Here is a 144,179-nt window from a genome sequence, read left to right as displayed (position 1 = left end):
TTTGCGGACAAATAGTGATAAGGTGTATGTTCTCCCCTCGAAATTTCAGAAAAAAAATATTTTTTGTTACTGTATGAAAAGGTCAAATGAAACTTGTAATTTCAAATCTTGTGTTGTCAATTGTGGTATTTATTTTCTTGGAAAAACATGTTTTCCATCATCAAACAGAAGCTGAAACTGCTTGTTAATGATTCTAGAACACCACTTCACAATTGTAAAAATAAGTCTAAATCACACAAAAAAATTTAGAAACTTGTGTATGTTTAAACTGGAGGTTTGAATAGTGGGTGTAAAAGAAAAAAACCTGATGAGAGTCGAAATCCGTACGTAAGAGATATCACCATAATATCATGCCATAATATGACTTTGAAAGTAAAACAGTTCTATCCTTATGTAAAACTGTGTTTAATACATATCTATCACATTAATGTTTGAAGGGTCTTAAGCTAATACAAAACATATTAGTCTGTATGAAAACACCAAAATGGAACAAATAATAACCGATTACATTTTGTAGTTAACACATCAAAAGATGGTTTAAGGTTGTCTTGCCTATTGTTACTTTATAGTCCACACCCCTGTCTGGCAGGTTCAATTTTGGAGAATAAAACTGTGGACTATAGATTATAGAAGCCTTTTAACGGTCAAACATTTAACGTGATTTACAATGTATGTTTTTGTCTTTTTTTAGAAATGGCTGATAACAGTGGCACAAGTGAGGCCACAGGCAGTGGATCAAGTGGGTCAACAGGAAGTGGCAGTAATACTGAAGGCAATGCAGGACAACAAACTGGTGGCTCTGTATTGGTAGGTCAATCATGTTACAAATTTATATCACATGTAAAATGTAGATCTAACATGGATGTGCCAAACACTTTAATAAAGTAATTAAGTTTATAATTACTTTTGGTGGAGATTTTTCATAGTAAATGCATGGCCATGTTATTGTTGATGTTGACTTTATGATTATTGAATTTGTTAAAAAGTCACATACCAGTACTGCTAACTGCAAGAGATTTATTTTCATGACTTTAGCAAGTGGAAAAATAATGTGAATATAAATGGTTTTGAATATGTAAAACTTGAATGTTTCATTATTTTCTACATCAAGTTGATCATAGAATTGTGAAATGGGTTAGGGCTATTCCAGAAAAAAATGTATAGGGGTGTTGGAAGGCAGTTTTTGTCAGCACCCACCACCCAGACAATTGTAATTGAGACTTATAGTGCATTATAGTGTGAAAAGTTGCTCTGATACCCATCACCCATGTATTATTAATATAATGTGCCTTCCAACCCCCCCATACATTTTTTTCTGGAATAGCCCTTAGAAAGGGCTTAAACTAAAATAAAGAAGTGGTGAAAATTTGATTTGTACATCAAGCGTACAAATTTGACAGACAAGTATTTATACATACAAATATGGGGGATGCCACAAAATACTTTTTGGATTAGCCAAACAAAACACATATATGGACATGTCACTTGAAGCACATATTGGGATTTGCCACAAAAACATGCATGGAAATGCCACACAAAACACATAATGTAAATGGCCTTGCCACAAAAACATGCATGAACATGTCACACAAAACACATATATGGACGCCACACAAAACACATAAATGGCCTTGCCACAAAATCTTGCATGGGAATGCCTAACAAAATACAAATAGCGACATGCCACATAAATAGTGTTGCCACAAAAACTTAAAACATATATATGATTATGATAAAAAAAACCATACATAAAACATATGTCTAAAGATATGCAACAAAACAGTGTAAATGATATGATGTTATTATTATATATATGCATATTTTGTTATTTCAGACATTTATGATGTCTAAGAAGATAGAATCAGCTCTGTGGGCCACAAGAATCTTTACCATTATCTGTACTTTTCTCTTCTTCTTTCCACTTGTTGGGTAATATCATTATTGATTTAATACAATAAGGGAGATAATCAAAAATCATAAGTGTGTAAAGTGAAAGACCACACTATGGCTAGGGGGTAAACAAACAACAGTCCACAGAAAACTAAAGATTGATCAATACTAACCCCACAAAATAAAAGTTGCCAAACACAGATTTTCTGGACGGGTAAGCAGTTTCTGCTTCACCTGAGGTACCTGTTCTGCTCATCTTGCTCATGACAAGTACAAAGTTAATGTAATGTCTTAGAAAGTTGTTTCTGCTATTACTAAAAACATGTTTTGCTGTACACAATATATATAAAGTTTGAAAAAGATAACATTCTGCTAGATAAACAGGTTTGGTATCAAAATCTCAATGGAATATGTTGTTATTATTGTACTACAGTTATACATTATTAGAATTTAAATTGTTCCTATATCATTTAAGATGATATGTTTCTTATTGTTGGATTCTTGAAGTTGATCCATCTTTTATATAGATATAGGAAAATGTGGTATGAATGCCAAAGAGACAACTCTCCATCCAAATAACAATTTATAAAAGTAAACCATTATAGGTCAAGGTACAGCCTTCAACACGGAGCCTTGGCTCACACCGAACAGCATGCTATAAAGGGCCCCAAAAATTACTACTGTAAAACCATTCAAACGGGAAAACCAACGTTCTAATCTATATAAAACGTGAAACGAGAAACACGTACGAACTACATGTACATAACCAGACAACAACTACTGTACATATGTCTATTTTGTCCTATTTTTTTTATCAAACACTTTTTTTTAGGAACTACATAACCAGACAACAACTACTGTACATATGTCTATTCTGTCTTATTTTTTTTATCAAACACTTGTATTTGACTTTAGGCTTTATATTTTCAGTGGTGGCCCATATGGATTTTATCAGCGAGCATTGATCAGTAATGTTTAGGCTTTATATTTTCAGTGGTGGCCCATATGGACTTTATCAGCGAGCATTGATCAGTAATGTTTAGGCTTTATATTTTCAGTGGTGGCCCATATGGATTTTATCAGCGAGCATTGATCAGTAATGCTGCAACAAGTGCACTGAGACTTCATCAACGATTACCAAACTTTCAACTGAACAGACAGTTTTTATCACTCTTGTTAGCAGAAGACAGCTGCCATTATTTGATTTATTCTCTCATGTTTATGAACAGCTATCCATTAACAAGTATCCTTTTCATCCTCAGAAGTTGTCCCTTTCAAATTACAACAAGAAATGCTCAGACAAATTACCAGTGAAAGTTTAAAATGCAGCAAATTGTTACACAAATGACAACCTGGGGGGGACATTCTTAATTTTAATTAAATAAAGGCAACAGTAGTATACCCCTATTCGAAATTCAGAAATCGATTGAGAAAAAAACAAATCCGGGTTACAAACTAAAATTGAAGGAAGCACATCAAATATAAGATGAAAACTATGACAAAAGAAACACAACACTAAAATGCAACACACACAGAAACAAACTATAATATAACAATGACCATTTTCCTGACTTGGTTTAGGACATTCTAAGAAAAAAAATGGTCGGTTGAACCTGTTTTTCGAATATGAAGTTGAGAATGGAAATGGGGAATGTGTCAAAGAGACCAACAACCCAACTATAGAACAGACAACAGCAGGAGGTCACCAATAGGTCTTCAATGCAGAGAGAAACTCCCGCACCTGGAGGCGTCCTTCAGCTGGCCTCAAAACAAATATATATACTGGTTCAGTGATAATGGACGTCATACTAAACTCCAAATTATACACAAGAATCTAAAATTAAAAATATACAAGACTAACAAGGGCCAGAGGCTCATGACTTGGGACAAGCGCAAAAATATGACGGGGTTTAAGCATGTTTTTTTGAGATCTCAACCCTCCTCTATACCTCTAGCCAATGTAGAAAAGTAAACCCATAACAATATGCACAGTAAAATTCAGTTTAAGAGAGGTCTATAAAAGAATACAGTCTATGAAAGAGAGGCAAACTATACCAAAAGGATATTTAAATTTATAAGTGGAAAATAAACCAACAACACCATGGCGAAAAATGATGAAAGAAACAGTATACATACCACAACATGAAAAACTAAAGACTTAGCAACACAAACCCCATTACAAACCAGGGTGGATTTCTGGTGCTCTGGAAGGGTAAAAAGATACTGCTTTACATGTACATGTATATGTGAATGCATAAAATTTATGGTTTATATGAAATGCATAAAGAAAGTTTAAATATATAAATACTTTCATGGATAAATTTTAGTAAAAATCTTCCCTCGAGTTTTAAAAAAAGAGTGAAAAATGAAAGACTTGAAAATATCAATATTTAACATTTTGAATTTCTTTCATGAAGTTTTATACAAACAATTTATATATTGTTATTCTTAACGTTTGTTTAGTGTCTCTAATTCCGATTTGCTTGTATGCAGTGTTACATGCATGTAACTTTACAGTAATGATTTTGAATGTAAGTATATTTATGATTTGATATATAAATCCATAAAATATGTGTTGGTTTTTAGATTTTTTTCATCCTGTTTTCTGAATGGTGGGCAGGTGACAGGAGTTAAGGTCCTTGATAGATTGGAAAATAAGCATAGAATGTGGAAGGTTTGGAAAAAAACAGAAATCGTCTTTCAAAATACAGTTTTGTTGCCAATTTGACAGCTCATTTCTTGTTTCTTAATAGACAACTTTCGAGTTTGTCTGTCGCCGGAAAAAACTTGTCAATTATGCACTCCTAACTGACATGCTTTACCAGATAGTGGGGATCGCCTGTATCCCTGCACTATAAACTTTCATTAAGCGCTTAGTGATTGTCATTGTACACGATAACCTAGAAATAATGTTTGTCATGTAGGTACTTGATCACAATTCCCTAATGTCAGCAGTGCTGATTGATAATTATGAGAATTAAATATGCCAAATAAATTGTGCAATATAGCATCATAGTTTTTCAACCACTCGCTTAACATTGAAAGGAAGTGACGATGCCTCTAAACGCTTGAATGATGTTCACTAAAAACAAATTTTGGACAGAAATGCATCAAACTCGAAAGTTGTCTATTGTATTGCTATTCTTCAAATCAAAATCCCATTTAGGTCTTCAGCATGAACAAAAGCACAGATCTCACTGATATTTTGAACAGCATCCAGCATCAGTTTGAGCAGAATCTGTTTATGATGCTATAAAACTGATGTTTTAACATATTAAAATATCGATATAAATACATGTAGTCTCAAAAACCAGTGTGCAAGTTTTGAATAGATTTTAGTTTGAATAAATAACTTCTCTGAAAAACAAATCTAATGTTATTGCATTGTTAAATTTTAAATAATTTTAAGCTATTATTAACTGTCATTATTGTTTTTCTTCACAGGTTATGGGTCCACAGTCCATTCAGTTTGTCAGAAATATGATAACCAAACTACAGGCTCAACAAGTCAGTATATTGAGATTTATAGCCTGTACCGAGATATTTATTATGCCAGCTGTCTTTTTAATGACATTTACGTAAGTGTTTTTAATTTGAAAAAGAAACTATGGAAATAGAAACAGATGATTCCTTAAGGTTAATCCAATTTTTTTGTAGGTTTGAGGCATTTGACTCGTGGACTTTTACAGGGTTAAATTGTATTTTCTTAACATTTTGAAGGTGAAAATCAGCTTTTTCAAGTATTATGATATAAAATGAGATGTGGTATGATTGTCAATGAGGCAGCTTTCCAAGGGAGACTAATTGATGACTGTCTTTAGGTCACCATACACCTTTAAGAATGAACAAATTTTATATGGTGATGTTAACTTTAAAAGGCATGTAAAAATGTAAAACAATTCAATAAAAAAACAGATTTATGCTTAATACAATATTTAAAAATCAAATTTGGTAGACAACCAATGAAAAAAAACCTAGGCTCCCCACTTCAGACATAAAGACCTAAAGTATCAATATTCTAGAAAACCTGTATCTTTCTTGCTCAGCTAAAACAGCAGAAGTTCTTACCATTGAAAATGTTACATAGGTTTAATTTTGCATTAGTACAAGGAACTCCTTGCCTATCATACATCATACATAACATGTATAGGATATTCTTAATTGTATGTAGACACAATGGTTATTACTCTTTTCCTACTAAACAAAGCAACAAGAACAAATGTCATTACAAAAGTATGTTTATTGGCGGCCATTTAAAATTGAGAATGGAAATGGGGAATGTGTCAAAGAGACAACAACCCAACCATAGAACAGACAACAGCAGAAGGTCGTCAATGGGTCTTCAATGCAGCGAGAAACTCCTGCACCCGGATGCGTCCTTCAGCTGGCCCCTAAATTAATATGTATCCTAGTTCAGTGATAATGATTGCCATACTATAAACTCATATTGTACACAAGAAACTAAAATTAAAAATAATACAAGACTTACAAAGGCCAGAGGCTCCTGTTTAAATAAATTTATTTATTTTTTCCTGATTTTAAATAACTCAAACAGTATACAAAATTCAAGCATTTCCATAAGGTTTTATAAAATAAAGTGTTTTTTGTTTTTTTTACCATTTGTACCATACCAGAATTATTTGTTTGATTAATCATGCACCATTGATATATTTGTATTACAGTGGTAAATGTTCCTTGTTTTTACCAATTATGATTAATGATTAATTATGCACAATTGATATATTACAGTGGTAAATGTTCCTTGTTTTTACCAATTATGATTAATGATTAATTATGCACAATTGATATATTACAGTGGTAAATGTTCGCTGTTCTTACCAATCATCTACTATAGATTTCTCCTACTAAGATATTCCTCCAGGAGAAACCCATACTGCAGGTAAATTAAGTCAAGTATTTGTGTGTGATGAAAGGGGAGATAACTGCAATCAGAAACATGAACATGCTTAGAAAAAATATTGTTATCTCCCTTTATACATATGTGAAAGATAACAGACTACAACCAACAGAACAAAATGCACCAATAAAAAACTTATAGAAAATAAAAGTTTTAATATTTTAAGGAAGTTTGATGTAATAGAATGCATTGGAAAATGTAGATTGAATTCAAAAGTGTTAAGTGTTGGAATGTACTACTTATGAATTTATACAACATTTTATTATTTATTCATACCACAGATTCATTATTATTATTTGTGGTATACCAATTTTCATGGATTTCTTGGGTAAAGGGGAAAATATATAATCACTGTATGTTTTTATTTAACAAAAAAGATTTATAAATGGAAGAAATTAACACTGGCAAAAAGTGTTGTGCATATTGCTACAGAACTGATACCAAAATCAAGATGTTGCTTGACATAAAAATCAGGGTATATTTATAGCAGGTATAGAATAGTTTACAACAGCAACCCAACACTACATGCAATTTTCAAGAAATATTTGCCTTTTGTCTCCTCCTTGAATGACATTACTTAGAAAGGCCTCAAATGTCAATTCCCACAAGAGACCAAAATGACAGACATTAACAACTATAGGTCACGGTACGGCCTTCAACAATGAGCAAAGCCCATACCGCATAGTCAGCTATAAAAGGTCCCACTATGACATTGTAAAACAATTCAAACGAGAAAACTAACAGCCTTATTTATATAAAAATATGAACGAAAAACAAATATGTAACACATAAAAAAACGATAACCACTAAATTACAGGCTCCTGAGTTGGGACAGGCACATACATAAATAATGTGGCGGGGTTAAACATGTAAGCGGGATCCCAACCCTCCCTCTAACCTGGGACAGTGCAACGTAAGAACGAACTATAAAAATCAGTTGAAAAAGGCTTAAGTCATCAGATGGACAAAAATACAATTGGACGTGGCCAGGTACTTGTACATCCCGACAACAAAAAGACACTAGGAACAGATCTGATAGTACTCGCAGTTATCTGACAGCTAGTTCAAAGCCACTAACAACTATTAAAAAAATCATGCATCTAAGACTAAATTAAAGTTTTCTTGTTGTTTTCTAGGACTCTGTTCCATGAACTAAGAGTAAGTATAGAATATTTATGTAGCAAGCCTCAGTGTCCAGCTATGGTGAGGAACATGTTAACCAAGATCACAGCTTTTGTTTCAAGGCTGGCTCCTACTGTAGCATAGAAGTGATCTCCAATCAGAAGGTGAGAATGTTGGACAAGAAGTACAGAGTGTGTTCTGTTTGAAAATAAGATATTGTGTTCAGATGTATCAGAAGAGGATTGTAATGGATGTGAACATTGAGAAGGATTTGTGATATGTTGTCATAGTAATTTGTGACTATTTTATGTTTTCTAAAATATTGGAGAAAAATATTTTCTTTAATATTAAGCTTTAGTATTTAACACTCTAAAAACAAATTAATAACAAAAATATTGTACTGTCAGAAAATAGGGGATTTTTGTAACATTACCAATGAAAAATTTGTCTTTATGTAGCTGAAAACATGTAAATGCTTGAAGCAGAATCATTTTTCTTTGTAACAAATTTTCACTGTTTATACCTTATCACCTAGTGTTACCTTTGTCTGTCCTTCCTATAATTATGGAAATCCAACACCTGGCCAATATTGAAAAGATTTTTGGTTAATAAGTGTACATTGATGAGTTACAGAGCAACATCTTTTTTCACCAAGATCATACAAGACAAATTTACATAAGGCCACACCAATTTAATTTCTTGTTCTACGGATTTTTGGACTCCAAAATTTGGGGTGAGCGAGCGATTTGAAAATTTTAATAAAAAAATATTTAATTTGTAAATTTTTGAGGCGAAGCTTGAAAAGTAAAGGCGAGCGATTATAATTTTTTTTTGTAAACATAAAATAGTAGGTTTTGACAATATTAAAGCTTGATTTCTCACTTGTACTTTGACATTTCTTTAATTTCTGAAGTATTTTTTCCCTGTTCACCGAGAAATAATTAAATCTGGTCTATGTATGTGTGACTGACAATGAGACAATTTTCCATCCAAGTCATAATCAGTTTGGGGACAACCCCCTTAATGTTATAAATATCCCTTTTACATGTTTTATGAGGGATCAATATAAGTTATAATATATTTGTTTGTACAAAAGGGCTCATATTTTCTCAAAGAACTATATATCTATCTGGTATTAAATGGTCAAAACATGTCCAAGAATTTTGTAATATTCCTGGACTTGAACCATGTTAACACATTTACTTTAACAGTTTAATATTATTCAAAATAACTGGACCCCTCTTTTAGAAAAAGTTGTTTAAAATATGATGTAACTCTCCTCTTTTTGAGTACAAAATTCTAAGTTTTCAAAGGTTTTGTATAGAAGAACTATACAAATCCTTGGTATTTCTATTTTCTTTTCTACATCAGTAAAATGACCCCTTGTCTGAGGGAGGGTTGTTCTCAACCTGATAATAACAAACACAGGTCAAAGTACGGCCTTTTACACAGGGATTTGATACAGACCAAACAGCAGGCTATAAAGGACCCCAAAATTATTAGCGTACACAATTCGAACAGGAAAACCAACGATCTAATTTATATATCATGTATATCCAAACGGGAAAATACCAATGAACAACATCAACAAACGATAACTGCTGAACGACAGGCCCCTCAATCAATCAGGACAGGTGCATAAACATGCAGCGGCTATGGATAGTTTTGTTTCGCCAGCATACAATATAATTGCAGTTGAAGGCAAATCCTTCAGAAGTTCTTTGTACTTTATTCTATCAACGAACATTTTTTGATAGGGAATATAAGTAAGGGGGAAAGTAACCAATTTTTTGTTCTTTACAGGTATTCCCGCTGATATAAATTTATATCGGAGCACTCCGGCTTTAGATAAATAGGTTTCATGCTGAAACAAATATTCTCACAGATATTTACAAAGTGTGGTGGGGTGCTTTTATGTTTAAAATCGTTATATACAGGTTAGACTGTGATTTTAAAAACAAATGTTGATATCTTTTTATAATATTTACAAAAAAACGGTGCGGGAAATGGACATGATTACATTTCCGGATGCGGGAAGCGGGAATATAAAAAAAATAAAAAAATTCTGTTTTGAAAAAAATAGGTGCGGGCGGGTCCGTCGAACAAGGATTCAAATTGGTGTGGCCTAAGTTATGTTGTTTTAGCCAGATGACATAAGAGACTGTGAAATGAACAGATTGTAAACTGGTGCTACTAGGGAAGCAGAAATTATTGTGGTTTTTTTTATAGATTTGTGTTTTAACACTTTCCTTACTGATTTTTTGTTTACCGTGACGTTGTGTGACCTGATCAAATTTCAGGACGTTGTTTACCAGGCCTGAATTAATTTGACGTGTGACTGAAGAAAAAGTGACGTTTTGTAAAAAACGTTTGTATCTTTGTTGTTTCTCATCAAATCGGGTTCAAACTCGATAGTTTTACACTTAAGTATGAAAGGATCGTTGCAATACAAACAAATTTACATGACAATACATACTTTTGACATGTTTTAACCTTTTGTTGGAAGCAAATGACGTTTTATTTGAGAAATCATTTTTTTTTGTGACCGGTTTATGTTTATTCCTTCCATCTTCTAAATTAACACTGCAAACGGTAATTAACACCTATCGAGTGTTCCTTTATCAAAGTTTTATGGAAAAAATAACTCCAGAGTCAAAATTCTAGCTCAATGGTGTGAATAAACACGAATGAAAATGGTATGTCAAATTCTCCGGCGGCCATTTTTTACCTGTACAGTATGCAATCAGATGACTCTGAACAAGTTGGAGTTGTCTTTCTTGGTCCAATGTTTTCTTTGTATTTTTGCATTGATTTAGATATAAACTGACTATTGGGATCTTTTGTGGATTTATTAAAATTTTGTGGAGATATCAAATACTATTTTTTCTGGTACAATCATGAATTCTTTTCCAGATTCATATGTGCTTTTTTAAATGAATGTGCATGCATATATATTTTTTCTGGTTTTGTTTTGTATCATGGAAATATTATTCCAATGTATTCTGATCTGACACACCAATATACATGTATGAATATTTAACACTTCAATATCTTGATAAACTAAGTGAGACTCTTTAAAAACAATAATGAACTTACTATGATTTATTTAAATAATTATCTGTGTCAGTTTCTATGAGATGCTAGAATTTCCAGTCTTTGGTTGTGTATTGTTCAATGATGAAAATAATTAAATGTTCTTTAAAATTTGAAATATTGTTGATCAAAAATTAATAAATGAAACTGTCAACTGTAACAACAATTATAAATTATGAATATCCTTTCAACAAACAATGAAAATCCTCTCAACGAATGATGAATATCTTTTCAGCAAATTATGTATTTTCCTTCAACTTCATGTTTAAAAAAGTAACTGTCAATTAAGAAGTGTAATTTCTGACTGAGTGGTAGACTGTAAAGCAATGTGGCATGCAAAGGTGTTTGCTACATTCTACGCAACCATATTTTGTCTGACGCCTTTTTTCCTGAGTATCATTAGCTACCCTATGCCAGCATACATGACACCATGTCTTGTTACCCAAATCTGCTGGTAAATGTCTGTGTGTTAGTCGGACTTCTACAGGTAGGTTAGATGGCCTCCCCCTACGGTTGTCCCTTGTGGTATACCCTGCAATGAGTTGAGTTGCAACTGATTTAGAAAAATCCAAATAGGTCATTGATGTAGTTTGCTGGTGATTTGGTGACATTTGTAACAGACGGTAAGCATTAAACTTAATAATTTCCAGCATCTTGAAGAACACTCTCTTTGGCCATTTATTTGTTTTGTGACAGAAGAAATAGTACTGTATGTACTGGTCACAACGGTCGACACCGCCCATGTGGCTGGTGTAATCTGCAACCATCTTTGGACATTGGAGTTGCTGCCTTTGGAATTGTCCTTCTTGTTGAACAATTCTACTCACTTCCGTCAAGCTGTTGTCATGGATGGTAGATATCACAGAAACATTTTTCTTGTCTTTCCATACTGTAGCTGAAATTGCCCCCTTTTGCCTAAATTGACTGTCTCCTCTCTGTGTAATACCAACAGGCTTCTTTGTCATTAAATCCTGTGGTAAGCCTCTTCTGTTTTGACGGACTGTTCCACAGGCTCCAGTGTCAAGATTTTCAAATAAGTTGGTGAACAATTCAGGACTGGAAAAGTAGTTATCCATGTAAACATGGTAACCTTGTCTGGATAAATTGGCACCTTCAAGACAGGAAATAACGACAGTGCTAGCCAACCCTACATGGGTTCGATCTGTTTTGCCCTGGTAGATTTTACAAAATGACATATACCCAGTGTCAGACTCTGCCAACGCCCAGAGCTTGATTCCCCATTTTGTTGGTTTTGCAGGCATGTATTGTTTCAAGGCAACCCTTCCCTTGTATGGTATCATACACTCATCTATTGATACATTTCTTTTAGGTATATATTGATCCCTCATTTGTTGGTTAAGGGCGTCCATAAAGTATCTGACTTTGTAAGTACTGTCGTAGTTGGGCTCCCCTCTTTGTGGAACTCGCTGGTGAGGATCAGTAAAGTGTAGATATCTCATAATTTGCATGAACCTGTCACGTGCCAAAACTGTGGCAAAATATGGGGTTTCCAGACAATCTTTAGACCAGTAGGATTTTAAATCTGGCTTTACATCAATACCCATTAGGAAAGTTAAACCAATAAAAGCCTTCATCTCGGGCAAGGAGGGACAAGACCAAGCTGACTTGTGTAGGTCAGGATTCAAATCTTTTTGCATCTTTGCATAGCCATCACTTTTCTCAATTATCTGTTGTAAAAGGTGGTCAGATAAGAACAGTTGGAAAAAGTCAATTATATCCTTCTCTGGGCCTAATATATTTTGTGGACCAGTAGTATTTCTAGGTTGGAACAGATGGGGGAGACCTCTTTCATAAATATCAAACTCTTGGTGCCATCCATCATTGTTGGGTGCATCACCGGCATTATTTACGTCAACAAGTTGTGGTTCATCATTATTGTCATCAGACAGTTCACTTTCGACATCACTTATCAGAAAATCATCACCAATGCCGTTTTGGGCTAATTGCACTTGATATCTTTGGCATGCAAGTTCGATTTCACCCGCCGAAAACCCCTCAAACTCGTCCTCTGAAGTGTCGGACATTTTTGTATTTTCAAAATGTTACAGACGACATTTTACTATATTTACTACGATTTTGGCGTCCTTGACACCGAGCAAGTGGGAGAGGAAAGTGATTGGATAGTTTTATTTAGATTTTCCATAAAAGGAGTGCGACCTTTTGCACTCGTGGGAAAATGGAATAGCCGCGCCCACGGAAGTCCAATTATTACTTGACTTTTATTCTCCGTGAAGTTTTGAAAAGCATTTTTCGTTATTCTGATCATTATATAAATCAAATTAATAATGAAATTATATTTGACTTTCCTTCCAAATAACATTTTCTTGACCTAAAAGGTCACATGTTCGCATCACATGTCTTGTACAAAATGGCGACGACTTATTTTGTTTGTTGACGCTACCGATCTTTCATTGTACTATGGTAAATATTAGGCGTCAAACTCAGTAAGAATACGTATTCTTATACTGTAACATGCAAGCTTGTTGAAAACCTTGATATTTATTGGGTTAAACGTAGCTTTACGGGGGAAATGAGTTAAAAAGACGAAAATTATTTTCATCACGTGATTGTAATGCATGAAAGCATTGTTCGGCCTGGCTACGGGGATGACTCAACGCATTGTTCGGCCTGGCTACGGGGATGCCTCAATGCATTGTTCGCCTTGAAAGGGTTAAATTAATCTTTAGATTTCTATGTTTTGTTCATTGTTGTTTGTCTGTTTTTCTCTCTAATGTCTGTGGTGTTGTCTGTCTTTTATCAAATAAGTTGGTGATTTCCCTTGAAATCTTCACTTTTTTGCAGCAAAATTGGCATTTATTATATTGCATCTTATCTACCATAAGGACCAACCATCATTAATTCTTGTGGTTCATCTTTTAAGCAACACATTCATTTTTTTTTGGGGGGGTGGGACATTACTTAGTAGTTAAACTTGTGTCTGATCCATATGTCATTTTGAACAATAAAATATGCTTTAAAATTTGTAATTACTTTTTTCTTTGATGTAAGATAGTAGTAGACCTTTTCAATTGCGGATCCAAAACTTTTTATAGGGGGGGTTACTGACTGACCTGAGGGGGCCTGCTCCTGTTTCAGTGTTTCCCTTTATAATCAACCAAATTTTTCCCATGTCTGTGATTTTGCCCTCTGACTTGAGAACTCTTTCTGTATTGTAGTTTTGACTGAAATACACTAGAAATTGAAATTTACTCCTTCAAAAAGGCCTTGTTTCAGTTTAAAATTAGAAGTTTGAGAAGACAGGGCTAGATTTTCACCTCACCCCTCTTTATATTCTGATAGAGAAATAGTATTACAGATATTAATGGTAATGTTGCTGCATTGAAATCATAGTGTAATTACATTTAAAACTTTTGGTTATTTATGATATTTTTCAGTTTAAAAATGTAGTTCAATGCCATTCATGAACCTAACAGTGTTTTAGTGGTAAAAATTTACATTTGTAAAGTGATGTTTTCATACTAAAATTTGTGAAATATTTAGGTCTGAACTGTTGTGCTATACATGAATATAGGTGTGCAATATAATGTATTTTTAAACTTCTTGTGAATTGTTTTTGTTAACAGTGACAGTTTAATAATAATAGTTCAATTCTCAAAGTAGACAAATACACTTATGTAACTATGTTGTTGTGTATATATTTTTAATAAGATAGATAATTTTCAATGCTGAATTTTTACAACATTTATCTTGAGTTGTAGTGAGGTAGCAAGACCAAAAAACATCTAGATACAGTGTTATAGAGCACTGACACTGATTCTATAAAGCAATTTTAAAATATTCTTAATTAAAATAGTATTTATGTCATATTACATCATTAGCATTGGTCTTTTTAGTGATCACATGGTCATTTACATCCTGGTCTTTTTAGTGATCACATGGTCATTTACATCCTGGTCTTTTTAGTGATCACATGGTCATTTACATCCTGGTCTTTGTAGTGATCACATGGTCATTTACATCCTGGCTTTTTTAGTGATTTCATGCTTAGTTATCATAGTGTTTCCTGAACAAATATTTCTTGTCCAACTATCCATATAAGAATTTCTTTTCCGTGATAGTGTACCTTCTTAGGAAAGTTATATATTTCTTAAATATAACATGACAATAATTAACTATTCTGAATATGCATTGAATATTGTCACCATTAAGTATCAATCACAAGAAATCAACATTCTGTTATACTGAGTTTTAACATTCAGTTTTTATTTTGAATAACATTAGAATATCACAATGAAGAGTGAGAGACAGAAAGAGACTTGGTCAAATTCATAAAATTAATGTCTTTCCAAAATATTTGGAAATCCTAGTATTTGGGATTAAACATTGTCACATTTTTTTTTCTTGAAAATATTTGAAATGTCGTAAGTTTTATTTGTATGTTAACCAGATTTTCATTGTAAACAGATGTGGAAAAGATTCACCTTTGCTGTTCTAGTGAGAACAGGACAAATTCATTGTTTTTTTAATTTAATTTTCAAACTTATCTTTTCATATATTGTAACAAGTCTTTCTTTATGAGAGTAAACGATGTTGAATATATTTATGTTTAAAAATCTAGTCCTTTCAATGGATGCTTGAACAAATCAATTAAAACATCTTTTCTACCAGATATGTGTATATGTTACTGTCTTGTATTATTTAGATAAAAAAAAAAGGTGCAATGTATACATGAATGAGACTGCAACCCAACAACAACAAAAATCAACCCAAAAGATTATCCTATTTGATTTTGAAATAGCCTTCAATGCAATTTTTAACATTTTCTCAGTACACACATAATGCTTCATTTATAAGTTTACTCTTGGTGAAGTTTATTACACAATGTCTGTTTGTGACCCATGAAAATAAATGAATTCACAGTATGTCAATATATAGGTCACACATACATTTCTGGCATTAGAAGTTGTCACAAAACTGAAGAGAAGGAAATGTTAGGACAACCAGATGACAAAAAATTAGTAAAAAACATTTAAAGGACACTTGTCATTATTATTGGCCTCAAACAAATATCTACAATTAGAATCAGTCACAAACACATACCTGATACTTGATAACAAAATACTTGTCTTCACAAGAACATACCTGATACTTGATAACAAAATACTTGTCTTCACAAGAACATACCTGATACTTGATAACAAAATACTTGTCTGTCAATAAATATGTAACAACTGCAGCTCCATCATTATGTCTCCCTCATAGCTGACAGATTGTGATATCTGACATAGTCCAGACAATCACACAGACTTAATTTATTTTGACAAACTAAAAAGTTCATGTTGATAGTTCAAAAAGAAACCAGTGGAGAGAAATGTTTACAAAGTTCCTCAAACTTGTAGAGATTTTGGTTTTGAATTCATTGTTGTTTTAAGCTGTGACTAGTACAATAGGTTTGGATGTTACCCTGAACTAAGCTATGTGTGTGAGGATATATATGTTGACTTGTTAGGCAGAGCGACTTTTACATTTTTCATGGCATCCTAATAGAACTTATGGTAGGATTCCATGGTTTTATCTGATCCCTTATTATTTCAAAGAAGTGAAATCAAGATGTTAGAACAGTCTCTCATCAAGGAACATAATCAGATGTTAAAACAGTCACTCATCAAGGAACATAATCAGATGTTAGAACAGTCTCAAAACAAGGAATATAACAAGATATCAGATTAAACACTTGACAAAGAAGACGACAAAATGTCAGAACAGAAACTAAACCAGGAACATCAGACATCCAGTTGTCAAATCATCGAGTTAACTAGGAACACTAACAGAGGTCAGAACATTGACAAAACTTGGAACATTTACAAACGTCACACATCCTGTTGTAAGAACATTGACTAAAAGAGGGACGAAAGATACCAGAGGGACAGTCAAACTCATAAATCGAAAATAAACTGACAACGCCATGGCTAAAAATGAAAAGGACAAACAGACAAACAATAGTACACATGACACAACATAGAAAACTAAAGAATAAACAACAAGAACCCCACCAAAAACTAGGGGTGATCTCAGCAGGTGCTCCGGAAGGGTATGCAGATCCTGCTCCACATGTGTACATCTAAGTCATTTGAACTCATGTGGTAATTGTTTCATTGGCAATAACATGTACACACTGGTCATCATACAAACGTCACACATCCTGTCGTAAGAACATTGACTAAACTAGGACACTACTCAACGTCACACATCCTGTTGTCAGAACATTGTGACAACTAGGAACACTATCAGATCCAGATTTCAAAACATTGACGCATTAAGGGAAATAAGCAAACTTTAGAAATTCAAATGTTATTACACTGACACCTAGGAGTATACACAAAATGTCAGAACATTTAAACAACTTGGAACACTTACGTCAGATATCCAGATATCAAAACATTGACACTTTTAGGAACACTAACAAACCCAAAAAAATCCAGATGTCAGAACTATTACACGACTGATAACATAAACAAACGCCAGATGTCAGAACATTAACACAATTAGGAACACTAACAAATGTCAGTCATCAAAATGACAGAACATTGACATATCTAGGAAAATTTTCAGATGTCAGAACATTGACACAACTAGGAACATTAACAGTCATCCAGATGTCAGAACATTAACACAACTAGGAACATAAAATAACGCCAGACATCCAGATGTCAGAACATTGACACAACGAAAGACATTAACAGACGTCAGACATCCATATGTCAGAACATTGAAATAACTAGCAACACATTATAGACGTCAGACATTCAGATGTCAGACCATTGACATAACTAGGAACAGTAACAGACGTCAAACATCCATATGTCAGAACATTGACACAACTAGGAATACTAACATACATCAAACATAAACAGACACCAGATATCAAGATGTCAGAAAACTATGACAACTAGAAACACTAAAAGACATCAGACATACATGTCGGCTATCTTGGCTGGCAGACAGGGCTATGCAGCGCACTTTTAAACTCAATACACCAATTATAATTGTTGCCAAGTTTAACCAAAACTATCGGACGTCCTCACAAAAGACATGTGTCCGGTAACATTTCGCCCAGTATTTTCAAAGAAGATTTTTGAAAAAGTCAACAAAGACGAAAACGGACGACGGACGCCAAGTGACGATAAAAGCTCACCGTGCTTGGCATGGTCAGGTCAGATAAAAAAGGACCCTCAAAGTATACCACCACCACTGAAGACCGAAGCAGGTCTACCAGCAGCAAACATTGCATGAACAAATCACTATAAATGTTACAGCTAAGAAGACATCAATTAAATATGTACCACTAAATAAACCGTTATATCCAAAAGGGAAAGACATTCATTATTAGATGCATGATTTTTTTTAGTATTAGTTGCTAGTGGCTTTAAACTAGCTAGCAGCTACAACGAGTTTCTCAGATCTAAACTTAGTGTCTTTTTTGTACCCTGCAACGTCCACTCTGCGTTGTATTTGTATTTTTATCCATCTGATGAGTTGAGGCTTTTTTTAACTAATTTTTATAGTTCGTTCTTATGTTGTACTGTTACACTGTCCTAGGTTTGCCGGTTTGGGGAGGGTTGGTATCCCGCTAACATGTTTACCCCGCCACATTCTGTATATATGTGTCTGTCCCAAGTCAGGAGCCTATAATTCAGTCGTTTTCGTTTGTTTATGTGTAACATACTTGTTTATCGTTCATTTTTTGCACATAAATTAGGTCGTTAGTTTTCTCGTTTGAATTGTTTTACATTGCCATTTTGGGGCCTTTTATAGCTGACTATGCTCATTGTTGAAGGCCGTACGGTGACCTATAGTTGTTAACTTTTGTGTTATATTTGGTTTCTTGTGAAGAGTTGTCTCATTGGCAATCATACCACATCTTCTTTTTTGTATAATAACTTAAGCAGGGGCGAGAAAACAATTAGAATATGGACTCAAGACATCGAAAGTATGAGGGCCAGAAGAAAAAGCCATAGAATGTCTAAAAAATGTAAAATGAATTAGCAACTATCATATCATTATTCACGCATGATCTTATCAAATATTTCAAAAACAAGACTCGTTCGTTATCTCCTGCTAATTACTTCAATACTTTATGCTTTAAAATCTTTTATTTTAAATGTATAATTCGTCTGTTTCTATCCCTTGTGAACATGTGTTACACTATATAAAGCATGCCTATGTAGATAAAATAACTTAGATAAAATAACTTAACAGAAACGATTTGGATTCTCGCTGTTTCCGTTCCGTATTCTGTTTCCGCCGTTAAGCAACACCCACCAAAAATAAGGGGTTATCTCAGGTGCTCCAGACGGGTAAGCAGATCCTGCTCCATGTGGCACCCGTCATGTTGCTAATGTGATAACAAATCCGGTAAATAGTCTAATTCACTGGGGGTGTCCAAGTAAACAAGTTATTACAAAGTTTTTGAAAATATAATCACATAATCATTAAAAAAATTAACAAGATATTCAAATATTAAAAAAAACAGTCCTAAATTATCAAATAATCATGAGATATTTGGTTTGGTAATCAAATAATCACTAGCAGTGGCGTAGATAGGTCATTTTTACGTGTACGCCCGAACCTTGGTGTGGGGTCCATGTCAAACAATTTCTTGTGATAGATTAGAGATAGGGAGCGAAGCCCCCATAAGCTAACGAGTTATCGAGAATAGATACCATTCCAGCCAATAAATTCACCAGCAGTAACATACTATAGAATCTGGCTGAAAAGTAAATTTCGTCAATTTGATCCGCAATTATAAGCCATTGTAGAAAGAATTATAAAGCTGATGTGCTTCTAACAAGTTCTTCTTATTTTCTTTAGATTAAAATATTATTTTTTTTTTATCAAAATTCAAGTGTACGCCCGGGCGTTTTGACGTAAACGTAGCTAGCTACGCGCCTGACTAGTTATTTAATCAATTATAAAAACGAGTAAGTAATCATATAATAAAAAAACAAACACGAGGAGGATCTAAAACTAGCTTCACATGTTATATACATGTCTGTTCAGCTTTCAACAATATTGAAATTCAAGGTCCTCGATAAAAATAATATCTTGCGTTCTATGCCATGATCTTGCTTTATATGTTTTTTTTAACTTACCAGTTTGATTTCTAACAAAAATATCTTTAAATACAGATAATAATTGTTTGCATAAAAATTGCTTCCAGGATCCAGCAACACTCATGTTTCTTAAAGTAAGGAAATCGAAGGAAAACGGGTCTCAATGTATTTAATGTTAAGAATTATAGGTCAAAGATTTCAAGATTTTATTGTACACTCTGACAGTTTACCATAGGCGGACCCAGGAAAAATTTGGTTGATTATATAGGGAATCATTGAAGCATGACTGGAGCGGCCCCCCCCCTTAGGTCAGTCAGCGCCCCCCCCCCCCCCCCCCCCCCTTAGGAAAAGTTCTGGATCCGCCACTGTTTACACTGTTACAAGAGGCAGATATACATAATATACAGCTTGACAGAAGTTGTATAATAAGAGAACAAAATTGAAATAAACATATATATACAGGTCAATTTAATATAAGTCATCAAACACACCGTAACATACGGGTTGTTTGACACGTGATTTAAACAATCCAAACAAAGACACATATCATGGCATACATATAGATATCTTATGATTAATTGGATTATAACACACAACTTGAATTAGGTAAGTACTAAACAGTTTCTTTTATCAAAAATACTTCATGATTTTTTTGCAAAAATAATCCGACATTATTGAGCACTTTTATATTTAAATACAATAGTATAGCAAACCAAATAGCTTGTCCTCTGTTGGGTTAAAAAAATAATATCTTGGTATATGTATTTTTCTAATTCTTTCAATATTAGGGTTACAACATACTAGCAGATAATGAAATTCATTTCCTATCACCCCCATGTCACATAATGTGCATATTCTGTCCTCACGAGGTATATTTAACCATACTGCAGTGGCGGATCCAGCCATTTGAAAAAAGGGGGGGGGGGTTCCCAGCCCAGGACAAAAGGGGGGGGGGGTTCCAACTACATGTCCCCATTGAAATGCATTGATCGTCCAAAAAAAAGGGGGGGGGTTCCAACCCCCGGAACCCTCCCCCTGGATCCGCCACTGATACTGTCACTATTTGTGGGGGATTTCCCCCATGGAGGCTCCCAAATTGAAATTTTGAAAGAGCAATTGTGTCCATAATTTTAAACTAAACAATTAATTTTATAAGGGAGCTACCATTTGATTTTTAGGGGGGGCTAGGATGAAATTTGAAAAAAATAGGCAGGACAGGAGTTTTGAGTAAAAAAAAAAGGCAGGATGAGACACTTGCAAAAAAAAAAGGCAGGACGACAATTTAGGTAAGAAAAAGTCAGGATAAACTAAAAAAAAAAGGCAGGACCGAACAGAGTAAAAAATAAAAAGGTAGGACAGAGATTACAGCTAAAAAAAAATGCAGGACAAAAAAACACCCGGGATGATCCCTTGCCAATTATAGAATTTTTGAATATAAAATTTTAGCGTGTTTCATTGGATAGCTGCTATATGGAAACAAATGTTATAAAGTGTCATTTTTTTTGACATTTTTGAATAGTGAAGTTTTTAATTGATTAACTCTATATTTAAGATACTTTAACTTTCCCTTTTTTAATTTTCAAAAACATGCCATGAATCATCCTCTGCATGATTCTTACAAAGACCTAGGCTACTTAAATGCATTGGTCAATATTATATACGCATTATGTTTACAAGAGTTACTGATGCAGCTTCTTATGGTCTCATGATTGTAAATCAAATCAAATCAAATTAATTTTATTGGTATAAATTCCTATACAGAAATTATACTAGCTGACATTTGCAAAATACAAATACAAATACAAAAATAAACAAACAAACAAACACAAAAAAACATATTTTCTCAATGATAAGAGATACATATTTTATATCTACATTGCGTGGAGGTGTTATTCATAATATATTATTAATTCAAGCTATTACAATAAGCTTTAATATTATTAAAGCTCTTAGCAACATTATGTTTGCTTTAAATTAATGTTCAAATCATACATATCGCTTATTCCAGCTACACATACAGTACTAATGTCCACATCATTACTTTTTAAAATGAAACTCAACTTATCTTGTTCAGACATATGAACAAAAGATGGAACTATATCACTTTAATTACAAAAGAGTACATTTGTATGATTGTAGGTTTTACTGTTCATAGATTAAAACTTTTCCCTTTTGCCGAATGCTTTAATATCTGAAGCAAATTCTGTTACATAATTTGGTGAAATGTCAGATCAGGCGCGGATCCAGAGGGGGGGTTCCGGGGTTGGAACCGCCCCTTTTTTTTGGACGATCAATGCATTTGAATGGGGACATGTAATTGGAACCCCCCCTTTTTAAAATGGCTGGATCCGCCCCTGCAGATTAAATTATTTTGTACACAGCGCTAGTGTGAAGTGAGTAGATGTGTGTGAACAGATTAATTACTTATATGATCATGTGACCAAAAGGTTAGAATTTGACTCAAAAATTAGTTTGACCTTTACATGCATTTTATATTAAGAGTTTTATGAGGAGTTAAAGGTATTTACAATATTATATGTATAATGAGTGGCTTCAAGTTGAACTGTTTATGATTTTAAATTGTTTAAAGAATCAAAATATTTTACATTTTTTTTCAAGCAGAATAAAAGTAACTTATAGTTCGATGTGAAACTAAATGCTGTCTTTTTTCTGTTCTTCACAATGGTTTATATGTAATACATCTTCCAAATATCTGTAAATGTGTCTTTAAGTTAAAAAGTTTTTCAAAAGCAGAGGTGGGGGAGGGGGGATTGCCTTGCCTCCCCCTTATGATGCTACATTTGTGTTTAATGTTAACTTTTTAACAGTTCCACAACAAATGTTACTAGTTAAGAACAACCTATTGAAAAAAAAAATCATTTACCTAATTTTTTAATATTAAACATTTCTCTCACTTCTTGCAGTACTACAGACTGACTTAGTTATCTAAATTGGTATTCAGATGCATTTAGGAAAGCCAGACAGTGTAACTTCTCTAGACCTTCAACAATGATAGACCATATATTTACAGGTATGTTTTCTATTAAGGCCCTTTGTGTATATCATGTGTTCCTCCCTTTCCATCTAGGGCGCGAAGCTGATTGGATTTCCCAGGTATGTTTTCCGTTAAGAACCCTTTGTGTATATCATGTGTTCCTCCCTTTCCCTCTAGAGCGCGAAGCTGATTCGACTTCCCAGGTATGTTTTCCGTTAAGATCCCTTTGTGTATATCATGTGTTCCTCCCTTTCCCTCTAGGGCGCGAAGCTGATTGGACTTCCCAGGTATGTTTTCCGTTAAGATCCCTTTGTGTATATCATGTGTTCCTCCCTTTCCCTCTAGGGCGCGAAGCTGATTGGATTTCCCAGGTATGTTTTCCGTTAAGATCCCTTTGATTGTGTATATCATGTGTTCCTCCCTTTCCCTCTAGGGCGCGAAGCTGATTGGATTTCCCAGGTATGTTTTCCGTTAAGATCCCTTTGTGTATATCATGTCTTCCTCCCTTTCCCTCTAGGGCGAGAAGCTGATTGGATTTCCCAGGTATGTTTTCCGTTAAGATCCCTTTGTGTATATCATGAGTCCTCCCTTTCCCTCTAGGGCGCGAAGCTGATTGGATTTCCCAGGTATGTTTTCTGTTAAGATCCCTTTGTGTATATCATGTTTTCCTCCCTTTCCCTCTAGGGCGCGAAGCTGATTGGATTTCCCAGGTATGTTTTCCGTTAAGATCCCTTTGTGTATATCATGTGTTCCCTCCCTTTCCCTCTAGGGCGGGAAGCTGATTGGATTTCCCAGGTATGTTTTCCGTTAAGATCCCTTTGTGTATATCATGTTTTTCCTCCCTTTCCCTCTAGGGCGCGAAGCTGATTGGATTTCCCAGGTATGTTTTCCGTTAAGATCCCTTTGTGTATATCATGTTTTTCCTCCCTTTCCCTCTAGGGCGCGAAGCTGATTGGATTTCCCAGGTATGTTTTCCGTTAAGATCCCTTTGTGTATATCATGTTTTTCCTCCCTTTCCCTCTAGGGCGCGAAGCTGATTGGATTTCCCAGGTATGTTTTCCGTTAAGATCCCTTTGTGTATATCATGTTTTTCGACCCTTTCCCTCTAGGGCGCGAAGCTGATTGGATTTCCCAGGTATGTTTTCCGTTAAGATCCCTTTGTGTATATCATGTTTTTCCTCCCTTTCCCTCTAGGGCGCGAAGCTGATTGGATTTCCCAGGTATGTTTTCCGTTAAGATCCCTTTGTGTATATCATGTTTTTCCTCCCTTTCCCTCTAGGGCGCGAAGCTGATTGGATTTCCCAGGTATGTTTTCCGTTAAGATCCCTTTGTGTATATCATGTTTTTCCTCCCTTTCCCTCTAGGGCGCGAAGCTGATTGGATTTCCCATGTATGTTCTCCGTTAAGATCCCTTTGTGTATATCATGTTTTTCCTCCCTTTCCCTCTAGGGCGCGAAGCTGATTGGATTTCCCAGGTATGTTTTCCGTTAAGATCCCTTTGTGTATATCATGTTTTTCGACCCTTTCCCTCTAGGGCGCGAAGCTGATTGGATTTCCCAGGTATGTTTTCCGTTAAGATCCCTTTGTGTATATCATGTTTTTCCTCCCTTTCCCTCTAGGGCGCGAAGCTGATTGGATTTCCCAGGTATGTTTTCCGTTAAGATCCCTTTGTGTATATCATGTTTTTCCTCCCTTTCCCTCTAGGGCGCGAAGCTGATTGGATTTCCCAGGTATGTTTTCCGTTAAGATCCCTTTGTGTATATCATGTTTTTCCTCCCTTTCCCTCTAGGGCGCGAAGCTGATTGGATTTCCCAGGTATGTTTTCCGTTAAGATCCCTTTGTGTATATCATGTTTTTCGACCCTTTCCCTCTAGGGCGCGAAGCTGATTGGATTTCCCAGGTATGTTTTCCGTTAAGATCCCTTTGTGTATATCATGTTTTTCCTCCCTTTCCCTCTAGGGCGCGAAGCTGATTGGATTTCCCAGGTATGTTTTCCGTTAAGATCCCTTTGTGTATATCATGTTTTTCCTCCCTTTCCCTCTAGGGCGCGAAGCTGATTGGATTTCCCAGGTATGTTTTCCGTTAAGATCCCTTTGTGTATATCATGTTTTTCCTCCCTTTCCCTCTAGGGCGCGAAGCTGATTGGATTTCCCAGGTATGTTTTCCGTTAAGATCCCTTTGTGTATATCATGTTTTTCGACCCTTTCCCTCTAGGGCGCGAAGCTGATTGGATTTCCCAGGTATGTTTTCCGTTAAGATCCCTTTGTGTATATCATGTTTTTCCTCCCTTTCCCTCTAGGGCGCGAAGCTGATTGGATTTCCCAGGTATGTTTTCCGTTAAGATCCCTTTGTGTATATCATGTTTTTCCTCCCTTTCCCTCTAGGGCGCGAAGCTGATTGGATTTCCCAGGTATGTTTTCCGTTAAGATCCCTTTGTGTATATCATGTTTTTCCTCCCTTTCCCTCTAGGGCGCGAAGCTGATTGGATTTCCCAGGTATGTTTTCCGTTAAGATCCCTTTGTGTATATCATGTTTTTCCTCCCTTTCCCTCTAGGGCGCGAAGCTGATTGGATTTCCCAGGTATGTTTTCCGTTAAGATCCCTTTGTGTATATCATGTTTTTCCTCCCTTTCCCTCTAGGGCGCGAAGCTGATTGGATTTCCCAGGTATGTTTTCCGTTAAGATCCCTTTGTTTATATCATGTTTTACCTCCCTTTCCCTCTAGGGCGCGAAGCTGATTGGATTTCCCAGGTATGTTTTCCGTTAAGATCCCTTTGTGTATATCATGTTTTTCCTCCCTTTCCCTCTAGGGCGCGAAGCTGATTGGATTTCCCAGGTATGTTTTCCGTTAAGATCCCTTTGTGTATATCATGTTTTTCCTCCCTTTCCCTCTAGGGCGCGAAGCTGATTGGATTTCCCAGGTATGTTTTCCGTTAAGATCCCTTTGTGTATATCATGTTTTTCCTCCCTTTCCCTCTAGGGCGCGAAGCTGATTGGATTTCCCAGGTATGTTTTCCGTTAAGATCCCTTTGTGTATATCATGTTTTACCTCCCTTTCCCTCTAGGGCGCGAAGCTGATTGGATTTCCCAGGTATGTTTTCCGTTAAGATCCCTTTGTGTATATCATGTTTTTCCTCCCTTTCCCTCTAGGGCGCGAAGCTGATTGGATTTCCCAGGTATGTTTTCCGTTAAGATCCCTTTGTGTATATCATGTTTTTCCTCCCTTTCCCTCTAGGGCGCGAAGCTGATTGGATTTCCCAGGTATGTTTTCCGTTAAGATCCCTTTGTGTATATCATGTTTTTCGACCCTTTCCCTCTAGGGCGCGAAGCTGATTGGATTTCCCAGGTATGTTTTCCGTTAAGATCCCTTTGTGTATATCATGTTTTTCCTCCCTTTCCCTCTAGGGCGCGAAGCTGATTGGATTTCCCAGGTATGTTTTCCGTTAAGATCCCTTTGTGTATATCATGTTTTTCCTCCCTTTCCCTCTAGGGCGCGAAGCTGATTGGATTTCCCAGGTATGTTTTCCGTTAAGATCCCTTTGTGTATATCATGTTTTTCCTCCCTTTCCCTCTAGGGCGCGAAGCTGATTGGATTTCCCAGGTATGTTTTCCGTTAAGATCCCTTTGTGTATATCATGTTTTTCGACCCTTTCCCTCTAGGGCGCGAAGCTGATTGGATTTCCCAGGTATGTTTTCCGTTAAGATCCCTTTGTGTATATCATGTTTTTCCTCCCTTTCCCTCTAGGGCGCGAAGCTGATTGGATTTCCCAGGTATGTTTTCCGTTAAGATCCCTTTGTGTATATCATGTTTTTCCTCCCTTTCCCTCTAGGGCGCGAAGCTGATTGGATTTCCCAGGTATGTTTTCCGTTAAGATCCCTTTGTGTATATCATGTTTTTCCTCCCTTTCCCTCTAGGGCGCGAAGCTGATTGGATTTCCCAGGTATGTTTTCCGTTAAGATCCCTTTGTGTATATCATGTTTTTCGACCCTTTCCCTCTAGGGCGCGAAGCTGATTGGATTTCCCAGGTATGTTTTCCGTTAAGATCCCTTTGTGTATATCATGTTTTTCCTCCCTTTCCCTCTAGGGCGCGAAGCTGATTGGATTTCCCAGGTATGTTTTCCGTTAAGATCCCTTTGTGTATATCATGTTTTTCCTCCCTTTCCCTCTAGGGCGCGAAGCTGATTGGATTTCCCAGGTATGTTTTCCGTTAAGATCCCTTTGTGTATATCATGTGTTCCTCCCTTTCCCTCTAGGGCGCGTCACTGAATGGACATTGCAGGAATGTTTTCTGTTAATGTCTTTATGAATGCGTGTTTTGCCTCCCTCTTCACAGATTGGGCATTGCAGGAATGTTTTCTGTGAAGGCCTTTGTGTATGCATGTTTTGCCTCCCTTGTTGTGGAGAGTGCGTGGAGATTGGACATTGCATAAATGCTTTCTGTTAAGGCCTTTGTGTTTGCATGTTTTGCCTCCCTCTCATGGAGGGCGCATCACAGATTGGACATAGCAGGAATGTTTTCTGTGAAGGCCTTTGTGTATGAGTGTTTTGCATCCCTCTCATGGAGGGCTCGTCACAGATTGGGTTTTGCATGAATGTTTTCTGTTAAGGCCTTTGTGTATGCGTGTTTTGCCAACCTCATGTGGAGGACACATCACAGATTGGACATTGCATGAATGTTTTCTGTTAAGGCCTTTGCGTATGCATGTTTTGCCTCCTTCTCGTGGAGGGCGCGTCGCAGATTGGACATTGCAGGAATGTTTTCTATTAAGGCCTTTGTGTATGCATGTTTTGCCTCCCTCTTTAGGAGGGCGCGTCGCATATTGGACATTGCAGGAATGATTTCTGTTAAGGCCTTTGTGTATGCATGTTCTGCCTTCCGCTTTAGGAGGGCGTGTGCAGATTGGACATTGAATGAATGTTTTTTGTTAAGGCCTTTGTGTATGCGTGTTTGGAGATTGGACATTGCAGGAATGTTTTCTGTTAAGGCCTTTGTGTATGCATGTTTTTCCACCATCAAATAGAGGGCGCGTCTCAGATTGGACATTGCAGAAAGGTTTTCTGTGAAGGCTCATGGAGGGCGCGTTGTAGCTTGGGCTTTGCATTAATGTTTTCTGTTAAGGCCTCTGTGTATGCATGTTTTGCCTCCCTCTTTAGGAGGGCGCGTCGCAGATTGGACATTGCAGGAATGTTTTCTGTGAAGGCCTTTGTGTGTGCATGTTTTGCAAACATCTCATGGAGGGCGAGTCACAGCTTGGACATTGCAGGAATATTTTCTGTTAAGGCCTTTGTGTATGCATGTTTAGGATCCTTCTCGAGGAGGTCGCGTCGCATATTGGACATTGCAGGAATGTTTTCTATTAAGGCCTTTGTGTATGCATGTTTTGCCTCCCTCTTTAGGAGGGCACATCACAGATTGGACATTGCAGGAATGTTTTCTGTTAAGGCCTTTGTGTATGTGTGTTTTGCCTCCCTCTTTAGAATGGCGTGTAGCAGATTAGACATTGCAGGAATGTTTTCTGTTAAGGCCTTTGTGTATGCATGTTTTGCCTCCCTCTTTAGGAGGGCACATCACAGATTGGACATTGCAAGAATGTTTTCTGTTAAGTCCTTTGTGTATGCGTGTTTTACCTCCCTATTTAGGATGGCGCGTCGCAGATTAGACATTCAGGAATGTTTTCTGTTAAGGCCTTTGTGTATGCATGTTTTGCCTCCCTCTTTAGAATGGCGCGTCGCAGATTAGACATTGCAGGAATGTTTTCTGTTAAGGCCTTTGTGTATGCATGTTTTGCCTCCTTCTCCTGGATTGCGAGTCGCAGATTGGACATTGCAGGAATGTTTTCAGATAAGGCCTTTGTGTATGCATGTTTTGCCACCATCACATAGAAGGCGCGTCGAAGATTGGACATTGCAGGAATATTTTCTGTTAAGGCCTTTGTGTATGCATGTTTTGCCTCCTTCTCAGTTTACAGTATGCATAGTTTACTGAAAGTCCTGGATACAAAATTAAATCATAATATTTGCATATTTGTAAGTTAAATTGTTAAGAAGTGCTTATATTTACTCTTCGCAGTCATTGAAACTCATAGATCCTTCCTGAATATTATTTAGGGGGTATTTGTGTCCTTTCGATAACCCAAAAGTAAGCCGCAACACCTAAGTCTGCTTTTTTGTCACCACGGCATAATAAATACAAGCTAGAAAAACAAAAATATCTCAAGAAAACTTACAATAGTGTGTTCTATCCTGAATATGTACTAAATATTCCAAATTGCTAGAAACAGCAGAATGATTTAGGAAATTTGAGGCCCCAGGGGCAAAAAACATAGAAAATTGCCTACCCCCTAGGTCATAAAAACAAATAATTTAACTTGTAAATGCTATGATTTTATGATTTTAAAGTTCTTGATATAGAAAACATTAACTATGCTTGGAAGTTATGCAAAAATCAGATGTTAGCAGTCATCTCTACAACATTTTAAGTGAATTTATATCTCAGACTGGTATCTGCATACATACAACTATTGCAAATATGGCTTTGTTTGAACACTTCTAGTATATATAGTAGCTAAATTGTGTCAGATATATGGTTACAGATGATACTGTTGTGACAAGAATTCTAAATTGACCATTGGAGGCAGAAAATGTGTTCTTTAATTGACAAATAGGCATACAGTAAGATGTGGACTGGAGATAGAGGCTGGATTGGATACTTTATATAATCTTGAATGTTGTAATGATTGACTGCTAAACATTACATTTATGATATTCTGATATGCTTTCAATATGTTATAAAAACAGTTTTTAACAGGTTTTAGACATTTTTTTTATTAGAAAATATGCAAATAGGGTAAGCTGGCAATAATTAAAGTCTTGTTTTCAAATTCTTAAAAAAATTGAAACAGGGGAGGGGGTATAAAATGTATAGTAAAGAAAAACTTAGAGTATACACAGTGATTTCTTTAAGACTTTAATTCTGATAAATGAGTATTAATGTGAGAAAAACTAATTTTAGAGGGTTTTCTATTTGAATAAATGTCTGTATATAGGGTGAAAAAGGGGAACATACAGAATTTAACCAAATTTGCTTTATTTCACAGATTTTAAAGAAATTAACTGAAATAAGAAGTTTTATAAATATTTAATGAAGATTGATAGAATCCTGGGCCTTAAATATGATGACTCAGCATAAATTCACAGTTTACAGTATGCATAGTTTACTGAAAGTCCTGGATACAAAATTAAATCATAATATTTGCATATTTGTAAGTTAAATTGTTAAGAAGTGCTTATATTTACTCTTCGCAGTCATTGAAACTCATAGATCCTTCCTGAATATTATTTATGGGGTATTTGTGTCCTTTCGATAACCCAAAAGTAAGCCGCAACACCTAAGTCTGCTTTTTTGTCACCACGGCATAATAAATACAAGCTAGAAAAACAAAAATATCTCAAGAAAAATTACAATAGTGTGTTCTATCCTGAATATGTACTAAATATTCCAAATTGCTAGAAACAGCAGAATGATTTAGGAAATTTGAGGCCCCAGGGGCAAAAAAACATAGAAAATTGCCTACCCCCAAGGTCATAAAAAAAATAATTTAACTTGTAAATGCTATGATTTTATGATTTTAAAGTTCTTGATATAGAAAACAATAACTATGCTTGGAAGTTATGCAAAAATCAGATGTTAGCAGTCATCTCTACAACATTTTAAGTAAATTTATATCTTAGACTGGTATCTGCATACATACAACTATTGCAAATATGGCTTTGTTTGAACACTTCTAGTATATATAGTAGCTAAATTGTGTCAGATATATGGTTATAGATGATATTGTTGTGACAAGAATTCTAAATTGACCATTTGAGGCAGAAAATGTGTTCTTTAATTGACAAATAGGCATACAGTAAGATGTGGACTGGAGATAGAGGCTGGATTGGATACTTTATATAATCTTGAATGTTGTAATGATTGACTGCTAAACATTACATTTATGATATTCTGATATGCTTTCAATATGTTATAAAAACAGTTTTTAACAGGTTTTAGACATTTTTTTTATCAGAAAATATGCAAATAGGGTAAGCTGGCAATAATTAAAGTCTTGTTTTCAAATTCTTAAAAAAATTGAAACAGGGGAGGGGGTATAAAATGTATAGTAAAGAAAAACTTAGAGTATACACAGTGATTTCTTTAAGACTTTAATTCTGATAAATGAGTATTAATGTGAGAAAAACTGATTTTAGAGGGTTTTCTATTTGAATAAATGTCTGTATATAGGGTGAAAAAGGGGAACATACAGAATTTAACCAAATTTGCTTTATTTCACAGATTTTAAAGAAATTAACTGAAATAAGAAGTTTTATAAATATTTAATGAAGATTGATGGAATCCTGGGCCTTAAATATGATGACTCAGCATAAATTCACAGTTTACAGTATGCATAGTTTACTGAAAGTCCTGGATACAAAATTAAATCATAATATTTGCATATTTGTAAATTAAATTGTTAAGAAGTGCTTATATTTACTCTTCGCAGTCATTAAAACTCATAGATCCTTCCTGAATATTATTTATGGGGTATTTGTGTCCTTTCGATAACCCAAAAGTAAGCCGCAACACCTAAGTCTGCTTTTTTGTCACCACGGCATAATAAATACAAGCTAGAAAAACAAAAATATCTCAAGAAAACTTACAATAGTGTGTTCTATCCTGAATATGTACTAAATATTCCAAATTGCTAGAAACAGCAGAATGATTTAGGAAATTTGAGGCCCCAGGGGCAAAAAACATAGAAAATTGCCTACCCCCTAGGTCATAAAAAAAATAATTTAACTTGTAAATGCTATGATTTTATGATTTTAAAGTTCTTGATATAGAAAACAATAACTATGCTTGGAAGTTATGCAAAAATCAGATGTTAGCAGTCATCTCTACAACATTTTAAGTAAATTTATATCTCAGACGGGTGTCTGCATACATACAACTATTGCAAATATGGCTTTGTTTGAACACTTCTAGTATATATAGTAGCTAAATTGTGTCAGATATATGGTTACAGATGATATTGTTGTGACAAGAATTCTAAATTGACCATTTGAGGCAGAAAATGTGTTCTTTAATTGACAAATAGGCATACAGTAAGATGTGGACTGGAGATAGAGGCTGGATTGGATACTTTATATAATCTTGAATGTTGTAATGATTGACTGCTAAACATTACATTTATGATATTCTAATATGCTTTCAATATGTTATAAAAACAGTTTTTAACAGGTTCTAGACATTTTTTTATCAGAAAATATGCAAATAGGGTAAGCTGGCAATAATTAAAGTCTTGTTTTCAAATTATTTAAAAAATTGAAACAGGGGAGGGGGTATAAAATGTATAGTAAAGAAAAACTTAGAGTATACACAGTGATTTCTTTAATACTTTAATTCTGATAAATGAGTATTAATGTGAGAAAAACTGATTTTAGAGGGTTTTCTTCCCTTACCGAAAAATAAGCCCTGCGGCAAACATTTGCCGCAAGTTTGCAGCAAACATTGCCGCAAGCTTGCAGCAAACATTTGCTGCAAACTTGCCACAACCATTTTACCATGCAAATGAAGTTTGCGGCAGCGGCAAACATAATTATGCAAATTTGATTTGCCGCAAGCTTGCGGCAATCGTTTGCTGCAAGCTTGCGGCAATTGTTTGTTGCAAACTTGCGGCAAACTTGCAGGAACTATACATATACCAATGTCATGTGTGTACACATTCAATTTATTTATTTCATATTACACAGCAACATTTAAGGAAATGCATATGTATGCATTTGAGTTTTGAAAAAGTGGCAGGAGTCATTCTCTAATGACATAATATACCTGTATTAAAAATGAAAAAGGTAAAATCTCAAATGTGTATTGAGTATAAAGCTAGGTAATAATTGCATTACAGAATTTAACTTTATCTTAAAAACATGATCATGATGGTGCAGTACATCAGTTACAAATTCAAACTTATAATAGCTTAAGTTTTTGAATCACACATACATGTATATATAGTTGCTTACTTAATTATGGATGATAATAACATTAATCATTTTATTAAAACATGCAGTTCTATGAATCATTTGTACTTGCACAATTACATACTGATTATCCCATATTATTGAACCAAAATGCCTCCTTGATCTCTTATATGTGAAATGCATTTCCAAACACAACCAACATGACCTAGCCACAATTTCAAATTGTTAGCATCAAGGAAGTGCCAACTAGGCATGCCCAGTCAATATTGTGTAATTCCTGCAATGTTCTGGCAAACATATAGAATGGTCAAAGTTTTCTGCAATCTTGCGGCAAACATATTGAATGGTCAAAGTTTTCTGCAATCTTGCAGCAAACATTCTTTATTATTTTAAACTTTCTGGCAATCTTACGGCAAACATTGATGTTTCTGCAAACTTGCCGCAAGCTTGCAGCAATGTTTGCCGGAAGTTTGCAGCTAGCGTCAAACATCTGCAAACACTATTTTCTGTGTTCCTGCAAACAATTCAGTTTCATAAGGGTATTTGAATAAATGTCTGTATAGGTTGCACTTTGTAAATACAGCTGTTTCTCAAACACGCCTCTTTTAGGGAGTAATTGAATATTCATAGAAAATTGATTGGTTCTCAGTTATACTCTCTGTGTTCAATATCGCAGAGACAGAACTTGGGAATGTTACCAGTAAATAAACACGTGCATATTGTTTACATTGAAATTTGTGGTAACCTTTCATTCGAGGTAGGGGTCGTTAAGAAAATAAGTGTAAGTTTAAACTCTGAGAAGTTCAGGGCATATAAACGTTGAAAATATGCCGCACAGCCCTATATTTTGACCTTTGAAAAAAATTGTGGTGCATATGAACTTTCAATTCTAGGATAAGATTTTTTTCAAAACTTCATAGTAAAAGTGGTACAGTTTTAGCCGTAAAAGGAGTTCCTATGGGAAATTGCATTGTCAATATTTACAGAAATGCAACCTAAAGAGGGAGGCAAAACATGCATACACAAAGGCCTTAATAGAAAACATTCCTGCGAAGTCCAATCTGTGACGCGCCCTCTTCCAGAAGGAGGCAAAACATGCATACGCAAAGGCCTTAACAGAAAACATTCCTGCAATGTTCAATCTGTGACGCGCCCTCCTCGAGAAGGAGGCTAAACATGCATACGCAAAGGCCTTAACAGAAAACATTCCTGCAATGTCCAATCTGCGACGGGCCCTCCTAAAGAGGAGGCAAAACATGCATACGCAAAGGCCTTAATAGAAAACATTCCTGCAATGTAAAATCTGCGACGTGGCCTCCTATAGAGGGAAGGCAAAACATGCATACACAAAGGCCTTAACAGAAAACATTCCTGCATTATTCAATCTGCGACTCGCCTTCCTGAAGAGGAAGGCAAAACATGCATAGACAAAGGCTTTAATAGAAAACATTCCTGCAAAGTCCAATCTGCGACGCGCCCTCTTCCAGAAGGAAGCTAAACATGCATACACAAAGGCCTTAACAGAAAACATTCCTGCAATGTCCAATCTGCGACGCGGCCTCCTAAAGAGGGAGGCATAACATGCATACGCAAAGGCCTTAACAGAAAACATTCCTGCAATGTCCAATCTGCGACGCGCCCTCCTAAAGAGGGAGGCAAAACATGCATACGCAAAGGCCTTAACAGAAAACATTCATGCAATGTCCAATCTGCGACGCGCCCTCCTAAAGAGGGAGGCAAAACATGCATACACAAAGGCCTTAATAGAAAACATTCCTGCAATGTACAATCTGCGACGCGCCCTCCTCGAGAAGGAGGCTAAACATGCGTACACAAAGGCCAAAACATTCCTGCAATGTCCAATCTGCGATGCGCCCTCCTAAAGAGGAGGCAAAACATGCATACACAAAGGCCTTAATAGAAAACATTCCTGCAATGTCCAATATGCGACGCGCCCTCCTCGAGAAGGAGGCTAAACATGCATACACAAAGGCCTTAACAGAAAACATTCCTGCAATGTCCAATCTCCGACGCGCCCTCCTAAAGAGGAGGCAAAACATGCATACGCAAAGGCCTTAATAGAAAACATTCCTGCAATGTCCAATATGCGACGCGCCCTCCTCGAGAAGGAGGCTAAACATGCATACACAAAGGCCAAAACATTCCTGCAATGTCCAATCTGCAACGCTAATGCCTCGCACTCCATGTGATGGTGGCAAAACATGCATACACAAAGGCCTTAACAGAAAATTTTCTTGCAATGTCCAATCTGCGACGCGCCCACCTAAAGAGGGAGGCAAAACATGCATACACAAAGGCCTTAACAGAAAACATTCCTGCAATGTCCAATCTGTGACGCGCCCTCCTCGAGAAGGAGGCTAAACATGCAAACACAAAGGCCTTAACAGAAAATATTCCTGCAATGTCCAAGCTGTGACTCGCCCTCCATGTGATGTTTGCAAAACATGCATACACAAAGGCCTTAACAATGTCCAATCTGCGACGCGCCCTCCTAAAGAGGGAGGCAAAACATGCATACACAAAGGCCTTAATAGAAAACATTCCTGCATTGTCCAATCTGCGACGCGCCCTCCTTGAGAAGGAGGCTAAACATGCATACACAAAGGCCTTAACAGAAAACATTCTTGCAATGTCCAATCTGCGATGCGGCCTCCTAAAGAGGGAGGCAAAACATGCATACGCAAAGGCCTTAACAGAAAACATTCCTGCAATGTCCAATCTGTGATGCGCCCTCCTAAAGAGGGAGGCAAAACATGCATACACAAAGGCCTTCATAGAAAAATTCCTGCAATGTCCAATCTGCAACGCCCCCTCCTCGAGAAGGAGGCTAAACATGCATACACAAAGGCCTTAACAGAAAACATTCCTGCAATGTCCAATCTGTGACGCGCCCTCCTAAAGAGGGAGGCAAAACATGCATACACAAAGGCCTTAATAGAAAACATTCCTGCAATGTCCAATCTGCAACGCGCCCTCCGCGAGAAGGAGGCTAAACATGCATACGCAAAGGCCTTAACAGAAAACATTCCTGCAATGTCCAATCTGCGACGCGCCCTCCTAAAGAGGAGGCAAAACATGCATACGCAAAGGCCTTAATAGAAAACATTCCTGCAATGTCCAATCTGTGACGCGCCCACCTAAAGAGGGAGGCAAAACATGCATACACAAAGGCCTTAACAGAAAACATTCCTGCAATGTCCAATCTGTGACGCGCCCTCCTCGAGAAGGAGGCTAAACATGCAAACACAAAGGCCTTAACAGAAAACATTCCTGCAATGTCCAATCTGTGACGCGCCCTCCTCGAGAAGGAGGCTAAACATGCAAACACAAAGGCCTTAACAGAAAATATTCCTGCAATGTCCAAGCTGTGACTCGCCCTCCATGTGATGTTTGCAAAACATGCATACACAAAGGCCTTAACAATGTCCAATCTGCGACGCGCCCTCCTAAAGAGGGAGGCAAAACATGCATACACAAAGGCCTTAATAGAAAACATTCCTGCATTGTCCAATCTGCGACGCGCCCTCCTTGAGAAGGAGGCTAAACATGCATACACAAAGGCCTTAACAGAAAACATTCTTGCAATGTCCAATCTGCGACGCGGCCTCCTAAAGAGGGAGGCAAAACATGCATACGCAAAGGCCTTAACAGAAAACATTCCTGCAATGTCCAATCTGTGACGTGCCCTCCTAAAGAGGGAGGCAAAACATGCATACACAAAGGCCTTAATAGAAAACATTCCTGCAATGTCCAATCTGCAACGCGCCCTCCTCGAGAAGGAGGCTAAACATGCATACGCAAAGGCCTTAACAGAAAACATTCCTGCAATGTCCAATCTGCGACGGGCCCTCCTAAAGAGGAGGCAAAACATGCATACGCAAAGGCCTTAATAGAAAACATTCCTGCAATGTCCAATATGCGACGCGCCCTCCTCGTGGAGGCTAAACATGCATACACAAAGGCCTTAACAGAAAACATTCCTGCAATGTCCAATCTGTGGCGCGCCCTCCTAAAGAGGGAGGCAAAACATGCATACACAAAGGCCTTAATAGAAAACATTCCTGCAATGTCCAATCTGCAACGCGCCCTCCGCGAGAAGGAGGCTAAACATGCATACGCAAAGGCCTTAACAGAAAACATTCCTGCAATGTCCAATCTGCGACGCGCCCTCCTAAAGAGGAGGCAAAACATGCATACGCAAAGGCCTTAATAGAAAACATTCCTGCAATGTCCAATATGAGGCGCGCCCTCCTCGAGAAGGAGGCTAAACATGCATACACAACTTTAGGCCAAAACATTCCTGCAATGTCCAATCTGCGACGGGCCCTCCTAAAGAGGAGGCAAAACATGCATACGCAAAGGCCTTAATAGAAAACATTCCTGCAATGTCCAATATGCGACGCGCCCTCCTCGAGAAGGAGGCAAAACATGCATACACAAAGGCCTTAATAGAAAACATTCCTGCAATGTCCAATCTGCAACGCGCCCTCCGCAAGAAGGAGGCTAAACATGCATACGCAAAGGCCTTAACAGAAAACATTCCTGCAATGTCCAATCTGCGACGCGCCCTCCTAAAGAGGGAGGCAAAACATGCATACGCAAAGGCCTTAACAGAAAACATTCCTGCAATGTCCAATCTGTGACGCGCCCTCCTAAAGAGGGAGGCAAAACATGCATACACAAAGGCCTTAATAGAAAACATTCCTGCAATGTCCAATCTGCAACGCGCCCTCCGCGAGAAGGAGGCTAAACATGCATACGCAAAGGCCTTAACAGAAAACATTCCTGCAATGTCCAATCTGCGACGCGCCCTCCTAAAGAGGAGGCAAAACATGCATACGCAAAGGCCTTAATAGAAAACATTCCTGCAATGTCCAATATGCGACGCGCCCTCCTCGAGAAGGAGGCTAAACATGCATACACAACTTTAGGCCAAAACATTCCTGCAATGTCCAATCTGTGACGCGCCCTCTTAAAGAGGAGGCAAAACATGCATACGCAAAGGCCTTAATAGAAAACATTCCTGCAATGTCCAATATGCGACGCGCCCTCCTCGAGAAGGAGGCTAAACATGCATACACAACTTTAGGCCAAAACATTCCTGCAATGTCCAATCTGTGACGCGCCCTCTTAAAGAGGAGGCAAAACATGCATACGCAAAGGCCTTAATAGAAAACATTCCTGCAATGTCCAATATGCGACGCGCCCTCCTCGAGAAGGAGGCTAAATATGCATACACAAAGGCCTTAACAGAAAACATTCCTACAATGTCCAATCTGCGACGCGCCCTCCTAAAGAGGAGGCAAAACATGCATATGCAAAGGCCTTAATAGAAAACATTCCTGCAATGTCCAATCTGTGAGGCGCCCTCCTAAAGAGGAGGCAAAACATGCATACGCAAAGGCCTTAATAGAAAACATTCCTGCAATGTCCAATCTGCGACGCGCCCTCCTCCAGTAGGAGGCTAAACATGCATACACAAAGGCCTAAACAGAAAACATTCCTGCAATGTCCAATCTGCGACGTGGCCTCCTATAGAGGGAGGCAAAACATGCATACACAAAGGCCTTAACAGAAAACATTCCTGCATTATTCAATCTGCGACGCGCCCTCCTAAAGAGGAAGGCAAAACATGCATACACAAAGGCCTTAATAGAAAACATTCCTGCGAAGTCCAATCTGCGACACGCCCTCTTCCAGAAGGAGGCTAAACATGTATACACAAAGGCCTTAACAGAAATCATTCCTGCAATGTCCAATCTGTGACGTGGCCTCCTAAAAAGGAGGGCAAAACACGCATACGCAAAGGCCTTAACAGAAAACATTCCTGCAATGTCCAATCTGTGACGCACCCTCCTAAAGAGGGAGGCAAAACATGCATACACAAAGGCCTTAATAGAAAACATTCCTGCAATGTCCAATCTGCAACGCGCCCTCCTCGAGAAGGAGGCTAAACATGCATACGCAAAGGCCTTAACAGAAAACATTCCTGCAATGTCCAATCTGTGACGCGCCCTCCTAAAGAGGGAGGCAAAACATGCATACACAAAGGCCTTAATAGAAAACATTCCTGCAATGTCCAATCTGCAACGCGCCCTCCTCGAGAAGGAGGCTAAACATGCATACGCAAAGGCCTTAACAGAAAACATTCCTGCAATGTCCAATCTGCAACGCGCCCTCCTAAAAAGGAGTAAAAACATGCATACGCAAAGGCCTTAATAGAAAACATTCCTGCAATGTCCAATCTGCGACGCGCCCTCCTCGAGAAGGAGGCTAAACATGCATACACAAAGGCCTTAACAGAAAACATTCCTGCAATGTCCAATCTGCGACGTGGCCTCCTATAGAGGGAGGCAAAACATGCATACACAAAGGCCTTAACAGAAAACATTCATGCAATGTCCAATCTGCGACGCGCCCTCCTAAGGAGGGAGGCAAAACATGCATACACAAAGGCCTTAATAGAAAACATTCCTGCAATGTCCAATCTACGACGCGCCCTCCTCGAGAAGGAGGCTAAACATGCATACACAAAGGCCAAAACATTCCTGCAATGTCCAATCTGCGATGCGCCCTCCTAAAGAGGAGGCAAAACATGCATACACAAAGGCCTTAATAGAAAACATTCCTGCAATGTCCAATATGCGACGCGCCCTCCTCGAGAGGGAGGCTAAACATGCATACGCAAAGGCCTTAACAGAAAACATTCCTGCAATGTCCAATCTGCGACGGGCCCTCCGCGAGAAGGAGGCTAAACATGCATACGCAAAGGCCTTAATAGAAAACATTCCTGCAATGTCCAATATGCGACGCGCCCTCCTCGAGAAGGAGGCTAAACATGCATACACAAAGGCCAAAACATTCCTGCAATGTCCAATCTGCGACGCGCCCTCCTAAAGAGGAGGCAAAACATGCATACGCAAAGGCCTTAATAGAAAACATTCCTGCAATGTCCAATATGCGACGCGCCCTCCTCAAGAAGGAGGCTAAACATGCATACACAAAGGCCTTAACAGAAAACATTCCTGCAATGTCCAATCTGCGACGCGCCCTCCTAAAGAGGAGGCAAAACATGCATACGCAAAGGCCTTAATAGAAAACATTCCTGCAATGTCCAATATGCGACGCGCCCTCCTCGAGAAGGAGGCTAAACATGCATACACAAAGGCCTTAACAGAAAACATTCCTGCAATGTCCAATCTGCGACGCGCCCTCCTAAAGAGGAGGCAAAACATGCATACGCAAAGGCCTTAATAAAAAACATTCCTGCAATGTCCAATATGCGACGCGCCCTCCTCGAGAAGGAGGCTAAATATGCATACACAAAGGCCAAACATTCCTGCAATGTCCAATCTGCAACGCGCCCTCCTCGAGAAGGAGGCTAAACATGCATATGCAAATGCCTTAACAGAAAACATTCCTGCAATGTCCAATCTGCGACGCGCCCTCCTAAAGAGGAGGCAAAACATGCATACGCAAAGGCCTTAATAGAAAACATTCCTGCAATGTCCAATATGCGACGCGCCCTCCTCGAGAAGGAGGCTAAACATGCATACACAAAGGCCTTAACAGAAAACATTCCTGCAATGTAAAATCTGCGACGTGGCCTCCTATAGAGGGAGGCAAAACATGCATACACAAAGGCCTTAACAGAAAACATTCCTGCATTATTCAATCTGCGACTCGCCTTCCTGAAGAGGAAGGCAAAACATGCATAGACAAAGGCTTTAATAGAAAACATTCCTGCAAAGTCCAATCTGCGACGCGCCCTCTTCCAGAAGGAAGCTAAACATGCATACACAAAGGCCTTAACAGAAAACATTCCTGCAATGTCCAATCTGCGACGCGGCCTCCTAAAGAGGGAGGCATAACATGCATACGCAAAGGCCTTAACAGAAAACATTCCTGCAATGTCCAATCTGCGACGCGCCCTCCTAAAGAGGGAGGCAAAACATGCATACGCAAAGGCCTTAACAGAAAACATTCATGCAATGTCCAATCTGCGACGCGCCCTCCTAAAGAGGGAGGCAAAACATGCATACACAAAGGCCTTAATAGAAAACATTCCTGCAATGTCCAATCTTCGACGCGCCCTCCTCGAGAAGGAGGCTAAACATGCATACACAAAGGCCAAAACATTCCTGCAATGTCCAATCTGCGATGCGCCCTCCTAAAGAGGAGGCAAAACATGCATACACAAAGGCCTTAATAGAAAACATTCCTGCAATGTCCAATATGCGACGCGCCCTCCTCGAGAGGGAGGCTAAACATGCATACACAAAGGCCTTAACAGAAAACATTCCTGCAATGTCCAATCTGCGACGCGCCCTCCTAAAGAGGAGGCAAAACATGCATACGCAAAGGCCTTAATAGAAAACATTCCTGCAATGTCCAATATGCGACGCGCCCTCCTCGAGAAGGAGGCTAAACATGCATACACAAAGGCCAAAACATTCCTGCAATGTCCAATCTGCAACGCTAATGCCTCGCACTCCATGTGATGGTGGCAAAACATGCATACACAAAGGCCTTAACAGAAAACATTCTTGCAATGTCCAATCTGCGACGCGCCCACCTAAAGAGGGAGGCAAAACATGCATACACAAAGGCCTTAACAGAAAACATTCCTGCAATGTCCAATCTGTGACGCGCCCTCCTCGAGAAGGAGGCTAAACATGCAAACACAAAGGCCTTAACAGAAAATATTCCTGCAATGTCCAAGCTGTGACTCGCCCTCCATGTGATGTTTGCAAAACATGCATACACAAAGGCCTTAACAATGTCCAATCTGCGACGCGCCCTCCTAGAGAGGGAGGCAAAACATGCATACACAAAGGCCTTAATAGAAAACATTCCTGCATTGTCCAATCTGCGACGCGCCCTCCTCAAGAAGGAGGCTAAACATGCATACACAAAGGCCTTAACAGAAAACATTCCTGCAATGTCCAATCTGCGATGCGGCCTCCTAAAGAGGGAGGCAAAAAATGCATACACAAAGGCCTTAACAGAAAACATTCCTGCAATGTCCAATCTGCGACGCGCCCTCCTAAAGAGGGAGGCAAAACATGCATACGCAAAGGCCTTAACAGAAAACATTCATGCAATGTCCAATCTGCGACGCGCCCTCCTAAAGAGGGAGGCAAAACATGCATACACAAAGGCCTTAATAGAAAACATTCCTGCAATGTCCAATCTTCGACGCGCCCTCCTCGAGAAGGAGGCTAAACATGCATACACAAAGGCCAAAACATTCCTGCAATGTCCAATCTGCGATGCGCCCTCCTAAAGAGGAGGCAAAACATGCATACACAAAGGCCTTAATAGAAAACATTCCTGCAATGTCCAATATGCGACGCGCCCTCCTCGAGAGGGAGGCTAAACATGCATACACAAAGGCCTTAACAGAAAACATTCCTGCAATGTCCAATCTGCGACGCGCCCTCCTAAAGAGGAGGCAAAACATGCATACGCAAAGGCCTTAATAGAAAACATTCCTGCAATGTCCAATATGCGACGCGCCCTCCTCGAGAAGGAGGCTAAACATGCATACACAAAGGCCAAAACATTCCTGCAATGTCCAATCTGCAACGCTAATGCCTCGCACTCCATGTGATGGTGGCAAAACATGCATACACAAAGGCCTTAACAGAAAACATTCTTGCAATGTCCAATCTGCGACGCGCCCACCTAAAGAGGGAGGCAAAACATGCATACACAAAGGCCTTAACAGAAAACATTCCTGCAATGTCCAATCTGTGACGCGCCCTCCTCGAGAAGGAGGCTAAACATGCAAACACAAAGGCCTTAACAGAAAATATTCCTGCAATGTCCAAGCTGTGACTCGCCCTCCATGTGATGTTTGCAAAACATGCATACACAAAGGCCTTAACAATGTCCAATCTGCGACGCGCCCTCCTAGAGAGGGAGGCAAAACATGCATACACAAAGGCCTTAATAGAAAACATTCCTGCATTGTCCAATCTGCGACGCGCCCTCCTCAAGAAGGAGGCTAAACATGCATACACAAAGGCCTTAACAGAAAACATTCCTGCAATGTCCAATCTGCGATGCGGCCTCCTAAAGAGGGAGGCAAAAAATGCATACACAAAGGCCTTAACAGAAAACATTCCTGCAATATCCAATCTGCGACACGCCCTCCAGGAGAGGGAGGCAAAACATGCATACACAAAGGCCTTACAAATTATGATCAATATTATGACCAAGGACGGGTGTTGCTAAGGTAACAATACACAGTTAGGAAAAAAACTTAAAATTGACACCCATAATTTTTAAACACCCTCTTTCCCCTCCTGTCTAACAAAAGAAGGCTTTATATGTGTGTTATGCATGTATATACTTATAGAAAGAGAATCTTCCATAGATTTGATTTCTAATGGTCATAAGGGTGAAATATACTCCCTCTTGGGTGTAACCATGGCAACAATCTGCATTTCTTAGATACAAAATATAGCAAAAAAGGGGGGTGAACATGTCACAAAAGTCTCCAAAATTTGGTCTAAAGGAAAATTTCAATCAATTACAGTAATACCTTTCCTGAATCCATAGGTTTATATCTATCAAGTGGTCCCAAAAAAATCATATGCTTATCTGCTCGATTTTCCATAAAATTGAATTGAAAAGATCGAGCGCAAAATCTTTGTTGATAAACACTACAATAATGTATGGACCTATGAACGGTACGGATAGGAAAATACGGACTGTCAATCATATAAATGGCCTATAAAACATGTTAAAAACAATCTTAATGTTCATATAAACCCACTTAGAAGGCTATATTATTCTTCAATTATCTAAAAATCAATTTTATTGTACAAAAACTTTAGATTTAAATACTAGTAGTTCATGCTTAGTTGTGTCGACGGCTTTTTCAAATTCTTATATAAACATAAAATTGAGAATGGAAATGGGGAATGTGTCAAAGAGACAACAACCCGACCATAGAACAGACAACAACAGAAGGTCACCAACAGGTCTTCAATGCAACGAGAAATTTACGCACCCGGAGGCGTCCTTCAGCTGGCCCCTAAACAAATGTATATACTAGTTTGAGTGATAATTAACACCATACTAAACTCCAAATTGTACACAAGAAACTAAAATTAAAAATAATACAAGGCTAAGAAAGGCCAGAGACTCCTGACTTGGGACAGGCGCAAAAATGCGGCGGGGTTAAACATGTTTATGAGATCTCAACCTTCCCCCTATACATCTAGCCAATGTAGAAAATTAAACGCATAACACTACGCACATTAAAATTCAGTTCAAAAGAAGTCCGAGTCTGATGTCAGAAGTGTCTGTTTGGTGTCCAAAGTTGTGTTTCGCGAATGGGATATTTACGAAATGCATGTTGTTTTTTTATTAATGATATTATAATGATTTAGTCGACTCATTATATGGGAGCATACTATAAGTTCGAGCTTCTTACAAGGAAACTTAGCAGTAGTTTACTGGTTTATTGAATGGTCAGCCTTGTCAAAAAGTGGACATATGTCTGCTGTTGTCTATTCATCAGGTATTGATTGAGCTGGTAATGATGGGTTATCAAAAAATGTTGTTTTAGTATTTTAGGGCTTGTTTGTTCTGGCACACAGGCTTTATGTGTATTGCTATTTATAAATGAGAAGATATGTTATGTTTGCCAATGAGACAACTCTTTACCAGAGATCAAAGTGACAAAGAAGTTTTAAATTTAAAACAACCATAGACCCCCGCACGGCCTTCAACAATGTCCATAACGCATAGTCTGCTGTAAAAGGCTCCTAAAGGACAAATGATGAAATGTAAATAAATTCAAACAAGAAAACTAATGGCCTAATTTAGGTACAAAATAATGAACGAAACACAAATTAGCAACACAGCAACAAACCACTGATTTACAGGCTCCTGACTTTGGATTTAGGCACATACAAAATGTGGCAGAGTTAAACATATTAGCCGGCTCCCAACCCTCCCCTAACCTAGGACAGTGGTGAAACAGAACAACAAAAGAACAAACTATAATAACTAGAGGCTCTCAAAAGCCTGTGTTGCTCACTTGTATCTACTGTGATTTTGGAAATCATCTAAAATAGGGCTAAAATCATAATGAATAGTATTAGATACCCTAATAAAGTAATAATGATTGAGGTCAAGTTTGGTTTAATTTGGACCAGTAGTTAAATCAAAAGCAGGTCATCCCTTTTAAGTCTTACGATAATTACTGAAGACCCTTTATATCATTATGTAAATTAGTTTTCAAGTTGTGATCATGTGAAATTGTGTGTTTTCTAATTTTCCCTTAGAATTTAATAGGAAACCCCTATATGTTCTATTTTTTTTCTATTTATGGTGGCCTTGTTGGTTGAAGTAAGTTGTCATCTGATACATTTTTCAATCCAAATACCCTATTGAAAAATTGTGGCTAAGTTTAATTCTATTTGGCCAAATTGATTTTAAAAGTGGAGAAGATTTTGTAAAAGATTACAAAAAATTACGAAAAATTTACTTTAAAAGCAATTACTCCTTAAGGGGTCAATTGACAATTTTTGTCATGTTGACTTATCTCCAGATCGTACTTTGGATTCGAATAGAAATACATATTGTGAAAAAGATATGTAGAAACTGTAAATAACAAAAATGATCAGCAAAACAGGTTCTACAAATTTTCATAAATAGTGAGTAGACTCTTCTTAGGAGTAATTGCCTATTATTTAAGACATTTACGCACACAGAGAAATATATATCTTTAAACCTAAATGTATGGAATGTTTTTTTTTAACTGTTATGTATTTCCAAATCTGTTTCCCTTTTTCCTTGATATCGCCTACCCAATTTTTAGCCTACATGTTGTGCGATTTTGTTATTTCAGTCATACTCTAATTATTCATCCCTTATTTTATTAACTTATTTTTACATTGTATCATAGATGAAAATTATTCGTTCATTGTGTGTTAATTTGTGTTACTATGTTTTTTTTATTGCGCCGGTTAAGCCCTTCCAATTGATATTTAATAGTGTGTCTTTCTATGTTGTCACAGTGATGTTACACTATTTTTTTAGATAAGGGAGAAGGTTTGGTACCATTAAAATGTTTAATCCCACTGCAATTGTTTGCACCTTTCCTAATCTGATGTTCAATAGTTGTCGTTTGTTTATGTGGTTCATAGTGTTTCTCGGTTCTCGTTTTTTATACAGATTAGACCGTTGGTTCTCCCGTTTGAATGGTTTTTACACGAACAGCAATGTATAAAGGGCCCTTTAGAGCTTGCTGTTTGTTGTGAACCAAGGCTCCGAATTGAAGACCGTACATTGACCTATAACAGTTTACTTTTATAAATTGTGACATGGATGGAGAGTTGTCTCTTGGCACATACCACATCATCCTATATCTATATAGGGACTTAATTGACTACAGGTCAGATATATTGTCCGTTGATCGTCTACGCGCATTTAAAGAAAACGTACAATGTTGGATAGTGAGGGGCAAACGTTTTCATTGAACATCGTAGTTCTAGCCCCCCCCCCCCCCCCCCACCCCCCACCCCCCCACCCCCCCAAATTCCGTCCATATCAATATTTCTTTCCGTTTTCGTTTCCGCCGTTTAGCAACACCCCCTTTTTTTTGTTCGAGCTACACATAGCTGGTCTCAGACTGATAATAAAAACTACTAATAATACATAAACTTTATTTAGAATCAGCATAGTATACAAACAAGAACATAACATAAATTTTATTGAGCTTTGAACCGGCATAAAACAGAAATTAGTAATGACAAAATATTACATGCATGTATGAATAGGTCAACAATAGTCTCTATCTTGGTACTATTATTTAAATCCTTGTAAAAATCAAAACAATCGTTGTTTGATGGGTACTCATACTAAATTACTGGGAATATTAATTTTAAGTTTGACATCTAAAATTATTAGACGTCAATTTTCTTGTTAACATTATCACGTCCGAAAAGAAATAAAACCAATTTCCAGAAATCACTCCTATCTTTTCCGGTATTCGTTTTCGTAAATAACGACACCTAACAGTCGTAAAATTGTAATAAATAGAAAACAAAAACGACAATTATCACAAATTTTATATTACAGTAATTGGCAGACCGTGAAAACTTGCACTGTCCACATCAGCATCATTTTGTTGGTGTCAATAATTGACAGAATTCGATTCCATCATAATGTTTGGATTAAATAAATGTGTAGAAATGTCTTGTTAACGATATTGTTTTCACCTAGTTTTATTTATTTATTTATCATATATCATGCGAATTGGGAAGTTCTACGTCAGGCCAGTCAGACATATATAGGCCTAATGACTATCATTATTGTAGTCTCTGGTCCTTCAAAACTTTACTGACACCATTCCCGTCAAGTATCTTAAGCACAAGGAAAACTGAAGCAAATGTTGCAACTACTAGTATTTGGATTGATTTTTGTTCATAAATATTTTACCTTTTTGTGATCCTTAATCATAGGTCAACGACTAACGAGACGAATTTATAAAAGTATTTCCAAACTTGTTTCCGAATCCCATATTTGAACTTTATGTAACATTGTAATCAGTTATATCTTGTAATTTTTCATTAAAAAATACTGTTTAAACTAATAATGACTAACTACTGAGCATTGTGTGACGTATGTAAATGTGATTAATGTCCAATTCAGTGAAAGATAATTACTGTTTCCTCCGGACTTTTCTATAAAGAAAAAGGATTAAGGGGCACATAAACAAATTACACATGAATGGGGGGGGGGGGATAAAAATGAAAAAATGTACGAAAACATAATATGGGGTTTTTTTTGCCATAAGAGGTGCCAGGATGACTTACCCGTATCCGCGGACCTTGTAAAGTGTTAAGACAAATAAACAGATACTAAACTAATCTGAAACTATCAATAGAATAGTGATTTTTCTTTTATTGTCTTTTTTCTATCTATTTATAGGACAAATGACAGAAAAAGGTCAATACTAATGAATTCAAGTTTTTACATTCTGAAAAAATTCTATAAAGTGCTAGATTTTAGTTATTCTAATTATATGTTAACCATCCATAATGCTGTCATAATGAGATACGTTTGTTTGAATTGTTTGAAGCTCGATGTTCAATTCAAAAATACTTGTAATATTATTATTTATTAGCCTCAATACCATCATTTGCAAAATAACCTAAAATTAAGATATTGAAAAAGACACGTGCTCTTTTAATTTTTTGGTTTCTTTTTGAAAATGAGAAATAAATCAGAACATCTCCTTTGACTTTTAGAATAAAGGATATTGTAGTTAGATTTATGAAATTAGTTTTTCCATTACGAGCAAGTCCCAAACCGCATTATCTCTTAATGGCTGGTAATTAACCCTCTTCATAACATTGCGTGGATCTCTTCTGAAGTTACTTAATTATTCCAAACATTAATAAAATATACTGCTCTGAAGACAAAAATATGACGGAAAAAATCTTAAAAGGAACTTAAGACGTTATGCCAGATATTCAATTTACCGAGGAAACCATCAAATTTCTCGAGAGCTTTTACATTTTGGTTACATTAAAGAAGTAATGACATTGTCAACTTATGTTTTGCTTTCAGAACACATTAGGGAGTCGGAACCGTGTAAAAGTCACCCAATAACCAGTTTATAACTTAACATTATAAATATGCAACCATTGGAAAATATTCATAACCGAGTCCGGATATTGGTTAAAAATCATATGTTGTTCCGTGACAGCGGAAACGATGAACTCGCATGAAAACAGCATTTCCGAATGAAGCTTTAATCAGCATAGCAAGGAAAATTTGTACAAATTTATCTTTTATGCTTATAAATCACTATCAGTTAATGACATAAAAATTATTGAACGATTATCGTTTCTTTCGTGTATGAGATTTTTAATTGCTCTTTTCTCTTTGGTATTAATTTCTTTCCATAATAATAAACAAGTCAACATTTAGCAAAATGTTTTAAATGAGATTTTTTAATGAAGATATTTTTTGATGCAGTTTTGACGCAATTTCCGACAAAAATTAAGTCTTTTATATTTTATTTCTCTGTCGGACTGTAAATTAGTATATTGCATGTGGTTGGTATTTCCTTGAGGAGAATGTTAGGAAATGGGTGACCGTGCAAGCTGTATCAAGAGGAAACAACAATAATGCTGCGTAATGTTAGTTTTGTTATAAAAAGTCAGTCATTCAATTAGTCTTTCAAACGTTTTTATTTTGACCACAATATTTGTTTTTGTTCTATTTTAGATTGTATCTGTTTGTTGCTGCTGTTGTTTTTGTTTGTTTATTTTAGGGGGTGTCTTTTAATTTTTCTGCGACCAAATGAATACTTACTTTATGTTTTCTTTTTTGCAATTGTATGTTTTGATAAATTTTATAGAGACAAAACTCAAGGAAGGACCAGCAAGTCCGTCACAAAAATCTTGCGGTTAAGAGTAATGGCAAGTTTTTCGGAAGTGTTCATGATTTACAATTATTTTTTTAGAAATAGCGGTAGAACGGCACTTTTTCAATTTATTTTATGTCCTTCGTTTAAATCAATCAAAAACAAAAAATGATGCGATTAAAATATGTAAATACTTATTAGTCCCTTGCTTTGTTTCTTAATGGTGTGGAATCACATGTCAGACGACCTCGAGCAGACGACCGCCAACATTCATACGTCGGTCGATTGTTCATTATAGTAGAAGAATCAGTAACTGAAGAAAAGCAGACTTTCTATCAAGAGAATCAAATCCCCCGTAAAAAAAAATAAAGAAATTATCTATCTCAATATAAAGTGTTTTCATAATTATTTATTGTTTTGCTTTTGGGGAGAGTCTTGCAATATAGTTGTTTAATGAAATGAAAACTTCATCAAAATATTAAGATTTCGATTTGAAATCAGAAAAGCGATCGGTTTTGTTTTTTCACTTGTCCTGGGGTTAGATTGGTTAGATTGATTCGGTATTACAAGACCACAGGCCGCACTGTTGATGGTTATGGAGAACTAATTAACATAGATGCTTATTTCATCATAATTCTTGATCGTCTGTTCATTAATTGTTCTGTTCAATTAAATTAAGAAGAAAGTAATACATCATATAAAAGGGTCGTAGTTATGTAGGTCACGTGCACACTCAATAGTTCCGAAGATATAAGTGGAATTTGGGAGTACGGAGCCTTTACCATGCACTGCAATCGGCAATTTTACTATACATATATGGAAGTTTTAACATAAATTGATACGATGTTCGTCGAATAAGCTATATATCGTCTCCTGGTAGCCTGCTTCTGTTACGAGCGAACGGCATTTGAAATTAATGTATGCACGGTGCCGCGCTTGTTTGGCGGTATCTTCTTAGCGGTTTGCGTAATGTAATGTCGATTTCTGTGAAAAATGAAAAGAGCAACAATAGAGAAATTAAAAGCTAATCATTCAAACAGACTATGATTGCAGAATAGAACATACGATACGTACAAAGTATAGAAAAATATGAAAATATTTATTCTGTACTTGTGAAGCAAGCAAACAAGAGTAGCTGGCAAACGTCGTTTTTCTACTCCTTATTTATCAAGTTAGGCTTTTACTCGTATGTTCTGTAGTTTCGCTCACTTCACGATTTTAAGATTAAATAATTAGAAATTTGCAAAGTTATGAACAAAAAACTAAAAAGTTATAATGAAAAATAACTTGTCAGATCAATTTGAATAAAAACCTCAATGATCTCAGGAGGATATTTTTGTTCTTTATAAAGGAAACAAAAATTTTCGTGATTGAATGTTTCGCCAAATTCTAAATCAAAGACATTTTAAAATACTTTCTAGTTCTACGCCTGAGATCATGATAATTTAACACTTATAAGCACATCCGATACCGACGACTAGCTTTAAAATATAACAACAGGACAACGGGATGGTGTCCACTTTCCCGCCATTTTTATTTTTTGACCCATGAAATGTACTCGTCCGCCCTACAGGGCGGAAAATGGAGGTTCTTTTAAAAGCATTTGCATATAAAGTACGTATTTATGGAAGTTGTTTTTGTCAAAATAATGGTATATTAATCGGTCAATATTTGAATTTATTGTAAAATTTATTTTACATACAATTTCATTCGAATTTAAAGATCTTTAAAAATAAAAACTAATGCTTCAAGTGCGTTTTAATCCGCTTAAAAATTGTAGGCACGTCCACGGGACTGTATTTATTCTAAATTTATTTGACTTTTACTCAACTTTTGGGACATGCTGGCGACTATTCAGACTGGACACAGAAATTGAAATATTAAAATTATTTACTTAAATATGAATTACATCTGGCATGTTTTAAAGATTTCAATTTGAAGCATTCAAGATTGTAGAATTTTCAGATTTAAGGATTGAAAATTGAAGTGACCAATTGAAGACAAACCCTGAGCAAATATTACCGCGTCAACTCGTGCAAATACGGAGGTCTCGTTTTATATTAATGTTTTCTTTAAACAATTTACACAAATAATAAAATCTTCAAAATTTAAATTAAACTAATATTTTCAAACTAAACTTCTTTGGCTTACAATACAACACTATCAAATATAACAACGACCGGAAAGGGGTTGTAGACTTTGAAAAGAAAAGGAAGATCGCCAAAACAATTATTGGTTAGAATACAACTAACACTTTCCCTTTCGTCGGCTTGTCTGTCCTGTCCTGTCCCTTATTTTTTTGTCCTAGTCACACATTTAAAAAATCGCCTTCTTGGATCCGTTCAGACTTCGTAAAATTCTTGCTTATATATAACATCATAACCACAACACTTTTGCTATACATTGGTTGTCGGTAGTTGGCTGTTTTTGTCATATTGGAGCCTTTTATATAGGTGACTATATGGTATATGTTTTGCTCGTTTTTTGAAAACCGTACGGTGACCAATAATTGTTTATATCCACTTTATTAAAATTCTGTTGGATTAGATACAAAACTATTAATTTGCGGACACTTGGAACTTTCGAACGAACAAAATATTCAAATTTTCATAAAAAGGTCAAACAGATTTCTTATGCCTTGATAGAGCGTTATTATTACTGACACGGAACGTCATCGTTGTCATCAACTCACAAGTCATCGTCACAGAATTATACGACTTTTCAAACTTTCTTTTTCTCTTTTTACGTTCTCTCCTCTTTGTTCACATATAAAAGCTAGTATTATATTGAATAAACTGTTTGTTTTATATGCATGTCCATTATATTGTACTATTATTGTAACTATATATTGTATTATGGAGAAGACTTCATAAGTATGATTTACTTGTGTCTAATCCATTTTGCTTTAATTCAGCAAATAAAATATGTTTAAACTAATTGAGTTCTCATTGCATGGCAGTTGCACCACATCTCCTTATCTTATATTCCTCCTTAAACCCGATTCAATACATGAAACACATGAACCCGGATAACGTTCTCTATGAAATCATTAGAACTTTATTGTATACACATACTCTCTAAAACCTCGCTCATAATTACAGTAACATATAGACTCGGATATTGATAAGAAAAAATCATGGTCACAAAAATTAGATCCGGATATTTTTTTTCTTTGGAACTACACAGCTACTTGTGTATAGGTACTGTTTCTGTACTAGTAGAATTGTGTAGTACTGGAAATCTACTTTTAATATTCAGTACTATTTTGTTACTTTAAAAAAAGGTACCTGTATTTTTCAGTACTTTGTTTGTACTTGAAATTTAGGTACTACAGATTTTTGGTTACTACCCTTACATTTTTAGCATTTTGAAAGTTTTTCTATTTCAAATCTCTTAAAGTTACGATTTTCAAACATGGAATATTGTAATCACTGTTGGTATTTTTTCTGTACTAAAATATTAAAAGTACAAAAAAGTACGGTCAAATACAAGTACCTAAACATTACAATAATTTTAAAGTAACAAAATAGTACTGAATATTAAAAGTAAATTTCCACTACTACATATTTTTAGTACAGAAATAGTATCTATGAAAAAGTAGCTGTGTAGGTTATGAACACATACACCAACTTCCGAAGCAAGGTTGTCGGGTTTCCGAACTTTCCCGAAGTCCTGCGTTTAAGGATTGATTGCCGAGTTTATGAGCTTCGGTCCTTGCTTTGAAGTTGTACATAGACCTGATTAAAATAAATAACAGTCTAAAAGTACTTACAATCCAATGAACACATCGCTCCGAACAAAAACTCTCTGATACCATATTAACACCAAGACCGCATATGCATACATACAGGACAAAAAGTTCTATAGAAAACGACCTTCAATCAAAGGACATAAACTCTGAACCGGATGAGGCACACTACGAAACCAGGTTTTAACCTGAATGAAGAACAATCTTAAAGCACCACAATCCGAGGAACATGATTGCTTGGGATAATGTTCTCTCTGAAATCAATTTAACTATAAGAAACTGTAAAGTACAATATAAATGCACTTAAATCAATTCAAGGAACACAAAGATCAGGTTTAAGTTTATTCTCTACATTCATAGGAACATTGTCGTCTTATAAGAATCGTAGACTTGGATAATGGCGTCTCTCAAATCAGATGCAATTCCAGGAACGCATAGACCAAAATATTGTCTTCTCTTAAAGTCCTCCTTTCGGCCTTAGATTTATATTATTTCAAATCGTGTACATCTAAAAAAAAAAAAAAAACACTTTTTAATTGTTTCCTCTTCATTTTATGTTTTACAATATCCTATTTTAAAAACATACATTAATTTTAAAATATTTGTTTTTTTTTTTCAATTCAGCATTGAACTTTCGTATAAAAGACAAATACCGTCAGTCAAAATACATTGGCTTTTCTCTATAGTAAACTTTCTTATGAAAGTGATTTTTGTCAAAAGTCAATTTCAAAGTAACAATTTAAACTAAATTCATTCTGAAACTAACTATTTTTTGCAAAAAAAGAGGGATGAGTTATCTCGCTTCGATGATTTTATACGAATTAAGTTTACAAGGGATATGTTCCTGTCCTAAAGGTACATGTGGCTATATTATCATTTGGAAACCATGGAAACGTTCCACAGTTGGTATTGTATTTAAAGAGATAGAAGTCGAAAGAAAATACACTTCCATACTTGGTTCATAATCATTGACTTGTAGAGAATCGAGTAATATTTATACCAAACAGATATAGATATGCTAGATTTGAAAAAAAATAATCTTTTATATAAATAAAGCAATTGAATCAGAGACTTATTTTAGAGTTTTGCAAATACGATACCGTTATAGCATTTCTTTTGAACAGGTATGTTCCATTTTGTTGAATGTCAGAATTTAAAAAACATTACCTCTAATAAATAATAAAAAATATATAGTTTTATATAAAAGAGGAACTATTTGCACATTATAATAACAGGTGCTAGTTCTACAGTGTCGGATCATCTATTTATTATCCGTAAAGCTATTTGTACGCACATATAAATTTACCTTGTGATTGGTGAAAAGATATAATTGAATAAAATTTAATTAAATACTAGTAGAAAACTTTATCGTTTTGTCCTCACCTATAGATATGTATCTTACTATTCATAAAAGGATACCTGTGTTCAGACCAAGATTGATGGACGAGCGATGCGGGTTACTTTTTTACCACTTTCCAATAATTCTATTTAATAACAACTTTTGTAAAATTAATATCACAAAAACCGCCATTTATTGTGGTAATATCAAGGATTATATTTATAAATAGGTAAATTGTAGAAAAATATGAATTTTGATCCAGTTCTGGGTGTGATGACCCAGTCTAAATCATTATAATGGATATTTGTATACATATTATAATAATTTTATAAAATTAATTCTATAAACTTGTCACTGTATGATTTATACGAATCTCGGTGTTTTCTTCAACAAAGTGTGAATGATTGGAATAACGAGATGTATTTTTCTAAACACATGAGTTCCATTAGTTTTCTTTTACTCTATACTGTGTTTGCATTTTGTGCACATAAAGCTGTAAAGATAAATTAAAACATTTAATATATCCGAACTTATAAGTTACATATTGGAGGGACTATATTCTAGAAAACATCTTTTGACTAAAAACATATATTGGTCAAAACTTAAATGTACGAATGGCTGCCATGGGGAAACATAGTATTTAAAACGTTAAGATCTATACCGGATAAAGCAATTGTATATACATAGTTGTATTATTCCAAAGATGCTAGGAATGTGTGAGGCAGCTTAGCTTTTTGTAATTTATATAATGTTTTGCTGAATTTGCATATTGGTTGCTCCTTCAAGCATCTTTTATATAGAGTGGCTCTGTGTAAACAAACGCAATCTCTCAGTATAATATAGTAAAAGTATTTTAATTTAAGATGTCATAGTATGCTTTCTTTTTTTTCTGTCTATATTTTTTATTTTTAAAGAAGTTACTTATAAAATCCGGGTTAACAATAATCAAAACCACAGACGTAAAAACAAAATATAAAAATCAACCCTTTGGATATTTTTCATTTCTCTTGTTGAGAAAATGTATTGTGATTTATTGGTTGAAAATGTCTTATTCGCACTTTATAGAACAAATAAACTATGATAATGCGATTCTTTACAAATTAAAGATTGTGCTAGATCTTAACAAGTTTTTATAAATCTTGAACAAATTTTATCAATATTTGTATTGATTATCAATTTGTATAGTTTACATCTTTTGATGGAGACCCAATTAACACTGTTAACACTAATATTTACGATAGATTTAAAGGGAATTAACTTTATAAATAGGGAATTGAAGTGTGAAGTATTTGACGCTTTTCTAAATAGAAAATAAACATATTCTGTAATAGATAAATAATATGGTCCATTTAATTTTGATTTTAGTCAATTATTTATTTATTCATTAAATTTAATTTAAATAATTACAATTTTGTATAACCGTGACGAGTTTCTTCTTTGAAAAATAATAAACTGTAAAAGAAAGCAAGTATAACTAATATTTGAACCCTGTTTTCCGTCGAGAATAAAGATTTCTTATGTTTATCCAATAATAAATTAGACATTTTTAGAATAGAACCGTATAGTTGATACTTTTCAGTGGGTTTTATATATCAAGATAAGACATATGAAAATCAACTAATAATTTGTCACAGTTAGAACTACAAAATATGTATACATGTATACTATATATCTTTTTTAAAATGAATTAATTGGCTGTGCCGGCAAATTCAGATTGTTTTAATTTTCTTCTTTTCTTTTCATTTACATGTCCGATTCATGAAAAAAGTCTAAATTGGAAATAACATATGTTTTACAATTAATGTTACATACCTAGAGAACGGTTATGCCACTTAATATCGTTATCTTGAGTTTATTTTTTGAATTTTCTACCGGTGTCTTATAAAGCTTACTACACAGTATAGGTTTTGCTGATTTGTTTTTTTTTAAAAGTCGTATGATAACATTTTTTAGGGTGGATGATTGTCTAATTAACAATCGTACCACATCTCCTTATCATTTTATATCAATTCAATGTATAACTTAATTCACGGTTTTCTTGACACCAGAAATCACCAGTTTATGCAGATGTATCATATTTCATTCATTATCAAGTGTTGTTTATATGAAATATATATCGATAAAGATTATTAAATGCACCAGATATGCAGTTTATTTATGCTACATTAACCTACCTAGTGCAGTTTTGTAAAAAGTCACAGTTAATATACTATTGAAGAGAGATACACTTGTATGACCCTCAGATTATTAAATTCTAGAAACCTTCTCCAGTTACAAATATTACTTATTGTAGAATTTTATGGCCTTTATTTAGCAGTGTGAACTATAGTGGAAAGCCGGTAATTAGTCGCTCCAATTACACAAGGACTTTCTTATTTACGAGTTGTGACTAAATCATATATTATTTTATTTATTAACTTTATTTAAAATGAAGAAAATAGTTTGTTTTAGTAAAAAAAAATCGACTGTTTTGAAATTCTTTCGCTACAAAATGGAGAAATGGTGGAGAAACGACTTCGAATAAAAATTATATTGCTAACGTACACCATACATGTAAAATCATTATAAACTATCAGTTTTTTAAGCACATTACTACAATATAGTCCCATTAATAGACGACAGTTTGATTCCTTCCGACACAAGGCTTTTGGTGAATTTTCAGCTTGAAATATTTTATTTACGATAGATTATTTTATCATTATTATTTAATATTGTAATACTAAGATAATCTACGCGATGATTTTAATTGCGAAGTACAATAAACTGATCTAATTAATAACTATTGATAATTTTAATTAACCTTCCTTGTGACAATCGTAATCTAATTGGCTATCAGATAATTACAAACGTATAATAAATCTACAACTGATCCAAGTTTTTTTGTGTTCGGTTTCCGATTGTCTACAATTTTTACAACAATCGTAAAACATAGAATTTTGTCCTTTTTTGTGAACAAATGTAAAAAGTTATCTTTAAATTTTATGTTGAGGTGAAAAAGCTTCAATCTATATAGATTTTTAATAATCTTACTGGTAAGATATGAGTTTGAAAACTCAGTTCCAAAGGCAATAATGCTAGAATTATACTTAAAATATTTGTTCGTCTTTTTTGTTAACTTTTGATTTTATTTAAAAAAAAAATTTGAAATAGAGTTTGAAATATCTAGAACTGCTCTGTTATACAAGTACTTAAAGAATTTCAGTATTTTAAAGAATGGGCCTATATTGTTGTAGGAAAGCAAACCAATGGTTTTAACCGATTCCAGAATACATGATACCAGTAGAACAACAGAGCTTCCAAGTGGGTTCCTAGTGGCAAAGCCAATAATTCCCTCTTCGTAAAGGTTGTCAGTTAGGTGTCCATTTTTATGCCCCACCTACGATAGTAAAAGGCATTCTGTTTTCTGGTATGTGCGTCCTTTCATTCGTCCGTCCGTTCGTTAGTCCGTCTGTCCCGCTCCAGGTTAAAGTTTTTGGTCAAGGTAGTTTTTGATGAAGTTGAAGTCCAATCAACTTGAAACTTAGGTCCACTAAACATGGAAAATGATAGTACGATTGGTACAAATTTTCATTCTCACAATCTGATTGTATTGTTAACATCTCGTTCTCACTGTAAAATTGTACGGTTAACACCTCGTTCTCACAGTAAGATTGTATTGTTAACACCTCGTTCCTGATGTAAGATTTTATTGTTAACATCTCTTTCTCACTGTAAGTTTGCATCGTTAACACCTGATTCTCACTGTAAAATTGTATTGTTAACACCTCGTTCTCACTGTAAGATTGTATTGTTAACACCTCGTTCCTGATGTAAGATTTTATTGTTAACACATTGTATCGTTAACACCTCGTTCTCACTGTGAGATTGTATCGTTAACACCTCGTTCTCAATGTGAGATTGTATCGTTAACACCTCGTTCTCACTGGATATTTATATCGTTAACATCCCGTTCTCATAGTACGATTGTATTGTCAACACCTCTTTCCAAAGGTGAGATTGTATTGTTAACATCTCGTTCTCACTGTGAGATTGTATCGTTAACACCTCGTTCTAACTGTAATTGTTTTGTTAACACCTCGTTCTCACTGTAAGATTGTATTGTTAACACCTCGTTCCTGATGTAAGATTTTATTGTTAACATCTCGTTCTCATTGTAAGTTTGTATTGTTAACACCTCGTTCCTGATGTAAGATTTTACTGTTAACATCCCGTTCTCACAGTACAATTGTATTGTTAACACCTCGTTCCTAATATGAAATTGTATTGTTAACATCGCGTTCTCACTGACATTGTATCGTTAACACCTCGTTCCTAATATAAGAATTTACTGTTAACATCCCGTTCTCACTGAAGATTGTATCATTTACATCTCGTTGTCACAGTAAGATTGTGTTGTTAACATCCCGTTTTCACAGAAAGATTGTGTTGTTAACATCTTGTTCTTACAGTAAGATTGTATTTGTAAGATCTCGTTCTCACAGAAAGATTGAATTGTTAACATTTCGTTCTCACAGTAAGATTGTATTGGTAAGATCTCGTTCTGACAGAAAGATTGTATTGTTAACATTTCGTTATCGCAGTAAGATTGTATTGTTAACATCTCGTTCTCCGACATTAAGATTTAATTGTTGGCCTCATGTTCTCACATTGATATTGTACTGTAAACCTCTCGTTCTCACATTGAGATTGTACTGTAAACCTCTCGTTCTCACAGTAAGTGTTATTCTCTCATTCTCACAGTACGATTGAACTGTTGGCCTCTTGTGGCACTCCCTTAAATGAAAACAATTCAAGATACATAACTAATAGGAAAAACCTGAATTGAACTCATAACAATAACAGAAATTAAAAAAAAAACACAATCCTATAGCCGGTACGAGTGGCGAAATGAATACAATATAGACTAATCCAAAAGTCCGATAATTTATTTTCAATTGTATTATAAAACGCGGTGTAACTGGACACAAACACGTAAACAAACAACATAATAGTAGTAAAAGTATGACCTAGATGTTAATATCCTTAAACTTATTGTAACTTACAACATTGATGTTAATAAGGGCCAGCCAAATAATGTTCTATGCACTCATTAATGAAAGGTCTGTTGCATCGGTCTTTGATGAACAATGTTGATTACGGATTCCATGCAACTATACGTGTGGATGTTTCTTGAGTTCATCATTATAAATAAATAGTAGTAATTTCTCTATATTTCAGGGTTTCTCAAAAATTTGATCCACGAAAGTTTGAAGAATGGGCTATGAATTCGCCACACTGAATTTTAGTACCTTTGAAATTTTCATTAGAGAAACCGCTAAAGTTGGTGGATAATGAAATTCAACAGTCGGTGAGTTCTCATCCCAAATGCACCCCAAAACTAGACAATTGTTGTTATCTGTTACAAAAATGCGCGTTTTGCGGTTATTAATTCCGCCGTTTATCCTGTTTCATACATAAGAAAAATATTTATAAACACTTATAAGACAATTGTCATTAAAATGTTAATTACGACATTGTCAAGTAGCGGATACAACAATATTTCCTTCACATTTCTTACTATATCAACGTGCAACGATATATCCGTTCGAATCCTGATAAGGGACAAATCGAAATTACTGAAAAATCAAAGTCCCAGGAAAAAGTCAAATAAATAAATCGTATAAGTTTCCGCGATGTTTATGTCGTATATCTCTAATTAAAGAAAGAACGCAAATTTGACAGAGAATGATAAAAATAGTGATTATTTGATACATATGTCATAGGCTCTTATAAATTGTTTATTTTTTATTTGCACCAACCATTGCTAGTTATTGCAACTTCTTGTGCTATTTGTTTTCTTTATATAAATTTAACCACAAATGTGTAATTCGACTTTCTCACGACAAACAGATAAAGACAATTTCAATCTGTACCCAAATTAAATAGCATTGTTGTGAATAATTAAAACCTTTGTTTACTATTCGGATTGGAACTTTATTAAGATACGTATATCAAAGTTTGGCAATCAAATAAATACAAATTTTTCTCGTCCTTAAGATAACAAATTAAGGATCAGAAGATTGCTAGAAATATTAAAGAATTGTTATCTATCAAATTAGGAAGTTTTTCTGTCTCTAAATGTAGAATTAAATATTTAGTCGGTTGTTTATCGGTTTGTTAAAATCCAATGTATAAATAAATTCGTTTCTAAGTTTTCAGATGATAATCACCGCTACAGTTTTTCTTTGATATGCATTGTATTTATGTATACAATTTACAATGCAATAAATTGTTGACTTTTATTTCAATAATTCTGAAATTTAGAAATTTGTTCAACAAATGTAATTTTTACAAATAAATGCAGTATTTGCATAAGTAATCGATCTGAGTTAGTAGGCGTGAACATTTTTATTGCCTGTCAGTCAATCTCTCCTCGCATCTGATTGGTGATAATATTCAAAGTAATTAGAATCCAGCCTGTAACATTATGAAAAAAGATAAAACGACAACCCACAAAACATATCTACAAATGTATTTATCTTTGTGTTAAAACATTTAACTTTTAACTTTATTTGTGTTTGCAGTTGCGACAAAAGGTATTTACTTCAATGGATCCAACTTTGTTGCACAAAGTGGAGCATCTTAGATCACCACCACAAGCTCACTCCAGCCCAGGAACTACCCCAGGGACAATCAGTCTAGCCCACGGGACGATGTTACCAGCACTCAACCTCAACAGCAGCTTGATGAACAAGATTCACAAGACGACATCTTACAGTTCCCCACCGCCAGTAGCAAATAATCCGGACAATAATGTGTGCAAACTTATCGACTACCGTGGAGCCAAGATAGCCGCCTTTGTTGTGGAGGGTCGGGAACTTATTTGTCTCCCTCAAGCTTTTGAACTGTTTCTGAAGCATCTTGTTGGAGGACTTCACACTGTATATACCAAACTAAAGAGACTAGACATAACTCCAGTAGTGTGTAATGTTGAACAGGTCCGGATTCTCCGGGGGCTGGGAGCTATCCAGCCCGGGGTCAACAGATGTAAACTCATCTCTTGCAAAGAATTTGATGTTCTGTACGAAGACTGCACAAATTCAAGGTACGTCAATTATTCTTTATTTAAGACTTTTACATTATTTCAAACTTTTCTTTACTCTTGTATTTTTTAAATCAATTATAGTTTTTTTTTGCACTGAAGATGCAAAGTCTGGTTCATTTGAAAAAATATGCAATTTTCCGTTTCACCGTGACTGTAATCGATGATAAATTGATAATCAATCTTGTCTATAAATAATTAAAATCAATAATCTTTTATCTCAAGGTGTTTAATAATAAATTTTGAATTTGTTTCCAAATCGCAAAAGAATAAGTGAAATGCATTTGATATAGTGACTTTATTGAAGTCAAATGTTTATTTATGTTCCGAATTGTAAACACACAAAACCCCCACAAAACTGTGTCAACAATTATTATGTGACAGGTAATGGGGAAGAAACAATGTCAATTTTAACAAACGCGTGGCTCATTTCAAATAAAATTATAAAATCATTGATTTTTATTTATATTAAACCACGTATACCATGTTTAGTATTTATTATTATTATGGTCAAGTTCAAAAGAAAATTCTATACTCTTCACGAGTTGATGATTTTCATCAAGTTGAAAAATGGTTTCATTATTCAGAGCGTTACCTGGCTGCGTTTTCCCTGAAATACAAAAAAAAATATAATCAACAAGAATTTTTTTTTTCATCTGAAAACATATTTAAAGTATTTTAAGACTTAAAAAAAATGACGGAGAAGTTACCGCGAATAATAAATGGACCAAGTAGGGAGACAGAGAACGGTGATGATTAAACTGTGGTCCGGAGTATTGATGTCCCACGGAGCGCCTTTATTGAAGTTTTAAGCACACATATGGATGCTCGTATCAAATGAATAAAACATTGTTCTTTTATCAGAATCAAAGCAGTATGACAATAACACTACGACATTTTATTATCATTTTCATATTTGATAATATTTATGATCTGCATGGGGTAATATCTGGTATTTGAAGGGGGTCTAGTTTACAGGGAGGTGTCAGTTTTATTCCCTCTGTTAATTTGCAGATGACATAGTGTAATATCGTCTGATACCACCCAGCTAGTGTCACATGTCAAATTACTCGTAATTAATACATTTTCTTGTAATTGGCAATAAATTGATACGAAAAATATTTAATTCTAATTTGAGATAAAATTTATCAGCCTAATACAGAAAATTTATAGATTTCTTATCTTTCAATGAATTCTTATCAATTATTAAATTTACATATCTAATCACTTCGTAAATATACAAATTTATATGGAAAACAAGCACTTGTTTCTGACTTTATTTCAAACAAAACACAAATCATGCACAGAGCTCTTCAGTCGTTATGCAACAGAATTGCTAAATATGCATCGTTTACATATATTAAGTTCACCCCTGTCTCGAATGCATTATATTTATAAACACGTATTAATATCTTGAAACATTATTTAACAATATATATTGCAGTTGATTTAAATATGATGTTGTGATAGAATTCCATGTATTGTATTCTTTGCACACATCGTTAGGGTTTCATTTTGCAAATGTAAATAACTTTTATTAAATATCAAACCGATTCGAATTAAATTTAATATGGACAATTTACGGTGCTTATAATTTTATTCGCTTCATATGCGCTCAATATGAAGAGATGAATGCAAGGATTTAACTGTTTTCCAATAAATTTAGATTTAATATAGATTTAAATTTGTCATGTGAATCTTTTGTACCATCGCTTTAATCGCCTTTTCTATGGAGGACATAAATATTTAGTAAAATTCCCAATACATATACATGTCAGATAAAAAAAAACTCGTGCACGTGAATTAAAAAAGTTAAAAAGTTTGTTTTTCAATTTCCAATCTAATTGACCAACATCATGAGATTCTGTGATTATTTTCCTATGAACAAATAAAATAATCTGTAAAGAGACATACATTTCAGAGATCGGTTTTATCACTATTACATTTCCGCATTGTTAGTACATGTTGCTTACGACTGTTGCAACTTACATTTTATTATTTGTACATTTGTATGTTTGCATTTTATTTATTTGTTTTCTTTAATAGAAATAGACTCTTTATGAGTTTATCTACATAATGTAAGATATTCTAATAATGATTTCAAATAAACCCTAACAATTAGTATTATGTATTAAATAAGCTAGTTCTTTGTAAGCATGTATTGCTCAAATAAAATGAATAAATAGATCATTAAACGATTAAAGAATATAATAGGAAAAACAAATCCACCAGTTTTCCCGAACGTTCCAGGTGTACTCGATATGTTTCGTGAAGATAAAACAGGCCTTTCGATAACTTCGTAATTACCGATCTTTTTTACCAATGAAATAAAAATAAAAGCAAAGCATTTAGAAATTTGTTTGTTAATGTTTCTAACTAACAGTACAATGATCATTAATTTGGACATTATTTCTCCCTTTTTGTCTTATCATCAACAATTTATTTCGTACACCTTGATTTTATCAAGAGGGGAACAGAAAATCTGAACTGCGAAGCAATAAAACAGATTAAGAATCATCTAACTAATGAAACTTTATCATTATCGATAATAAGCCGTCAATACACCATATTTCTTTAATAATTCTTATCGAAAACAAATCGCATTCTCTCATATTTCGTGCCAAATGGAAATTTTCATCATCGTAAATTAGAGATTTGGTCCCGACCTCATGAAACCTACAATCATTTTCTTACATTTACTTTGTTTAATGACTTACAATTAAATGATTATCATTTTGTTGCCGTAGTTACTTCTCTAATTAACAAATGCTTTTTTTGAAAAAAAAAAAAAAAAAAATACAGTATGCCACGTTACGTACGCTAACGCTGAAACATGTGACGTATTAAAAATGGAAATCTTTAACAAAAGGTTCGTTTCAAATCCTTTTATCTGTGAATTAATTCAGATATCAATGAATTTATAAATATACGCTTTGTGTAGAAATGTTATTGCTAATATATGTCTGGTTATCCGGGATCAAGATAGCCCAGATTGCGACATTCGGATTGCGATAATAGGATGTCCAATTGAAAATGATTAAAATTATCTGTTTCTTTTGTCAAATAATATCTAAATTTGTACCAAAGCATTGGAAATGTATTGATGTATTATCATTACTTTGATAAGCGAGAAGTTTGGAATGATCTTTGATTTGAGACCCCCCAAGGATGGGAACTATCCTAGACAAGATACAAGCTAACTTACTTGTCAAAATTGAAAAGTAATCATTCAAATTTATCCAATATTTAGGATTTATTCAAATCCATTTTCCTTCTGTAATATTGACGGAAGATAAGACATATTAATTCAAATTGACATATCACAAAGTTTGATTTGAAATTCGGTTCAATATGTGACCATTGATAGTTATGATTGTGGGGCTCTATAAGTTTGTCATATTATATATGATCGGGATAAAGGAAAGATTTTAATTTTGCATCCAATGATCTTTGAAAATTTAATATATGTAACACTTCTTTTCTTAAGCATCATCCGAATATTGTTGAAATTCTATCCATGCTTGTACGCCAACCCTTGCAGCATAAGTCATACATGTACGCCCGTTCGAGTCTTCGTCGATGCGAGTGTGTTCTAATTCTCCCGAAGTATTCTTTTCTGTGTACATGTATGACCCTAATTCAAAACGTGTGTTTTTGCCGCTATGCTACCCAGCAGCCTTGGCATATTGTGTAAGTTTGTCTAACTTTACTATGTCAGAGTATTATTTCTGTATGTCTATATGTATACGTATTAAAATAGTATTTGTTATCTTAGAGTAAAATATTTAGGTACATACGATCCGACTTACTTCATGTACACGGCGTAACACCACTTGCAATTTGATTGCAGTCGGGGGCATATTCTTGTTGTCCCGATACATCTCGTCCTGGTTAAAATTGCAGCTATACTATTAACTCGTTTTATTTTCCTTATCGAGGGGGGACTCCTCATTCTGCCTGTAAGTTGGCCCTTATAGAAAAGATGAGTAAAAAATGACGCTACACATCTGGTTCATGTCACCTGAAGTACCAAGACAAATAGTTAGTCAGTTGTCAACCACTATAGATAGGTGACATTTTATTTATCTTTTTCAACTGAAAATTAAGGTCCACTCAAGACACTTCACCAAATAAAAATTTATCATTTGTTACAATTTTGTGAAGGAAAAGAACACTGTTACGATAGCTGAATGTGAACAATTGATAAACGGACATATTCTAGTTGTGAAGCCTATCAATTACAACTTGAAACATTCTTATCCAAAAATAGAATTCGTATTTCTCCTTGATAAAGTACACGCGAGTAAAACTTTACTTGTGTGGTTAAATTTAAAATAAAAGGAAATGTTGGATATATATCAATGAAACAGCAACCCAACTAAAATAAAAATTTATCATTTGTGCATAAATGCATCTCGTTTAGTTCTACTTTTGATTTTTGGTGTTAAACATCTTGCTAATGCAAGTCTCGTGCAGGTATAACTTCATGGTTGATTTCGTCTGCTGAATTAACCATTTTTTTTATATTTGCCAATGACACAACTACTGACCGTGCAAGGGCTGTATAGCCCGGCAGTCAAGGTCGTTAAAAACTTTCATTTGTTGACACAACTGCATTTGCACAAGAGACCAAATGACCTGGTCATAATTAAGCAGCTATAGTAGCCATACAGTCTCCCAACAATATGAAAAACCAATATACATGTATATAACGCAAAGCAAGCTGTTTATTCTTTTTATGTATTTGGAACGCTGAATTGTCGGTGTGCACACTGATTTCAGTAGCAAAGTCAGCTGGTTGACCCGCCCGTTGTTGTATGCTTTTCCGTTTAGATATTTGATCAATTACCAGTTCTAATAGGTCTACATAAAATAGTTTTATCAATTTAATTTGAAATTGTCGCCAGAAATTGACACGTTTATTTCATGTGCAACTAAATGCTTTGTAATTTATCACCTAATGTATTTATTAATTCTTTTATTCGACTGACTGCAATCAATTTATATTTGTAATAATTTAAAAAGATTATTAAGAAAATGTTTATGTATCTAAACAAGCTGTAATTACATAGTAAGAATGGCATCTTCAAAAAGAAGGAAAGTGCTAGGAAAAAATAGAATTTTGATCCTTAAATTCTAATGAACAAACAGAAGAGTGAAAAGTAACAAATACCTTCGCTAGTACTTTTTATTAATCTACCACCTTTAAGCATATAACAAAGCGTATTTCGAGATATCAATTTGTTGGACTATTGACTGAAATTTAAAGCACTTACACTCGCTGCGAAACTTGTCTTTTCGTTAGTATAGATACAGATGACTTGATTTGCTGACGGTTCAGAAAAGAGAAAAGATAGTTCTTGTGGAGATTATGAGCACTTCCGTTCAAGATACGCTTGTGACATGAACTCTGAACTGTTTTTCTTTATTTGCTATCTTGTTTTCGTCCTCCTTGGTTTTTTGATAAACGGTTTTGTCAATTTACCACAAGAGTTCATAACCGAAAATTCCGTTTTAGAGATTAAATACAGATAGAAGATGTTTCCTCTTTCTCTCTCTCTCCCGAGACCAATACTTACTAAATTTATTATCCCGTATCCTACTACCTTAGACAGTAAGATGACCGACTCGCGAGCATAACAATTATGTATTCTTTTCTTCCAAACTGTTCATCAGTTCGGAAAGTTTAAGATATTTAGACATTTTAAATAATTTTCTAAAAAAATCCTCCTATTTTACGACAATTTATTACAGTGCAGAATTTCACATGGTTTAGAAAAACGCCATTGAAGCTATAACATATTTAAATGTTTAATAAAACACTCAAGAAATTCATTTAAATGAGGTACTCTTTTTCTAATATTTATCTCTGTAAAATTTATTGTCATAAAAACTAACAGCCTATGCTTTTAAGATGACACTTTTGTAATTTAAAATAACATTAAGAATTGGAATGCATACGTGTGAAACGTTCTTTTGTTGAAGATACGAATAAATTTATCGGATGAAAAAGATGAATTTAAAAAAGAATAAATTTATAACAATACAACTGACCCTCGTCAATGGACAACTGATATTTTCTTAAAAGGATGGACAATACCGCATGTCATTTTTTGTCATCTGCAGTAATTGTTGCATCTGTGTCCCCAGGGAACCCAAAGTTCACCCTAACAATCAAAAATTGTAAGATTACCAGATAAATATCACTTTGGAGTACCCTTTTACAAAAGATCAGGTCATTTTTTATTTCATCCCATTCAGACATTCGGTCACATTAAATAGGAAATTGATCCGCACCTGCATTTAAATCCAACTTATTTTCTTTATGGCTTGCTTCTGAGATGCATTTTGAGACAGATGTTCTTAAAAAAAAGTGATAATTTATTTTCATCCAAAAACAACACTGCAATTTTGCCTAAAGAGACAAAATTTTCCCATGAAATAGTCATAGTGCTAAATTATAGGGTAGGGCCTTTTGAAATATTAAGATCTTTTGATATTTTTATGAAACCTTATATGAAATTATATTAGCAGACTCGCAGAAAGAAAAACGATACAGGCAATTCACGACTGAGCTGCGTTCGAACGCCAACCAAGAAATCGAACAAACCCTGAAAATCACGCTTACGTTTGTTTATTTCATTTCACATATTTTAGAATTAGACTTAAAAGAAATTTGAATAATCTTTTAGATGCAAATATGAAAATGAAAAGTTAAACTGTATATTCTTTCCTTATACAAATATATGTAAATTATATTTAAACATAAGATATGTAAAGGTTATGTTTGTCGATTAAGATTTTTGTCTTAGAACATTATACCGTGGAGATTTTCATTGTAAAGACACGATCGTTCACTTCACCTGACATCATTTGTTTACTGTTTTTCTAATCAAATATTATAAAGAAATTTAGAATGATATTTAAACAAAATCAATTTCTTTTTGTTTATCTACATAATATAACAGGACAGTACAGGTCTTTAGATTTAATTTGATGTAAATACCGGTTAATTCTTTATTTGTTTAAGTGGTTGAAAACCGCTGTTGCCTTTGAACGCTTGGCACTTCAACCAATTCAAATAAAACAAGTTATCCTAAAAGAGAAAGGATAAACATCAAGTCGTCTAACGTTAAACAAAAACAATCTTCATAATGGGTTAAGGAAGAACACAAAAGCATAATTAAATACGAAATGTTCTGATATATGAAGTTACTTCACTGCAATGTTGACATATATGTCACGAAACGGCAACCCTCCCATACAAACGGAAACTTCTATGTGACTACATTTGTCTCTGTCCGGTGCACACGGGAACATTACCTGGTGAAAATAGAAACGGAAATCTTCAACCTTTTGTAATCTAATATATCCGTCATATAGTCGCAGTCCATTTAAAGAAACGGCTATTGCTACAAACGTTGCTGTAATTTAATTTCCTTAAAAAACGAGAGTTATACAATGTATGTTTGTTAATTGAAATTTGACAGATTATTTGTCATAGAAATGATTTTATTTGTATTTATTATTAAATGTTTGTATTCATATCATGGCAGAAATAGAACTATGTAATTGATTCTGATTCTTATCATTTAATTGTGTGAAAAGTTGAAATCTCGCATGTGCAGTCTCAGTCAAGCAATCGGTCTATTTGTTTGAATGATTTTCATTTGAACAATATCATTTGTTTTGTGTCAAATTTTGCGCCACATTTGATACCGACGATTACACAGACGCTAGATGAACAAATAAATTCAGAATCAATTTAACATAACTGTTTCGTTATTATTCCCAATGATATCGAATTTCTGTCTTAATTAGCTTTAGTTGTATTTAATCAAATTATTCAATATAGACAACAGGTTTTTACAAGTTTTGAATAAAACATTTGAAAAAGCAATTCCATGATTGACAGCGATACTATAGATGATTTGTGTCAATATTGTGCCAATCTGAGCCTAGAAGTGAAAACTTTAAAGTATCATCTTGCTTTTCTACAATTTATGTGATGGTTCTTGAAAGCGTCACCTGGCGTTGTTCCATGTGAATGATATGAACGTAAGAGACGTGGTGTACGAGTATACGCATCTTGAATAAAGATTTCCTGTCAACGTTTAGGCACATATTCCACCGCTTACTTTTCACAAGCAATCTTATAAATCGAATCATTGCAACTGGTCTTTTGCAACGTATAAAGTGATGTTATGGTCAGTTTTAATCCGAACCAAGTCCCTTTTTAGCAACTTACGTTATCGCTAGATTAACTAAATTGATTTGATATCAAATATATGATAGTATATGAGAACTCAACACAAAAAGGGTTGTTAATATTTGATTCCTTTTCTTGGATTTAATATTTTTAGTGATAGTGATAGGCTACTACTCCCTGAAAATGGAATCATATCGGTCCAGTTAGGACTTAGTATTTAACTATTTTGTTTGACCAGGCCCAGATGTGCGTTGACTTGGTTTCGTTGACAGTTGAATTTCTAACTACAGACCTTAAGTTTATAAATGTCAATTTTTTTGGTGTATTTCTAGTTTGCTATGTATGCCAGAACATCCCTTCCGAAGTGCAAAAAGACGGACTTAAAGTGCAACATAATCCTGCAGTCGGTCAAACTTCTTGGTCACGAATGTTTATGGCCAGATTTGATATTTACAAGAAAAGACATTTCCGAGAAAATATAAACAATCATTTTTTTTTCTTCATATTTTTGATGATTCAATATATATTTACTGAATAAATACAACAAACGTATTATATAAAATTACTAAAGGATGTGCTCAAGAGGAAGAAATCCGTACACTCCAGGTTCAAAGCAATCCCGTGTTTATCCTGCAATACAATACCTACCATTTGAACATGACTAATCTCCTATTACAATATATCATATCCAATTTAATAAAATTCAACTTTTGTGGTATTTAAAACCTTTTACATTTATATCAAAATTAGTAATGTTATTCATTTTGTTCAACTGAAATATTTCAACAAACGGATGATACATTTTGGGTGTATCCTAATTCAATCTAGAATTTAATTAGAATTCTTATGACGAATGTGGAGAAAAATAACAATAGGTGAGAAGTTCATAGATTTGAAGAGTCGAATATTCAAATATATATTTATTTCCAACAGGCATAGAGTCATTTTTCACTTTTTACCAAGACGCAAAAATATGAAGATGAAGGGACGGCTTTATAACTGAAAAAAATCAATTACACTCAAATGAGATAAATTGGCAAGGAGATCAGATTTCATTCTTAGTGAAGCGGGTATCTGTTTATTGTCCCGTCAAAAAGCAACATAAATAGGTGTAAAAATACTTAAATAAACATACTGTTTTCCTTTTTTATGGGAGTCAGCCCGGTACACTTTGATTGTTTACATTCATAAGAATAAAATCCCATGGTGTAATTCATATTTGGTATAGATCTTATCGACAAGGGGAGAATCAATTTTCTAACAGAATGGGAGGTAACTCTGGTGACAGTTATGTTGTTTAATATTAATAAACATTACAGATTGGACAGCACATGTATTACATTACTCAATTTTTATATTTTAAAATTCATTTGAACAATTGTAACTTTTAATCTTGCATCAGATCGTGCAATGGAATCGCTTATGGGCAGTAGATACTTGAATAATATTTCCCAAAATTAAAGATTTATCTCCCTTTAATTGGTGTTCTTGTCATACAGCCGGCTGCATTCGATATGTATCTTTTCGCATTTCGAGTAACAAAAGTTCTTACGGATTAAATCTCTTGTAATTGCATTCTTAATTACCTATTTTATACGAATTCAATAAGTGTTTTGCATGCCCAACAATAGACCAAAATTTATTTATGTTAATTCTAGAGTGGTTGTCAAATGTAGCTAAAGTGACAAGAGGCGGTGTTGTATTAATAATGCGTGTGGGCAGGCCTAGAACTGATTGCTCGTTTTGCAAGCTTAAATCACATTGAATATTTTCATTTAATAGTACAATGGAATTAAACATTTGATTCAAATGTTAGAATACGGATTGAATATGATTATCTTTCTACAAAGATTCGTCAAACAAAGAATTTCAATTTTCAAAATAGTAAACTTATACTTTAGAAATGAGATTCATAAGAGTTACAATCTTTTTTGACAATAATAGCTTCCATTTTCTTTGAAAAACAAACGTCAAACGTGTTGGTGTGTTAATGTTGCTAGCTCTGTTTGTAACAATGATAAAGTGGCCATTGTGAAATTATTCATTGTGATGCAGATAGCGAATTGTGGTGTGACACCTGCTGCTTGCCAGACACAGAATGTTAAATTAAAATTTAATCTTTTTTTTTCTTCTTTAATTCAGCCATTTAATCAGAGTCAACAGGTTAGGGAGATAGATAGGATTGAATTTTTATTTCATTCGGAGTATGATACCTATTACCTTTTCATTTAAAGAAGTGATCCATGGGTGAAATTTGCCGTCTGCTGTCAACTTCAAAGATTAAACCATATATCTATGATTGACTGTCCATGAATAGGATGGTGTATGCTCAACAATTTAACTCTTAATATTTCTTTTCAAAAAGTGAAATTGTATCCATTAAATATATCTCGATCTAAATCTGTTGAAAATTTAAACCATTTCAATTTCAAATACATTTTTAATTTTAATAATGATATTTAAACGAGGGCGTTGTGACGTATTATTCTGGGTCCATCATCTGAATCGACACGGATGGTCCTTGGCATTGACTCCCTGTATCAGGTTAACACTGAGAATGTAGTTAACATTTTTGTCTTGCAGCGTAAAATGAAATAAATATAAGAATTTTCTAATTCAATAAGTTGCTACAAATAAAAGGATTCGCGTTTTAATAAATGTTGAACTTACATATCTACTCAACAAGCTATCTCTTTACTTTGAACTTGAAGAAAGCATATAGACATTTCAGTGGTGTAGCCAGGGTTGAAATGATGTGGATGCCTTCGCCGAGCGGAGAGATTTAGACTATTTTATGCAGAATTTTTTCAGACATTGTTCCTGTAAGCACATGTACTTCTCTAGAATCCGACACTGGTTAGATTTTTGTTTAATTTCAAAATACCCCCCAATTCATATAATTATATTTCAAACAAAATTTTAATGTTTTCTCAAAATTCTCGAAATTGAATGTAATTCATAATTTATTTATTTGATGTAAAAGTTTCCCACCAATCTTATATTTGACATATCATAAACGGCCCCAATCACAGCGGCACTTCTGTATAAAGGAACTGAAGTGATCCCCTTTCCTAGTATTTCTCAAAAAACGGCCCCATCGCAGCGGCACTTCGAAATACAGGAACTGAAGTGATTCCATTAACGCGTCGCAGGGGAGACCATCGAAATTCCTGGTGTCCGTCAATCCGGTCTTGTTTACACTCTCATGTGTACAATTCTTGCCAGATTTTTTATATCATCAGCAATGACAATTTCGAAAATAAGTTCTAAGCTTTGACCTTTTGAAATATAAATTATAACGGAAATCCCATTGCATTTTCTCTGAAGCTTTTATTTCTCTATGAAAAATAAAAGGAAGAGGAAAAACATTATTTTTTTTATTAGTTATTGCCCTTGTTCCTTGGTTACATAAAATATGTGCAATACAGGGGACATAGGAACTTTGTTCTTTTATTGAAAATGAAATTAGTATGTGGACCTAGATAGAAAGTTGAATTTACTGATAAGCCTGGGAATGATCACACTCTATTATAGATTAGTGTTTTTCACTTCGTCTTTCATGTCACAGGAAACGATATCAGGATATGATGGTTTAGTTGTCAGTTATGTTGTTAGTCAGTTGTAGAAGCTATCGCTCCGTTAGGCTCAATTTTAAATGAAACATGTCCGAGGATCTGTGCATAGTCCTCTGCACTTGCCGTAGCCGACGACGTAATCTTTTTACGAAAAAAAAATCGAGAACACTTTTCTGCGATTTATCCATCTTGTTTTATTACATGAACTAAATTATCCTTAATAAAAGACCAAGCATACTTCATCAGAAATAATTGGATGTTATCCTCATATCCTAACACTTGTTACATACGGATACCTCCGAGTTTAACTGCTGCGAACATATCTTTATTTATATTTTTTTCCTGTCAAAATGATGTGGATGCTTGAGCATCTGAGCATACATGCAAGCTACGCCACTGCATTTTATGTATCCTTAGAAAAACTTCGGGAATCTGCAATGACAAGATTTGCTACCACACACTAAAGAAGTTTTTTTATTGGGTGATTGCCTTAGTGAGTTGAAATACTGTACTTTTCTCTGTGCCAAACATTGTTATAAATACTGCAAATAAACCCAATAATATTTATGGACACAGCTCTGAGATGAAACGTTTGTGTACGATTGTAAATTAAAGAAATATATTCTTAACACAATGCTTGTAGTTTCCTTCCCCTTTCTGAAGCATCACTATACTAAGTTAATAGATCAATTGGTTAGCCTGGGATCCTGGTTCACTGCTCGGCAGTTAGTAAACATTACTGCAATGAAGAGGAACTTTTAGATAATATTATAAATATTATATCAAGTGAACAGTATCCGAACACTTCTCACATTCTTTAAAAAGAACATCATCCTATCTTTACCGACTTAACCGTCATGCCTAGGAATCGTAGCTCTTATTTCCTTATGTTATTTTTTGACTATTTGCGGACCATAGACCATCATCTATAGTCCGTAAATAGTAAAAAAATAACATAATGACCTAAGAGCTACGATTCCGCAGCTAACCCTTGCAAGTCTTGTGCAGTTCATATACCGAAAATGAGGAGTTGGTTTATATTTTGCATTACTTTTATTTGGAACTGAGAAGTTTATTGTCAGTTCAGTACATTTACAGTACATTTAGTTTATTAGCTGAACTAACTTTTATCTTTCAGACCAAATATAGGTTGTAAAGATTTAAAATACTCATCAAATGTTTTATATTGTATTTACTTACTTATTCAAATAAAACATTACCCGTATTTTATTGAATTTATTTAAATAATTCTAAAATTTGAATAAATCTTTCCCTTGTTTTCAAGTATTTTAAATTATTTACACAGTATAAACATCTAAATGGCAACTCAAGAATATTCCTTTGATCTCCTACTAATTGCAGTATAGTTTACACACACATGTGGAATTTATAGAAACATACTACAATCTAATACATTTCTACTGTAAAATATTGTAGTATCTACTTCAACAAGTGCAGCTTTATAAATACTTTGAAATTGTCATAAATTAAGTTGATTTATAACAATCATACTAATTTACAGGGCAGAATTCAGTGTAATCTAAGTTTTTTATGCTGATTGTATTTCATTTTAAAGATAAAAAAGATTTACTTTTGTTAAAATTGAGAATGGAAATGGGGAATGTGCCAAAGAGACAACAACCCTACCATAGAAAAAAACAACAGCAGAAGGTCACCAACAGGTCTTCAATGTAGCGAGAAATTCCCGCACCCGGAGGCGTCCTTCAGCTGGCCCCTAAACAAATATATACTAGTTCAGTGATAATGAACGCCATACTAATTTCCAAATTGTACACAAGAAACTAAAATTAAAATAATACAAGACTAACAAAGGCCAGAGGCTCCTGACTTGGGACAGGCGCAAAAATGCGGCGGGGTTAAACATGTTTGTGAGATCTCAACCCTCCCCCTATACCTCTAGCCAATGTAGAAAAGTAAACGCATAACAATACGCACATTAAAATTCAGTCCAAGAGATGTCCGAGTCTGATGTCAGAAGATGTAACCAAAGAAAATAAACAAAATGACAATAATACATAAATAACAACAGACTACTAGCAGTTAACTGACATGCCAGCTCCAGACTTCAATTAAACTGACTGAAAGATTATGATTTCATCATATGAACATCAGGAACAATCCTTCCCGTTAGGGGTTTAGTATCATACCATCATAACATATATGAGAAGAACTTTTGTTAACATTGATAATTCAATTGGCATTTTTTTCAAAGTTGCAGTCTAAGATTTATGCATCCTTCATGCAAGTGCTGCATTCGTTTACAAACATAGTCTCATACAGTAGAAAAATGTCTACACATAATGTCAAGCGCCTAATTACTCAAGTGAAAAAGAAACTCTAAAGTAAAATCTCTTCTAAAGCACACACATCAGAATAAAAAAAATCTATAAGTTGTCAGTTATATATGACTTATTAAGGACAACCACAGAATATCACAAGGTAGAACTTGATTTTTTTTTGCATAACAGGGACATCCCTTTTCAATTTTCACATTTTTTAAAAATTAATTCTGATGTTTCACATTTCTGAGTAGATTCGCTTGTTTCACATTTCTGAGTAGATTCTGTCATTTCACAAATTTCCTAGTTGATTCTGTTGTTTCACATTTCTTGATAGCTAGACTATGCTGTTTATGATTTGAACCTTTCTGTTTTAGTGCCAGACCAGGAAGACCACCAAAGAGAAGTCCATCCATTCATGCTAGTCCAGATACCCTAGAGAAACTCAAGAAAAGCAGACTGGATACAGACTTCCAATATGACCCAAGACTATTTGGTACGTACAGCACAAACTTTATATTTATCAATAATATATCTTGTTTAAAGTTTTATATTTTTTTAGCGAGTGGAAATGGGATGTGTGTTAAAAAAGGTGTTTATATTGCATTTTTTAAAGTTTAATCTGTAGCTCATGATTTATTTTTATTTTGAGGAAAGGCAAAAAAAAATTGAAAAAAAAATGAGAGTTGGACGAAGTTAAGGGGTTGATACAGTGATTAGAAATGACTTTTTATCCATTTCAGTTTAGAGCTTAGATACTATAGAAATCTTCAGTATGTTTTCTTTCATATAATTTGATTATAAAATCATTGTCTAAATCACATACAGAACTACTCTGAGAAACAGAATGTTAATTTATAAATAATTGCAAGTGATAAACTGAATCAGAATTTTGATTTGAAATATATATTATAGAAATTATTTATCAATAATTTAAACAGCTCTACAGCAAAAGTTTATTCTGAAATTAGTAATTTCTGACAGGTCAAATAAATGTACAATTTGTTTCAAATCTCTAAATCGTATGCATTGTTTTTTCCTAATTATCCATATGAAGAAAATCAAACAAGTTTGACAGTAAATGTAAATTTATACCATTCTAATCTAAATACCTGGTAGCAAATACATAATATCTCATTAACACTGAATCATTTTGTAATAGAGCGCACCCAAGAATTATTGGCACCTTGTCATTTGTGTAAACAATAGAAGTCAAACGTTCCCTTTATACTTTAATTGAGATCGTATTTTCATTTGAAATAACACAAATGGCTTATAATCTTTCTCAGTCAATTAGATATATTTCTCTCTTTTAATGTATATTTGAATAGGAAAAAGTGCAATTTGATTGTGGTTTTATGTAAATAAAAGCAAACAAAGCAGGAGTTATTAAGGTTTACAGGGCATTTACATGTTTACTCAGAGCTATTGCTTATTAGACCACTTTAATACAGCAATGAAAGGCAAACAACAGTCACACATCTGTCATTTAAACTCTAACAAATCATCACCAAAAACTGATTATGTTTTGTTTCAAATTGTTACATAATGGTACGAAAACATTGATTTGTTTATAAGGTTTCAAAGAAATCTGGAAAAATAAAAATATAGAAGTTTTGAATCAAATCCCAATAATAAAGAAAAAGAAAAATAAACAATCCGAAATTTTTTGGATTACATGGTAGATTTGATATCGGCAAGAAAGAATGCCTAAAAATTTTTTTGTGTCTTTATCTAATGGCTGGACAGATAAGATTGTTTGGGATTTTTCTAAGAATTTGGCACTTTTTGGTGAATATTTTCACTGTGTTTCTTAGTTATCCATTCATTGTAGATTATTAACTTTAAGTCCCTCTTATTCCAACCACTTTATTCCAACTGCAATGATGTACTAGATTATTAACTTTAAGTTCCTCTTATTCCAACCACTTTATTCCAACTGCAATGATGTACTAGTTTTGTAACCTAGAAAACTTAAAAAGTATGAGGAATTTTAAATTTGATATCTATGAGTATTTCTGATAGATAAGCATATATCAAAAGGCTTAGGTGAGAAGCTTGAATGCTAGATATTTTGTATTTTCAAATGGAACTATGCCTTATATAATACATTTGTTTACTGTCAATTATCTGCCATTGTCAGCATTGATGGAAACATTATACTTTATAAAGTACGACTTACAGATGGTCTCATTAAAGTTTGATATTTATATCAAAGGAACAGGACACCTGCTTTTAGTAAATACAATTATATAACAATCCAGGTTCTGTTACAGGAATGAATCAAAATGTTGTTTGTTGGGGATTTGGAAAATTAATGGTTTAATAACATTCAACACAGGTAAATCCTAATAGAATCTAACAGGGAAATCCTAATCCATTCTTACAGGTAAATCCTAATCTGGCCAGTTTTAAAGGTAAATTTGAGTTTCCATGCATTTCTATTTTTGTCTCTTTTAAAACATAAACAAAACAAAAATTTAGTTGTTGAATCTTAGTTCAGCAGGAGTTTAAATTATTGCAGGTCGAAGTTCTACAGGAGATAGCATTAGAGTGTGAGAGTTTGTTGGTTTGATCCCCCTCCTGGTTGAAGCCAGAGTCTTTAAAAAACATCTTTGTGTCTCATAAAGAAGTTAGAGGGAAGACTGATAGAATTGCAGTCATTATATTTTATCTGAGCATTGTATTTCTGTAGGCTTTTGATAAGTTTTGTTATCTCTTTAGCAAGTGTGGTCTAATACAAAGTGTTTTTTCTTAATTCCAATTAATTGGACCTCTCATTGTGCAGAATTAGTATGTAATACTTTCCACTGAACAATGTAGCATAAAGCAATCATTAAAATGTCATTTATAACATCTCAATTATGTCAATGAACCTCAATCTTTTCATTTGACTATATTAAGTGGAAGTCAATGGTCAAATTATACAGGTTGTAACTGACTTTGATATGTACTAATGAGAAAATACAATTACATGGTGACACTCATCAAAACAACTGTAATAAATTGTTCTGCAACATTGGAAATAGATTGAATAAAGACTGTTTATATGAGAGGTGTGTAATTCATCAACAAGGGAAAGTCAGATTTGATTGTAACTTGGAATGACAGCTCTATTAACACTTACTGACCCAAGTTCCTTTGTTTGTCCCCAGATCTAAGGAGCGCCTGATTAATTTATCATTTAAATGAAACAATAGAAATTTAACTAGGTGATAACGAATAGATTTAGGTAAATTTAATTAAGACATTGTAAAGGTCAGGAAGAGTTAGTCACTACAGTTTGTCTTTTTTGATACAAAATGTGACTGGATTGTTTGTATTTAATGGCAAAACAAATGGAGGGCCTACATTTTACTGATTTGGTTGAGTTTATTAAATATATCCTTGCTGAAGACGATCCTTTGTGTTTCAGTTAGGTCAATATACAAACAGACTTGATCAAAATGTCCAGTAGTTGAACATTTCATGCAGGCCTTTAAACCAATAAGCAACTAGCGGTAAGCAAAGAAGCGATATCTCTATGACAGACGATTAGATCCCCTTACTAGGCTTATGAGATCCTAAGTTGAGAAGGATGCATTTGACCAAATATTCACGTTTCCTCATCCTTCAAAAGATCCAAGACCCCCTTGATCACCAGTTTGCAGGATAGCAGAAAACTTCTTCTGTTCATCTTTCATTTGGCACCAGAACCTGTTTATTAGTCTTTGGTTTGGTCAGCTTTAGATTTACAACTTAACATTCAGAAAAGGATGATAGAACCCAGTGGCGGATCCAGAATATTACATAAAGTGGGGGGGGGGGGGGGGAGCCCGCTGACTGACCTAAGGGGGGCCTGCTCCAGTCATGCTTCAGTGATTCCCTATATATTTTTCCCACAAAGGGGGGCCCTATGGAACCCAATTTCTTATGAGTACAAAAACAGGCTCTGAAAAAGGAGTAATTGAAGAGGAACATCACAGTACATAGTATGTTGATTTAATCTCTTTTAAACTGAATGCACAAAATATGTGACTGCACTTGGTTCTGCAGTAAAAAAATAAACATTTCCTGTAAAACATCTTGCAAATTAAACTGAGCAAGGCTTTGGAGAAAGTTTCTACATCTAATTATCACTTCTTTATCAAAGATTTATCAAATCAAATAGAATTTTGGTTTTAATTTCATGCTTTAATTTGTATGTAATTTTTGGATAAGATAAGTTGGATTATTGGAGAATAAGTTAAGAGATTGTGTTACAAACATTTATGCATGAATTGATGATAATTTGTGCATTTTGTATAAATAATCATGGTTCCAAATTGATAAACCAGACTGGAAACTGATTTATAGAAATTTGATTACATTACAGAGAGCTTGCACTAAATTGACTCAAAGCACTGAGACGTTAGCTTGTAAGCATTCTTAATAAGTGGTTTGGGTTTGTTACAAGTTGACATAAAGTGAACTGTTGAATGAGAATCGTGGCTTGAACTGAAGTTCATCTAAGTCAATATTACTCATGTGAAAAATTCTGGTAGGACCTCATTCCAACAGGGGAAAGTAAATAGAAAGAAATACATTTTTATAACATATTTTTTTCAAACCTTAGCCAATCAGATGTGAGTGTGATAATGACAATCCTCTGTAAAATAAGATTATTAAAAATATCAGACAAATTGTTTTTTTTTTTTTACAATACATTAGACATGTGTTACTACTGGTTATTTATTTTTGGAGGTAACTATGTTCAAAGTTGGAGAAAAGTTGTATTTTATGGATTCAAAATTTTCTTGTTTTGGTTATTTTACTAAGGAACAAGGATTTGTATTTTCTTAATTTGTGGTTCACCAACACTAACAAAAAAACAAATAGACAATTAAATAAACACTTCTTGAATTAGTCTTTGGGGCATCTGTGCAAGACTCTTGCAACTTTGTACTAATTGGAAAGGTTAGTTAGTTTGTTATATATATCTTTATTCTCAATAAACCATGTAGGGAGTGTCTTAATTGTTCTACACAGCAACATACAGTTTTTAGTAGAACAGTCATTTGAAAAAGATCAATTTCTGCAAATTCAAACATATACATTTGAATTTGATCAGTGACTGTATTTCAGACTGTTTGAGAACATCCAAAACAAACATCATAAGATTTGTCCATGTACAGTTGGAACATTCTTAGTATTTGAAATTCTTTTTTGCCCTTATTCATTGCTTTAGTATTTAAAATTCCTATTTTTACTAATTCATGGCAACTACTTATTCCTTTTTAGTAGAATGCATGTGAGGTTTCAAAGCTTTGCTGGTTACAAGAATATTTATAGGGAATGTTCAACTTTCAAAATATTCTTTTTTGTGGTCTTTTGATATTCCCTGCACACCTTTGAACTAAACATGAACTTCATTAGTTCATAAAACATAAGTACAATCTATGTTTAATTACTGAATCAGTTTATATTTTGTTTATGCATTCAATTATAAATACTAACTTGAGAGTAAAGAAACCCCGTAATCAATACAGACATAGAAAAGAACAAACGGAAACACACATTAAAAATTATCGGAATGAAAAGTATCGTTGAACTAATGAAGTACGTTTGATTTTTATCTAAGACGTAATTAGACGTTTTCTAAGATTATTTGGAGGTTAGCGAGTCCATATCAACAAGTTTAGTCACATGTGAGAAGTCAAACGATGCATAGAAATCAATGGAAACCTATAATTATGACATCTGAACAAGAAATATTTGTATTTATAAAAATCATTCTCTTGTAAGTTTGTTAATTAAACATGAATGGATAGCTACTCTTAAATCAATTTATTATACTTAAATTTATATTTTGTGATGTTTTGATCAATTAAAACTAGTTTTATCTGCCTTGAAAGTTTCATTTTAACCCCCATCCCCAAAAAAGAATGTCAATGGCAGACATACAGCAGAAAAGTTAGAACTGCATTAAAAACTTTTCTTTACCGTACTTCCTTTGCACAAAGCAATTTATTTCAAGTGTTGTTTATTTCATATGAAATTTTTGTTTGTTTTACGGTATATAATAACAGTAACGGTACCAATTTTTCTGCACCAGATGCGCATTTCGACAATACATGTCTCTTCAGTGATGCTAAGAGTTCAGGCTAGTTTAACTAACATATGAATATGAGTATATGTTAACTCTTTAATTCATCAATTCTCAAGATGTAGAACAGCAACACACTGCTCATAACCTTCTAGATAACAATAACTGTTCCTTGAAGTAGATAATGTTAGTTTTCCTATCGAAGGTGACAGTTGTTTTCTCCCAGCGCTCCGGCTCCTTCCACCAAAAACTGGTGTCAACAAAATAACTTAAAAGTGGCACTAAAACACCAACAACAATTGAAGTAATAGTTATTCTCTAGTAATTTATGGTTGTCTCATTTACCCTTCTTTGTCTTTTCCTGTTAAGGCAGCAAGCCTTCACCTCTAAGTAGTATAATAAATGTTGTTACATTTTAAAGTATCTGTTTCCCTAATCTTGTTACAAATGATGACAGTTCTGTTATACAGTAGACTCCACCTAATCAGATATCGGCTAAACTAATATATCGGCTATTGTAATATTATTTCAAAACACCAAACCCTTCCCTATATGTTTAATGTTAATTTTATCAGATAATCGAAAATTTTATGCTGACATTTTTGGTATCTGATTGGCCGAAGTCTACTGTGTCATTATTAAGCCAAGCACATAGTTATATATAATTGTAGTTTTGGACACTGTAAAATTTGAATTATGTTTAAAGTGTTTTATTCCTTTTTTTGTTTAAGTAGATTTTATTGTTAATAAGATAAAAGACAAGAAGAAAGATTGATATAGTACCTGTGCACCTACCCTTGTGTCTACCAATGGTAACCTTCAGGTCCTAACTGCTCCACTACTATATAGCAGAAAGTGGCTTAGTCTGAAATCATTGATCATACATATATCTTGTTAGTTTATTTTTTTTGTACTTTATTGATAAATAGATTATATATATTTTTAAAGGTTTTAGAACATTTAATGTCTGACTGAAATGACCACCCCAAAAAGATAAAACGTTCCATTATGTAAATAATATGCCTTTGCAGAACAGATGTGCACCCCTTCTAATATCACCTTTTATTTGCAGTCATCTCTCAAATGTTGTAATAAAAATAATTGATAAAAGAAATTCTATATTTTTCAAGTTTTTTATTTGATTTTGGAAACATCTTGCCATGTTGAAATGGGGGAAGTGAACCAAAGTTACACTTAAAAGCCTTGGTTTTATTTATTCTAAGTAGGAACACCTTGTTGTTTCTGAGACATTATTGTAAAATGATAATTAATCAAACCTGATTTACCATTTATAATGTTCATAATAAACTAAAGGATTTATGGAAAGAGAAGAAACAATTATATAGAGATGAAATTTATTTCTTTTGTTATAAAAATTTTGCAATGGTTTTCATGACAATATCATTAATGGCTGATAATAGGTATAATGTTCCAGGACACAGATTAACCAAATTTTATGCAGTATAATTACTTTAGTTTTATACTGTGATGAAATTTAAACAAATTAAAGAAATGAAATGAAATGGTCCTATGCTAAAATGACCCAAAATAAATCATATCTTATTTTATCCAAAACTTAAATTTGAAAGTGGATCTTTTACTGTATAGCATTTTGATAAGACTGAAAATTTCTAAGGGATAGGAAATTAATCATTGCTAATTTATAAAGACAATTGATGACCCCAATGAAAAGTACATTTTATTAATGAAATTTACCATCTTGTGACAATGGAATTTGTTCATTTATTCTTTGTTTTCCTGTGCTAATCATTCATTTCAACATGCAATCACACCACATTCTTTTTAATTAACTGATTGCAAAAAAAGACAATTTTTATCTGTTTCTTTTGGTTTAATTGTGAAGATTTGGGAAAACCACAAAGTTTGATTAAATGCCACAAGATTTGAACACTTTATATTAATCTAAAATCCATTAAGGAAATTGCTAATTATCTGATTCCAATCAAATAATTATCTTACTCTTCAGTTTTATCTCTGTTACTTGTATAGTTTTGTAAGATTTGTCATTTTGTAAGTCTCAGAGAATTTAAGAAGTCTCTTATAATTTTATTCAATACTATTTGTCAAACTTGGGAAGTAAAAAATTGCAACCTCAGTATAAAAATATTAAAGGGTTACTTCCCTCTAATTTAAAAAAGTTTTGAGTTATGTCCCTTTAATAGCAATGAAAATCATTTAGTCATTTGATTTGCAATTGAATAAAAAGCATTTGTCTGTGGCCAACAACCGATGGTATTGGCTTGTTGTATTGTAATCAATTATCAAATAACAACATTTTAATCTAAATGAAAAGATTAAACAGTAATTTCCAGCGGAAACAAACATATGAAATTTCTCAGTAGAATTAATGATTTTTGCAACTGATGAAATTGAGTGCATAAATTTTACATTTATAGGAAATGATTTGTTGTAAATTGACGTAAGGGGATTGCGACATTTTATTATATTAGATTATACCAATAATGGCGGATGTTTCACAACAGAGATTTACAATAAATATGTTATTTAGAAACATTACTCCTCATTTCTGCTGTCAAAATCCTTTACAGAATTATATTACAATAAAATTTCCAAATTTTCATTTCCTTTGCTAGAGGAAATGGGAGTTATACATAAAAATTACGACACTGTTATTTAGGAAAAAAGTCAATACCATGAAAACAAAATGGCAAATTATAATTACATATTAAATCCATTTTTCATCTCTTGTTGTAATTTAATACACAAAAAATTGATAGTAAATTTGATACCATATTAAATGTTGATTTTATTCAATAAAAGTATCATTTATTTCTGATTAACAGTTATTCAATAGTTTTTCATTTAATTTGATTACAAAACTTATCTAATTCTGAAAAAAATATTCAATTTTAAAAACCAACTGAAGTGCATATTGAGTTAGTTGGAGTGAATTGCACTATAAAAACAAACTTAAATGGTGAGAGAAAAAAGCAGAATACTATTTCAAGAGAAAAAATATTTCAATAATTTAGATAAGTATTATTATATAGCAGAAGGTTTCTTTTGATAGCCAGAATCAGTATTTAATGCTAATTAGTTAGTTCCCCCAAACAAATACAGCCTACAATTTGAAAAATCTGGTAAGGGACAATTGTTAGCAAGATAAAGGGGCAGTATAGTCTTAATTTGGTTGGAGAGTCTGGCCATATTTTGATATTGACATTGGGCATAAGTACCAGGTTTCAGATTCAGTATCTTTTTGCATCTCCAGTAAACACTTTAGTCTATTTTAAAAGAAATTATGTAAAAAATAAAAAAATATGTAACAATTTGAAATTAAATGTTGTCTAATTTTTCCTTTGTTACAATTTATTCCTCTATGAATTTCCCTCATCATTCGACCTAATACTTCAGAGATTATAATGATAATATGATATATTTGTATATTAGTGCTCTTAATTAGCAAATTCACAGAGCATCTTCATCTTTGAGATGCTTGAATATGACGCTGATGTTAAATTATCAAATATCTTTCAAAACAAGCAATGCACTTAGTTACTTAACATAAAGTATAGTTTATTTGGCCAATTTCTTCAATTACACATCTTGTCTGCCTGTCAGTTTCTATGCTTTCTGTGGATGATTGACAATTTATTTCTTTGGAAACGTAATGCACCTGTAATCGCCCATGCAATCGCCATACGATGTCAGATGTTTTCGTTTGCTGTTATTGAAATGCACGCGAAAGGTTGAAATAATTCTGTTGATGTTTGTTAAGTTACGAACTCCTTAGAAAAACATATACATGCATCTAAAACTCTATTAATTTCTATGGATTTGTAGAATTTATGTAATAAGCTACTCGGCATAAATCATTCATTACCAAATTATACAAACATATAAATAATAAAGTGAAGTATCTTAAAACCCAAACAAAAATTGACTTTGAAATTATTTTATTGAATTTAAATCTTAAGATTTGTAATACTTGAGTTATTACTAAGCATTAAGCTATTTGCAATAATATGCACTTGAAAGTTCCTCTGAACATATTAAACGTGCATTTTTTTCTAATATTAAGGCCAACATGGAGACTTCTGTAATTACCTGTCAAAGCAAACACTTGATAGAAATTTCTTGTCCTTTTTTAAAATATTTTTTATGTGGATTTTACCAAATCATTGTCAAAAATAAGTAGGTTATTAACGACTTGTCCAATGTCATACTGGTATTGAAGATAACTGCAATCAAAGTTTACATACTTGTATGTGAGATACTGCAATCATAGTTTTCATACTTAGATGGGAGATAACGTCAATTAAAGTTTTTGTACTTGTATGGGAGATAACTCCAATCAAAGTGTTCATACTTGTATGGGAGATAACTTCAATCAAAGTTTTCATACTTATATGGGAGATGATTCCAATCAAAGTTTTCATACTTATATGGGAGATAACTCCAATCAAAGTTTTCATACTTATATGGGAGATAACTCCAATCAAAGTTTTCATACTTCTATGCATGGTAGGTAACTGCAATCAAAGTTGTTATACTTGTATGGGAGAGAACTCAAATCAAGGTTTTTATACTTTTATGGGAGGTAACTGCAATCAAAGTTTTCATACTTGTATGGGAGATAACTCCAATCAAAAGTTTTCATACTTGTATGGGAGATAACTCCAATCAAAGTTTTCACACTTGCATGGGAGATAACTCGAATCAAATTGGACTATGTTATAGATGTTGATGTTTCATCCAACTTAATTCTGAACAGAAACATTGAACCAGGTTTAAGATATGCTGGTACTGAAGTCAGCAAGAGGACTGGCCTCCCTGCAAGGATATATTACTCTGACTCAAAGCTCTCTAGATTTATTATTTTCTCATGAAATGCTAAATAATTAGTGGAAAAAAAGAGAATACACAGTTTTTAGAACTTTTTTTGGTTTTGACAGAACTAAAAACCTATATCTCTAAAAGTTGAAACAACATGTTTGTTTTTTTTAAGTTTGCTAATGAAATGATTATATAACAAATTTACCAAATTAAGGATGTCAAATGAAAAAGTGCTTAATTACAGACTTCAGGAAATATAATGTAATTAAATAAGAACAATAATCTAAATTATTGTTAATCCAGTCAGTATTAATGTGATCCATTCTTTTGAAATATTTCATTTGGAAACTTTACAGTCTTACAAGAAACTCGTGTCATCACTTTGAAATGTGAGAATTTCTGTTTTGACTTAAATTTCAATGTTTTTTGACAGTGCTTAAATCAGCTTTATTCTAAAACCCAATCAGGAATTTTATGTTAGAATCCAACCTTTTGAAATGGGTTAATTTATTTTTCTGGAAAATTGATGTAATGTTTGTTCTTATTATAATTCATGATATAAAATAACCTGGATGGAGAAATAGAGAAACAGATTCATATTTCTCATCATATGAAGGCTAGAAAAAAACCATCAACAACAGGTTTTCATTTGTGCAAAGAACTAGTATCTCAAAGTCACAGTGGGGCCTTATTAAATCAACACAGAGTAAAATCTCTCAATCACTGCATATTCAACCTGGTAGGTTACGTCTGCTCTTATGTCCATCCACTGTTTTGTCAGACAAGCTGGCGCTGTTGGATATCAGAGTAATCTTGGACTACTCCATAGGGTGGGTACAGGTAACCAAGAAACATCAAGAATTAAGTTTAAGTTTTTCTCTTTCTGTGCCTCTTCTCTATGGTCAGGTTGGGGGGAAAAAATCTATACCAGAAGTCCAACAATTTGAATGAATAGAACATGTTCTTAAATTTGCATTATCTAAGTTGTCAGAGGGGAGATAACTTGGTTGTTAATTTATAAGTGATTTACAATGAATTTGGTGAATACAGGGAAAATTATACATTGTTTCAGTCTCTGGATCTTTAAAATACTTCATATTAAGATGGTTACCGATAAATTTAGAGTTTTTATATTTATAAAAAAAAAAGAAAGAGTTAGAACATCCTTCAAACTATGTTACAATTTTATTTACGATTAGGATAAAAAGTGGAATTAAAAACTAATCAGAAGAAATCTTGAAGAAGTTTTGATAATTTTTAAGTATTTCTTCAAATTAACAGGACATGTCGAAATTATCAAAATGTTCATTACATTTCCTGCATCTTAATTAAAAGATTCTGCACTGAATTACCACGGTTACTGGGGACGTAACAGCGTGAAACCGTAAAAATAACACTTATCGCATGCTGCAGAAACTAGAATGGAGAAATAGAAATATATTGAAATCCACTTATTTAATGAATTTCATTTTTTTGTACATGTCAATTTTGAAAAGAGAAAATAAATTGGTTTCTAAAGCACAGCTATTTCTCTTGGACCATATCAATAAAAAGCAGAAATAATAGATAATTCTGAGGGATCATACTTGTCATTCTAAAAAAGATAGGGGAAAATTAGGTATGGCACCATTGGGAGGTATTGTAAAGGGCAAACAGAGGACATTTATCTGAAAAAATAACAAAAGGAAGATCGGTTTAAATGCTTTGGAACATTTACAATTAAAGCAATTAATTTGGTTACGAAAGCGTGAAGGATTAATTTCATCGCCAGTTTAAATTGTCGATATTCTGTAAATGAATCAAATTTCGTCAAATTCTTTGAATTGCAGTTTTTTGCACATAAAAATATATATGTCTGACCTTTGAACTGATGTTAAATGATCTTAAATGTTATTTTGTAAGTTGTGAAGTGAAGGAAATACTCCTTTGAACTTTTATATATCATATATCTGAAATGATGATACAGCGAAGCTTGATTTTCCTACAAGGAACCTCTTCAATCGTCAATATTTGTAATAGAGAATTATATTTGTCATAACACATGTTTTGTGATTGAATCCCCATCATAATTCGGGATAACGTTTCTCCCGTCGAGGACAGATAATAGTAATATTGTATCAATCGTAAAAATGACAATTCAATCGATAAATAGTTTACTAACTAAGTTTATAGATTTAATAAAAAGGGAAATAAATATCAGAGGGATCAATTCATATGAAATTATTGCATTATGAATGTATTGGATTTTGACTTTTTCTCAAATAACAATTGGTACGAGATCAAATTTATCACGGAACAGGGTTGTATTTGGCGATTGTGTTTATTTGTTTTCCCTGAAGAGGTCTTGTGTAGATATAAGAGGATAAAATACCGGGTTTATTTAAAATGCATTGTCACTGATCTAACTGACCAGGTTAGCCATTGTGCGAAATCTTTATTTTATTCTTATCACCTGAAAGTGTTTTTCAAGTAGTCGTAGGGTTTAAAGGATTGACTGAGGAGAGAAATATCTTCTTAGAGCTTCTGAAGGGATACATTTTATTGAAAAAGAAGTGAGGCAATTATAATTGATCACCAATAGATGTAAGGGTATTCACCTGTCATATTTGTAACTTATTTGGGTTCAGCATTCCACATATACCTTGCTTTTATCTCAAAAGATGTAAAAATAAATATTTGGTAAAAAGTGTTAGTATAAAAAAAGAAGATGTGATATGATTGCCAATGAGACAACTCTCCACAAGAGACCAGAAGGACTCAGCAATTAACTATAGGTCACCGTACAGCCTTCAACAATGAGCAAAGCCCATACTGCATAGTCAGCTATAAAAGGCCCCGAAATTATTCTTTGAAAATAAAATGGAATTTCTATTCATACATGACTATAGAATGAAAAGATGAATTGGAGTAAATAAAGATCATTAAGATAACAGCAACCAACAGTTATAAAGTATAAAGTCTTTTATAATTGTCCACAGTATTCTTTACTGATAGACAGATCAAGTTTTAATTGTGAATAAGTTTAATTATAGAAACTATCAAAAAGTTTTCTACATTGTTTTCATTTATAAATATTTTTTTGTCCTTATCAGACAAAGATTTCAATTTGAACTTTAATATACTATGATTTAGTTCTGAATTGCTGACACTGTTTAACATTCAGCTGTCAAGATTTACCAAATATAGAAAGTCAAACTAAATAGAAAAAATATCAATTTTTGATTGTATACATCTGTTAATACTAAAAGCAATCTGATCGGAGCTTGAGATAGTTTTCTAAGATCTTTGTTCTATCTTCAAAATCCATAATCTTTTGTTATTAAAGTTTTGCAATTTGTATTTATTTAAGTAAAATCATAGTTTTGAAATGTTGACATTTTTATCTTCACTTTTCCATAACTATTGTTTCTCTGTGTCAATACAATATTTACGATATTTTAATAATGACAGAGCTATATTTTACGTCAGAACGATATCCGCTGCAACCTTACGATACCTGCCTATTTCCCGTTGTCCTAAGTTTTAGCAAACATTTCAGTTCTAATCATGAAAGTAGTGATCATCTTGAGTGTATTCTTATTCCTTGTTTTACATTTATTTTTCATTTTTGTTGATTCCCTGAAATTATTGGGAGTCTGTTGATACAGAGAGCAATTTTAGTTATAGAATGAATACGGTATTGTTAAGGCTTCTTTGTCAATGACAATATCATATTCAGTAATATTTTACAATTTTTTAAATGACTTTTTTCAAATCAAAACTGTCTCAATAATTCCAATCAAGAACAATAAATCTATTCTAGACTGCCAAACAAAGCTCTTTGAAAACTCTCAGAGGTGACAGGCTTCACTATTGTGTCACTAAAGTGGTATATTTAAAATGAATTCATAGATCTTTAACTTTATATTATATATTAGATGTTAAGTCAGTCTTCATTTCATTGAATTTTAAATGGAACTGACATATACAATTAATTCAGTCTTAAAAGATGATTGTAAAATATTTATAAATATTTTGCTGAATTTTCCAAGTAACTCATGTCTATAGGGTTACAGTGAGAACAAAATTTAAATGAAATAAAATAAAACAAAGTAAAACTTAATACTATATAAGTTGCCAAAGAGTTATAGATATTTCTTACTCCTGCTTTTGATAATTAACCAATCACATTTGATAATAAAGTTTATGGTCATTTGTAAAGCATCAATTCTTTGATATTAAATCTAGTGTTCAGTGTTACTTTAGGCAAAGTTAATTCAAAGGATTGATATGTTATCAGTACAAATGTATCAGAGAAACATAGGAAAACATAAACAGGGGACCAGTAGTACAACATACAACAAGTAGAAAAAGCTCCTTTGACTATGCCTTATGCCTTATAACTAGTAACTTTTTATCTTTTAGCAGACAGGAAAGCTTTATTCAATGGATTTGCACACCATCCATATGCCATGGGACCATTGCCATTCATGCCATTCAACAATCACATGTTATCTCCTCCTGTTTCCTTGGCGATGGCCTCTCACCTTGGCCTACGACCTGATGGATCCATGATGAAGGACAGATCAGGTTCTGAATCTGATGTTATATCACCAAGGTAACTAAATGATTTAAGAAAAGCAAATGCTGTATATAAACAATTTTAATATAAAATTAGACCACAGAATTTATAATTGGACCTCTCAATTTGTAATGAACTCCCTGACAGACTTAGCTTGATGTGTGTTATTTAATATCATATTTTAACTTATTGCTGCATTTAAGACTTTGTCAAAGCTCTGTTTACTGCAGATCTGTGTTCTAACAAAATGCTAACATTCAAAAGCTGCGTAGAGACGTAGTAAAAACTCATTGATGAGCTGTTGACGATAAACCTTAAATCTCATTCATGAAACATGTCAGTAATGTTTGTTATTTTCTTAATGCATCATTTAATTTATTCACTTATCAGATTGAAATTTACTTCAGTTACGAACATTGTTGTTTCAAATTAGGAAAGTTTTTACTATTACCCAAAATCTAGATAATGACTAGAAGGAACTATGAAGAAAATTATAAGTTGTTTATAGTGCATGCATATCTTTTAAATGTCACTCTTGTTTTGGAATTTGTGTTGTCTCTAAAACACATATTTTTAGGAAACATAATCAATTAATAAAGACAATCCATTTTATGTTCTAAGAATTAAGTATGGAACACACAAATACCAATAAATAGTATCCCAGTACCATATACAGAAACCGTATGTCTACCATACATTTGATTGTTATTTGTGAGTGATATTTCAGTTAACCCCTTATTAAGATTGAGTAGTAAGCCAAAAGACCTCCCTATAAACCATTACAGTCTATAATCTAACTGTACTAATACAAACATATGGTTATTACGATTAATTCCGTCACTTATAGACACGTCTGTGTTCTCTACCATATTGAGATGTCATTTTATTTTCTCCATTTGTTGTCTGTTGCTTCGACAAACACGCAATTATTGTACAATTTATACTCGTCATGAAAACGTCTTAACGCTAAGTGGCAGAAAATCAGATCTTGGGAGTCGGAATCGTTGTAAATGATATATATTTAAGAGAATTGTAATCGGAGAAAATGATCGGCTTTCATTGACAAACTGTAGAAATTGTCTCCCAATATTGGATGTGATTTACATGTTTCTAACAATCATAGAAAACTGAGTTTATTTGTCTTTTATAAAGTGGTATGCATTATAGTGATGTGGAGATGGAATCTAAATTACATGGAATTAAATTGTTTTTGCTTCATAGAAAATTGATACATTAGGATTGAAGTATATTAGAAAATGTTATCCGAGATTTAGATAAAGCACTGAATATTATTGGTTTTGTATACTCTCATACCAATAAGTATAAGGAAAGAGTGTCTTAATATGTTTTATACTGTACATGGGGTTATTTCTTGGTTTAAAATATTTAATAATTTTAATAAGTGGGATAATTTTTTGGCTGGCAATATTGTTTAGTATAATATTACCCCAGAAGTATTCAAGCTATTAGGACTATGATTAGTTTGAATTGTCAGGCTTAAACACTCTATTTATTGATGGGACATGGGATGTCTTAAATGTAATACTCAGAAATAAAACATAGTTATATGATCTTTTATTTTTTTCCTTTTACTTGAAGTTTATAAGGTGGCAAGAAAAACCAAACACTAGACCTAAAATATATTTTTTTAATACAACAGCATTAGATCAAATTATTCAGAAATTTCCTTTGTGCAGGTCTGGTCATGATTATCATAAAAATGCAATTAGTCCATATAAATAGTCCAAGTTTTTTAAAACTAGTCTAATAGCACAATTTTTGACCTGAAACTTGAATCCACTTGATCAATGTGTTTGGGCAGATGATACCTTTGGTTTCTAAAAAAAAGGAAAGATTTTTGTTTTCAGTTTTAAAATTTTTCCATACATTTTTTTTGCAAGATAGATTTTTCTTGGACATACTTAAGTTGAATATTTTTCTGAATTTGTATTTACTAAGTACAAATATTAACCATGATTAGTAATTCAACTGATCTTTGAAGTTGAACATCAGAATTTAGTCTTCCATGAATTTTCAGATTTAACCAGCAATACAAAGTAGAATGCATGTAACATTCTGCAGTTCTATTTAAGTCTTAATGTCTATTGTATTTCTGCATGTATAAGTTTGTGGACATGAAACTGGATACAAAATTAGCATGCAAAGACATCAATGCACAACAGATATAATCAGTGTCTTAAAACTTTAAAATAAAATTCTTTTTATTTGTTTGAAGATGGGGAAATAAAGATTTTATTTTAAAGAAAACCATAATCATTTAATGTGAATGATATTCAATCAATAGGAACTATGGTTAAAAGAAAGATTTTATTATAGCTTTGATTTTAATGACTGTCTTACATCATAGAGTCTTTATCATATGTACATCTTTGAAATAAATAGAAAAGGAGGGATAAAACCAATATGAAACCATTTCATCTTGAAAGCATTAATTAGGACAAACCATTTCCCAAAAATATTATCAAACGATTCGTATATATCTTTGTGTTCTAAAGAGTAATATTTGAATTATGACGATTCTTTTGATGATTAATGATTTCAAACGCAGAAAGATTTTTTACAAACTAATAAGATTTTTCCAGCTCAAATGATAAAAAGCAATGTTTTTCTACATTCTAAGCAGGAAATTGAAATGAAGAAAAAAGTGAAAGGATTTATATTAGAAATAATTATAATCTGCCAAGTGATATTTGTTGAAAACATATGGAAAATTATCCTTGATGACATAACATGTTTCTGCTCACAGGTTAATAAAATTACGAATGGAAAGCTTAAAAGATTTGAAACATCTTTCAATAATTATTACAAATATATGATCTATAACATTAGAGATGTGTTGGCAGGCTTTATACAGCTGATCAGTAAGGTTAAATGTACTCAAACAATTAATGTCTTCTGCTAAATACTCTTACATAGGTGCAAAAACTATTATACAGTTTGAAACTAAGATTTTGGTATTAAAGTACATTGGAAAAAAAGATATCGGCTGACTGTTATATGTTGAAGGGGGAGCACACAAATATGGATTGATTGCTGAATTTCATAGGAGCAATAGTTGCAATACACCTAGTATCCTCAGATTTGCAATTTTATCCTCTGTAGATATACTATTCAATGTCTAAATTAAAATATATTCCTCTCAATTATATGATGACTATATGGAGCAGTACTTAAAGAGACCAGAATATATTTATACCTGCATTTATGGAAATTAAGAGAAAATTTCCAAAAAAAAAATAAGCTGTACTTCACGAATATTTTTTTCAATTACAGGATAAGAGATGACAGGTTGGAGATGCTACAGAAACCAATGAGATCTTCTCCTACTTATGACATAGACAACAGGGCATCAGACTATGATAGTATGTATACCAAGTCATTACACTCCCATCCCCCTACCCCTTTAAATTCATGGACAATAGAATATCATACTATAATAGTATGCAAACCGAATCATTACAATCACCCCTTACCCTCCAGTTTCTGTCCCACAAATCAGACAAATTTTATCTACAAAATAGCCTCTGACAATAGTAAGTTAATCCAATGATAACATCCCAATTTCCTCATTACAAATCAGACTATCGTTAAATGGTGGCTCCTAAACTTATCTATATCAATTGAGAAAAAGGGCAACCAGATATTACAAAAAAGTGCTTCTAAAGAATAATATAAAGTTCAAGGTCAAGGTCCTAGGGTTCATTTCAAATCAGTTGAAATTTTGTCCTCTGCTGAGTAAAAATATGATTTTCAATAGACCCAGAGTCCCTGGAGTACACACAGATAATGCAACAGGAACAATCTAAATTAATGGCAGGTTAATACAAGGAAAATGGAAGAAAAAAAACTTTCTTTTTATTATAATGCTATTTTCGTTATTTTGTATGAAAATAATGTCTTCATATACAATGTACAATCAAATCTATTTAACTTGTGTCTATTTAATTCAATTAAAGAACATATAATTAAGCTTTGATATATATCCTAAATTCCCCAATACTGACAAACATCTGCAAATGGTGTAAAAATTAATACAGCTATGTGCTTAGGTGATGAACTCTTATTTGCAGAATTCCGATAATGACATAGTTTGGAAGTTTTAGAACTCAATCATGATGAAATCTTTTTATAATATAAAATTGAAACATACAAAGTTCATTTTCTACATTTGAAATGTACATTAGATTGCGATATTTCTCAGATTAGATTCAGTCCCAGAAACATTTATTACTACCTAGAGTAATGGCTAAATGTGTTTTTTAATATAAAACATGATTTTCTTGACATTCTAAATCTGATAGATGTTTGTAAATTGTTTTCTGCTGCTAAATTTCCACCATAACATTACAATTTTTGATGTTTTTGAATTAATGTAGAGCCATTTATTGGATTGATGATTCCACAAATGATTCACAAGTGAAATGAATTTATTGTTTATATTTTCTATAACATCTGTATTATCAATTATTTTAACTTTTCTATTGAAACATAAAAAGAACTCAGTTACTGACAATAATCAAAATTGTAAATATAATTTGGCATGGTGATTCAATTTGTCTAATGTCTGAAAAAATATATATATGAATAAAAACATTTATTTTTGTTGTAACAACTTATTCTGTTTAAATGTAGAAAATCTTGTATAGATTTTCATAGTGAAAAATTTACTATCGCTCGGGCAAAAATAATCACGCATATAATAATACCTACCCATGTTAAAACTACAATAAAGTATAGCTTGCATCAATTATTTTTTAAACAATGAAACCCTGAAATTGCTGATTTTCTGTAGTTTTGTAACTTAATTCTAGTTCTAAATCATCTATTTATTTTAGACAATAGACCTTTGAACCTCCACATAAATGGACATGCTAAAGACTTGCCACAGAACAAAAGTGATGATTTGTCGGATGAAGAAGATGATAGATTGTCAGATGAAGATAGGGATGATGGTAAGATAGATGAAGATGATAAAATGAAGATGATATTTGGGACAGGCTATAGCAAAATTAAAGTTTAAAAATTATAAGATGTAATCCTTTTTCAACAAAGGTGTATTAGAGGAGATTCACTAAGTTTTTTTATGAATAAATCCAAGCTATAGTAAATTTACTACCATGAAGGATGATCTCTGACTTATTTAGGTTCCATTTCATTGGTAAAAGGTCAAGGTCACAAATTGGACTTAATAGAGAAAAGCTTTCTTGTTCCAAAGAGGTTGGATCTAGCATTCATTCTAGTAAAAACAAGTTAAAGTTACGTAAACTTAATCCAATTCTGAGCTTAGATCAGAAGTCAAAGGACAAGGTAAAATCCATAGCATGATATAGGGGTAAGATGTTGAAGACCTTATTGTACAAATCCTCAACAGTATTTGATCATGGTGAGAATATTTTTTTTATTTTAAGTTCAGAGATTTTTTCAAAACATAGAGTGTTAGAAAACAAATAATTTAGTTACCACATGGACAAGCCATTCATTTAATCTGTCCCAGTTTTACAAAACTCCATTGCATTATTATATTGAAAGAAATGATACTACCAGTAATCATTTTCAACATTACAATTTCAAGTCAGACGTCAAGATCACTAAATGAGGAAATCAAAAGAAAAACAAATAATGAGTTGACCAATCTTTATATTGCTTCATATTAATTGCTTTTTCTTCTTTGGAATATTTTCAATGCATGATATTTTGTAAAAAAAACTTTAGACAGAGAACAGACAGAGAAATGGAATGTGAAAGCTTAGGAACGGAAAAAATTAGAATGGGGAAAAATGGACTCACTAGATGTTTGTTTACAATAATGAGGTTGAATAAACCATTGGTTCTAAATGATTGGTAAACGAGTTTGTATCATTAAAATTATTCTGTCTCCTTCACCAAAATGACAGAAGAAGCATTGTTTTTTAATCTCATTTCAATGTAAATTCTTTTGAGTTCATTAAAAAATCCAGCAGTTTCTGTTTATTAGAAAAGACAGTAATTGGAAATTTTCTAAAACAGTAATTACAAAAAAAACACTGTGTTTGATTAAAAGGAAACATTTTAAAAAAGTTATTCTAAAACAGATGAACATTTTACCCTCATTATGTGGAGCGTACAGTCATTTCAAACTCAGCAGGAATATGTGAAATAACTTGTCCCAAAAATATCCAAAATGGAATGTATTCCATTTAAACTATTTTATTGAAACAGTCAAATTATAAATTTGATTTCTCCACATGTAAAAGTCTTAGAACACGGCAAGAAGTATGTAATAATGTTTGTTTGTTATTAGCTTCGTGCATCTTAGTGCATCTGTATTGCCACGGTAACAGCATGTGTCTCAAACTTTCATATTATCAAATTGTTATTTTTTAATTTCTATCTGTTCCCATCACTATTTGTTCAATTCTTACACAGAAGGAAATATTATGTCTCACTTTGATACAAACAAGCAGACACCAAAAATAAAGACATATTTCATATGAGTTAATGAGCATGCTCAGTGGGCATGGGGATTTGTTCTTAAAAACATCTATTTGACCACGCTTTGCTCATTAGAGCTTCAAAATTATATTTATTTTTCAACAGGAGAAGAAGAAATTGGATTCTAATTATTTTATAAAATCTTCATTAAACTAAATTCATCAGAACAAAATAGATTTGGAAATTTGCTAATTTTAATGCATTCTAGCAGACAACATCCACCTTAACTAATTTACTTGTAAATGTTTAGTCGCCAGAATGAAGAGTCAGTACTAATTGTCGGAAGTACTTGCTGGCTTTGTGAAAAAAGTTTTTTAGCTTTATCTGTGTGAGTGTGAACATCATAGCAATTTGCATGATTTAGTCTGAAGATTAACATTATTAAAACTGAAACGAAATAGCATATGTTCTTGTGAATTATATTTGTCTTTTGTTTCAACTTTGGTAAACACAAAATTTGATACATTACAACTTGAACAATAAAAGGAGATTCAAAAACCTATATATCAAACCTATTTGTGTACTAATGGTACTATTTTTCAAAATAAGGATATCCAGAATAAACATAAACATGACAGCAACCAAACACAAATAATTTGTATTTTTGTCATATGATACATTGTGTTTTCAAATTTTTGCACTGAAAATGTGATGTGATTAACAAGAATTAACTCTAAAGATTTAATTAAATGTAACAAAGATCGCTCTTTCTTTGTCTATATGCATGTTTATTTTATGCCATGAGCCTTTCTTTAGGTAATATCATGTATTCTATTTGCAAAAATGCCCCATTTCTGCATAAAAATAAACAACGTCGAAGAGAAAATATGTCTTGTTTTCTTTAAGAGTTTCCATCTCTTTTCATTTCCCATCGAAACTAATTTTATTGAATCTGATATAAAGCAGTTATCAGATAATTTGATGAGTGGAGTGTCTTTTACTGGAGTGTAAATCTAATACAAGATCCACGCTCCTTCAGGATACTTGTACACCATTGTCGCGTAATATTGGCAAATTCAATCATACACGACAGATAGGAAAAGACATAGAGATAACGAGGGGAAAAAGCAATGATCGTCAAATTAATAAACTCACAATTAACACAATAAATTTATGACATGTTATTAGAGGGTCTGTCATTTTCGCGCGGTTGATTTCTCGAAGTGCTTTGAGGTATGACATTTACGATTCCGTTTTGATAGGAAAATCACTCATATGAATGAAAAGATTTGTTCATTTGTTTTAGAGCTGTTTAGTTTTAATCTGAAGAGTAAATTGGTAAAGAGAAAAATATAGGATGATAATAATGCCTCAATAATGCCTCGATGAGATATAATGACAGAAACAAATGGAACATGAAATAATAGGATTTTTAGCAGAAAATTATTTTTCTTTGAGGCTTTCTATATGAAGACACATATGATATTTTACTCTAATGGAACAGTTTACCCTCCAGTAATTCTGTCTTCTGTTTTGAAATAATTAGATTTAAATATAATTGTTAAATGCCTTTCAATAACAAATACTTTCTATGTTATTTTATGCTTTGTTTGCAAAAGAATTTCTATAAAAATGCATTTTGATGCTGACATAACTGACTTATACATAAGTAAACAGATATTGCTTACTTTTGAATATTAATACTATAAAGTTTTACTGAATTTAATTTTTTTCTCAAATTTTATTTCAGTCCAATATTTTATTATGTTGTCATCACTTTATATTTTAAAGTACATCCTAAATAAAAAATGAGGAGAAGAGTTGTGATTTTATTTTGTTTTACCAGTCCTATGTTGTCCCTCACTTGCCAATAAATCATGAATCTTCAATCTTGGTAAAAGACATATTTAATAAATTGTTTAAGATGTACTTTCAATAGATGTGAAAAGGTCAACAATGTAAGATTTGGTTATTCTTGAAATACATAAGACAGAATAGTAAAAAATCTTAAGTATTTTTTAACATGCAGGATTTCTGTTCTCAAAACAAATGTTTCATGAATTACATTTATTAGACTTGCTCCACACCAAAAGTTTGAAAAAATAACACATAAATGTCTAAAAATTGACTGATCAAACTTTTTATCACCTTTGCAGCGAGTCAGTTTTTTTCTTCTTTTTTTTTTTTGTTTGCACTGACAGAAGAAGCTACAAGATATGAATTAATATGTAAGGTTATCTATACATAACATATGTTTTGTGGTGATTTGATGTCGTAAATCAACACATGTTTAATTTTTCTACATTTATATTATTTCACATTTTAATAATTGAAATCTTTACCGAACATCTGCACATGATGAAAGTATGAAACAAATTGTTGATTTATGGTTGTGAATTTCTTTGAGGAACTGAGAAGGTCAGCTTTAATGGAATCTGACATTTATCTTGGTAATTAAAGAAATTGTTACAAATTATTTAGAATGGAGAAATTTTCTCATAATGCTTAAAAATACAGCAAACTAAAGCTTAATTTTTTATTTGTAATAATAATGATATTGAATTTCATAATTGGTTTTCAGTAAAGTTTTGGTTGATAATATAAATTGAACATATATTCTTTATGATATGGAGGCTTGAAATTGTCCATAATTCTCATATGATTATTTTAAAACCAGTACTTAGTAAAGAGTTATTGACCTTGCTTATCTGAATAATTTTGACATTCTGGGAAGAAAGAGTTGCTGATTTCAGAGACAGTCTCATACTATAACAAGAGGAAAATTAAAAAAAAATACAGATTAAAAAGCATACATTAAACAAATTGGATAACCTTGAACAAGGCTGAAGGTGATTGGTCTCTATAAATTATAGCTTGGTTTTAAGTATTGAGTCAGTTGCTGCTGAAAAACAATAAAGTTGTTTGGAAAGCCAAATAGAATAACATATTAATAGAGGCTCAAAAAGTTCAAAGACATTTAGGCACTTAAAAAAATAATCCTGCTCAGACAGTCAGACATTTGTTTCAAAGAAAGGGAACCAAATGATACAAATTCCTGACGAGAGTTTCCAAGTTCAGTTCTAACATAAATCATAGGTAAATCAACATTATGCATTAGTCGTCTTATGTGAGTACTTATGTAAACTTGGCCTAACACTTATTTATCATATCAGAGAACATTAATAATTCTACCAATTCTTTATTATACTCATTCAAGTATTTAATTTGTGCACTTGTGTTTATTATTTTGGTTTTATGTGTTTGCAAGTGTTTTCCCCTCATAAACTAAAGCTTTAACATCAGTTTGTTCTATAACTTAGAGATTTTATATGACAATTGCACCACAATAAGAAGTCAGCTGGCCTTGGTATTAAATGCAGATTTTAAAGTTGTAATATTGAATTATAAGAATGTGATTTATAATTTCTAAATTTAAGGTTTTGCTTTGGATTATAGTAATATTAAATTTTATGTTGAAATGGGGAAAATTCATTGAAACTCTCCTTTCTTATTATAATGTTTTTATTTGCTTTTCCTGTTATTGTTATTGAATAGAAGGACAAAATATAATACTCCCATTATGCTTGTCAAAGCTGCACAAAAACATTTTAACAATTAACAGTCTTTAAAAGACTAATACTCTTTGGTCAAGAATTGTTTTTATTTACTCCACTGACATCACTCTGCTCTCTTGCTTAGTAATTCTTGTATCTGTGTTTGATATATATGCATGATCTATACATATAAATATTCTATGTATGATCTATACATTTACATATCTATACATATGGATATTCTATGTATGATCTATACATTTAATATCTATACATATGGATATTCTATGTATGATCTATACATTTGGATATTCTATGCATGATTTATACATTTACATATCTATACATATGGATATTCTATGTATGATCTATACATTTACATATCTATACATATGGATATTCTATGTATGATCTATACATTTGGATATTCTATGCATGATTTATACATTTACATATCTATACATATGGATATTCTATGTAAGATCTATACACTTACATACGTACCTTGGATGTTTATGTTTTCTAAAACTGGCTCTAAAATGTTTCCTTTTTTTTTTACAGATTTGGACAATAGTAACAGTGAGAGTGAAGCATTAAGTGAGAATGGAGAAAAGACAGTAACCCAACAGAACACATTCTCTAATCCATTATTAAATGGAGAGAATGCATCCATATCATCTATAGAAACTCTACTTCTCAACATACAGGGCCTGTTGAAAGTGGCCGCTGAAAATGCACGTCACCACGAAAGGCAACTCAGTTATGAGAAAGGTTGGTAGAATAACTAAGTTGTATAAAAATCAGACTGGCAACTTAAAGGAAATTTGTATATCCCACAAAAACAGAACATAAAATGGTCATTTAGAAATATTGATGTTTATGATGTGTATTGGGAGAAATGAAATGGAATGATATCATAATCCTGTGCAGTGAGCTGAAGAAACCAATTAAGTTATTATATCTTATAAAAGCTGTATGAAATGAACACCTGTATCAGATTTTTGAAATGTGAATTTATGTCTTTTATGGCATTAAAATTTACTTTTTTTTTGACAGATATGAAATTTATAGTAATACTCAGTACAAATCTCTTAAACACTTGGTATGTGATATCCCTAAAAGATGTTGGTATTTATGTAAACTTTTGCAGAGTTAATAAGATACTTAATTAGACTATTATGTGAAGATTGCTCTAGTGCAATTAAAAAAATTGGGGGTGGAGTGGATGGAATTTTGAATTGAATAGGCTGGAATATTAATAACCTTGCCAGGATGAAAATGAATAGTATACCCCCACAGTTAGAATGCAAGAAATTGGTGCAGTTGAAATCAAAAGTTAGTTATTGCACAAACTAGCAACAGGTTAAAGTGGAAGGAATGTTCATGCCAGCAGTAACATATCCTGACAGGTTCTGTGGTAGTCAGTACTCCACCTTTCTTTAAATACAAAAAACTAAGATGTTCTTATACATTGTATATACTGTCAGATTACGTGTTCAGTTTTCAAAAGTTGTTTCCCCTGTTCAAACAAGTGTAGGCGTCAGAGATATTTCTGTTCAAGGACATTACTATATTTCTGTTTATCAATGAATTTTCTGCATGAGTGTTGTTTATTTGTTATTAAAAGTCAGCAGCGTAAATAAGAATAAAGTGTACCGATTAACTTGAGATGTAGGATAGATTAACTTCACACTATTTTTGGCAATTGGATTTTAATTTGAAATCATGCATTTTTTTCCAATTCAACAATTAACAGTTTTTGTTGTAGTCATAATATCTCATTATATTCTTGAGCACTGATAAATATCATTTGTAAATAGTAAGTGTATATTTAAATCACGATTTAAAGCATATTTTAATAATGAATTTGGAATTCTACCGATTTGTTAACAGGAGTAGAAGGGGAGGGTTCAAGTTACAAAACTTGAACATTAAGAAAAGCCGATTTCCTTGTGGTCCGTTCGCCTGATTTAACTACCAGGTGGGCAGATGTAATACAGTGATGCAACCAAGGTCAACAGTCGTCGTGCGGAGCGACTGTAGTGTCACAAGCCTACCGTAAATAATGACAGAGAACGGTTTCACAACATTCATAAAATTACCCAATATATACTTAGATTTCTTTCAAATGATTGCAATTAAACAAGCTTTCTGTTTACTATGACATTTGAGTTTTTTGTAGGGAGTCGTTTTTCTCTGAACCGTAAAAAATCTGCCCACTGAACATGTCATAAAATGCAGGAAAATAACATAGGAAACATAAAAATCCTATGATCTAAGGGTCATTAGTACAATATTTCTGATTGTTCTTCATGCATGAGTAACTCTGTACCGATTCACCTAAGTATCATTTCAATCCATCCAAATTATACCACTTTTGTTCAAAAAGAAAATCATGTATTATCAGTGAATCGTATGTTGGATTGCAATCTGATTCTAATTTTCCAATACTCATTCGTAGGGAAATTTGCCGCTTAACTGAAATTTAAAAAGAACACTGGGTACATTTACGAATGGTATACACTTGACTACGATTAGCTTCCAGCATTAAATGGCTCATAAATCAGGGTTTTCTTTATATGTAAATATTTCAATAGTAATGATTAAATTTCATTAACTTCCGTCTGTTTTTAAGTCTCTAATATTGTTCTGCTCTCACAGATTTACATAATTAAGCCAAGTTTATTAAATACACAGAAAGCATTTTTCTTTCGATTATGTAAAGTTGTGCATTTTCTTCTAAAGATATTTCTGATTATCCTACTATTGGCATTGATTTAAGGTGCAGATGTGTAAAATTTGACGAGTTGTGATTGCGGATTTTAATTTGTGGTTTTTGATTTGTTCAAAGACTGTGAAATTATTGAATTGTCATTCAAACTATCAACAACTACTTCAAAGTCTTCATACGGATATGGCTTATTTTCTTATTGAATCTGTTTATATATCTGACTGGTAATTTGTGTAAATTTAATTTAGCGCCATAGATTATAGGATTAACGATCGCATAATTATCAAGCCATTTCCCTTAGTTCTCAACAATGAAAACATCACAATGTGATATATATTTTGATTAGCTTTCTATTAATTTGCAGGAAATTTAATTCTAATGATATACTTTGAAAGAAAAGAAATATCAAAAGATTGGAAGGTTAAATGAATTGAAAAATAAATTACTGTCATTTATAATGCATTGTTTTTTTGTGCAGTTATAGAAATTCTGATAGTTTTCACTTGTAATTTGCATTCACAATGAATTTCAATTTAATTGATTGAACTATTTTATTTGGTTCTATTTAAATAGAATTTTAAATTTTAATGTCATTTTTAATGTCAATTGCCCTTCTATCAATAAAACTGTTTTAGATATTTTGGTAATAAAAATGATAAAAACTTTTTATGAACATTTTATTTTTATCCGCCAGTAATAAATTATATGCTCATTTACATTAACATTTAAAATAAAATAAATTCAGCTCAAATTTTGTTACCGATCATTAAAAATCAATTTTACATTTGTTTCACGCTTAGTGTTGCGTTTCAATATAAAGGTAGATTTTTTTGAAATGGTAGTTTTTCTATAAAGTTATATGATTCAAAGTTTTATGGATTGATTTGCATATTTGAATAAATGTTTAAATTTTTCAAATCGTAATGATCACGGAATTCATGAAAAATTCATTGGTATAATTGAAAATTACAGATGCGGATAAGTTAGGATGAAATTTGAGACTGTAATTTATTTATTTGAAACTAACTGTGTGTCATATGATTTAGACGTATGATTTACGAGCATTTGTTAAATCTTTTCAAAAGTTGTTTTTCGCTTTAATTTTATTTCACACCCGAATATATACTGAAGTAAATATAAAATGTAAAAATTAATAATATTTATTCAAATTGAAAGACTGGGTGGTCATACTTCCAGCTGATGTTAAAACTGAAATATTATAAAGTTATATTATGTTTCTACAATTTTTCACTTTATCCCTATTTAAAAAAGACACTTAGATAACCATCTCTGTCTGCTTACAATTGATGAAACTGACTTTCATTGGACATCTGAGAAATGGTCATCTTACTGATTAGAAGCTAGGACACCTTTAGGCCAGCCGGCCATTCTTCTCATTCAGATTTAATCCTAAATGATAAATTTTGATAAAATCTTCTTTCTTTTTTTTCTCTCCAACAATAATAAAACCTATTGATATTTTATATTCTGTAATAGGATATTATTTTAATGGCAGTTGTTCAGGTGCAGAAGAGATACAGCCATAACCCATTTTACTGTCAGACCTTATGAGTATATGATATGTTTCCCTTGTAGGGCACTCATTATGATAATCTCACCAGTCCAAGTTCTGGTCAAATTTAATCACTTTTCAATAAGAGAAGGAGGTTCATTTTCACCAATGTAACCCTGTTTTTTCAACTTTCAAAATGATGAACTGATTATTTTATTGTGTATTTCATCAGGTCGTTGCCACGGTTGGTAGACCAACAAAAAATATGGTTGAAGATAAAAGTTCCAATGTCTTTTAATACCAATATACCGAACTTGATTTCAGTCTTTTTAAAAACATTCTTTATGTGACACTTGGAATTTGCTATGCCTTACATAAAGTTGAAACAAAGCAAATACATAAAAATTGAAAACAAAGACAAAAGAATATAGAGATGAACAAAGAGATGGATATCGTTTTCTTGGAGTAATTGGAAATTCCCTCTAGAGTAGTTTATCTACCTGTTGGGAGATTATTTCAATATAAAACGTAATTTGTTTGGAAAAAATCTGAGAATTAAAAGTCGGGTAAACGATCTGATAATAACACAGGAGACTTATTATGTTTTAACATCCGTGTGTAAGCCGCAGAAGTAATATTAGATGTCATTTAATTTTGACGATTTTACATTGACAAGATGCATGACATTATGGCGAACAATTTCTGTAAAATAATTACATTGTATGATCTCCATTTTACAATCGTATACATCCCTATTATAATCGTAAATGAAATGGCAATCGCCGAATGATTTAATGATCTGATGGAGTAATAACATTGTCTTCCACTAAATGAAAATTAAAAAAGTGCAATTCTCGACGGAATTCTTATATGATATTTCTAATAGTTTTGTCCATAAGATATGGTAGCAAATGAAGCAAAGGTCTATGATTTTGTTAACTGCACACCACAAATCCCTCTGAATCGTGAAAATAAATGTTATGTATTGGATAAACGATAGTAAAAGCCGGAAATTGACAATCTCAAGAGACAAATGAGAAGAAAATAATATTCAATCTGTAAATGATTTATACTGGTTTATAGAAGTTATAATTACTACGTCCAAACTTGTTTTGTATCTGTTGCCTTGGTTGGAATCGTGGTTAATGCATGTTGCATTGTTTTTCTCTTTGCTTGTTTGTTATATTACATATTAAGAAATTTTAATTAGAAGTTAAGGTTTTGTATGCCAAGTTTGGAACAAGGTATAGTGAGACTTTTCAAAACCTTGTTAACAAATACTATGGAAAATCATGGTTCAAAGGTCTTTAATCCTTAAACATTTCAAATGTTTTTGGTGGGCTTTAGTTGTGTAAAGCTGGTTTTGACATTGTTCAATCTCCTTATAACTAGGATGTTTTAAAGTTTTCTTGTAAAGCAAGGTTTTTATGTTACATGGCTTCTATGTACTGACTGAGCTAAGTTTTATTACCATAGTTAGTTTGATACCAAATATGAACAAAATCTTTCTCCTGTTTCTTGAAATGAACTCGTGTAAAATCTGTAACAGAAATTTAAAAAAAATCCTATACTGCTTATAACATTGTAATTTTCAAATGTCAGGGAATTAGAAATATACATTGTATAAAGATTAGAAGCCATTATTTTATTTGTAATTACTACTGAATACAGACACAATTCCATTAGCTATAACCCCACATCTGAACATTTTATACCTGTCTTTATGGACCTGAGACAATCAAATCTCCTTGTTTTCTTTCTTTTTATGTTTTTGAAATGACCAGGATTATATCTGACTATTTATCACCAGGAAATAAAATGGACATGTTAAAGGAATTGATTGTCTCTTTCCAAATGAATTCCTGTTTTTAACAGACTGCTATAGATATATTTGTAATAAACTGAATAAGTTTAACTATGGATAGATAAATGTAAATTAACTCCTGTCTGGCTGCTTTCATGTAACTGTCACACGATGTTCAACTCCTTCTGACATCATTACATACATCTCATCAGAGTATTGAATAATCTCAAAATATGTGTAATCATGGGGGAGCCACAAGATGACCTTGCATTCCACCCCACCCTCATAAGGAGGAAAAATAGGCAGTTCAAAGTATGTTTCTTTTTATTTTTAATGCATAAAAAATACAAGATCTAACAGTTAAGTCATAAGTTCTAATGCTTTGAGTGAATCAATTAATCATGTATATCTATTAAGAAAATGTTTCATTAAAACAGTTGGCTTGAAAAAAAAAGTCACAAGATGAAATGGAAATAAAAACTAAAGGGAAATATTCATTCTAAGACATTTAAAACAAATTTCTACCACTTAAACTGGCTTCAAAACTAGCAATACATAAACATGAATTATTAGATTTGTAAATAACTAAAACTGAATTCAATGTGATAAAATCGTTTCTCCAAAGAGACTATTCCTCTATTCCTTGTTATCAAAGGGTATGGAAAAAAACCTGATTTAAATAAATACTGGGATTTGTATATTAAATGTAATGAAGGCCGACACACTGAGCTCCAGACAGGGATATAAATATAAGGATTTGGAAATATAACGACATAACGAGGAAATAATATCCATATTGATGAACCAGTCTTACACAGATTTGTGGAATTTACGATGACATTCCATTTCTAAGATCTCTGCTACAAGTTATGAATTCAACGACTGATTTGAGGATACAAATCATATTTCTTGACACAAGTCATTTCTTGTCTGTCTTAATCTTGATGTATCTATGACAAAGTGGAAAGACAATATTGTCTAGGATCTTTTGATTTTTATTCTGATGTATTTACAATATCAATTTCCTCCGTTTTTGTTTCATGACCAGATATAATTTTTCAAGCATATAAAATAATGTTTTAGTATGATGTTTTGTATGCATGCTATAATTGTTGCAGATGTCATGCAGTACACAGAATATAGGTGTGCTTAATGAATAGATATAGGGTTCTAAATTGTTGGGTTTTTTTTGTGTTGAAAATGCCTAATGATATTAATTTTGACATACAAATTGCAATATACTAAATTGCATCATATTTTATTTAAATTTTAGTAATGATTTAAAACTGTTTTCCAGTTCTGTTTTCTCCCTCATACCTTGGACTGTGAGAACATATGTTATACTTATGGTATTACAAATACATGTATAAGTAAGTTAGCATTTAACTTTTAATTTACATATTCAGTTTAAAAGAACAAGGACTGTGACACTATATATATATACACTATCAAAGATGCTTCAGAATTTTTATAAACAGGTTTGTTGTTGAGCATAATTTTTAATATTTCTGATTTTTATTTTTTCAGCTGAGTTGAAAATGGAATTATTAAGAGAGAGAGAAGTAAGAGAAGGAGTAGAGAAACAATTGGATGAAGAGAAGAAATCAAAAGGTACTATACTTTATTAATAAACTGAGGAATTTAAAAATTATTAAAGATCGTTTCAAGTTTTATCTTTAAATATTTTTTTTTCTTCTTCAAATAATAGTTAAATATATAAAACAGCATGCTCATAGTAGGGCATAGTGGTGGTTTAAGGGATGGATGGGGGTGGGGGGTTCTCATTTTATGTATGCTCTCATTTACCACCAGTGTATGGTGGGGTTTGTGTTGCTCAGTGTTTTTTGTGTTTGTCTCTTGGTTATATTTTGTTTTTTGCCATCGAATTGTAAGTTTGTTTCAACTTTGGTGTATTTTTTTTCACTTTAAGAATTGTTGCCTGGCATTGATACATTTATAAAGAAACTAAGATAAAGAATTGCAATAGTTTGACAACTTTATGCTTTGTATTTTTTTAGGCATTCTGATACGAAGACTTAAGAAGGAAAGAAGAGCCAGAAAAAGGGTACAAGAAAGATTAGAAAACCCCACAACAGCAGAACCAGTGAAAGCAGTCCAAGAAACAGTAGCTAGTCCTCAGTCGGTTAAACATTTTCATGGCAGTGGTAAGTAGTACCTTATATTTGTATATAACTAAATATATCATATACTATCAACTAGGCATTGGTTTGGATTTTTTTTTTTAACTTAACTGCCTTATTTGAGAATTTTCTATACAAATAAAATAAAATTTTACATAGATATAGGAAAAGAGAGACAAAAGGTCATTTTTTTGAATGATTTTAAGATTGTTAGCAATGTGTATAGCAATTAAAATATAAGTAATGTGTAATCTATGTTAAATTGAGAATGGAAATGGTGAATGTGTCAAAGAGACAACAACCCGACCATAGAACAAACAATAAAGACTAGGAAAGAGGGGGAAAAAGATACCAGAGGGACATAAAAACTCTTAGATAAAAAAAACAACTAATGGCTAAAAAAGGGGGAAAAAAACGAACAGACAAATAATAGTACACAGTATAGAAAACAAAAGACAACAATAATTAATGTTTCAGGACACAAATATAAGAAATGTATGAACTATGTTTAAGAACACCAATATAAGAATTGTATACTTTGTGTTTTAGACTCTACAACAGAGAGAGATACAGACAAAGACAGCAGTAATTCTGATTCAGAATCCAAACATGTCACAGGTATTTAGCAATCAAACTCAAATTTGTTTATTCATGCAAAAAAAGTCCCATATTTTAAATATCACATCATTTTAACGAGCAGCAGTATCAATACAATCATTATTATCCTGAATATGTTTGAAATATTTGCCACTGGACATTAAGCAACCATTAATCAATCGGTAATGTTTGTCAATCATTATAACCTATTCCTATTACCTTTAAATTCTTGTTTCCTATAAGAGAGAGGGGAATGATACCAAAAGGGATAATCAAACTCGTAAGTCAAAATCAAACTGAAAATTCCATGGCAAAAAAAAGGTCATAGAAATATCCTGAATTTTTAATAATACTAAATTCAATAATTGATTGGTTTATTCTGAGTAAGATGATGGTGCTCAAAAGTTTTATGACCTCATGGTCTTGATTTTTACCCCTGTCTCATTGCCTCTATGTTGTTGAAGAATTTAACCACTGTTTTTTGTTTGCCTATATTTTCTTAGAGCATTATCCTGCATTCTAAGTGTTTTACGTGAATATGGTCAGTAAATTATTAATATTTTCATTTCAGAATCACAAGACAGAAGTTCACGACCATTATTTGAGAGTTTCTTGTCTCATGCCGGAAATCCCAACCGCTATCCATACCTTCCAATGGCAAAAAGTACGGAAGTACAGTGACTATTTTATAAACGTTGACAATCGGTGCTGAAGATTTTATAAACTCAGTGTAAAATCAAACTTCACAGGGACCGTTGAATTTAGATGTTGTACTGGATATTGACCCCATGTAACAGAAGTATACTCAGTGAGATGTCACAATTTAAGATTGTAAGAGCAAAAGACTCAAGGTTGTGTGAAGACGAAGATTTGTAAACATGTTAATTTAAATTAAGTGTATCTTTTTTGTATTCACTAGAAGAGATGAATTTTGGGACATTGTAGATTTAACAGACACAACAGTATTTGTATGAAATCTTTTCTAAATGAGCTAGATTAGTCTTTAAATAGCAATACTTATGATCTCAAGCTAGACATTACAAAAGTTTGGGTAATTTACCTATGATTTTATGTTTAGTTACTTTATACCAACTTTGATGGTATTAACTGATAATGTTGAATGATGGAACTAGAAATTATTTTTAGTGTTTTTGTAGGAAAAAGGGTAGTTCAGGACTCATTTTGATGTTATTAAAATCGATTTAGGAATAATGGGATTTCTTAAACAGAAACCTTTTCCTGGATTTTTAACTGATGCATAATGTAGCAGCTTAATCAAATAATTTATGTAGACCATTATGATACACATTCAGTTCTTGATAAGTACATGAAATGAAAATATCATCAATATATTGTGAAATGATACAGGGGATAAAACAACGACTTGTAATAAGCTTATTCTTAAAACACAGATAATTGGTAGTTTTATATATCACAATATTTAGACTTCTTTAGATGTTAGATGATCTTTCTATACAAGTTCCGAGGTTTATTTTCAAATGTTCTTACACTGTATAAATTCTTTGTATTTTCTATACTATTAAAAACCCTTTGTAGAATTTCACTATGACATTCAAGTTTTAGTTTTATGAGATGTCAGTTCACCAAAGATAAGTTCAGAACAATAACACCGTGTCAAATATTTGATCTTAAAATTTAGTTCCACCAAAAAAATGTTTGTTCTTTGATATATGAAAATATGAATTGTTGTTTCAGTTTGTTTTACAGTGCTTATCCAGTGACCTTTGGAGTATCACAATAGCAATGGCCAAAACAGTTTACCAAATTGCAGTTAGATTTCTTCTCCAACTAACTGATCAACTGGTAAAATGTTTTAGCAGATTGCTCAAGTGAAATGTTGTTAGTATGAAGTGAGTGCTGTGAAATCAAAAGTAATACTTACCATCCAGATCCAGTTAGTTGATATCTTTGTCATTTGTTTCAAACACAAAAATGACTTACTATAATATGAGTCACTGAATAAGAAGGTATAATTTTGACATGGAAACTTCTATCATAAATAGATTTTATAAATAAATAGTTCAAACCATTGTTTTGTAGATGTATATTTTATATCTTTGTCTTCTAAGAGAAAGTTATTGTGTAATTATGATTCGTATAATATTTTCTATACAAATTACTGATCTGCTGGCATTAAAGGGAAATAAATGTTATTGTACACTAAAAAATTAATCAACATTGATCAATGATACCTGGCTTCTGATTTTGCCTACAATTTTTTTCAAAATTTTAATCATCTTAAAAATAAATTTCATTGTTTCTTTTCAAAACAGAGGATAAAAGTTTAATAATCATAAAAGTAATGTTACAAACAAATTAAATGAGGAAAGTTGATATTTGTCAGAAAAAAATTGTGACAACATTTTGCTGATTTTCAGTAATGTAAATTATTTCCCTTTAATGGTAGCAGATAAGTAATTGCTTTAGAAAAAAAAATCCAAATTACAATTATGCACTAACTTGTTGTTGGAAAACGGAGCTATTAATTATAGACTTACAAAACAATGTTTTCAACTATTTATTTATAAAATCTATTTATGATAGAAGTTTCCATGTCAAAATTAGACCTTCTTATTCAGTGACTCATATTATAGTATGTCATTTTTGTGTTTGAAACAAATGACAAAGATATCAACTAACTGGATCTGGATGGTAAGTAATACTTTTGATTTTACAGCACTCACTTCATACTAACAACATTTCACTTGAGCAATCTGCTAAAATATTTTACCAGTTGATCAGTTAGTTGGAGAAGAAATCTAACTGCAATTTGGTAAACTGTTTGAGCCATTGCTATTGTGATACCCCAAAGGTCACTGGATAAGCACAGTAATGAATTCTGTGAAAATGTGAAAGTGAAAGTAGGATGGTGAAAATGAAAGTAGAATGCTATACATATGGAATTAGGTTGATGTTTTGTACATAAAGAATAATAGTGCAATATACCTTTGTAAGTGGAGAAATGTTTTATGTAATTTTTGTAATTTGTCCCATTTTTAATAGACATTGTGCCATGTTTTCAATATGTAGGTTTAAGTAGCTTTATACTAAGGACAGTGGTCAAGCACTTGACCTTAATGTCTCTTTAAAGGAAGGGGTCTATGTAAATGTATTCTTTGAATAGGTAAATATATTTCCATACATTTTAATGTCCAATTTGATTTTCATTGATGAGAACGTTTTTACTGAAAATTGAAAACAACATCTTTTGTGGATATAATTGTGAACAAAACCAGTCATAATCCTTAATGAGACAAAAAAAAATCTTAAAACAAAACTAGGGAAAATATTTTACAAAACAAGAGATACACCTATAAAAACTGATAATTGTCAACAAAAACCATAGATAATTCTTATAAGACCAGTAGTAATTAACCCCTTGAAAATGAATTCAAAATAATTTTTAAAAAGTCAATTTTTTCCTACATCACCATGCTTGCCAGTACATTTTTCTATGATGTACATCCTTAAAGAAATTAAAATTCCTCAAAAATAGCTGTACTAATGAAAATAAATGCTGAAGTTTTATCTTTTTGAAAAATTGAACATTTGTATTTTATCATTCATTTTCACGAATAACACAACTATTGGATACTGGCACACTTAAAGGATGAAAATAATCTAAAATTCATATATAGTACATATCTCCCATATTTATAAAATGTAAGTGTGAAGATATTTTTTTAGAATAGCTTAATTATTCTAAAATTAGGAGAACCTTAATTTTTAAAGGAAGCATTTTTTAGCTGTTGTATGAGAAAGACTCATTTTGTATCATTTTTATTCTGAATTTGTTAAATGTTTAACTTAAATATTTGTCTTGAGTAAAAAGAACAGTTACCTGACAGTTTTATTGTCAAGGTAGACAACTCTCCATGGGAGATAATCTTTGTAGTGTGTAAAAGGGAGATCACTCCTTACAAAAAAGTGTGTGTATTTATTTGTAAATAAAATACACATTCCTTATTAATTGTTAAATATATGCCAATAAATTTAAGAAATACATATACTTTTATTATTTATATTAGTGCAGTGAGCTGACATGAAATATTTGTCACTGGACATTAATCAATCCACAATAAGTCAATCCAAAAGAAGGTTTTCATGAAATATGTGTTACTGGTCATTCAACAAGCCATAATATATATGAATCCAGAAGCAGGCTTGTTTGAAATATTTATCACTAGACATTAAGCAACCAGCAATAAGTTTATTCGATAAGGCTTGCATAAAATATTTGTCACTGGTCATTAAACAAATTACAATTTATCCTTCAAGAATAAGGCTTGCATATTTGGCACTGGGCATTAAACATTCCCCAATAGGTCAATCCACAATAAGGCTTGCACGAGAAATTTGTCACTGGACATTTAATAAATCACACTAGATCATCAGTCTCGAAAATTACTTGTCACTGGCCATAAAACAACCAACAATAAATCAATCCACAATAAGGCTTGCTTAAAATATTTATAACTGGACATTTAAAAAGCTACAATGCATCAATCCAGAATAAGGTTTGAATAAAAAATGTGTCACTGGACATTAAAAAAAAGCTACAATGTATCAACCCAGCATAAGGTTTGCATGAAGTATTTGTCACTGGACATTTGACAATCCACAATATATTAATTCAGAATATGGCTAGCATGAGAAATTTGTCACTGGATATTAAACAATACACAAGAATAAGGCTTGCACTAAAATATTTGCAAGTAGAAGTTAAACAAAAAACAACCAATCAATCCAGAACCAGGCGTAAATGACATTTATACTACTGGATGTTAAGCAAGCAACCACTTCTATTTCTATTGGGTATATATTATGTTAAATATTTTTTCAGTGGTGTTTCCTGTTTAATGCACATATAGAAAAGTCTTTCCCTCTGTGTGGTCAGAGCTATTGTTATAGGTGAGAATAAACTAAACATTCTTATGTTGTACTGCTATACCACTGTCCCAGGTTAGGGGAGGGTTGGGATCCCGCTCACATGTTTAACCCCACCACATTATTTACGTATGTGCCTGTCCCAAGTCAGGAGCCTGTAATTCAGTGGTTGTCGTTTGTTTATGTGTTACATATTTGTTTTTCGTTCATTTTTTTTTTTTATATAAACAAGGCCGGTTAGTATTCTCGTTTGAATTGTTTTACATTGTCTTATCGGGGCCTTTTATAGCTGACTATGTGGTATGGGCTTTGCTCATTGTTGTAGGCCGTACAGTGCCCTATAGTTGTTAATGTCTGTGTCATTTTATCTCTTGTGGACAGTTGTCTCATTGGCAATCATCCCACATCTTCTTTTCTATATATTAAACTGAATTTCTTGTACCTTTGTCCAGAAAAATCTGAAGATGAATGCGTAAAACAGTCATAGGCATATCTTAAAATGAGCCTAAGCAGGACAGCCAAAACTATGAAGGTCAACTTTTTCTTGTAATGTTTATTCAACACTTTATGAGACTTTGGGTGGTTAAGAGAGTGATATGCACAGTCCGAATTGACAACAAACACCGAATTGATGTTGTTCTGTGTGAACAGAAAGCTTAAGCACAGTAACCCGGATGTGGTTATCTGTTATCAATAGATCACCTGTATTAGTTATTAAAATTAAACTGTATTGACTTAACAAGTCAAACATACAAAATAGACAAAAAATGACATGCATGATTGCCCATGACACAACTAAACACCATGCACAAAACATGGATGTGAACAACTAAAGACCTTCAATGAACAAAACTCTTCTCATATAGTCAGCTGTAAAAGGCTAACCATAACTGAAACAATTTAAAAATTGAACGATTGTTGTTTTGTTGTTGACGTAATACCCAGTGTCAAATATTTCATGCAAGTTTAGGACAAGAACAAGTAAATTACGGGTAGTGCGTGTCAGATGTGTTGGCAAGGAGGATGGGCGGGCAATTGAACTGCCACTTAGCCATTTAGCCCGCCAACAGGCCACCCAAGGACCCAGCAAGTTTTCTTAACATATAGCGATGTAGTTCTCGCTACTTGCCAAACTTTGGCAAGAGTTTTAACTGCCGTCGGAAGTAGACGAAAATCGACCAAACTTTCATTCCCAAGTCACCCTTGTGGTTTAAAAGAGAAAACTAATGGACTGGTTTATATCAAAATTATAAAACAAAAACAAAAAATCCAGACAGCAATCAACGACAAACAAGTGCATTTTAGGCTCTTGGCTTTGGACGTGTATACTGTTCCCAGTACAGTTCAAGCTTTAGATTTTTGTAATTATTATAATGCAGTGTAATTGGCAAGTGTAAACTCAGAGACATATATATGTCTCTGGTAAACTATAATAAAAGGAAAAAAAAAGATTATTTTTTTATATCGAAAACTGGTAATATATGCCAAAATTTAAAAACCTTTAATAATTGTTCACATTATTTTGTTGAATTATCTGAACTCATATTATTTAATATAGGCTTTAAATTCTATTAATCTGGTTTCAAATATATAAATACAATAAAACGTAGTTAGGGGAAGTGATGATTTGTCATTCACCACTATAATTTACAAACAATGAATTGCGTTCTTAACATCTTGGTACACAATATAGTTCTTAACTGGTAAATACATTAATAGGCTAAATTTTATTTGTAAATTAGATATCATTCAAATTATTTAAAGTTTTCTGATAATAACAAGTCAAAATAACATGGCAGAAATGGCTGCACAAAGCTTGATGAGTGTTATATCTGGTGAAATAAAAATAAAAAAGATTTGTGAATATCTGAGACACCTTTGCTGTACATGACATCTTCAAAACAACAAACAACTTGCGTAAATACCGTAAGAGAAACAACGTTTATATTCATTTTTTTACAAATTTATTTCGGAATAAGGGCACCAGTAGCATACCGGTGTTCAAAAGTCAGAAATAAAAATCCGGGTTACAAACTTATATTAAAACTGAGGAAACACATTAACTATAAGAGGGAAACAAAGGAACAACAGGAAAACTGAAGTGCAACAAAAACATACGCAAACATACATAGAAACGAACTATTTGTTATAAAAATAACCTGCCATATTCCTGACTTAGCACGACATTATAAGAAAAAGTGGTGGGTTGAACCTGGTTTAATGGCTAGCCGAACCTCCCGCTTTTTTATAATGTTAAAAATTATCGATAAAATACAACACTACTTGACATCTAGAAATACAACACAAACACACACAAGAACATTCATCACAGTGAAAGGTACAAACCAATAATATAATAGCCGACCCAACATGCAAACCACAGAAGGAGCAAGGAACATATTCCGTCAACCACAAACCGGACAGGATATCAAACACATGCAGTGACGCGTTACGAAAACTAACATGCAATCTCGATCTTAACTACAAATATTTTTACAATACTCGTCCAAACAATTTTCACGACAATGATGCTATGGAAAGGCAATGATATAATTATTCGGACAACAAACGATAAGACATAACATATTATCCAACCAACACCATAAACAGAAACATAAAAAAATGAATGTTGAATGTACAACATACCGATGCAAATTCACACTCGGTATAACAGTCATACTCGGTACGACATAGATGTTTAACAACAATCTAAGACGTGGTAAAAATGTCTTTAGTTAGTTTAGACACTACAACTTTTATCACCTTTCACTTTTAAAAAATCTCTTTCTCCAACACCGCTTTAGGTAATAAGATATCATAAAGTCAAAATTTTGATCCGTCGATTAGATACCGAATTAAAATTTTCCAATTCTAATATTTTGAGAATATATTTACATTGGTGACAAAATCTACAAAATATCTTTAATTCTACTGCATCCTGTTACATCTGGCAAACAAATCCAATTAAATGTTTATAAATAAGTCTTTTGTACTTCTGAAGCATGTTTCTTGTTCTCTTCAAAAGTTATAACTGATTTTTGATCCTCGTTTATTATATAAATGTTAAACGTTGAAACATATCTTCCAATTAGCATACAAAACTAACAACACATGTCTAGGGTCGGTTTGGTGCGACTCCATCTCTGTTAGGACCACCTAAACTGACCTCGTTTTGGATGATTTCAAAAGTGACAATTTCAAATATTTCTAACACCAGAACTGTATAATAAAACACAAATGTAAAAGAAGTTGTGGAAAATAAATCACTGTATAGTTCGGCCACGTGTAGTAACTTTACTGGCACACATCAGGGGATTATTAACGGCCACACGTCCGCTGTGCCACGCTTTGTTGAGATGAAGTGCATTTCTAGTTATGTTTTTGCTCGTAAAATTATTCATCATTTTAATGACAAAAGGAAGAAACGATCCTTGAAAGAAAAGTATTCTTAATCTGACGAGATTTGTTTTGTAGCATCTTCATTTAGATGATAGGGAAGTGTAATATTCTCTATTTTTCTTAAACTATATATTTAATTTTGTTTTTTTATCATTTGTTTTTACCTCTACAGGACTGGCTGTATACTAAAGATATAATAGTGCCAGTAATAAGTTCGTTCCCATATATCTTAGTTACAAAACCAACTCCCTCATCCGACCATGGCAACTCCATTGAAGTTGAAAATCACTTGTACGTTGTAACTAGATGCTTTCGACGTTTTCAGACATCCGTCGTGGTCCTTTAATTACTGAAACCAACAATTCGAGAAAATAAACTACAATGAAAACCCATTCTTTTTTAAAAATAATAATAACACAGCAGCCAAAATCCTCGAAGGTCAAATTTGTCTCGCTCAAATTAAAATATAGATATATCTGATTTCGTTGTATTCATGTGTGTAAGCGAGAAGCGCTTTGTCTTAATTTTATTGACATTGAATTTAGATATAAGAAGATGTGGTAAGAGTGCAAATGAGACAACTCTCCATCCAAGTCATAATTTATGAAAGTAGACCATTATATAAGTCAAAGTACGATCTTCAACATGGAGCATTGGCTCACACCGAACAGTAAACCATAAAGCGCTACCAAAATGACTAATGTAAACCCATTCAAACAGGAAATCCAACGGTCTAATAAAAAAGCGAGAGAAACAAGAAGCACTAATAAACCAAATGAAATGTCAACCACCGAATGTCAGGTTCCTGACTAAGGACAAATACAAACAATTACAGCGGGTTTAGACGTTTCTATAGATACCAACCTTCACCCTTACCTGAAACACTGTCTTGTAGTGCATATGCTGCAACCCGGTTGTTCAATTTCAGTTACTGAAAATCAAGTTACAATTAAAAAAAAAAAGCACGAAAGAACTAGCTTCTGAGAGGTTGGTACGTTTATAAAAATAGGGTACCGATACGGTTCCAGCAGTAGACTGCTCAATACATGCGAACCTTTCTTGGAATGCAGCTTATAACATGAACAATACAAACGGTACAAGATGCATGTTTATACAAACAATGGGTCTTCAGTGATGCTGAAATAAAACTAATTCTTCTGCACCTTAAGAATATGTCGGAGAGCATATAAAACAAAGTAAAAGACTAAGATTAAAGCCGAAATCGAACCTTCACTATACAAAGCAGTATCAAATAAAAGACTTAATGATGAGGTATGTTTATTTATTATAAATTTGTTTCCTGATATCAACACAGCTACAGTAACCCGTCACTTTTCATGTTTTACAAATAGATTATTAGACTGACACTAATCACGTTATAACTGATGTCTATTTTTTAACATCATTTCACCAAAAATATGCACTTGCTGTCTCCGATTAATAATTTAATCATTTCATCTGCTGTATAGAACTGTTGAACAACTAAGATACATATAATGTATAGATATTCATCTCTTTATGATATTCCCTCTATATTGCGATAATTATCTGAATATGTGTTGTAACTTGTATGTGAAACAGGATATGGTTACCCTTTTGGAGTACCATGATTTAACTTCCGGTATAGAAAGGGGCTCTTTTGTCCAGGGCTAATCTTACATGTACCCAAGCGATCTTTAACGCAAGCCATGTAAATATCTTGATATTTGGAGACTAATTGCTCATGCACATTAATTTAATGCAAAAATCATCATGTTTATTTTTAGGCCATACCTGAAGATTGAGTATACCAAAGTTTACAGATACAAAAGTGCCGTGAGGTAACGATATACATATTGATTACATCTTAGACCGTCTACGGAGACAACATTGAAAGCCTTCAACAATCAGCATAACGATACCGTGTTGTTTTTAAATCCTTCGTGCATGACCAAATAAGAAACAATTACATAAAGAGAAAACAAGTGGCTTGATAAATGCTAAAACAATAAGGCAAACTGCGACATTTCGCAGACAGCAAACAACAATAACTGAACTTCAAGCTCCTGACTTTAGACCGATGCAAAGAATAAGACAGGTTTTTTTTTCGAGTGCTCAATTTCCCCTGGGAAAATGGTGTAACAGCAAAACACAAGAACGACCTGTAAAATTCATTGAAAGGACACGATTCACCAAAACATATCTAAGAGTACTCGAGGTACTTAAAATTCATATAAAACTAACACATAAAGCATGTTCCCGATACTAAATTAGCAATCAGTACACATTCAACGGACTTGGTGTAAAAACGTAATTTACAATCCGAGACACACCAAATCATGAGTATCAACAGAGAGAAGGCTGGCTTTTTTTCTTTCTTTACACATCTTCATGTAATCAATGGTTGCACAGTGAAGTATTATATATACGTGTTCCAATACTACACATTGTATCATTGCTACAATAGAAATAAAACATTAAACTTGAACCAATATTTTCACAAGTTAATTATCGCTGTTAACAGTTCTGCATGTTATGAATAGTACCATGAACAAATGATATAATACGGGTTCCAATATTTCCACATGTTAATTATCACAGTTAACATTTCTACTATTATCAATAGGTACTAACTATGCAATTCGATATAATACTTGTACCAATATTTCCACATGTTAATTTACACTGTTAACATTTCTGCATGTTAAATTATCATGTTATCAATATAATGATGAAATTTAATATAATAGTTGTACCAATACTTCCACATGTTAATTAACACTGTTAACATTGGGGCTCGTGTTGCTTATTCTTTAGTTTTCTATGTTGTGTCATGTGTACTATTGTTTGTCTGTTTGTCTTTTTCATTTTTAGCCATGGCGTTGTCAGTTTATTTTCGATTTATGAGTTTGACTGTCCCTTTGGTATCTTTCGTCCCTCTTTTCAACATGTTATCAATAGTACCATGAAATTTAATATGATACGTGTACCAATACTTCCACATGTTAATTAACACTGTTTACATTTCTAAATGTTATCAATAGTATCATGAAATTTAGTATAATATATGTGAGAAATAATGCTAACGATCAAATCCTCTTTGTTTGAAAAACATTAAAAAATCTGTTGATGTATCTTTTCTTTTCTTATCAGGACAAAAATGTTCACATATAAAAACAATCGCTGTTTACAGTTAAAAACAGTAGCTTATGCGTCTACAGGATTTGTTCTATCACAATCTGATTAAATCTGTATTTGACAGTAAACAAATTTATTGATAAAATATCTAAATAAGTAGGCCTGAAATTCAAAGTGGTTCATTTAAATTTAAAATTGTTTATGGGTAGGAGGGACTTCTTTATTCATTTAGGAAAAATATTAAATTGTTAAGAAAATAACATAAAACCTCTATACCGACAAATTTACAGCTTGTGTAAATATACAGTGTGTTGTATGCTATATATCTAAATTTTAATTACAGAAATGTTTTTGCCAGCTGTTGAAGATCTGATCTGATTTATTGAAATCGACTCTATATACCCCAGGTACAACAATACCAAGGTTTATACAGTAATCTCTAATCTTCATGATTATATTACAATGTTTCTATGATATTTAGTGGTCCCCAATTGAGTTATTTATAAATCGATCAGGTTAAAGAGTGAAATAAACTGTGGAACCAAGGCCGACTAGTCCTACGAAGAAGCAAATTTAGAGTCTTTAATGACTGAAAAACAATGTTGTCACAGAAATCGGAAGACGGTAAAATGAGTTTCCCAATTCTTAAATATTCAGACAAATCACTGAGAGACAGATATGTCTACAAAAAACCTTTTTCTGTCGACTGCAAACATGAAGTCCGGTTTCTTTTCTAGATCACGAGTCCAAAAGAACAACTAATAATACCATTGGTGTATTCTTACATTAAAACAGTGTATCAAAAACTATACACATATCTGTTCCGAAGGTATGTAGAAAAAAAGAACTAGGGAAATTTAAACAATACCAGAACTCAGATGTTAAATTCACCAATAACAAAAACAACGACACAGAACACTAAATAAATTACTGGAACATACTTATTAACGACATCTTCTGTTACAAGAATGAATGGTATGGAGTGTTCTGTAAGGCGGCTAACGAATTTGTTCAAAAGCAATACACAAAAATGTCTCATTGTTCTCTGGTTACTATATTTGGTATCTAAATGTATCCTTGCAATAGCTGTTTGAGAACATTAATTAAGGTTTTGAACATAGGAGTAACCGGAGACGGCAGTCGACATTGACGTTCGGCGATTATTGATAAACCAAATAAAGACAGGGTGCAAGATATTCAACAAATCTCAGAATAAAAGATAGATTTGAATTGTAAAGTATGGTATCATACTTCAAGGTAACGACCACTTGGCACACCGTTGACTAAGGTAGATATCACGTGTTACATCTGTCTGAGAGATACCATCAGTAACAACATAGGATGCTAAAAACATATTAAAATGGAAATTAAAATTTATATTTTGGAATATTAAATTTCAATTGACAATTGGCATCATATTAAAGAAAATTATAATTTTTACGATTTCTCATCTGCATTTCATATGAAATTCTACAAATACAATCTGAGTTAATATGATTATATCTCTGAGATATCTCATTTCATTGCGACCTTTTTACATTTAGATTTATTGCTCGTTACATACGTTATTTTGCTGATTTTTTATTGTGATAATATTTCAATAATTATTACATTTTAAGCATATAAATTGTCCATATGAGGATTATGTTTCATAGGATCACATATTTAAAAACATAAATATGCGATTTTTCCAGATAAAATAATAAGTGGCATCATATTTTACATAAATTTCCTCTTTTTGTTCATTTAGAAACTCATATATTTTTCTTTCTGATGTGGTAGGACTTGATCACCCCTTGAGTGACTCAACAGGTGGTCTTGATCTTTGAAAGTTTGAAAGTATATACATATATACATTGTACACAAAGGGGGTGGAAGACTTTTAAATCTGTAAAATCAAAACTATATATAATATCTTTTATTTATTTCGAATTATCAATCCTTACAGCTGCTGCTTTTACAAGAGAAAGGTTCCTTATTCATCAAGGCTAAAAAAAAAAAACTAAGCACGCATATTGTTTACAGGTAATCAGACAACAAGATTTCCAAGTTTGTCTAAAAATAATTATGAATGAGACAACACTGCATGACTTTATATTGGAGAAATCAAATGATTTTCAGAACTCTTAACTTGGTAGTAAATCAAACTCATTACTGAAAAATAGACGATTTAACAGATTTCGGTTATTGAAATATAGAGATACCGAAAATAAAGGGGTATACCTTTAAATCATGGATTCATTTGTAAAAGGCAATTTAGTCAATACTTTTTATGTGTTCGAGTGACACGTACTAAATATAATCGATGTTATAATTAAAAACTTAGATGATTATTTTTTCAAAAAGGTTGACACAAACAATCGACTAATTTGTAAAAGCCAGAATGTCTCTTATCCCATGTTTGGTGCACAAATCGTGTTCAAAACCTTCTTCAGTAAAGCGCACGACCTAAAGGTCCAAAAGTCGAGCAATAAAAGATAATAATTTCAAGAGCACAAGAACAAAAGTGGCCTAAGTCAAATAGAACAGTCTTTCTCGTCGAAGAAAATTTTGTCTATTGGAGTTACAATCCTAGTTTTTCCTCTCTTCACAAATCACGGGAGGATAAACCTAAGCATTACATTCCATAAATGTTTCAAGAAGATTTCATTAGTGTTTTGAATCGAAACGCTTAGTCCAAGAACGCACGTGCTCATATGACAACTTTATAACAATGCACAGAAAGCATTTGATTAATAGTACATCAAAGCAACGAAAGATTTAGAATTATAAGTATTTAAATGTAGTTCTTAGAATTAAATTCTTCTTTTTTATAGTTTTATTGTAATGTTGCTCGTGCTCACATTATCAGTGGGGAGCGCTTCATTGCTTTATTTAAAACATGTAGCAGAATCAAACGCAAAGCAAGTTAAACCCGCAGAATGACAGCTTCGCAAAAGACACACATTTTAATTTTTCTTAATATATAGATATATCTTACCATTTTTAAAGTGCATGTTCTGTGCTAAATGATTATGAGAGAAACTATATTTTTCGTAATTATTATATAATTCGAGGACACTTTATACTATTGTGTTATCTTACATCAAGAAAGAGATATTTTACAAATCAGTTAAATTTGAGGAATCGACATGATTTATACTATAATATGATAATTGCGAGAAGGATGCCAGTGAAATTAACAATTTTTTTCAACCGTTTTATTGTTAGTGAATTAAAGTAATGGAAATTAGAATCGTTCTACCCGCAATAAACCCTTGTACAGTAACGATTTGCAATAGGCCACCTAAGACACATCAAAGTTAACTTATCGGAAATTCAGATGCTTGAAATCCCGGCAACTTTATTTATTTGTTGATGTACAATTTGAGATGCAATAAAATCAGTGAGAAAGAGAGCTAATGTTCTGATTTTTACTTGTTTCCTTTTAATTTCTCTCAGTCATAACTCGAACAATTTCTCAATCAAACATTTAAAGTGGAATAAATAAAACGAATATGGTGTTATTTAATTGAATTTTATTATTGAGACGTCATCGCTTCTTTCTTTTCTTATCTGTTTTCTACCTTTTATTTCCTTTCGACAAATACAACGGGAAATTTATATGCTGAATGTGACATCTGATGCGGTAGGAACATACCATATATCGCAATCTACACACAATTAAATACAAATAATTTTGATAATTTTCCAATCGTTATTAATTGTTGGAATTTTATGAGCTTTTGAAATTACTGCTGAACATCAGTGTTTCAGTATCATTGTGATTCAGTGTTAAATTTTCTTTAACCGAATTTTCCTATAGCATTAGGATGACTGAAAAAAATGACTCGTGGCATCTGAATATGTCCAATTTGTCTCCAAATTTGAATGAATAGGTAAAATGCCCCTCAAAAAAAGAAGAAGAAAGCAAAACAAACAATCAAAACAATAAAGTATTATTTTTTTAATCTCAACCAACTTTCTCAATACATTCTGTATGTGCCTGTCTCAAGTCAGGAGACTGTATATCAGACTATATATATGCGGTATGGGTTTTCCTCATTGTTGAAGGCCATACGGTGGCCTATCATGAGTTGTTAATTTCTGTGTCATTTGGTATCTTGTGGAGAGTTGTCTTCTTTTTTATATTTACTTTTTATCTCGACATGTGGACCAACAAAAAGTACATAGAACATTTTAAAAAAATCATTACGCGAAGAAAGTTTCATCCTCAGTTAACATAAAGAGAGATAACAAAACACACAAGTACTAACGAAACAAGAGCAATCAAAGGCAACTGAACGTTCTGTTATGATTTCATCCCGTCCTGCAATCTATTATCAAAAACGTTAACTCAGATTTTACAGAGCAGCATCATAAGTCTATCAAATGATAGTTAAAAATTTAAAGAACAATTCCTAAACTTGTTAGCTTTATAAACGATAAAGCCACAAACAGTTGCGTTTGTATGGAATCCGATTGTTTATCGTCACCTGGTATTAACTGCATTCAATTTGCCTATGATGCTTCCTTGTTAGCTTTTAATACAGGTAGGAATGAGACATTTACATACATTTTACATGCCTATGGTCCATAAGGTATCACAAGTTCTTATTCTTCTTCTTCTTCTTCTGGTGTCACTATACTTTTAAAATAAATTACTGAAAGTGCGAATGATTTTTCAATTGTATATTTAGGGACAACTGATTGTTTACAGAGAACATGTCGATAAATTATCTGCAGATCCCGCTGCAACGAGTTTATTAATTTACTTATCGTCTTGAAAATTAGTGCTCATACTTTGGATGTAGTTTTAAAAAATCTGTATCATTATCTGTAGTAAATTGAATACTTATCTCACTAGCTTAATAAGTCAAATGCTTTCGACATAGAAATACGGATGTAAGTATGGGAATATGATCTTTTTTTTTAAATTCGTCACCACATATCATACAGCTTAGCATTGTTTAGATCTACTACTATGACAAAACATTCTAAACTAAGGGAAACTTTAAGAAAATGACGCGGGACTCAATTTCTAGTAAATCTGTAAACGTATTCAACAAAACAAAATGAAAGCACTTCTATCAACAGCGGTTATCTGTAAAGCAGAACCTAGATTGACGAGCAGCCATTACTAAGGACATGTATTAGTGAAAAAGGAGGCATGGCAGTACGACCAATATTGCTGATCTGTCAGGAATTTGTGCAAGCAAGCGATATCAAAAGAAAGACGAAAGATACAAAAGGTATACTCAAACCTACACATCGAAAACAAACTGACAATGCCATGGTTAAAGAAGAAAAATTATCAAAACAATCAACAATAAATATATACAAAACACTACATAGCAAACTAAAGACTGAGCAGCACGAACCCCACCAAAATATATACAAAACATTACATAGAAAACTAAAGACTGAGCAGCACGAACCCCACCAAAATCAAAGGTTTATGATCTCCGATGCTTATTAAGGACGATCCTGCTCCACATGTTATGTCCGTCGTGTTGCTCGTGTAGGTGTACACACTTGGTGATCAGTTTTATTCGGATGGTCACATTTGATAGGACGGTGTTGTAGTCAAACTGATTTATAATAGATAGGCCTTTTTAAGAGCCATACCAACTCATATATCCAACGTAACGAAAAAAGCGATCTCAACAGAAGGAAGTTTGAGAAACTGCCAACAGCAATGAATGAGGAAACAAGCAACATCAACATGTTTCGGCACCGCAGTAAAATGTCTCTGATTATTTGTATGAGAAATTAATGATACATATTTCTTCAATCAAATGAAGTATGACCAGATAGGATCTGGAATTAGCGTCTTAATTCAATCATTGTTTTCTGGTTTTGTTTTAGATCGGGTGAAGGAGTGCAGGTTCGACAGTTTGACTGACAGAAATCATTAATTATTGTGTCAAACACACATTTTATATTAACACTAGTATCAATTATTACCAATTGTACAAAACAGAGCAGTATAATATGGATATAATTTCTACTTTCATTATAATTTTTTTTCTATCTCAATGGGTGGCAAACCAAATTTTAATATTATACGAAGAGATTTGTTTATATAAAAGACGTTTTACTTAAATAATTCTTCCAATTTTTTAATCATTTTGCCAGTTGCTAGCTTTAGATTTTCTAGTAATTTCCTATAAGATACTCGACCCAGAAAATTTTTTAAAAAGTCTTTGAGTCGATTTAGGTTTTGGTGGTGCAAAAATATGGATGAGATAAAGATAGTAGATTTTTAGCAATTTTTGGTAGTCTTATGTGTATAATGCTAATTTTAACTGTGGCCGCTCATTATTTGTATATTTTTCACTTTCAAATTTTTACCATATTTAGATTTAGAGGCTTATGAGTAACTAATACACCAATCTTGTTACAGCCATCAAACTGTGTGTATGTTTTATGTGTGTTTGTTTGTGTGAGAAGTGTGCGTTCTATGATTGAAATGCAACGCTTCTGGTATATTTAATAAAAACACATTTCGCTAAGCATTAAAATTAATCCTTTTGTTTACGGATGCCATTTCAAGGTGAAATCAGTGCATAACTTCTATGGTATGTCTGTAAATCTATGGACACTTGAACTGTAACCTTTTTTATTGTTTGTCCTCATTATTCAGTTATACCAATAACTTTAATGGTAATAAAAAAGTTTCTGATTTCCTCCGTGTCTTTTTCACTTCAAAGGCTGGCTATCAATAGAGATAGGTATTTCTTCAAGGCATGAGAACAATAAAAACAATTGCTGCTTTTTTCTTTCAAAATTACTGTTTGATGTTACTATTTGATACCAAATGGTAGAAATAATTACAAAAGTTTGTCATATTTATCTTTAACTCAAATTATCTTAAGATATTATATTTAAATAAATCAATCTGTTACTAGATAAATTCTATAAAATCCGTCACTGGACAATGTGTTTTATGATTACAGGATCAAAGGTCAATCTCACCTCTAAGATAAAACAGATCAAAATCCAGCCCAATTTCAATTGGAAAGCGAACGAAAATAGTAAAGCAAATCTTTTTATGAATATAAAATTGTTATAAATATATCTTTTGGGTTTTTTTTCGGAGTTATTTTTCTTCACATTATAATTGTCATCACGGTATTTTATAGAATGAAATTCAAAACAGTGTAGCTGTGGCCATTGATTGACACATTAAAATCATCCATTGACTGGGACAATTTAGGTGAACGTTTGTATGTAACGACCAATGCTCACTATGTACTTTTTAAAGACACTTAAACTATGGGGTCACCAAAGGTTCTCAACACCTAAATGAAGTAATTCGAAAAATTAATCAGAAATAACACGATATTTTGATTTATATCAATTATATAAATCAAAACACAAAGGTTGATCCTGATTAATTTTTCGAATTATGTTATAATTAAAGGCGTTAAGAAACCTTTGGTGACCCCACAGTTTAAATGTCTATCGTGGGTACGTCGTGAACAGTGGTCGTTACAGACAAACGTTCACGTAAATTGTCCCAGTCAATGGATGATTTTAATGTGTCAATCAATGGCCACAGCTACACTGTTTTGAATTTCATTCTACATAAGATACCGACCAGTTATGCACCTTTTGTTAGTTTGATTTTAATTGATTTGAAAATTTCAGAAGAAAAGGGAAAACAACTTTGTTTCCATTGCAACTTAGAGGGGGAACTTCAACTTCAAGTTTACCTTAAGTTTTGTCAAACAAAATGTGTATCTCGAGTGAAAGAAAAGACAGGAAAAAAAACATGCGCCCCAAAAAGACAAATGAACGATTGGTTCGAATTATGATGATTTTAAACGCTACATGTTATGAAACACTGCAGCCTATCTCATACTAGATGGTTTTAATTTAACCATTTCGTTCCAGAATTACTTTTCTGACCTCTTCTGACAAATCTTTTATAATTTCTGTCGTTGGTTTGCTGGCTCATTGAACATACGACCAGGCATACCACACATCTCATTCATATATGAACATTGATGAAATTTGACCGGACATCCTTCCTATTGTCTTACACCCAGAAGATAAACTACATCATAAAAAGTTGAAATAAGTACAAAAAACTTCGTAATAAAATAAAACTATTCACGAAATAATTTATTGTATTCTGTACATCATATTTTGTCTCATGCAAAAACAATTAAACAACAGTTCTTTTTCCGGTTTTAATGAAATTATCATATATTCTTCGTTTTGGATAATTGACATCGAGGTTTATGAAGAAAGTACCCCATTGGTTCACGACTAAAACACTTGTTACTGGGGAGATTCGTCATAATAGACGATGGCGAACATGCATCGTATAAATTAAATATGACAAACAACTTCCTTATGCAATGCTTGTATATTATTTCCGTTCAAATGTGACTTTTTCGCCGTCTGTGTTTTATTTCTTATCCTGCGAGGTTTATGACATATGCGTGTAACAATAGTTATAAATGAGATCACCATTAATGTTTCAAACAAGTGCACTCAGCAGGGGGCAAATATAATGCATATAAATTCAGATGGTGCCACACCTATTTTTTTCAAATGTTACCAATTAGTCCCCATTTTTAACTTTTTGAAGAAAAATGAGCACCGACCATTCATCTTTACAAGAAGGTGAGAATATGTGGTCTTGTAATAAATAGATTGATTGCATTATACTAAGTTTATTTGGAAAAGTGAAAAAAAAACTTGTTTCTGTATTCCAAATTTAATTTAGTTTGAAAAAATCATCATCCGATTAAAAAAAAAAAATTCTTGTCAGTCTTGTTTGTTATAAAATTTGACCAACTTATCCCCAGTTGAAACCCAGGCCTCTCTCCCCCTTAAATGTTGTGGACTGGTAAATCTTTATACGTATAATTAATTCAAGTCACAAAAGCATAGGTTAGATTGGTTCTTACGAAAGTGTTTAATATATATTTTGGATTTCCTATTGTCCAAATTAAAGTTTACAATGGAACGTTTCATAACATCATTTGATTCGTCTGTTTATTGTTTTATGTAGGCTATCCCTTCGGTGTCTGCTAGATTTAAAAAAATATTGTTACTCCAAGATTGCGAAAAACTAAAAAAAAAATAATTTCATATTCAGTTATATCTGTTCGTTTCATTAGTCTCATCCAGTAATAAATAAATTTGGTGTATTTACTGTCTTCTGATTGGTTAAAATAATTAGCTTTATTTTCAATGTTATCAATTTTTATGGCGACACGCCCACTCTAACGTTGTGTATTCATACGCAAACATCTGTGTACGTTGTTATTCGTATTAATATATATCTTTGAGTCTTATTTTTGATAGAAATTTATTTATAATGAATGGCAATAATTTATTTTGAATTTATTGAACCATAAAATTAATTTTTGACTCTTCACATTTAACATAATCCGCTTCGCGGATTATTCAATGTGAAGAGTCAAAAATTAATTTTATGGTTCAATAAATTCAAAATAAATAACAGCCATTCATTAAGAAATAAGTTAACTATTATGTTTACACACAGCACTGACAAAAATTGACTCTCCATATGTCTTAAATACAGACTTACATCAGAAATATCACACGTCAAAGTGATAATTCAGGTATGCGGGTTCATTTGTGTGCATGCTACCGTTATTGTTACAGTTAAAAATGTAGATAAACTGGAGGAAAAAATATAGAGTGAGCAATTTTATGTTTTGTTTTTTTGTATATTTTATATTATGAATATTTATTAGATACACTCGAGTATCTTATTTGCTCCATAATATCATGATTAAATAAAAATGATATATTTTAAATAATTTAGAAGGATTTGGTTTGATGTAGTTTGGCATTATTTTATGGCACAGCATTTATTACAGAACATTCAATTCTTCTAAATATATACAGAAATTTCTCTCCCTCTGGAATACTGCATCAAATGATTAAATGGTTTTACAAAGACAATACAGATTGCTTTGTATGAAGAATATAATTAATTTTATCTAAAAAAAATGTTTTTTTAATGGTATACACTGAAGACACCGATGTCTAATATGAATTGACTTTGTGTTCTAGATATCTAACAGACAATAAGATCTCTCTCAACCAGTTGATCGACGTAATAAAACAATGTAATATAAGTACTTCTCCTTTGTTTTATCAGGTATAATAAGTTTTACAACCACTGGATTGATCAGTCTATTGCAGTTGGACGTTTGCTTACATGAAATACTTTTAATTGTTTATTTTCTGTAAATGAACTGTTAACATGATTTCTAAAATGTTGAATTATTCGAAACACTTAGGGTATTCTTAAACAGGCATAGCTTATCCTAGATGTTTACGGATTTTTCGTTTTTATACTCTCCATTTTTGTATTTAATTATACCTCCCAACTGATTTGATTCGAGCAACGCTGACAAGTCTTGTTTGCTGGAATCAAAGTAGAAATAAGAATCGCCCAGTGTTGTATATTTAGTAATTCCAAACTTTTAAAACATTATTAGCTCTTAATTTGTGCTAAGAAAGATAACTCGAATTTTTCTACGATTTCGTGTTTTTTTTAGAAATGATTTATGTTGAACTGGAGTAATAATGTTATGAATTCTGCAAAATGTCTTAATTACAGAATTGACAAATCTGATTTTTGTTTTGAGAAATATTTATCGGTGTTACCATCTGATCTAAGAATGTATTTATGTAAATTCCGTTGCCTAAGTAATAAATTGACCATTGAAACAGGCAGATTTTTTAATATTGATAGAACTGAAAGACATTGTAATCTTTGTAATGCTAATGAACTTGATGATGAGTTTCATTACTTATTCAAATGTACCTTTTTCAACAATGTAAGAGCTAAATTTTCACCTTTAAATATATGTAATAACCCAAATGTTTTAAGATTTAAAGAATTGATGAATACATCAGATTTATTTACACTTACTGGAATAGCAAAATTTTGCAAAAGTGTTATTAAAACCTTTTAATACATGTGCTTAATCATGTTACTATAATTTGTACTTCCTGTCAAATATCTGCATGCATTAATTATATATACTATTATTGCACCTTTGTTAACCATGTTGTTCTAATATACATATGTTCACACTTTTATTGTTTGTTAAAAGATGTTGTACTAACATACCCCATGTGGGGGCTTTAGTGAAATAAAATGTCTTATGTCTTATGGGATGTTCCTGAATCTGTGACACAGTTGCTAAAAAAGGTAATAGGTTCGATGTATAATTAATGCAATTTGTGATTCAGCATTAATTAATATAAAAGAAAATATCTGAATGTTCAATTGTTTTACTTATTATTACCAGAGGACTCAGTTCATCAATTGGAGTCATGGCGCTTTTGTCTGATATGTGTTCGTTATTTCATATTTTTTTAAGTGTCTATGATAACACATTGTTTATATATGTCAGGTGGTTTTGACGTTTTTCACAGAGAAACTGTTGATATTTTTATTTCTATAACTTTCATCTTCGATCTTATTTCATTGAAATGATAAGATACATTAATTTTACTTACACTGATCAATGATGAACTTTACAAGAGGCACATACCACCTATAACATGGATTATTATAACCGACTTTTACTAGTCGGTTTTCGACATACTAGTTATACATGTATTAGCCTGATACTGCTATAACACATATATAACTTAGTGTTATAGTAGTCTCAGGCTAATATAACATTAAATGATTTTGCTATTTTGACGAACATCCTATCCTACAATTGCTCAAGTCCATTTTCGTTTTCTTTCTTTCTTTTATTTTAAATATAATTATATCGCGAGGACTCAGAAAGAACCAGTGACAAAGAGGGAAATTCTAGTTGTTTCATATCTTTTACTCATGATGTTTTGCCTGTCTCATGTGCAAAGTTCTATTTAGATAAAGGCTATAAAAACTATATTGAAATCTAAACATTCATTTTGTCATAATTCAAATAAAAAGATTGATTAGTAACATTATAATCTTTCTCAGATAGGAAACTTTTGAAATAGATTTTCTATGAATTATAAATCTATAAGGAGAGCACTTTAAAACAAACTGATCCAGTCCATTTTCTACTACGTTATCAGAACAGTGTTGACACTATATTTTCTAGGCAATAGGTAAAGATTGTATTTCCAGATTCCCAGATTCTGTTCTAAATGATTAAAATTACTCAGCCGGGGCTAAATAAAATTCTTCAGTTGTAAAAATCACTGATAAGTCTTCCTATTTTTAAAAGTGACCATTATAAATAATAAATGAAAATATATTAGAAATTAAATAATTAAAAGATCGTACTTAGATTATTTTGTCATTTTTTAATAAATAGATTAAGCCAAGGACGTATATTAGTTATACGTCCTTGGTTGACTGAGCTATCGAACATTTTAACTCCATACCATCAGCCCCGAACGGTGCTCCCAAAAGGAGGCCTTTGAAACATAACGTATAAAAAAAGTTACAATCGGTCCATTCGTTTCTTTCCCTGCAACTGAAGCGAACGGCATGTGAAAACGACTCCAAAAAATAATTGACCATGGCAGTAAATTTAGCAGACCCTACACACAGTAGAAATGTACTTATGATATTTATAATTTAATCTTTTTCATATTTTTTAACCTAAAGCTATTAGAAATAATTTCAAAACAAGAAATCAAACGTGTTTTGATTAATAACATGCACAGTCACTTATATACATGGGAAGGTCGACTATCCAAATAAATATTTATATGGATAGAAACAAGTGCCTGTGTCAATACGTCAAATTTGAAATGACTTTTCTCTTGGTGTTTGTGGGATTGTCCTGAATATGCATGGAATCTGAGCATGACAAATATTTTCCATTATACTCGTGTATTGTATTTTCGACCTACTAACATCATCATGATCATACCTGCCAATTTTTCAAAATCTCCATGGGGGTTTTGCGTGCAAGATGGCTGTCAGAGTCCTAAAAAATCTTCTAGGGGGCCTGCAAATAACTTTTAATGTTGTTTTTTTGGCTTCTTCATACTTTTATAAGCCTTAAGTCATTGTAAAATTAATTGTTTTGTTTAAATTGTGGACAAAATTTCAATTTGGGAGCCTCCATGGGGGAAATCCCCCCAAATAGGGACAGTTGGCAGGTATGTAACATTTTTTTTATATATTCATGTTTTTGTTAAATACTTTAGTTAATGCATTGTGAAGTGAGGTTGGTGAGTATTGTCTGTAATTTCCACTGACAGACTTTTTTTTCTGTATATAAAAATTAACTGATATTTTATTTTTTTATGAAAAAAAACTGTAAAGAGCATGCATATTTCCGTATTCAAATTACCTTTAAGTATTTACAACTAACCACATGACAGTCACAGTCTTCACGCCGAGTGGCAGCCCAGGCAGCCCAGGCTGGTAAAATTGCTCTCGGGCCTGTAAAAATTAGACCTACATGCCAACAGAATCTAACTAAAAATTTTCAAAAATTGAGCTGCGGGCCTGTAGATTTAGCAGTTCAGCGTGAAGACTGCAGTCATGTGACTTAATGACCTTGAAGTTAACTTTCATGCAAAAAGACTGCTGCCATGTTTTTTAGAAAATATGTTTATAATAGATTGTTTCTTTTGGATGGTAAAACTAGTGTTAGTGAAAGGCTACAAAAATGTGATATCAAATAAAAAATCGTAAATACTTTTATAAATTATAATAACTTTATTAGGAAAATCTTCACCACACGTGGTATCATTTGCTATTGTTACTAAGTATAGCAGCCGAATATGACGTCACCAAGGCATGCGCAGCATACAGGAAGTGAAAGTAAACTTAGGTGGAAAACACAATACAAGACGATACATTAAGAAACCAACAATCGATCATATAAATCTGGTATGCAGAAACTTAGGGACAGGACTTTATTTTTCATTCAATCGTTATTTCAAACATTTTTTTCTTTTAATTTCAATTATTTTAATGGCTAATCTGTGTAATACAAATCCTTGCCATTATTAGACTTGCACAAATATACAAGAAACAACATTGGTGTACTAATAACTATCAATTGCCAGTTTTTAGAGTTCACAACTCTGTCACTGATGATTTACTTTTTATCATCAATAACAATATTATATAGGCACTGCCATAGGTAACATGGAAATGTAACAATAAAAAAAAAATGCCAGAGTGGCGATTTGGACAAGAAACCGAAGATTTACGAATGTACATGTAACAATAAAATTTGTGTCTACTGTTACATTTTTCTTGTCCATTGAGTTATTGTTACATTGAAGACTACACTGTATGCAATTTATAAAACATAAACCTTCAAACTTCTATAGTTTTCAGTCTGTACCAAACTGTTTAAGGGTTTGTCTGACCGAAAGAGAAATTTGAAATTTTCCTCTATATATTCAACCAAAATAACTTAAAATTTCTATCTGACTGAATGGTTTTTTGTTTGACATTTCTTCGGTCAGACAGAGTTTGGGATACACTGAGTTTTGTTGCTTAATTCTTTGATATGTACAAGATGATATTTGTAATAATAATAATACTACTAATATTATTCAACAATAGAAGTTAAGTGGTTGAATAGTTATAAGTATTAATTGTTTAGGTGTTCTGAAGCATACTCCTACAGTTTAGTAGTGCCAAAGGTGAAAAAATATAGCTCAATAGTTTGTTGTACAGAACTTGGGCTGAGAAAGGAGCTCACTGACTAATTATATGTAATTAACTGCAAATGGTCATTATACTTTGAACAATTATGGATGAAGTGATACCTTTTACCAAATTTTATACAGTTATACAAACTAAAAAAAGGCAAACAGCTTGCTAACAGTGAAATAAAATTAATACTGTGAAACTTCTGAATACATTTGTACATGCATCCTTGCAGGACATAATTTTGTTTCAAAATCTTTAACTTAAAAAAAAAGGGATGGTGCAGAATGGAATTGTACAGTATGCAATACAGATGTGCACAATGCCGCATCACTGGTTTGTGATGGCTGCATGGAGTGGTTTCACTAAAACTGTGTCCGACTTAAACATGCTTCAAAAACAATATACTAGATTTGTATAAACTGTCACTGTAAAAAAAAAAAAAAAAAAAGAATTGTATCATATATATGCAATACTGTAAGTATCAAATACAAAATTTCAAGTTTTATTTAATAGTCCCATCCTACAATGCAGTGCATTAACCCTTTTCTCAATGGAAAATTCTTTTTTGCATACTTCATTCAAAACGTCAAAAGGTGTCATTATGGAGTAAAGGGGGTTGTGTCAAAAGGCATCAATATGGAGGAAAGAGGAACAATAACGCAATGCAACTTTAGACACAAATATTATTGTTAAATTCTTAATTAATCAATCAGTTCCTTATCCAACCATACATTCTGGCAATTAGTCTCCAATGTAACAATAATTTTCTTATCATTGTTACATTTCCATGTAGCGAAGCCAGTGCCTATTATATATACTGAGCCAAAAAAGTTTAGCAACACTTTTTTTTTGAATTTTTTTTTGGTTGTTTCTGGATTTTTTTTTTATCAAACATCATTGATATAATCCTTAGTTTTACCTGGATTTTAAGCAGTCGTACTTTTTTCCAGGTGATTGATTTCGCGCCATTTCAGCTTTGCGCGTGTAAGTCATGTTTTACCTTCTGTACCTGTACTTTTAAAACGAAATTTAATTTTTTTTTGCACTAGCGTTCAGAAACACACCATTGGTAAGAAAAACACATAAATGTTTGAAAAAATTGCATGGGGCGTCAATCAGGCCTCTCCGAAAATGACCGTCAGATGGCTCTTGGAATGGTTGATGCCGGCATGAGTGTTGCTGACGTCTTGGCTCGATTTAATGTGCATAAGTCAACAGTTTAGGGACTAAAAAACAGATATCAACAAATTGCAACAGCACAGGATAGGTCGGTATGTCGTAGAACAAAAACAACCATCGTCAAGAGAGGAGTGCTACCTTCGCTTTACGTCAACACGGGACAAGTTTTTTGTGGCCACAAGAGTAGTGCATTGACTAAGGGCAGCTGCTGGTGTGCCTGCCAATCCTTAATTGATGCCCTTAAAGCATGGCAGAGAAATTGATTTTGAATAACACTATACTCATTTCAGCTTTTTGACCCTCCCGCGCTCCATACAAAAAAATATCCTAATGAATATGAGTGTTAAACATTCATGTTGCTTCTGACATGTCATAATTCCATTTTTTTATTATCAAAATTATATGTTGTTATGATTTTTTAATAAAATAAAATTTTATATTTATGTTGCTAAACTTTTTTGGCTCAGTATATTTGTAATAGACAGTAATTCTTGTAATTGTTTGATATATCATCAAAATAGCTGCTGCCTGCATGATGCTGATTACCTTTAGAATGCAATGGCATGTAATTTAGCGCAAAAAAAAGTAAATTTGATCTCTATCATTAAAAAAACTAGGTTTCTATTTTTAGCCTTAAAATGAGCACATTGACCCATTTTTTTCTGTTGAAAAAATCAGCTATGCACTAATTCATGAATGTTGTATCAAAATTGTTTGAAAAATATCAAAGGTAATTTCATTTCTACTGGCAAAAATAATTTCTGCAGCCTTTTTGTCGAGCCTTTCAACTTTTGTCGAAAATGCTAGACATAACAATCCTACATTCCGTCATCGTTGTCGGCAGTGTCCAAAAATATTCACTCTGTGGTTAAAGTTTTTGAAATTTTAATAACTTTCTTAAACTATCATGGAATTGTACCAAACTTTGACAGAAGCTTGTTTATGATCATAAGAAAGTATCCAGAAGTAATTTTTTTTTTCTCCAAAAAATCCTGTTTTTCCTTATTTTACTTATAAATTGACTTAGTTCTTCTGCCAGGAAACATTACATTCACTCTGTAGTTAAAGTTTTTGAAATTTTAATACCTTTCTTAAACTACCCTTGATTTGTACCAAACTTGTACAGAAGTTTGTTTATGATCAAAATCTAGTATCTAAAATGAAATTTAGTGAAAATATTGTTACTGTTTTTCTGTATTTTACTTATAAATGGACTTAGTTTTTCCTCCAGTTAACCTTATATACAGTCTGCAGTTAAAGTTTTTAAAATATTTATTAGATGCATAAACTATCCAGGATTTTTAACAAACTTGGACAGAAGCTTCTTACAATGAAAAAGTAGTATCAAGAGGAATATTTTTATTATTTTTTCCCTCATTTTTGTTGAGGCTGTGATTAACAGCAAAAATAGGCGAGACACTGGGTTCCGCGGAACTCTTACAAATTTTTATTTTCATACATTATCATGATTATATAATTTTACTTTTTTTTAAATTGCATTCATTTTTAGCTCACCTGGCCTAAAAGGCCATGTGAGCTTTTCTCATCACTTGGCGTCCGTCGTCGTCGTCGACGTCGTCGTCGTCGTCGTCGTCTGTCGTCGTTAACAATTTTTCAAACATCTTCTCCTCTGAAACTACTGAATGGATTTGAATGAAACTTAACATGATTGTTCCTTAGTATATCCTGCACAAAATGTGCGCTTCGATTTTTGATCCGTCAAAAAACATGGCCGCCGTTACTTAAAATAGAACATAGGTGTCAAATGCAGTTTTTGGCTTATATCTCAAAAACGAAAGCATTAAGAGCAAATCTGACATGGAGTAAAAATGTTCATTAGGTCAATATCTATCAGCCCTGAAATTTTCAGATGAATCAAACAAACCATTGTTGGGTTGCTGCCACTTAATTGGTAATTTTAAGGAAATTTTGCAGTTTTTGGTCATTATCTTGAATATTATTATAGATAAAGATAAACTGTAAACAGCAAAAAGGATCAGCAAAGTAAGATCTACAAATAAGTTAATATGACCAAAATTGTCAATTGACCCCTTAAGGGGTTATTGTCCTTTAATGACAATTTTTCACAATTTGTTCATCATATTTGCTAACTTTAAAAAATCTTCTCCTCTGAAACTACTGAATGGATTTGGTTAAAACTTAGCATGGTTGTTCCTTAGATTATCCTGCACAAAGTGTGTGCTTTGATTTTTGATCCGTCAAAAAACATGGCCGCCGTTACTTAAAATAGAACATAGGGGTCAAATGCAGTTTTTGGCTTATATCTCTAAAACGAAAGCATTAAGAGCAAATCTGACATGGAGTAAAAATGTTCATTAGGTCAATATCTATCAGCCCTGAAATTTTCAGATGAATCAAACAAACCATTGTTGGGTTGCTGCCACTTAATTGGTAATTTTAAGGAAATTTTGCAGTTTTTGGTCATTATCTTGAATATTATTATAGATAAAGATAAACTGTAAACAGCAAAAAGGATCAGCAAAGTAAGATCTACAAATAAGTTAATATGACCAAAATTGTCAATTGACCCCTTAAGGGGTTATTGTCCTTTAATGACAATTTTTCACAATTTGTTCATCATATTTGCTAACTTTAAAAAATCTTCTCCTCTGAAACTACTGAATGGATTTGGTTAAAACTTAGCATGGTTGTTCCTTAGATTATCCTGCACAAAGTGTGTGCTTTGATTTTTGATCCGTCAAAAAACATGGCCACCGTTACTTAAAATAGAACATAGGGGTCAAATGCAGTTTTTGGCTTATATCTCAAAAACGAAAGCATTAAGAGCAAATCTGACATGGAGTAAAAATGTTCATTAGGTCAATATCTATCAGCCCTGAAATTTTCAGATGAATCAAACATCCAATTGTTGGGTTGCTGCCACTTAATTGGTAATTTTAAGGAAATTTTGCAGTTTTTGGTCATTATCTTGAATATTATTATAGATAAAGATAAACTGTAAACAGCAAATATGATCAGCAAAGTAAGATCTACAAATAAGTCAATTTGACCAAAATTGTCAATTGACCTCTTTAGGAGTTATTGCCCTTTAAAGACTTTTTTCACAATTTGTTCATCATGTTGACTTACTTTAAAAAATCTTCTCTTATGAAACTGCTGTATCAATTTCAGCCAAACTTAGGCTAAATGAGTTTCAGAGTTTCAGAGTATCTAGTATAAATTTTATATTTCATTTCCTTGTATGTCAAGAAACATAGCTCCTATGGCTAAAATAGAACATAGGAGAAAATGATTTTTTTTTGCTTTTGAAGAAAATAGGACGATTCAAAGAACATTTAAATAAATTGAAAAGCCAAAATAATCATTGATGAGAGATTAAACCAAAAAAATTCAGGTGAGCGATTCAGGCTCTTGAGAGCCTCTTGTTTATGTAAATTAGGAATACTGTCATGACTTGAAAACCCAGCAGAAAGTATTTGCCACCATTTGAAAAAATGTTATTTTTTGGAAAAGTATTGAAAAATGAAAACTTATCAGGCTGGCCGGATAGTTCTTTTATTTCAAACTTATATATGCACACACACCCCTCTAGGACCTTTCTGTTGTATTATATTTGTGCAAAATACCATAATATAATTTTAGGTATTCATTTGTAAGAAATTTTATTTACATTTTTAATTGAATATAAAAATGAAATATGAAACTGACTTTATAAAAAAAACCAATGGTTATGTGTACAATTAGACTAGTAGAGCAGATTATATAATTTGTGCATGGTTCATGAATCTGGTATATGTTCTAAAACAATTTACATGTACAGATAATTATAAAAAAAATATGCAGTTGTTAGCCTTGTTCATGTCCATTTATAAGTTTGTTGTTTTGTGTGGTAATAGATATTTCACATTTCATATGAAATGCAATTTTTGTGAGATGACATATATTATTAATATACATGTACATGTTTGTCATCTCACAAAAATTGCATTTCATATGTCTCCTTAATACATTGTAATATATTCATTCACATACCAATATCTAAATAAATTAATTTTATCACAAAACCATACCACAGAAAAAGTTATTTGAGTCAGTAACATCTTTAACTTTTATGTAGGTTATCCAAACATTTGTTTGCAAACTTATTAAACTCTATGATATTTTTATTGTTTTTCAGTTGAGAGATTTTTTGTTACTGTACAATGTGTTAACAGAACAGTGTTTCAACAGTTGTGTCAAACGTTTTCACAGCAAAAACTTATCCAGAGGAGAGGTAACTATAATTAAGATAAAATAGTGTTCTTACAATATTTGGTACAATGGTAAGCTATACCTAATAGTTTCATTTCTGTTTTGCTTTCAGTTTGTCAAATACGTGTAAATTGTGTATAATATTCCTTATTCAAAGTATAAATGATAATTTTGTAGCATTTTTATTCATCCTATGTATTATAATAGCTTTTTGATTTTAAGGAACAAATTGGTTGGGTAGACTTTCTCATAATATTTTAGTACCTGCTATTTTGCATTTTTACATTACCAATTTTTAGCTCACTGTTACGAAGGATCTGTGAGCTTCAGCCATCACTTGGCGTCTGTCGACGTTTGTCTTAGTCATCTGTCTGGTATAAACTATTTCAAACATCTTCTTCTCTGAAACTACTGAACCAATTCCAACCAAACTTAAGCTGAATGATCCTTAGGGTATTTAGAATAAAGTTTGTGTTTTATTTTGTGTTTCGTCAAAAAACATGGCCGCCATGGCTAAAAATAGAACATAGGGGTAAAATGCAGTTTTTGGCTTATATCTCAAAAACCAAAGCAGTAAGAGCAAATCTGACATGGGTAAAAGTGTTCATAAGGTAATGTTCTATCAGCCCTGAAATTTTCAGATGAATCTAATAACCCATTGTTGGGTTGCTGCCACTAAATAGATAATTTTAAGGAAATTTTGCAGTTTTGGGTTATTTTCTTGAATAGTATTAATGATCAAGATAACTGTAAACAGCAAATATGTTTAGCACAGTAAGATCTACAAATAAGTATGACCAAAATTGTCAATTGACCCCTTAAAGAGTTATTGCCCTTTAAGGACAATTTACACAATTTGTTTAACATGATTTCTAACTTCAAAAAATCTTCTCCACTAAAACTACTGAACCAATTCCAACCAAGCTGAATGATCCTTAGGGTATCTAGAATAAAGTTTGTGTTTTATTTTTTTGTTTCTTTTAAAAACATGGGCGCCATGGCTAAAAATAGAACAAAGGGACAAAGGGGTAAAATGCAGTTTTTGGCTTATATCTTAAAAACCAAAGCAGTAAGAGCAAATCTGACATGGGATAAAAGTGTTCATTAGGTCAAGTTCTACCAGCCCTGAAATATTCAAATGAATCTAACAACCCATTGTTGGGTTGCTGCCACTTAATTGGTAATTTTATGGAAATGGTGCAGTTTTTGGTTATCATCTTCAAGGTGAGTGATTCAGGCTCTTGAGAGCCTGTTGTTTTCCATTTGGTAACTATTACCTTTATAGGTACATGTATCTATATAATATCTAAAGCTATAAACCATCGCTTGTCTAAATAAGTTATATAACTGTAACATATTTACATGGAACTACAGATTGATGTTTCTTTACATTTAGAACAAAACCATGGTAAGCTACTAATTGTTCATTTTACTTTTAATTTAAAAAGCAAGGGCTGACTGTGTATGACCCTAATTGGTAGTCAAGGTCATAAAAACCATCATCATCATATGATAGTTTTTCATGTGTAATGTTTTTATTGCAGAATGATTGTGCTAACCTGTGTACAGACAGATATGTGTCATTCAATCAGAAGTTAATGATGACATTTGTAGAAAATCAGAATAAAAAGAACAAGGATTTAGAGGAGGCCATGAAATCATCAATGGCATCCACTTTAATGCCACAATCCAGTGAACCACAATCCAGTGGAACAACATGATTGTAATGCCACAATCCGATGGACCACCATCCAGTGGACCAACATGTTGTTATTGTAAATTAAAAGAACACTGGAATAAATGAAGAAAAAAATTGAATAAATTTTATGTCTTAAATTTTAATAGAAATATTCTTGTATGTTCTTGAATAGCCTCAAGTAACAATCCTGTCATCCCTTTCATATTCCTTGTTTACAACATCACTGAAATGAAAATAAGAAGATGTGGCATGATTGCCAATGAGACAACTCTTCACCAGAGATCAAAGGACATAGAAATTAACTACAGGTCACCATATATAGCTTTTAACAATAAGCAAAACCCATACTAAAAAGCAAGCTATTAAAGGCCTTGTATTGACAAATGTAAGACAATTTAAACAAGAAAACAAATGGCATGATTAAAATACAGAACAATAAGGGAAAAAATAGTTATGATACAGAGCAGCAAATGACAACAGCTGAATTACAGGCGACTACAAAGCAACCTATGACAACCGCTGAATTACAGGTGACTACAGAGCAACAAATTTAAAGGCGACTTGGGACTGGCTGATACAGAATGTGGGATGTTTGCTTATCATGAGCACAATTTCAAGTTTGATTTGTATTATTCAAATTTAAAGTTATGTAGACTGTTGGGGACAGCTATTTATTGTCATTGTTTGGCCTCTGAGGCATCCGTCTTTCTTCCACTGTGGGTTTTTGATTGCCCTGTAAGTGTCATCTTAATTTTTACACCCCTTGCTATAATAAGTGGGGGGGGGGGGGGGTAACGTTTTTGATTGCCCTGTAAGTGTCATCTTAATTTTTACACCCCTTTCTATAATAAGTGGGGGTAACTGTTTTACCTCTGTCTATCTGTCAGTCCATCTTTCTGTCCCATGCCCTGCTTTAAAAAAGTGGGTGTATACTGTTTAACCTTTGTCTGTCCATCGTCAGTCCTATCTTTCTTTGGAACTACGTTATAAGGATTTCTGAAATTTGGTTTCAAGGTTAA

At 32.9% G+C, this 144,179-nt stretch overlaps 3 protein-coding genes and 2 long non-coding RNA genes across 7 annotated transcripts in view; 3 read left to right on the top strand and 2 right to left on the bottom strand.

Moving 5' to 3' along the window:
- The window catches only part of LOC143042494 (transmembrane protein 33-like), a 9,850-nt gene extending 1,033 nt beyond the window's left edge, over nt 1–8,817 (top strand). Inside the window, exons 2-8 of one of the 2 annotated variants that reach the window (XM_076214803.1) lie at nt 692–807; nt 1,835–1,929; nt 2,949–3,133; nt 4,354–4,421; nt 5,335–5,468; nt 6,707–6,790; nt 7,945–8,817. In XM_076214803.1, coding sequence (XP_076070918.1) covers nt 694–807; nt 1,835–1,929; nt 2,949–3,133; nt 4,354–4,421; nt 5,335–5,468; nt 6,707–6,790; nt 7,945–8,074 — 810 coding nt within the window. In that variant the 5' untranslated portion in view covers nt 692–693 and the 3' untranslated portion in view covers nt 8,075–8,817. Of the gene's footprint in view, nt 1–690; nt 808–1,834; nt 1,930–2,948; nt 3,134–4,344; nt 4,422–5,334; nt 5,469–6,706; nt 6,791–7,944 lie in introns of both variants that reach the window. The other variant, XM_076214802.1, reaches the window with a different exon arrangement.
- A 44,804-nt stretch (nt 8,818–53,621) lies between these two features.
- Nucleotides 53,622–59,993, bottom strand: LOC143043505 (uncharacterized). The gene is made up of 2 exons (XR_012968429.1): nt 59,674–59,993; nt 53,622–53,800 (listed from the first exon to the last, which is right to left on the bottom strand). It is a non-coding gene; the product is annotated as an uncharacterized LOC143043505 (long non-coding RNA).
- Nucleotides 59,994–61,102: 1,109 nt separating this feature from the next.
- LOC143042492 (dachshund homolog 1-like) lies at nt 61,103–111,731 on the top strand. 2 transcript variants are annotated; one of them, XM_076214801.1, is made up of 10 exons: nt 61,103–61,715; nt 76,174–76,292; nt 91,086–91,275; nt 94,534–94,622; nt 96,096–96,212; nt 101,787–101,996; nt 108,801–108,884; nt 109,292–109,438; nt 109,964–110,032; nt 110,583–111,731. In XM_076214801.1, the coding sequence occupies exons 1-10, from the start codon at nt 61,219–61,221 to the stop codon at nt 110,690–110,692; spliced, it is 1,632 nt and encodes a 543-aa protein (XP_076070916.1). In that variant the 5' UTR covers nt 61,103–61,218; the 3' UTR covers nt 110,693–111,731. The 2 variants fall into 2 exon arrangements, with proteins under 2 accessions (XP_076070916.1, XP_076070915.1); XM_076214800.1 differs by having other exon boundaries at nt 91,083–91,275.
- LOC143042493 (uncharacterized) lies at nt 62,098–67,048 on the bottom strand. Its single transcript, XR_012968019.1, has 3 exons — nt 66,989–67,048; nt 65,522–65,733; nt 62,098–62,322 (listed from the first exon to the last, which is right to left on the bottom strand). It is a non-coding gene; the product is annotated as an uncharacterized LOC143042493 (long non-coding RNA).
- A 22,128-nt stretch (nt 111,732–133,859) lies between the features above and the next one.
- LOC143043504 (mitochondrial import inner membrane translocase subunit Tim9-like) lies at nt 133,860–143,309 on the top strand. Its single transcript, XM_076215788.1, has 3 exons — nt 133,860–133,983; nt 141,388–141,483; nt 143,006–143,309. Exons 1-3 carry the CDS (start codon nt 133,945–133,947, stop codon nt 143,180–143,182), a joined length of 312 nt encoding a protein of 103 aa, XP_076071903.1. The 5' UTR covers nt 133,860–133,944; the 3' UTR covers nt 143,183–143,309.
- Nucleotides 143,310–144,179: the final 870 nt, after the last annotated feature.

The sequence above is a fragment of the Mytilus galloprovincialis genome, chromosome 8, assembly GCF_965363235.1.
Source record: "Mytilus galloprovincialis chromosome 8, xbMytGall1.hap1.1, whole genome shotgun sequence".
Classification (NCBI taxonomy): domain Eukaryota; kingdom Metazoa; phylum Mollusca; class Bivalvia; order Mytilida; family Mytilidae; genus Mytilus; species Mytilus galloprovincialis.
Note: the sequence above shows the minus strand (reverse complement) of the source record. Positions and strands in the feature narration are given on the sequence as shown.

Excerpts from the sequence above, each read along its gene's own strand:
- LOC143042492 (XM_076214800.1), top strand. The coding sequence starts at position 61,219 with ATGGATCCAACTTTGTTGCACAAAGTGGAGCATCTTAGATCACCACCA. Across the intron at positions 61,716-76,173 it reads GAAGACTGCACAAATTCAAG|TGCCAGACCAGGAAGACCAC; the intron begins GTACGTCAATTA and ends TTTCTGTTTTAG. Across the intron at positions 109,439-109,963 it reads TAAACATTTTCATGGCAGTG|ACTCTACAACAGAGAGAGAT; the intron begins GTAAGTAGTACC and ends TTTGTGTTTTAG.
- LOC143043504 (XM_076215788.1), top strand. The coding sequence starts at position 133,945 with ATGGCAGTAAATTTAGCAGACCCTACACACAGTAGAAAT. Across the intron at positions 133,984-141,387 it reads ACCCTACACACAGTAGAAAT|TTGAGAGATTTTTTGTTACT; the intron begins GTACTTATGATA and ends ATTGTTTTTCAG. Across the intron at positions 141,484-143,005 it reads AAAACTTATCCAGAGGAGAG|AATGATTGTGCTAACCTGTG; the intron begins GTAACTATAATT and ends TTTTTATTGCAG.